Raw genomic sequence first — 144,179 nt, 5'->3', positions numbered from 1 at the left:
GTTTACAGCAAAATGGAAAGGAAGGCACAGAGATCTCAAATATATCTCCTGCACCCACACGGACATAGTCTTCTCATTATCAACATCAGTCATCAGAATGTTTTGTTTTGTTTTGTTTTGTTTTTGTTTTTGTTTTTTCACCAGGGACGGACCTATTCACACTTCATATTTACCTTAGGGTTTGCTCTTGGTTGTACATTCTATGGATTTGGAAAAAAAAGTAATGACATATATTCATCATTATAGTATTATAATATTATAAAAAGTATTTTTACTGGCCTAAAAATCTTTTGTGTAGTTACTGTCTTTAATATACCAACAGTTTAGTATAGAAACCAAGGAGATTGCATATCTTAATAAAATAAATTCCCTTTCTATTTCACTTCAAATTCTCTTCTTCAATTCTCCCTTATTTTTATTTCATGATTTGGTTATAAGTCAGCATGATTGCTTATTAAGGATAAGTTTAGGGTAAACAGGAAGATGGCATATTTAATTTATTAGAATATATTTCTTCATATATAATGCTATTCAGTTTTCATATGAAGAATTGGATGTAAATAGACTGGCTACATTTGCTTTGTCTTGGACTAAATAATAGCAAATTTAAGTAAAGCAGCTCAAATAGAAGCAGTGGCTTAAGTAGCAGCAAAGTTAGATAACATGGCAAATGGCACGACTTTGTAGTTATCTTATAACCTACCGATGTTCTCTTCGACTCCAATCTAGAGTTTATTCTGTCTTTGGAACTTTTATAGTGACTTCATTTCTAATATCCATTTTTTTCCATTTGGATATTTTTTCATGTTCACTTGGACTTATTTTATTTCTGCCTATGTTACTTTTAAAGTTTCTTGCTTGTTTTGCAATCCTGGGGAAGCTGGCAGAGTAGGATCCTGAGCTCACCTTGTCCCACAGACACACAGAAGTAGCAACCACATCAGTACAACTAACTCTGAAAATGACCTGCAGGACAGACTTTCCCTGGTTAACTATAGAGAGGAGGCAACATCTGAAAGGGTAGAAAGGGCAGAGACAAGGTCAGGAGCCAACCCCCCAGCAAGACTAACCATAGTTGGAATTCATACCATGAACATAGAGAATTGAGAGAATCATACCCCACATCAAGCACCCCAGGCACAGGGGACCTGCACTGTGAAGATGAATACCCATAGCATTTGGCTTTGAAAATCAGCAGGTCTTAATTTTGAGTTTTTACAATCAGTGGGGCTTAATTCCAGGTACTTTATAGCTGGCTCAGCTCTGGGAGCACCAGGAAGGATAGGAAACTGAATACTCACCCTTAAAGAGCCACATAACCAATAACCCAGCTAAGATACAGCATAGAAACAGAAATTTGAAAAGCACCTGGTATATGTGAAGGAGATTTATTTACTAACCTCAGAACATGCACTGAAGGGGAAGAGAACAAAAATAGGGGGACCTCACCAGAACAAAAATACTGGTGGTTGCCATTTCTCTTCACCCCTCCAGCCTAGATAGCAGGACAATTGAAGAAACCAGCACAGTCTCCATCTAACTTGCAGGCACCATGTTTTTCTATGGATCTGTCCTATCCAATTTACTCTACTTGGCAGATGTCCTTCCAAAGGGGTTTCTACCTTGACACATCCTACAAATAACCTCTTGCCTTGGAAAAAGGGGAAGTTAACCATAGACACTAGTGTGCCCACTGTCCCAGCACCTGAACCTTATAGCTAGTAGTATAAAGAGAGTACCCTGCTGATCAGTGTGACTGCAGTCCCCCAAAATAGGTGGGGCACAGGCATCTGCTCTGATTGGCAGCCCCACCCAACTACAAGCCCGTGGTTGCCCCAGACTGGCTCCTTAACAGCACAGAAACCAAATTTTGCTTGGTGTGCCCACATCAGGCAAAGTAGATGATTTCAGTTGACTGGACTGAAGGCAAATGTAGCTTAGTCAAAAAATAGGTACATGTAACCCATATAGGAGACACTTCTGAAGCACCTGGTTCTGATAAATTAGGGACATTGTGCTGCAAGACACCACAGGACCTCTTCATGAGGCTACTACTTTCAAGATCAGGAGATCTAGTTGACTTTTCTAATATTTAAAAATAAGAGTTAGACAAAATAAGGAAATAGAAGAATATGTTCCAAATGAAAGAACAGGATAAAACCACAGGAAAATAGCTAAATAAAGTGAAGATAAGCAACATGCTTGATAAAGAATTCAAAGTAGTGGTCATAAAGATACTCACTGGTCTTGAGAAAAGAGTGGAAAATCTCAGTGGGACCTTTTTTTTAAAAAAAAAAGATTTTATTTATTATAAATAAATTATAAATAAATATAATAAATTATTATATTATTATTTATTTATTCATGAGAGACACAGAGAGAGGCAGAGACACAGACAGAGGGAGAAGCAGGCTCCCTGTGGAGAGCCCGATGTGGGACTCGGTCCCAGGACTCCAGGATCATGACATGAGCCAAAGGCAGTTGATCAACCACTGAGCTACGCAGGTGCCCCCTCAGTGGGATCTTTAAAAAAGATAGAAAATATTAAAAACAACCAGTCAGATATGAGGAACTCAATAACAAAAACAAAACAGAACAAAAAACACCCAAAACACTAGAGGAAATCAGTACCAGATTAGAAGAGGTGGAAAAGTGGATCAGTGACCTGGAAGACAGGAGAGTGGAAAGCAACCAAGCTGAATGGTAAAAAGAAAAAAAGAATAATAAAAAAATGAGAACACCTTAAGGGAACTCAGTGACATTACAAGTGTAATAACATTTGCATTTTAGGGATCCCAGAAAGAAGAACAAACAAAGCCCAAAGCCAATAGAAGGAAGAAAATAATAGAGATTAAAGGAAAATTAATGAAATATAGACTAAAAAATCCCCACTAGAACAGATCAATGAAACTAGGAGCTGATTCTTTGAAAAAGGTCAACAAAGTTGATAAGCCTTTAGCCTTTAGCCAGACTCATCAAGAGTAAGGGAGAAAAATCAATTAAATAAAATCAGAAACAAAGGAGGATAAATAACAAGCAATACCACAGAAATACAAAGGCTTATACGAGTCTTATAAAAAAATGTATGTCCAAAAATTGAGCAACATAGAAGAAATTGATAAATTCCTGGAAACATATCACCTTCCAAAACTGAATCTATGTCCAGTGAGAAATAGAAAATTTGAACAGACCAATTATTAGCAATGAAACTGAATAAGTAATAAAAAATCAACAAACAAAAGCCCAGGACCAGATGTCTTGACAGGTGAATTCTACCAAACATTTAAAGGAGTTAATAGCTATTCTTCTCAAACTATTCAAAAAACTCGAAGAGGAAAGGAACTTCCCAATTCATTCTGCAAAGCCAGCATTACCCTGATACCAAAACCAGACTGAAACACTATAATAAAAGAGAAGTACAGGCCAATTTCTCTGATAAACATAGACGCAAAAATTCTCAACAAAGTATTAGAAAACCAAATCCAACAATATATTAAAAATATTTGCCATAATCAAGTGGAATTTTTTTCCAAGGATGACAGAATGGTTTAATATTCACAAATTAATCAACATGACACATCACGTTAAAAGAAAGGATAAAAACCATTTGATCATTTCAGTGGATGCAGAAAAAGTATTTGGCAAAGTACAGCATCGATTCATGATAAAAACTCTCAACAAAGTAGGCTTAGAGGGAATATTTCTCAACAAAATAAAAGCCATATATGAAAAACTCATAACTAACAGCATATTCAATGGTGAAAAACAAGAGGTTTTACTACTAAGATCAGCAAGGTTGTACATCCCTACTACTTTTACTCAACAAAGTACTGAAAGTTCTAGCCACAGCACTTAGGTGAGAAAAAGAAATAAATAGCATCTGAATTAGTAGATAAGAAGTAACTTTCACTATTTGTGGATGACATGATACTATATACAGAAAACCTCAAAACTCCACCAAAAAACTACTAGAATTGATAAATGAATTCAGTAAAGTTTAGTGTATAGAAATGCAACAGATTTTCGTATCTTGAAACTTTACTGAAGTAGCAGAAAGAGAGATTAAGAATACAATCTCATGTACAATTGCACCAAAAAGAATACTAATTCCTAGGAATACACTTAACCAAGAAGAAAAACTTGTACTCTAAAAACTATAAAACACCGATGAAAGAAATTGAAGATGACATAAGCAAAGGGAAAGATATTCTATACTTATGGATTGGAAGGACTCATATTATTTAAATGTCCACACTACCTAAAACAATCGATAGATTTAATGTGATCCCTATAAAAATATCAACATTTTCACAGAACTAGAAGAAGGCGGCTAAAATGTGTATGGAATCAAAAAGACCCACAATAGCCAAAGCAATCATGAGAAAGATCAAAGCTGGAGGTTTCACAGTCCTAGATTTCATGATATGCTACAAAGCTGTAGTCATCAAAAAAAAAGTATGGCACTGGCACAAAAACAGACAAATAAATCAATGGAATAGAATAGAGAGCCCAGAAATAAAACCACACATTCATGATCAAAGAAGACAAGCATATACTTCGGGGAAAAGGCAATCTCTTCCACAAATAGTGCTAGGAAAACTGCACATTTTTAGGCAAAATAATAAAACTGGACTACTTTCTTACACCATACACACAAAAAACTCAAAATCGATTAGAGACCTATACATGAGACCTGAATTCTTAAAATACCAGAACAAAACAGGCAGTAACTTTTTTTGACATCAGCCATAGAAACATTTTTTTCTAGATAGTTCTCCTAATGCAAGGGAAACAAAAGCAAAATTAAGAATTGGGACCACACCAAAATAAAGGGCTTTTGCACAGCAAAGGAAACCATAAATAAAACTAAAAGGCAACCTATGGGATGGGAGAAGATATTTGCAAATGATATATCCAATGAGGGGTTAATTTCCAAAATATGTAAATAACTTGTAAAACTGTATACTAAAAAATCTGATTTAAAAATTGGCAGAGGAACTAAATATACATTTTTCTAAAGTATGCAGAAGGCTGACAGATACATAAAAAGGTGCTCAAAATCACTAATTGTCAGGGAAATGTAAATAAAAACCACAGTGAGCTATCACCTCACTCCTGGTGAGGATTTAGTCAGAATGGCTAAAATCAAAAAGACAAGAAATAACAGGTGTTGGCAAAGATGTGGAGAAAAAGGAGCCTTTGTGCACTGTTGGTGGGAATGTGCACTGGTGCAGCCACTGTGGACAGCAGCATGGAGTTTCTTCAAAAAAGTAAAAATAGAACTACCATATGATCCAGTAATTCCCCTAGTAGATGTTTACCCAGAGGAAACGGGAACCCTAATTTGAAAAGCATTTTAAATGGCTGTATTCTTTTCAAAAAGTTATTTTATTGGGGTAAGAACATGTAATATGAGATCCACCCCCTTAACAAATGTTTGTGTGCATTATCGTCTATAGGCACAATATTGTGCAGCAGCTCTCTAGAACACACTCACCTTTTTAAATGGAAACTTGATGCCCATCGATCAGTAGCTTTCCATCTTCTCCTCCCCCTCGCTCCTGGCAACTATCATTCCAGTCTGGGATTCTGTGAGTTGGATTTTTTTTTTTTTTAGGTGATCAGTATTTGTCTTTCTGTGCTCATTTCTCTTAGCACATGGTACTGACGGTTCATCCATACTGTTCCGTATTGCAGAAATTCTTTTTTTAAAATATTTTAAGGATGAATAGGGTTCTATTGTATGTATATACAACACTTTTTTTGTGTAGATTGTTTCCACACCTTGGCTGCTGTGAATAGTGCTGCATTGAACACAGGAGGGCCAAAAGGAGAATGAACTAGGAGAAAACATTTGCAAACCACGTATCTGATAAGGGGTTAATCTTCAAATTATATGAGGAACTCCTATAACTCAATAGCAAAAAAATAGTAAATAAACGGATTAATAAATGTGCTAATAATTGAGCAGACGTTTCTCCAAAAAAGATGGATAAATTACCAACAGGTATATGGCAAGATGCTCATAGTCACTAGTGAAATGCAAATCAAAATCACACAGATCAGGATGGTTATTAACAAATAATAATAATAAAAAGACAGTAAGTATTGTTGGAGGATGGAGAGAAATTGTAACCCTTGCACACTGTTGGTCGAAATACAAAGTGATACAGTCACTGTAGAATATAGTAGGGAGCTTCTTCCAGAATTATCATGTAATCCAGGAATCTAACTCCTGAATATTTACACAAAATAACTGAAATCAGGGACTTGGAAAAGTGGTAGCACTCAAATGGCTATATTCTTTAATTTGCCTCTTTGAACACCAAAAACATAGTTGTTTTAAAGTCTTTATGAGCCTGTTCCCCAAGATTAATGTCATCTAGAGTGAATTTGTTATAATTAAAAAAATTTTTTTTTTTTTTTTGCTTTTTGAATATCGTTTTTAGCATTAATTTTTAGGGTTTTTGTTTTGTTTTGTTTTGGAATTTAAGATTGTAAGCTCATTTTGTGTGGCAGTTTTCCTTTTCCCATTTTATCACCCTCTCCCTTCTCCTCTCTTTCTCTTCTTTCCTTTCCTCTCCCCCATCCTTTCTCCCCTCTCCTGTTCCCACTGGTTGTGTGATTGTTTTCACTCATCCTTCAGGCTCTTAGGAGATAATTCAGGTAATTTCCTTTTACCTTTAATCTCACATTATTAATCTTATTCTTCCTTCTGAATCTTCTCCGCTAAATACACATATGATCTAGGAATTCCCATATAAAAGAGAACCTCACTTGATATCATAGTTCCAGCTCCCTTCCCCACTATGCCATTGCAACCATCCGTGTCAAGATTACCAGCAAGTACCCTGCTTCTCTGTCCTCAAGCAGAGGGCAGGGCTCAGATGGCATTCAACGCAACTGACCACTCTCTCTGTCCGGAAGCAGTCTCCTTTCCCAGGTTCCATCACGTCACACTTTCCTGGATTATCTCTGCATCACTGGCTGTTCCCTTTCAGTTTCTTTGTAGATTCTCCTTCTACTCTCCAACCTTTAGATACTGATGAGGCCCACGGCTCAGGCTTGGGCTCCCTTGTGCCTCTTCTCTCTTTTTCTGGAGGATGTTATCTTCTCTCACCACTTGAACTACTCTCTATATGCTAATGGCTATCCCACATTTATCTCTATTCCAGAGCCTTTCCTGAACACTAAACATATATCTAACTGTCCACTTGACGTCTTTACTTAGCTCTTAGTCATCTCCAATGAACTTGTCCAAAACTGAATTACTTTTGAAGTTTACTACATTTTCCCTGCTTCATCTTCCTTCATAGGAATTTGAAACTCTTTTAAGATATCTCTTAGTTCCCTTATTCTCATTTCCCAATTTATATTTATGAATATAATATACTGATGACATTCTTGTCATTCTAAATTGTATTTATTTGTTATTTAATTGAATATGTTTGCCAGATGGTGTACTGGACATCAGGTAATTTTCTGTCAACAAGGGAAAATAAAATTGCTATCCTTCCGATAAATTGATGGATTTTTCTTAGTAAAAAGAAACAAATAAACATCTGCTCCAGTATTTTATATTACTGTGTGAAAATCTGGTCAGGGCTTATAACTTTATTTTTGAACTGTTGAGATCAGTGATTGCTATAGTATTAAATTTGGGAGCAAAATGTAAGAGTTATGTGTAGAAATAAGCTTCATCAGGTACATTCTGTAAAGGCAACTATTTCAGCACCAGAATCAAGACTGCAAATGTCACCCATTTTGGGTTCACTTAGTGCATACATCTTTCTGTTATTATATGACTTTTCCAATAAATACTAAGCTGAGAACCTGCAGCAAACAAGAAAGACATGGTCCCTTTACACAGGATTAAATGATTATAGAACCTGTTAATAAGAAAAAAAATAAAAACACAACTGAGATAAGACCATGATGGGAAAAAAGAGGGAATAAGGAGGAAGAAATTGGTGTAGATTACACAGGCAAGAAAATAATGTCTGAGGATGCTTTAGGATGAATGGATATTTACACTGAGAATAAAGCAAATTATAAAACCACATGTGTAGAGAGGTTTTAAGGAAATTATATTAATTCTCTATAAGTTGATACCATATAAAAGTGCTAAAATTTGTTCATTATGTAAAGTGAAGAACAATCTTATTTTTCTTGTTTTTCACATCTGTTGGTTTATAAGTAGATCCATAAATTGGTAAAAATCAGACTGCATATTTAACTCACTTGAAAAACAGTTCACTTTTTTTGAGGCATTATTGTTCTTTATTTTTATATATAGCAACAGTATTATGGATACATATACACATATCTTTACATTTTTATTTAAATTCCAGTTAACATTCACTTTTAGGCTAAATGCTAAACATTTATAGCTGTGAGCTATACATTCTTTATGGATATTGGACATCAATATTTTTGCGAGTGGTTAATTTTTTCATGATCATTTCCAAATTTATTGAATTTTAAAATTTACATTCTAAAGTGAATATTACTGTTTGTTTTCAGGATGACAGAATTATTTGAATTTTGATTTATAGGTGTTTTGACTGGGTAATTATTTTTGTTCATAAAATCTTTCCATAACCACTGTACCTTAGGTATCACATGAGGAAAATTGAAGCTGTGTTTTGATTTAATTAAACATCTCAGAAATAAGTTGAGAGAAAAATTACTCTGTTGCTTTATAACCTTCAGAAGCTTGTTCCTTCCTCTGGAAAATCTTTTCCTCTAGTAGAGTGTTACATCTTGGCAAGGATTAAATAAATTGAATCATCTGAGATTAGATTCTGTTTAAAGGTCAAGATGATTTAGATTTCAAAAGTTATGAAGTTTGAGTTCTATTAGGGATTTATTAAAATTCTTTTAGAAATTTATTAAACTAAATCATATGTTTATTCTGCATCTTGTGAGAGAAGAGGCTGTTAAATATTGTATCCAAAAATGATAAGTTGTAACACACACACTCCATTTTTTAGCTTTAGGGATTTATTGTTTGGATGAGTGTTATGAATTTCTAGGAATTGGAACTTAAGTAAACAACAGATTTCTACTTTTCTGTTCAGAAACTCTTCCTGCATATATAGTGTTATTTTTTGGCTCTTTATAAACTTTTTTTGGTCAAAGCACAATATGAATAGATCTTTCATGTTCCAGATCCCTATTCTTAGATTTGATGTTAATAATGACAAAATCTGAAAGAGGTTTTTATAGGTCATTACTACTGCTACTGTTTTTAACAAAATAATTTTGAATTTATTAAAATACTTTTCATTCAGCTTATAGAGTACTTAAATTATATCATAGTGAAATAGATAAGATACTTTTAAAGTATCTAGTATTGTTAAATTTGACAAGGCAGGTTCTTATTTGAGTAGAAAATATAGTTGAGATTCAGAAAATTTACTGCTATGCCACAGCCTTCCTTCCAGGGGCAACATGTGCACGAGTCACCCATGTATGTGGCATCCTTTAACATTCCTTGATAGGTCCCAGCTGTCTCCAAATCTCTCTCCAAGTTTGGAATTGGGAATATTGGGAATTCCTACCGTTTTCACACCTGAGATGCTTATCTAAAGAAAATTCAAAAGCTTCTGGAAGTTATTAAGAGCTTAATAATAAATATTGTCAAATATGCAAGTGTTGCTATTGCAATGATTAGAGCAATCCTGTATGTTAGGGCCACAGGCTGGCAAATAAAGATGGGACAAAAGTTAAAGTCTGGGTTAAGAAAAGGTCTAAAATGGAGCCAGAAATGAACCGAAATGTTATTTTCCTCCTTTAGCTTGTCTTGTGCAGCATGTGGCTGTTTACTGGGTCTTTCACGTGAGATTTTTGTGGTCCTCACAAGAATTTTCCGTGTAGTTATCAGCTGTTTTTAGAATTAGACATATTATAACCAGTCATCAGAGTGATTGACTGATCATTCTTATGACTTCATGTGTTTGCCCGACACTTGCTAGCGGATGGTCTTCACATTTGTTGAATAACATTGTGTTTTCCTGATTTACAGCTTTACTTTGTGTAATCAGATTTGAAGGTTTTGTTCAGGATACTCACTAAGACATATCATCACTTTGATCCTAGAGCCCTACACTTGAAAAGGTCGATGTAACTGGAAATGTTTTAGCCAGAACAGACTTAGCTGGGGAGGCAATTAACTCCGTGTTTCTCCACTGTGAGTAGGAGAAACAGCTTCTCCCCTAAATCATGAAGAGCTGCCCTTAGTCATTTCTTTTTAACAGAGAAGAGGGAGGTGTGATCCAAATGTAATGTGTCATTTACAAAATCCTTGGCCTATGACCTGGAGTTACTGATTCTGTTGTTGGGGCCAGAGCAGACATAACCAGGCATGCGGTTTTGGTCCAGTGATGCAGGGATGCACACTCGACCTGCACTGCGACCTCCTTCCACGTAGACGATGACCACATGGTGGTATAATAAGCACAGAATCTCTCATTTCTGTAGAGCAGCAAACTGCATACTCATTTCAGATATTCCCTCATACAACTTGTTTGGTGAAGAGCAACTACGCAGATGCTTTACACTAAACCCAACACAACTGTGGCTTTGTGGGCCAGAACCGCACACAAGATGGTGTCCAGGCCAGAGAAAGGAAACTTACAATTTGATCTATTGCTTATTTTAAACACTTTTATCAACTCAAATAACCATGATAGTAGGAATGCGCTTCTGAAAAACGTGGTCTCGTTTTTCATTTTTTAAGGAATTTTTTGGGATAGTATTTGCTTTGAATGGTGGATTCAGATGTATGTATAGTCTTAGAAAATTCTTAGCTATTGTCTTTTTCTGCTATTTCTAAGATGTGTAGTTTATATCTTTAGAATTTTTTCTGTTACTTTTATTTGAAACTCCAATTAGACAAATTAAGCTTTTGAGTCTATCCTTCAAGGAATTTAACTTCTTGTTCATATTTTTTTTACCTCCTTATCCTCTGTATTTTAAGTAATTTCTTCAAATACATCTCTAGGTTCTTCAATTTTTTCATTTTGCTGTTTAACTTATTTTTTACTGAGTTTTAAATTTTTTTTTTTTTTTTTTTTTTTTTTTTAGGTAGGCTTCATGCCCAATGTAGGGCTTGAACTCACAACCCTGAGATTAAGAATTGCATGCTTTATTGAATGAGCTAGCCAGAAACCCCTCCATTGTGTTTTTAAATTAAAAAAAATCATGCTTTTCAGATTGATGTTATATTTCATTCCTGTCAAATCTTTTTTGATTATTTTTGAGAATCCTTTGTTCCACGCTTTTATTTATTCCTACTTTTCTTTCAATATTTCATATTTCAATATGTTATAATCTATATTTGATCATTCCTGTAGTTGGAGGCTTTTGGGCTGTGATCGATGATGAATGCTAACCGGTTCTTATTCACTCTTGCTGATGGTGGCTTATTTCACTGTGTTATTTGACAATGATTTTTTCTTTTTTTCAGACATGAACTCATACTTTCCTACAATTAACCTGGGAAACACATGCTTGATTAAAAAGCATTTTCTCAGGGTAGGATTTTAACTTTTAAAATCTAGGGGTTGTTACCAGCTTGTGAGTAGGTTTACCTAATCCTGTCTAGGGTTTCCCTGATAGATATGGTAATATACATTCAAACACAAACTCATGTGAAAGCAATTTCATTATTACAAATTCTCACAAAGGACTGTTTTTCGTCTTTTTAGTTTTTAATCACTTAGCACAATATTGATTACTAGAAATCACCACTTTGGGTTTAGCTTAATATTTTATGACTTAAATATTTGTTTCTATTTTTGCCTCAGGAATATTTCTCTTACATTTTTTGAACTCATAAGAATTTATTTAAAAGTATATTTATAGTAATTGATCCAGCCTATACATCTGGATGTTTTGTAGTAGAAGGCTTCTTAGAATTTGTAATCTTATCATATTTCTGAAATCAGAATGTTAAAGCATTCTTTCCCTTGTCCTTTTGCTTAACAACTGTGCTACTCGATTTGAGGAAGTGCTTAAGAACAAAATTCTAATTTTGGAATAATTTTAAGTTAACAGAAAAGTTTAGAATTATTTTCTACGGAAAAGTAGAGAATTCTTGTCTACTCTTCACGCAATTCCCCCTATTGCCAACATCGTATATAACCCTGGTACATTTGTTAAACTAAGAAACCATCATTAAGAGCATTATTATTAACTAAGCTCCACACTCTATTGAGATTTCACCATTTTTCCCACTGGTCCTCTTTTTCTATCCCAGCCACCTCCAGGATACCACATTCTGTTTAGGTGTTGTGCTTCCTTAGCCTCCTCAGATCTGTGACAGTTTCTCAAAATTGTTTTCTTGATGATCTTGAAGAGTACTGGTTAGAGATTTTATAGAATGTCTTCCATCTGTCATTATTAGAATTATAATTTTTTGTAAAGAATGTGACAGAGATGATGTGCCTTTCACATCATCATATCAGGAGGTACTATCAACGTGATTTAACATTATGATTACCTGGCCAAGGTAGTGTTTACCAGGTTTTTCTTCTGTGAAGTTCAATAATTACTTTTTAATAAGTAAGTTCTCCAGGTGATACTTCTTTATGAAAGCAGTATTGTTTCACATTTTTCTGAGGACATAAAATACGCACCTTAAAGTACTATTCTGCATGTTTTATTCTTACTTTTGCCATAATCTCTTCCTTTTGGGAGAGTATCTTCTTGGTTTTGACTTTTCTCAATTGGTTACTGATTTTAGGGGTACCTGGGTTGCTCAGTTGGTTGAGTGACTCTTCGTTTCTGCTCACATCATGATTTCATGGGTCATAAGATCGAGCCCCATGTTGGGGGGTCGGCTTGAAGATTCTCTCCCTCTCCCCCACCCACAACTCACACCTGCATGTGCACACACACTCTCTCTCAAAAATAAATAAATCTTTTAAAAATTTGTTTTTAAAATTTTTTAGATTTTTAAAATTGTCATTTTATTTTGTTATTTATAATGATAAGTGTATTCTTCAATCCCCAATACCTAGTTCACCCATCTCCTCCATGTACCTCTCCTCCAGTGAGCATCAGTTTGTTCTCTGTAGTTAGGAGTTTGCGTCTTGGTTTGTCTCTCTCCATTTTTTTCCCTTGCTTGTTTGTTTTGTTTTTTAAATTTCATATATGGGTGAAATAATATGGCATTTGTCTTTCTCTGACTGACTTATTTCACTAAGCATTATACTCTCTATCTCCATTCATGTCATTGAAAATGGCAAGATTTCACTCTTTTTTTTGGCTGAACAATATCCCATTGTATATATACACACTACTTCTTTTTTCTCCATTCATCTATCCATGGACATTGGGCCTCTTCTTTGGTCTGGCTATTATAGATAATTCTGCAATAAACATAGGGGTGCATGTATCCCTTTGGATTAGTGTTTTTTAATTTATTAGGTAAATATCCAGTAGTATGGATACTGGATCACAGGGTGGTTCTTTTTAAAATTTTTTGAGGAACCTCTATACTGTTTTCTATAATGACTGCACCAGTTTGCATTCCCACCAACATTGTAAGAGGGTTCCCCTTTCTCCACATCCTTGCCAACACTTGTTTCCAGTGCTTTTTATTTTAGCCATTCTAACAGGGAGAAGTGATATCTCGTTGTGGTTTTGGTTTGTATTCCCTGATGACTAGTGATGCTGAGCATCTTTTCATGTGTCTGTTGGCCATCTATAAGTCTTCTTTGGGGAAATGTCTGTTCATGTCTTATGTCCATTATTGAATGGGATTATTTGGATTTTCCAAATAATTGGATTATTTGGGTTTTCCTTGTGTTGAATTGTATATGTCCTTTACATATTTTGGATACTGACATATGTAAAGGACATGTCACTTGCAAATATCTTCTCCCATTCCATAGGTTGTCTTTTAGTTTCATTGACTTTGTTTTTCTGTGCAGAAACATTTAATTTTGATGTGGTAACAATAGTTTATTTTTGTTTTTGTTTCTCTTGCCTCAGGAGACATATCTAGAAAAATGTTGGTATGACTGATAGAGAAATTACTGTGCTCTCTTCTAGAATTTTTATGGCTACAAGTTTCACATTTAGGTCTTTAATCCATTTTGAGTTTATTTTTGTGTGTGGTGTGAGAGAGTGGTCCAGTTTCATTCTTTGCATGTAGTTGTCCGGTTTTCCGAGTGCCATTTGTTGAAGAGACGGTCTTCTCTGGTGCATATTCTTGCCTCTTTTGTTGAAGATTAATTGACCATATAATCATGGGTTTGTTTCCAGGCTCTCTAGTCTATTCCATTGATTTATGTGTTTAATTTTGTGCTCATACCTTATTGATTTAATTACTATAGCTTTTCAGTATATCTTAAAATCTGGGGTTGTGATACCTCCAGTTTTGTTCTTTTTTTTCGAGACTGCTTTGGCTATTCAGGGTCTTTTGTGGTTCCATACAAATTTTAGGATTATTTGTTCTAGTTCTATGAAAAATGCTGTTGATATTTATAGGGATTGCTTTGGGTAATGTGGACATTTTAACAATATTGGTTCTACCAACCCATGAGCATGGAATATCTTTCCATTTGTTTGTGTCATCTTCAATTTCTTTTATCAATGTTTTACAGTTTTTAGACTAAAAGTCTAAAACTCTGAGTAAGTTTATTCCAAGGTATTATACTGTTTTTGGTGTAAATGGGATTGTTTTCTTAGTTTCTCTTTCTGCTACTTCATTATTAGTGTATAGAAATGCAACAGATTTTTGCACATTGATTTTGTATCCTGCAACTGTACTGAATTCATTTGTCAGTTCTAGTAGTTTCTCAGTAGAGTCTTTCAGGTTTTCTGTATGTAGTAGCATATCATCTGCAATAGTGAAAGTTTTACTTCTTCCTTACCAGTTTGGATGCTCTTTCTTTCTTTCTTTCTTTCTTTCTTTCTTTCTTTCTTTCTTTCTCTATCTGGTGGCTATGGCTAGGACTTCAGTAGTTTGTTGAATACAAGTGGTGAGAGTGGAGATTCTTGTCTTGTTCCTAATCTTAGGGGACAAGCTCTCCGTTTTTCACCACTGAGTATGACATTAGCTGTGGGTCTTACACGTATGGCCTTTGTTATGCAGAGGTACATTTCTTCCAAGCCTACTTTGTTGAGAGTTTGTATCATGAATGGAGGTTGTACTCTGTCAAATGCTTTTTCTGCATCTATCGAAAGGATCACATCTTGTTGATGTGATGTTTTATGTTGATTTATGAACCATCCCAAAAATAAATCCCACTAGATCGTGATGAATGATTTTTTAAATATATTATTGAATCTGGTTTGCTAATATTTTGATAAGGACTTTTGCATCTATATTCAGGATCTGTAGTTTCTTTATCTGGTTTTGGCATCAGGGTAATACTGGACTTAGAGAATGAATTTAGAAGCTTTCCTTCCTCTTCTATTTTTTTGAAATGGTTTTAGAAGAATAGATATTAGCTCTTCTTTAAATGTTTGGTAAAATTCACCTGTGAAGACATCTGGTCCTGGACTTTTGATGTTGGGAGTTTTTTTTTATTATTACTAGTGGATTATTTTATGCCCTTCTTTTAGAAGGCATTTGCCAAGGCTTCACAAATACCTTGAATAGACTGAGTTTTGAGGAGGTAATATAATATAATTAAGTACATAACACTGCTACTTACTAATTGTGTAATATTTGAGGAATTTACTGTTAATTTCCCATTGGTAATATTAATATAATTAAAATACAGAATTCATGAGTGTTAAAAGAATAAAGGAATGTATCATAGCCTGATACACAGTAGAGACTCATTACATGCTAGTTAATAACATTATCTTATACTTCTCCCTCAGACTAAAAGTAAATCGGAATTAAGTCCATGAAAGTTTGCTGACAAAGAATTGGCTAGATTTTTAAAAATTTAATATGCAAAAACTTTGAATAATCCTGGTTTTGTCTTTAGTCTACATGGGCTATAAAGCCAAGGGTGAAATTAACATATATAATTGTCATTTGAGTACTTGGGATATAAGTAGCTAAAACTGACTGATGGCTTTAACCTTAAGAAGGGATTTTGAAAGGATAAAGCATTACAGAACCAAAGGAAGAGATCAATGTTTTTCAACTTGTAGTACAAGTGTTAAATCAACCATTGAAATATATTCTCCATATTATATAATAAAAGAGAAGAAAGAAAAGAGGATGAAAATGAGTATACCCTTACACACATGCTCACATGCACGCACATGCACATTTGAAAGTATGTACTCATTCCTGTAGGTTCTGTGCTAACTCCTGCTAGTCCCATTGTAAAGCAGAAATGCTATTTACTCTTGATAGTCAATGTCAAACAATGGTATAGCTGCAAATTTTAAGTTTTTATCTAATGACAGGATAAAACTGAAATTACCAGGGTACAGCCTCTGTTTCTAATTCAGAGAAACCATTATCACGTTCATCGGTACACACATAACTTCCTTGGGTACTAAAACTTATAGAAAAATGAATTCCTGGGCTCAAAAGAAAGCAATTTATCAAGATTATTAAACATAATTTTAGAAGACTCCTCTGCACTGCTTTCCCCATAATACTAAGATTTGCACATTTTTGGCGAAACAAAACCACATATGTATGTCAGTCATTGGTTCAGAACAAATGTCACATACTGCAAGTCAGCATCTCAATGTTACAAAGTCTTGTTTGCAAATTGGTGGTATAGTGAAATTTTCAATGAGGCAATTGGCTATTCCATAAGGATTATTGCTTTTGAACATTAGCTTGCTGACTTAAAACTTGAAGCTGGTACCTCGAGGGAAGACAATATTTTATGGATTGCTTCCTTGGCAACGAAAAAGCCACAATCTGATTGAGCAAGTACCAGACAGCTGCTAGTTCCTAAGGCATCATGTTTGGCCACCATTGCTGGCGAATTAGACATTCAATGGTAACATCAGCTGGCTGAGCTCATGGTAACCTCCATCCTTGTTCCCATAACAGCTTTGTTTATAAGTCTGAAGTCCTGGGTCAACCATGGAAGGGGAATAACTCACATCCATATTCAGCTTATACATCTGGGTTATCAAGAGTCCTTTATGAGGAGTGGGATGTTAGAATCCATACGGGGTACAAACATTTTCATGATCTGAAATCAGATCCAAATACTCCATTTGCATATTCCTTTCCAAGCCTCCTTTTTTCCAAATACTCCATTTTTCCAAATACTCCATTTGCATATTCCTTTCCAAGCCTCTTTTACCCCAACTTTCAAGCTCACTAATTTTTTACCATCTGGCCAGATATTGACTACTGTCCTACTGTCCAGGAATCAGAGTAAATTCTTAGCTCTGTAGTGGTGGACTGAAAAATGTTCCACTTACTGATTTGTTCATTGGGAGTACCTCATGAGTTCCGTTTTTAAATAAGAACACAAAGCTTTCAGTAATTTGTCCTCTCATTTTATATTGACAATATGTAAATATCCGGGTATGTTTCTGTGTACATCTCTGTTATTAATATGCACCATTAGGATGTAAACATAATGTTATATAATCTGAATAAGAGAATCATTGAAAAGAATAAAGTATGGGCTGTGGAATCAGAGAAATCCGCTAATCATGTCTTCAGTAATAAGTCAAATGGTTTACCTATACAAGGAGATGATAGAAAGGCCACAGTTAAGATAGGAAAAAGTGAAAGATGACTTTCCTCACCTCCTACAAATGGGCAAAATGGGCACATTTGGTATTTGGCAGTCTGTTACTCAATTAATTTTGATAGTTTAGATTTAATTCATCTTGAAGGTGGTTTAAGAACTACTGACAAAATCTTTGAATTAAATTTTATCTTTTATTCTGGTTCTTATTGTCCAGCTCATAGTTTCTGTTAATCATACTGTTATTTTTTCCCCTTTTCTCTAGACCCATTGGTCACTTAAGAGTGACATAAATGCTTCCAAGGCTTTTAACATAGCACCTCTTCTAGGAGAATTTTTTTCTCTTTATGCCAATATGCTCTACCATCTTAAGATACTTAAGATATTTTGTTTCTAGTGGGTATACTTCAACTGCAGATACCCAGAAAACCTTCTGTGTGTATCAAAGAAAGAATTCCAGGGCGGAAGGATCATAGCTATGGTCTCTCTGACAACTAATCCTTCTTTCCTTCCCGTTGAGCCGCACCATAGAAACCCTGTTCTGCATGGGTGGAGAGCCTGTACTCACAGACACTCTGTCCATGTTATAGAAGAACAGAGAGTAAGGTCCTCTTGTAGACCGATTTTTTCTTTGGAGCAACTTTATTGAGATATATATTTCATATATATCAACATATTGAGATATATATTTCATATATATTTCATATAATTCATCCATTTAAGTGTATAATTAGTATATTCACAAAGTTGTGCAACCATCACCACAATCAATTTTAGAATGTTTTCATTATCTTGAAAAGAAGGCCGATATCCTTTGAGCTATCATCCTTCATACTCCCTCCTCCAGCTCTGAGCAATCACTAATCTATACTTCTGTCTTCCTGGATTTGCCTATTCTGGACATTTCATATAATTGGAATCATAAAATATGTGGTCTCTCGTGACCAGCTTCTTTCGGGGAACAGTTTTGATTACTCCACAAAGCACCAGGTTAACCTAGCCATTTAATAAATATTGATTTAGCATATTCTATGTGCATTTTCTATTTTAGTCGCTGTCATTATATTGCTGCCTTTAAAAGTTACTCCTCCAGGAGATTTTTCATTTGCCAACCCCATTTGTAGTTGGCACATGACAGTTAATAGTCATAATTATTAATATTAGCTAGTATTCAGTGCACCACAGGCTAGGTATTGTGCTAGGTGCTTAATATGCACCCTGTGAGGTAGATACTATTTCCATTTAACAGTTGAAAAAATATTTTAAATAAATCTATGCAGTTTTTCTAAGGTTGTATAATAAATTATGGAGAAGCTTTTGAACCCAGGTCTATCTGATGCCACAAATTGAAGAGTGTTTGCTATCTTTAGGTCCCTACAAATTATTTTTTTTAATTGGAGAAACATAACCAAGTAACTAGTTAATTAACAAACACAAAATTTCATAAAATAATTGTCTCACAATGATATGCTTTCAATTACTTTGCATGTGAAATAGCATTTATTCAAATTGCTATTTATAAATGTAGCCATGTATTTGTACACTTCAAGATATGTCTATGAAATATACAGTTCAGGAGCAGCCCGGGTGGCTCAGCAGTTTAGTGCCACCTTCTGCCCAGGGCGTGATCCTGGAGACCGGGGATTGAGTCCTGCATCGGGCTCCCTGCATGGAGTCTGCTTCTCCCGCTGCCTGTGTCTCTGCCTCTCTCTTTGTGTCTCTCATGATTGAATAAACAAAAATCTTTAAAAAAGTAATAAAATAAAATATACAGTTCAGTTATAGGTGTTTTGGGACTTTATTTTTTATAGCAGATGTTTAATTTTTCTCTGTGTAACAAAATAGTTTTTCTGCATAAGAAAATCTGTGTTTTAAGTTGTATTTAAGCTTTTGAAACACATTAAGTTTGCCTGTCTGGATGAGAGCACCTTTAGGTGTTCATCCTTTGGAAAAATTCCTAATAGATTTTCAATATGTAATTTAGAATCAGGGCAATTTTTAAATTTCATATTTAAAAAACCAAGACAGGGTTAATTCTTTACTGAGATAAGCTATTCAAATGACTCTTTAGCATGCCATTGGCAATAATCTTTATGATTATTTAGATTAGACATTTTATATTGATCTGATGGAACATAAGCACACCTGAGACATATCTGTATGAAAATAATTACCGATAGGTATCCCTGAGAGTCATGATGCTGTTAATGTTATGAAAGTTGGGAATATATTCTTGCAACAATTTCTAAAAGAGTACTTGTTTTTTCATGATTTAACATTATTATTATTTTTTTAAATTTTTGCAGTATGTTGACCAGGTACATTTTTCTATATTTATTTAGGGACTATTGCAGCGATTCCTCAAAGAGAAACTTTGAGCTTTGATAACTTGAACAACAAAACACATTAACAAAATTCTTGTGAAAAATTTTGTAAAAAATTTTTCTTTATTGGTATGTGCCTTCCTCATGTATTACAGCTTCAAGCGGAGGATGGTACTAAAATTTGGAGCTCTTGCCACAAAATTAATGCAAAGCTACCTTTCTATTCCCTATTCTTTCACTGTTCCAAACTAAATTCTCTCAGAAAGTACATCCCTGAGCTGTACAGGCTGAGACTCAAGTGTTTTCTACTAACAGGAGTTAAAGTGTCCACTAATTAAATCAACTACACAGAGAGAGTTGAGGTTCATGACAGTTGGCGTGCTTGTCAAACAGTCTGCTTTATATCTGTCAGGTTCTTTAGGCCTCAGGCTCTGTCTCCATTCTAGGTAGTCAGGGGGAAGAGAAAGAGCCAGTTGATACTCTGAGATTAAGTTTATGTGAATGATCATAGACAGTCTCTTCAAGATCCGTTCTTTTTTTTTTTTTCATGCAAGGAAAATCAAAGATCATGACACATCCCTGATTCAGATTCCATAACTGAAGTATCCTCTGAGAGTAAGTGAGAGGCCTAAATTCCTTGGAAGAACTAGAACTGCTGGAAGGTAGGTTAAAAACCAGAGGTTCTGTTCTGGCACAAGTCTGGGTGAGTAGATTCTGACTCCCTAGAAAAAATGGGCTCTACCTACAGAGTTTCTCCTCCATATAATTGCTATCTGAGAATTCTTCCTTAAATATAAGCTTTCATTACAAGAAGTCCTTCTTGCCTTTCTAAAACCAGATTTATGGCCATGGCCTGGTCTTTCCCTTCCAGAGCCAGGTATTGATGACTCTAGGTCTCTGCTTTTGCTATTCCAAACCAACTGTCCTATATCTCTCTTTTGAGAGTTTTTTTTTTTTTTTTAATGAACCTATGTCACAGAAATATGAGTAAAAATGGTGAAACTTAAATACTTAGTGTCACTAATCCAAAAGGGTCTTTCTATGAGAAAGTCTATTATTTCTATACTTCCATTAAACACTTTTCAAAACTAAAGTTAAGATAAATTGTACCACTGAGATCTACTCCCATTTTCTTGTGAATCTATGAACCTAAAACTTTTAACCTAAATACATGTGATCAGAATAATCAATACTAAAATAATTCCCATGTTAATGAATTACTAACCTGATTGCTAGGTCAATGTTTTAAAATGTTTGATTTGGAATGTGATTTTTATATTATTTTTAGTGGAAACAATGATTTAATATTTCAGTCGAAGCAAAATATCAGCTTAAATTCAGGAAAGTCAAGTAACTTAAGCTATGTAGGTAACTTGCTCTTAAAAGTTCAATATAATTATACTATGAACATATGATTAAAGTGAGCACTGGGTGTTATACTGTATGTTGACAAATCAAACTCCAATAAAAAAATACAAAAAAAAGTGAAGTCATATTTAAATTTAAATTTTAGACCTATCAAAAAAAATTTAGACCTATCTATATTTATTTATTATCTATTTATTTAAATATTTAAATAAATATTTATATGTTTATTTATTTAAATATTTATATTTATTTGATGTGTCTAGCATTTGTTCTGCTCATTAAGGCAATAAGGAACGTCAATTTCATGTTCAAACATTTTTGATTTTTATAAAGTTCAAAGACATCATCAAAATATGAAAGGAAGGCAGCAAATAAATTGCTGTGTAACAAAAAGAGAGCTCATGTGACATTCAAACACAATCAGGTAAAATAGAAGATTCCCAAAGTCACATAGTTTAATTGATTCTAGAAGTGAGACTTATTCATTGTCTGTGCCAATGAAACGCAAGGGAGCAGCAAAATCTTGACTTTATTCTTGGCTATCATTTCAAAGTATTTTCATTATGTATGTACACAAATTTACAAATACATAAATATCTTTTTAAAAAGAAAACTGGAGTGATATAATTTACATATATGATTTTAGAACTTTTTAAAACAAAACAATACAATATGGATGTATAAAAACAGAACTATGTCAACCCTTGTTTATAGTTACACTATTGCTCAGTGCAGGTCTACATGTTTATTTAACTTATTCACCCTACTTGGATATTAGGTTAATTTTCCTGATGTAAAATTTATGTAAATTTTATCTTGCTAGTCTTATCCCCATAAGATAAATTCCTGGAAGTGGAATTTTGGGGATATTGGGCACGTCTAGTTTAATAGCTATGTCTACACCATTATCCATTCGTATCTTTTTCTGAATCTATACCTGGATCTGAAACTACATCAATGTAATTAAATATTGAAAATCATAACAATTATACACCCATCAACATTATGTTACAGAGCAGTGGGTATTTCCCTTTTGACCTAATTAATTATTTTTTCTGCTCTGAAATTTTAAATGTTTGTGACATCTCATCTATCTTTGTTTACCTTTATGGTTTCTGCCATGGTATTATGGGAAAACCTCCCCTTGCCTGACTGAAATCGAATTCTATTTTATTTGCATAAAGTAAACTATTTTACGTGGCTTCTCTAACTTCTTTATAATTTAGCAAATGTCCCAGAAACTGGTAGGCATAGGTGGAAACTTTGCTCTCTTTTCTTGATGGCTAGCTGGGGGATCTCCAGTTAGGATTTTTGAGTTAAATCAATGTAATATTTATCTGTATATTTATAATATATTAAGCTAATAAGAATACTTCAAGTGAATAAGATACTTAAGTGAGGGCACATTATTTTTAAATGGTTTCCCCCACCCTAGTCTTTATCCTTAATTGACATTTTGAATTTTGTGAGGCTGGAGGGCACGGGGAAGCTAACAGTAGTTAGGAAAAAATGGTAAGAGCAATAGAAGGGTAGCACCGGTAATAAGAAGTATACAGAAGAACAGAAATGTTCAAGTAAAAATTGGTTTCATTTAAAAAGATATCAAAATATTATCATCTCAATCACTGAATTTTACCAGTTTTCTTTATATGTTGTGGTTGTTTACATAACTCATAATAATTCAATACCTTGATTTTAATCCAGATTCTCTCTCTCTCTCTGCCTCCCACCCCTCTCTTTTTTCTCTAATGCTGAATATGTGGATTTCTAAAAATTGTGGCTAAGTGTTTTTATTTCCTAGAGGCTTGGAAAATTAACAATAGTTTAAAGCTTCAAAGTCCTCTTTTGCAGAATGACAAATTAAAAGTCTAAGAAAAATATCAGTGTTTATGTTTATTATCCTGACCAAGTAGAAAAGAAAAATCATAAGGTACATGACCCCCGTTCTAGCAGGAAATAAAAATTACCAAAATGTCTTATTTACAAGGTCCCAAGTTGAAAGGTTAATATTAGTCACAATTAATGACACTTTTTCCGAAAATAATATTAACAGCATGGCCCTGAACAAAATTTAGATCCTAGAAATTTTAAACAAAAAATTTAATGGTTACAAGACCTGGTTCTAAAAGATTTTTCCTTTCTTTTCTTTCTCTTCCTTTAGCAATAGTGTTTAGAGATTATAATAAACAGATTCTCAGAAGATGGAAGCAAAGTTCAAACTACCCAAACAAAACTTCAGTGGATGATTGACATGCACATGTAGTATTTTAATGATTTGTTTGTTCATTCAACAAATATTAACTGAGAGTATATACTATGCTAACCCCTCCTATGGACCTGGCTTATATCAGAGAAAAGGACCCTGAACAGATTAAGCATCATAATTTTCTCAGCATAAGTCTTCATGGCCTTTTTTCCCTTATCTTCAGATATTATTACATTTAGCTTCTTTAGCTCCAAGCTAATACAAAGATTTAGATTAATCAGAAATTCCCCCTTTCCCTGTCATGTGTACAGTATAATGATTGCAGATGAACTGAGAAGTTACCAGAAATTTTATTTTAAGGTACTTTTTCTTTTATGATTTCAACCTATCTTCAAAAGTGTCTTAGCAGCTAGCTAAGGATGGAATTCTGTTCATTGGTGTTGTATGAATTCACAGATGACAAACATAAAATATTTTCCTGTATCATACTTAGAGCTATGCCATTGACAGATTGGCAGTTAAGAGAGGACACAAGAAAGGAGCCAGGCAGGCAATATTTACATTGTTAGGCACAAGATGGAGTTGAAAATATCATAAATAAGAAAAGATATGCTTCAAGTGGAATCTAATATTTAATGTGAAATATATAGAGAGAAATGGCTCCAGAAATAAATAACAAGGTCAGGATCCATACTTAAATGGTTGATTAGGAGACAAGAGCAAGAAATCAAGTAGCAAACAGAGTTGGACGGTCATTATCAATTAGGTTAAAAGCAGCAGTAAGACAGGACTAAAGGCAGCCTCAGAATTTCGGAGGTCAGAAGAAACACGATGACTTATGGGGTTTGTGTGTATCAGACCATTGGCCCTCTTTTCTTTATCTTATCAGAGCATAAATTTCAATGTAGAACACCTTCAAGTGGAAGAACCAAGTCTATTCATCCTTAAGTCATTAAGAGTCATGTCTGAAAGCAAGAATGTGTTTCCAGTAGGGTCAATGACTCAACAGAGGCTCAGTATTCTCAAAGGAGATGAGTTAGGTCAGATGGGAAGATTTTTCCTGTGTTTAGTGGTTTGACTTTATCACTCTCTCTATTTATCACCCTTACCCATCTGATATGAGGTCATAGGTACTATCAATGGAAGCTCTATCTAAGACAAAGTGCAAAAGAAATAAAAATCACCAAAATGTCTTATTTACAAAGTCCCAAGTCAAAGGTTAATGTGAGTCACAATTAATGACACTTTTTCTGAAAAGAGTAGTGTTAACAGCAAGGCTCTTAAGCACAATTTGGATCCTAGAAATTTTAAATGAAACTTTAATGGCTTTGATATCATTTTTAATATACATAACTTCAGATTTCACTATGTCTACTAAGGGCTCAGATCCTCTCCACACATTGAGCAAACTTTCAAATGAGTGGTTTTGGAAGAGAAAGAATTGAAACAGTAAAATGGAGGGGAATTTCCTGTAGAGGAAATTCCTTATCAGTATTAAGATAGAATGTTAACAAAAAAAGTTGAGGGAAAATGAAGTCATTGGAAAATAAAGAACAAAAAAAATATATAGACATTTTAATCTTAAAGCTGTTTTTGGCACATAGTATAAAAATATGTGATATTGTAATATATCAATTATATCTGATAATCACATACCAAATAGAAATAACTGATAGAAAATTTCATAACCATTGCAATATCATTGAAAAAATGAAAACTGGGATGCCTTGGTGGCTCAATGGTTGAGCATCTGCCTTTGGCTCAGGTCGTGATCCCAGGATCCAGGATCGAGTCCTGCATCAGGTTCTCCACATGGATCCTGCTTCTCCCTCTGCCTGTGTCTCTGTCTCTCTCTGTGTCTTTCATGAATAAAAAACTAAAATCTTTAAAAAGAGAAAAAATAAAAAATGAAAACCCAATTAAGAACACTAGGCTTTTGAAGATGTAGGAATTCCAAGAAATTTGGATTAATGATTAATTGAAAATAAATGTTTATTTTAATGCTGTGAAACTCTATATGCTTTCTTTTCTTCCTGCCTTACTAGATTAAAACTTCTTGAGGGAAGGGCTCTGTCTTCTTGCTTACCACTGAATCCTCTGAATTAGCCCAAAGCCTGGTTCATAGTAGGTATGCAATAAATACTTGTTAAATTAATGAAAGTGTAAAGGAATCAATGGGAGTTTTAAAAAACATTAGAATTGATAATAGCTTTCTATTCTGAATTGCAATATGGGGATGGAAATACCTTTCATGGTGAAGCTGTTTTCTCACTGAATAGTATATTAAATCCTTGATTTATTTGTTAAAGTTATCACTAGTTGACAAAATTAATTATTTTAAAAAAGAAATCTATATTTATCAGATTTTTCTCCTTGAGGGTGTGGATTTCTCTAGTAAAGTTTTTTTTTTTTGCTTGTATTTCCTTAATTTATTATCAATTACATATTAATATTAAAGTCACCGTTAGGGTAGCCTGGGTGGCTCAGTGGTTTAGCACCACCTTTGGCCCAGGTTGTGATCCTGGGGACCCGGGATTGATTCCCACATCGGGCTCCCTGCATGGAGCCTGCTTCTTTCTCTGCCTGTGTCTCTGCCTCTCTCTCCCTTTCTCTCTCTCTCTCGTTCTGTATCTCTCATGAATAAATAAACAAAATCTTAAAAAAAAATAAAGTCACCGTTATTAAAAACACAATAAAAACTTATATTGTAACAGGATAGTTGTCATTAAAGTCTATTTCCATGAGATAAAGTCTCAAAAGTGGTTTTAGATCAATGCCTTTGAAATTTAACCTCACAATTCCCTAGGCTCCTCCCACTGTGTTTAAGTGGGTCATGAATCTTTGAGATGACATGAAATAACTGGCTGATTTTTACATATGTAAACATATGTATATATTTATGGATAATATAAATTTATTATCTTCAGTTGGGTTGTTAATTCATTATAGCAACCAACACTATAAGTATCTTTTATTTTATCTAGAAGATATGTCTAGAAAAGGAAAATCTAAGAAACCCTTTCTGTAAGTAATTATTAACTAACAAAACATATTACCATTTAAGCATTTGATCAAATCTATGAAAATATATTTCTCAAAATCATCCTTTAATTTTTTTCTAATGCTCGTAAGAGGCAGTTAGTATTTTATTACCAACATGTGCCTTCATAAAATCAGCTTATTTATAGCAAGTGCCATAGATGGACTCAATCTTCTAATGACACATCTCACAGAAAGAAACACAAGGGAAACTATCAAGTAGATGAAGTACGACGTGCAAGGCCACCTAAGACCCACCTATGCTCTTATGCTGTGCAAAGTAGACACGGAGCTTAGCTCAGTAGCAGCTTGTGCACCGTGTTTTCCACAAAAGCCTGACTCCCAGACCTCTTTCTGGAGGTATAAGCATGTGTGAAAACGTCGTCATCTAATTGCTTTCCTTTGCATAATATAGAGGATAGCAGTAAATAGTGTGACCAATTTTCTACTATTAAGCTCAGCCCACTTGCTTTAATTTCTTTATTCATGGGATGGAAACTCAACATTCAAAATCTTTAGTTACTTGCTCAGGCTTATCCAATCAGGGCAGAAAAGAAGTTTTGTCAAATCCAGAAGAACTTGAGTTATGAGATGTGAAAACTTACAATCTGGAAGCAAACAGCCCAGGCATTCTGGTACTGTCTGTCATCCAGCTGTCAGTGCTTCCCGCCATGCACTGCATTAACAAAAGCATCTTTATAGGCGAGATAAAATTGCATAGAATTACACGTACATGTGCACACACATGGAAATGAATGTGTGTAGACAATGGTGAAACTGAATTAGCCTCTATAGTCTAGTTAACAGTGTTATGCCAATGTCAATCTCCTGGTCCTGTTACTGTTTTACACAGTTCCATAAAGGCACCATTGGGGGAATCTGGGTGAAGGGCACACCAAACTGTGTAGTATTTTTTCAAGTTTCCCTGAATGCGCAATTATTTCAAAATAAAAAGTTTTTTAAAAGCCATCTAAAGAGGGAGGGAGCCTGGGGTGCCTGCTGGCTTAATTGGAAGTGCTTGTGACTCTTGATCTCAGGGTCATGAGTTCAAGCCCTATGTTCAGGGTAGAGATTACTTAAATAAATAAATACTGAAAAAAATAAAGGAGGATGGAGCCTATTTGATGACAATGGTCCTAGATTAAAAATCAGAAACACATACAACCCTGAGTAAGTCACATAAACCTGGGGTAGGTTTATGTTTCATTCTTTGTAAAAATTGGTGAATGCTACATTGACGAAAGAATAAGAACCATATGATCCTCTCAATAGATGCAGAAAAAGCATTGAACAAAATACAGCATCTATTCTTGATAAAAAAAAAAAAACCCTCATCAAAGTAGGTATAGATGGAACATACCTCAACATCATAAAGCCGAAATACGAAAGACCCATAGAAAATATCGTCCTCAATGGGGAAATACTAAAAGCTTTCCTCTAAGGTCAGGAATAAAACAGGGATGTTCACTCTCACCGCTACTATCGAACATAGTACTAGAAGTCCTAGCCTCAGCAGTCAGACAATGGAAAGAAGTGAAAGGCACACAAATCTGTAAGGAAGAAGTCAAACTTTCACTATTTGCAGATGACAAAAGATTCTATGTAAAAAACCTGAAAGACTCTGCCAAAAAAATTGGTGGAACTAGGGCAGCCCCGGTGGCTTAGCGGTTTAGCGCCGCTTTCAGCCTAAGGCCTGATCCTGGAGACCCGGGATCAAGTCCCATGTCGGGCTCCCTGCATGGAGCCTGCTTCTCCCTCTGCCTGTGTCTCTGCCTCTCTCTCTCTCTCTCTCTCTCTCTCTCTCTCTCTGTGTGTGTCTCTAATAAATAAATAAAATCTTTAAAAAAATTTGGTGGAACAAATACATGAATTCAGGATATAAAATCAGGATATAAAATCAATGTACAAAAATCTGTTGCATTTCTACACACCAGTAATGAAGCAACAGAGAAAGAAAGCAAGGAATCAATACCGTTTACAATTGCACAAAAAACCCCATAAGATACCTAAGAATAAACCTAACCAAAGAGGTAAAGGATCTGTACTCTGAATACCATAGAACACTGGTGAAAGAAATTGAGGATGACACAAGACATGGAAAAGCATTCCATGCTCATGGATGAGAAGAATAAATATTGTTAAAATGTCTGTACTTTGCAAAGCAATCTATACATTTAGTTCACTCCCTATCAAAGTACCACCAGCATTTTTCACAGAGTTGGAATAAACAATCCTAAAATTTGTGTGGAACCACAAAGGACCCCAAGTAGCCAAAGCAATCTTGAAAAAGAAAAACAAAGCCGGGGGCATCACAATGCCTGACTTCAAGCTGTACTACAAAGCTGTGGTCATCGACAGTGTGGCACTGGCACAGAAACAGACACAGAGATCAATGGAACAGAAGAGAGAACCCAGAAATGGGCCCTCAACTCTGCGGTCAACTCATCTTTGACAAAGCAGGAAAGACTATCCAGTGGAAAAAAGTCTTTTAAAAATAGTGTTGGGAAAATTGGACAGCCCCATGCAGGAGAATGAAAGTGCGCCACTTTCTTACACCAGGCACAAAGATAAATTCAAAATGGATGAAAGACCTAGATGTGAGACAGGAATCCATCAAAATCCTAGAGGAGAACACAGGCAGCAACCTGTCTGACCTTGGTTGCAGCAATGTATCTTACTAGATACATTGCCAGGGGGCAAGGGAAACAAAGGCAAAACTGAACTACTGGGGCTCATCAAGGTAAAAAGCTTCTGCCTAATGAAGGAAACAATAAAACTGAAAGGTAGCTCACAGATGGGAGAGGATATTCACAAATGACATATCTGATAAAGGGTTAGTGTCCCAAACCTATAAAGAACTTATCAACTCAGCACCCAGAAAACAAATAACCCGGTTAAAAAATAGGCCAAAGATGTGCATTTTTTCCAATGAAGACACCCAGATGGCGAACAGACACGTGAGAAGATGCTCAACATCACTCATCATCGGGGAAATACAAATCAAAACCGCAGTGAGATACCACCTCATATCTGTCAGAATGGCTAAAATCAAGAACACAGAAAATGATAGGTGCTGGTGAGGATGTGGAGAAAGAAAAATCCCTCTTGTACTGTTGTGAGAATGCAGGCTGGTGCAATATGGAGTTTCCTCAAATCGCAGAATAATTGTTCATTATCAATAATAGCCAAACTATTGGAAAGAGCCCAAATGTCCATTGCCTGATGAATGTATAAAGAAGATCTCTCTCTATATATATTCCTATATCCCTATATCTATCTATATCTATCTATCTAACGGAATATTATTCAGCCATTTAAAGAATGAAATCTTGACATTTGCAATGATGTGGTTGGAGCTGGAGTGTATCATGCTGAGGGAAATGAGTCAGAGAAATACAAATATCATGATTCCACTCATGTGGAATTTAAGAGATAAAATAGATGAACATATGGGAGGGGGAAAAAGAGAGAGGGAAATAAACCATACGGGACTCTTAGTGATAGAGAACAAGACGAAGGGTTGATAGAGGGACGTGAGTGGGGAATGGGCTAGACGGGTGACGGGCGTTAAGGAGGGTGCTCGTTAGGATGAGCGCTGGGTGTCGTATGTAAGTGATGAACCGCTGAATTCCACTCCTGAAACCAACATTGCGCTGTATGTGAATTGAATAAGAATTTGAAAAGAAAAAAAAATGTGGTAAATAGACTAAAGGATCATGGGGACACTTTTAGCTTTGAGATTCTGATTTGAAAGGCAGCATTGGGGGAAATTTTGTGGTTCAAAACACATTTTTCAGCAGGTCAAACGTTTTCATAAATACTTTTCTTTTTTTTTTTTTTTAAAGAGTTTTAAATTTATTTTGAGAGAGAGAGAGAGAGCAAGTGCGCGCACGCAAGTGCCGGGAGGGGCAGAGGGAGAAGAGAGAGAGAATTGCAAGCAGACTCCCCACTGAGCATGGGGCCCGACGACGTGGGGCCCGATCCTACAACCCCTGAGATCATGACCGGAGTTGAAATCAAAATCTGAAGCTTAACTGACCGAGCCACCCTGGCGTCCCAATTCATAAAGTAATTTTCTAAAGATAAGACATACTTGAAATAAAATTACTGTAAATATATAGCCATTCAAGTAAATATTACTTTAGGAGCTTTTACCATAATGGCTGTCTGTAAAGATTAAAATATGTCCAAACAGCCTCATGAAGCTATAGCTGCCTTTGTAGTTTGGCAACAGAGGTAGCCTGTTGAAGCCGTAGCCATATATTATTAAAATTACGTGTGATGAGGGGCGCCCGGGTGGCTCAGTCACTTGAGAGACTGGCTCTTGGTTTTGTCTTAGGTCATGATTTAATGGGTCTTGGGGTCGAGCCCCACATTGGGCTCCACGCCCAGAGGGAGTCTGTTTGAAGATCCTTTCCCTCTGCCCCTCCTCCCACTTGTAAGCTCTTTCTCTCAAATAAATAAATAACTAGATCTTCATAAAATAAAATAACATGTAATGAGAAAATTGATTAACCCGGTTTTAGCCCATATATACTGCAAGAGTTAAAAAATACGTATGCTTTTTTAAGATTTTACTTATTTATTCATGAGAGACACAGAGAGAGATTGAGAGAGAGAGAGAGACGGAGGCCCCATGCAGGGAGCCCGACGTGGGACTCGATCCAGGGACCCCGGGGTCACATCCTGAGCCCAAGGCAGACGCTCTACCACTGAGCCACCCAGGTGCCCCCATTTTGCATGTTTTACAACATTCAATGTTTTCCATGTTTAAATTTTAGGATAAGATTTTCCCACCATTTACTTTTGAAAGTCAATTTTAGAAATGACAACACTCCTAGGACTTTCTGAGCGTCAGCGATTTTATGCACGTCGTGTCATTTAATCCTTAGGACAAGATAGGAAAGAGGTTTTATTATCCCCTGAGGAAACGGAGGCAAATAGTTGAAGTTTCGTGACTGAGATCTCACAGCTGTTGGGTGGTGGAGCTGAGAGAAGGCTGGTGTGGCTTTGCACGTGGTGCTCTCTCTCCTGGGCCCTGGGCCTCCGGGTGTGAGGATGGGATGTGCTGTTTGCTGCATGACTTCATTCAACACTTCAGGCATCTCCTGTCTACCGGAAATATGTGTCCCCCGACACCGTAAGCTCTTAACGTGGCGACGAACCTTTCCAATTTGCACTGTGTTCTGACTTTTGGTACCTCTTAGGGACATGGGGGCAGGGCTAGGCCTCATTAGGACTCTTTAGATGTTGAGCTTTAACTCCTCAGGTTCATTTCATTTCCAGACCAAGGTCCAGCGCAGCGTTTAATGCTGTGTGTGAGCTTTGAAGACAACAGACTCAGAATGAATTCCCCGTTGGGAAACCCGTTTAAATTTTGTAAGTCTTGATTCCCTCATGTGTTATGGAAGGAATCGTACCCACCTCATAGGGTTGTTGCAAGGATCAAAGTGGAGATTATTTCACTCGAAAGGGCTTTGCATCCTGGCTGGTTCATGTGACTCACCCATAGCTATGACCACTGTTTTTTAAGTTATACGTGAGTGATTAGATGGAAATGTGCTCCTGTGTATCCGTGACACAATTTATCACACATTTAAAACCAGAAAAATCCTATCAATAAAGTACTTTCAGGTTTTAACATCTTCTAACTTGGCCAAATCTGTGAGTATCCAACTATGAAGAGAATTGTGGGTACCCAGCTATTATTAATGGTCTTTTTAATGGTGAAAAATATCTAGGCTAGCTAACATTCCCAACTCTGGATGATCCAACAGCTTTCTGATTATTTAAGGGCTCCTTTCATCGGCATGAGGTTGATGATACTGCAAAACCAGGGCTGCGCTGGCCTTACTGGCTACTGTGATGGTGGGCAGGCAGCTCCTCTCCTTTAGTTTATTTTCTTTCTAATTATTCTCTTTCACTGATTTCTACCTGAACATAGTCTCCCCCTGCTGTTCATCTCTCCTCTCCCCGGACCCATCTGTTCTCCGGCTTTGAGCCCAACTCTACCCTATTTAGGTGGTCGATGCACTAAGAAGGGAGTTCCTGAAATTACCTATCTTCCTTGACTCCTGGCTTTCCTTAAAAATCTCTGTTCATAGGTTGAAAATTCAATAATAATAAAAAAAAATCTTCACACTTCCAGAGGATTTGAGATGCTACAGGACTATTGTTACGCTGATTTAATTTCCGTAGGCCTTCATGTGGACACAGTCTATTGCATATTAAAGAGACTAAATTGCTTCAATCCCAAACCTACTGCTCTGTTACTTCAAACACTAGATGTCTCCCTAGTGCCAGGCTCCCCTGGCTGCCTGGCGGGCTGGCGGGGCTGATTCACTGGGCTCCACGGCCACGAGACTCTCTTGGCCCAGCCTTAGCCCCAGAGAAGCAGGCAGGACTTCTCCAGCGCGTGTCCCCATAGAGTCCACGTGTCTACGTGGCGAAAGTTTAGCTCTGGCCCTTCCTGACTTTCAGGTCTGACTGATGATCCTATTTTAAACCTGATTCGTAGTGGAAAGTTTAACAGCCTTTCCACGTGCATTACTTTGCCCTCTTTCCCCAGCCAGTGTGGAAGCAGGCATCGTCCTCATCTCAGTTTTTCCAGCTGAAGGCCCCGAGGCCCACATATGTCCCAGAGCCTTTCCAGGTCCACACAGCAGCTAGTCGCTGACCCCGCAACCTGCCTTCACTCACTGGTTCTCTGCTTCTGAATCTGCTTTTTCCTCTCCCACGAACCTGCCTTTGCCTAGGGGAGCACTTTCGGGGATTCCTTGTTGCACAGGTCGTGGTGTGCCAGGGTCAGTGCATCCTTCCCCGCGGTACAACTTTGAACACACACAAGACAACCGGGCCATCACCTGGGCCCATGGCAGTCCCTGCCTCTCCCTTGGTGATAGAAAGGGGTTAGAGCTTGCTGCCCCCACCCTTTCATGAAACTACTAGAAAAGCCAACATGTTTGAGTTAACTGGTTTACACGTTCAAATGATATCTGGGGTGAGCCGGCCCCCCACCGCTGTCGTCTGAACCTTGGGTAACCCGGTCTGAGATAAGCTTTAAAGAAGTATACGTGTGAGCCCGCCTTCCTCTGTGTGCGCCACTTGCTGCCAGGAGAAACATTTAATTTCCTGATGGGAGAACATTATCTCTAAAGGAAGAGTCCCATTCTTTCTATTGTTACTCTGAGGTTCTCTGGATGATTTCGATCTCAGTTAGAAACAAAGAAGGACTCCCTTACAGTCTGGTTAAATAAATATATATAGGAAATGTTCCTTCTCGTTCGTTTGTGTATTTTACATGACAATAAATCAGTACTTTTTTGATATGTTTGTAACAACCATGGACATTTTCGCAATTGTGTCCTAGTCAAGTTATTGTTACATGACTTTTCTTTGTTTTTTTTTTGTTTTTTGTTTTTTGTTTTTTTTTTACATTTCTTTTCTCAAAGAGCACATGAAAATACAGGAAACTGTAAAATGAACTCTAACATCTGATAAGCATTCCATGTACTTTTCAATGAGAGATTTAGAACTTACATATAAAACTCTTCACTCTGAGGGCTTGCGTAAGGAATGAATAGAAACCCGTTACTGGAGGTGAAAGTCTTGAACACTTAGTAAACCTCCCAATTTTTCCTCTTTACTGTAAGAGTAAATTATTGCTCGTGACGTAGAGAAGGGGAGATGTGATCACTTTATCATATAGGATTTTATTTTATTTTATTTTTTTTCAAAAGATTTTATTATTTATTTATTCATGAGAGACACAGAGAGAGGCAGAGACACAGGCAGAGGGAGAAGCAGGCTCCTTGCAGGGAGCCCGATGTGGGACTCGATCCCGGGACTCCAGGATCACACCCTGGACCAAAGGCAGACGCTCAACCACTAAGCCACCCAGGGATCCCTCATATAGGATTTTAAATAAAAGCTGTGCATCTTCATGAAGAATTCTTTTATTCATGTTTTAGTTTTATATACATATTATTTTTGCTACTGGTCAAAAATTTAATGATACCTTATTTCTCCAGCATTTTTTGGGGGGTTTGTTTATTTTCCAGGTTTTCTATTTTCAGGGTGATCTAGATTCACATAGCTTTTTTTTTAAAATATATATAAAATCAAAAAAAAAATAAATAAAATCAATTTGGTTCTCCATTTTCTAGCTGATAGGTGGTTTGCCTGACAGTCAAGAGCATTGTCTTTGAAGACAGACCTGTGTTTGAATCTCCATTTATTGCCAATGTGATCATGGAGAAATTACATAATCTATCTATGGCTGTGTCTTATTAGCTAATAAGTCTCAATAAAAATACTCAGAGTATTTTGGGTTGGAGTGACTGGAATCAAGATTGGCTGGAAGGATGAGGCTCAGTAATGTTAAGCTACAAGCCTGAAATATAGTGAGTCGTCAATGAACGGCCCAACAATTGCCATTAAAGATATCTCTCTAGGTAAAAAAACATGTCTATTCCTGCAACTGGTTGATCTCTTCTTCCAACGTTACGTGTTGTCGCTTATTAGTCCACCAATAAGGATTATTTAAAACACCTCTTCAGAGAACATCATAGTAAAGCAATGATAAATGTATTATTAATACGCACCTATAATCTCTTCAGGAGAACACCTAGCACGTTTTTATAAAAAACATTTTGATCATCCTTCGAATATTTTACTTTTAGGAACCTATAAAACATAGTTTCATTTTTTAAAAAGTGATACACAGACATTATAAGTGAAGAATAAATTTAATCAGCTTCGTTTTAAGCATAGCTGAATTGGCACTTGCGCATCCACCAGTCATTTGGTGGGAGTGCTTTTCTTTAACAGGACAATCTGTTAGAAAAGCAGTTGTTAGTGCAACACCATGATGTGTTGATCGTTAAGCTAGCCTTCAATAATTGATTGAATGTAGGAAAGATACAGAGGACAAAAGAAAGGAAAAGAAATATTCCTCGTCGTAGAATCAGGAGTCCACAGGGTTAAAAATGAGAAAATGAAACCACGAAAAGAGGAAAGGAGTCTCAGACTGGGGTGGACAAAGAGAATTGATTGTTCTACTAATGTTTTTAGTGGCAGCAAATTCAGTAACAAAAGCCTATTCCTCCTCCTTACATCCAGTGGTTTACTAGTGCAGCAAACTTGGAGGACATCCTCTCCGCCTCTCAGGATTGCCTTTCACGTCCCCCCACAAGCTCATATGAAACAAAAAGCTGGTATCAGCAGTCTCTTGAGTATGAGGCAGAAATGCTTGATGGTACCTGCGTCCATATTTTTAGAAATATGTGATGTTCATAGATAAGTTTTATCAGTGATTAACTGAATAGTTTACTCTTTTTTTAAAAAGGATTTTATTCATTCATGAGAGAGAAAGAGAGAGAGAGAGAGAGAGGCAGAGACACAGGCAGAGGGAGAAGCAGGCTCCATGCAGGGAGCCCCATGTGGGACTCAATCCCGGGTCCCCAGGATCAGGCTCTGGGCTGAAGGCAGGCACTAAACTGCTGAGCCACCCGGGCTGCCCTGAATATCTTACTTTTGAATACAATATTTTTGTGTAATATAATTAAAACCATAGTTTTCTATAAACATAATTATCTAAAACTTAAAAACATGAGCTTTATCTAAAAAGAGAAGGATAACTAAGTGTGAGTGTTTAATACTTTAGTTTCAGAGCTTCTGAGGTTGTGAAGTATTTTGGACTCAGAAATAGAATATCGAAAATGAATTTTAACAAATAAAAACATTACTTTTTATTTGAGAAATATGATTTAAATATTTTATTTAAAAGATGACATAGTAGCGTTTATGGACCATATAATTATTTCCTTTGAATTTTTTCCAAATTTGTGATATAAAACAACTATTTTCAGCAATTTGCAAATGTTCTATTTAAAAATATTCATCCTCCTTTCATTTTTTTCCCCCACCTTGTCTTCCCTCTGACTCAAAGTTTAAATGGAACTGAAACATGTGGCATTAGTTGATTTGGGATAGTTTCCCCTCTGGAAATGTGGGTTCAAGTGCATTTTAAGTCACAAGTGGAATGAGTCAGATGACCCCAATTTGTTCTTCTGTGACTTTCTGTGTTGATTTCAGAATGATCTTGCCAAACTCTATTTGGGAGGAGTCCAGTGGTGAAATAACAGGAGTCGAAACCTGCTTATTTAGAACATGGCTTTAGCTACTATTGATATATTCTTAATTCGTTTAGTTAAGAAATCCAGTGAAGGTTAGCAAGAGAGCAGGGACCGAATCTCGGACACAACCAGGGTGTACTTCTTGCCACTAAGTATAATTTAGCTTGTGTGTGTTCATGTATGTGTGTGCACATGGTATGTGTTGGTGTGTGCATGCATATGTGCATTTATAAGATTACAAATTATATATGCGTGTGTGTGTGTATATATATATATATATATTATATATATACATTTTTTTTTCTTTTTACTAACTAAGCTCATTTAACACCAAAATGGGATTTTCTATCACAGGTATGTGATTTAAGAACCTGAATGAGTCAATCTGGGCTGCGATAGCAAAGTACCATAGCCAGGGGGTGGTTTATAAATAATAGAAAATTATTTCTCACAGTTCTGGGTGCTGGAAGCCCAAGATCAGGGTGCCTACGTGGTTTGGTGAGAACCCTCTTCCAGGTTACAGACATATTGCATCCTCACATTGTGGAAGGGGTGAGGGATCTCTATGGGGTCTTTTATAAAAGCACTAATTTGATTCATGAAGGCTCCACCCTCATGACCTAAGTACCTCCCAAAGGCCCGTTTTCTTAATACCATCACACTGGTATTAGGATTTCAACATAATGAATTTTGGAGGAACACAAACTTTCAGACCGTAGCAGAGATTAAAATTTGAAAGCTCCTCAGCAGTGTCATTGCTTTCAATCATTAATAAAAAATGAAATATATATATATATGAATTCATTTACATATTGGTTTTACTCTATGTGAGGAACATATAGGGCTTTAGCTGATAAACATTATTCTTTAATGTTGGACATTTTGACCTGACACTACATTGAAATGATAGGCAAATATAAACTTTTTTTCAATATGTAATTAACAAAGAAAGAAATTATTCAAGTGGCAGAAATGAGAAGAAAATTTTAAGTCCGTGCCATAAGAAATTGCTGAAGTCATAGGAATCTACGTGGTAATGAGCCTGAAATCGTATATGGGCCTAAAGACTGAAGGTTGGAATTTTAGCGTCTCACTACAGATTTGGAGTTAAGGTTTCAACACCGACAAGAACCTGTTAGAGTCTCCTCTGTACATGAAACAGACTGCCTAAACTTTGCCACCAGTCTAAGGAAGTAATAAAGAGTATTGTTATTAGAAATTACAGTTAAGAAGAAAAACAAAGAGAAATTGAGACTTGGACACTGACGTCCCATATGGGGAACAACTCTAAGTTAAGAAATTAACTGGGGTCTCAGCAGAAACCAAAATGAAAACTCACGATTTGACCCCTTCCCGAAATGTTATTTAGATTTTATTGGTTTTATAGAGAAGCAACAATTCATTGGGACGTTAACACTTAATTTCTTAACAATTGCTTGTCATGGGATTCTGAAGACCCAGAGACTGACAGCCCTCCAGTTTCTACAGTTGCAATCACACAAGTGGGTGTTATGTTTGAGGAACACTTTATTTATTATTATTATTATTATTATTATTATTATTTTTAGGAACACTTTAATTGGCTCTTCAGAGAATTCTGTGAGTCTTTCCTTTGTGTTGTCTCTGATGTGGAAATCTGGCTTTGGTCCTTACTCCTTGCTTTCCTTTTTAGCTCTAGTTATAATTTGCGTATTGATAAGACAGCTGAAGTCTTTAGAAAATTCTAAGAAATGCACTCACTCCCTGTGAAGCCAAATGGTGGAAGTGTTGGCTGCTTCACTAACATTTCTTCTTTCAGCATGATTTTTCCTTGTTCCTGTTTCCTTATCCCAGCAACAGCAGGTTCTCTCTGGCCAAATAAATGACTTGGATAAGCTTAGATGGGAGATATTCGTGATTAACTGACTTACAGGACAATAAGTAGTTTGGAGAACCTTAATTTGTTTTAGCGATTCTCTTTGTTCCTCTCTTTTCTGGCTTCAGGAAGGAAAAACATCACATTTTTTAAAAGATTTTATTTATTTATTCATGAGAGACACACAGAGTGAGGCAGAGACACAGGCAGAGGGAGAAGCAGGCTCCATGCAAGAAGCCCGACGTGGGACTCGATCCCAGGACCCAGGATCATGCCCTGAGCAGAAGGGAGACGCTCAACTGCTGAGCCCCCCCGGGTGCTCCAAACATCATATTTCTTCCACACGGAGGGGTGTCTTAGTAGAAATAAAAACTTTCTTCATGAATTGTGCTTCCCACAAGAACCCCTTCTATTTTCCTAAACTCCCGCTTATACTGAATGAAGAGTAGGGGTAGTAGTGTGGGTTTTGCTTCCTAGCAATCCTTTCATGGGTGGGTGACATCAAGAGCTGGAAAATCAGTGCTTTTACACTTGTGGTGCTTAGTGCTTTTGCCGCAACTGTGAGGCTCAGCCTGCATGCCCCGTATCTAGGACCAGATAACTAACATCTTGCTATAGAAGAGTAGGGACAAAATAAAAATGTATTCAGAAAAATTAGGGCTAAGAGGATTATTACTCAGATCCACCAAAAGGAACATCAAATGATGCACTTAAAAAAAAAAAAAGAATAGGGAGCACGGAAGAACGAGATGCAAGAATCAAAGACAGGGATGAAGATGTGGATGAGCATGTCTGTAAAGAAACTGGTTAAGCAATGAATGCTAAAAGCAATAATAAAAATAATGATGATGACTAATTTTGAGTGCCTCAAAAGCCAGAGCTCAAATTGCATGGAAAATCAGAGAAGTCATTAGAGCTCTGGGGGGAAGTAATAATATTGACTAAACTTTCACTCGGCCGAGTCAAGAATGCATGTTAATGCTTTCAGGATAAATACCGCATGCAGAGCAATAAAGTATAAACCAATAACAAACCAATACAAGTTTCTGCTGCTCAATAAAGGGAAGAAGAAGGAGGAAGAACATAAATAAAAAGCAGGAAAAATAAAATTAAAAAATAAGTTATGACGATGTAATAATAATAAATGCTAATCTACCAACTAAATTCAAATAAATTTAGATTTAAGTCTCAATTTACTGGGCAGACCAGGTGGCTCAGTGGTTTAGCGCCTGCCTTCAGCCCAGGGTGTGATCCTGGAGATCCCGGATCAAGTCCTACATCAGGCTCCCTGCATGGAGCCTGCTTCTCCCTCTGCCTGTGTCTCTGCCTCTCTCTCTATCTCTCTCTCTCTCTCATGAATAAATAAATAAAATATTTTTAAAAAAGTCTCAATTTACTTAAAAGATAGTTTCAAATTAGATTTCTAAAATGCTGTTTATGAGAAATACACCTAAATATGATGATACAGAAAATATCAAAATGGAAAAACATGTACAAGCGAAGATGAGCCCAACTAAATTCTTTTTTCACCAAACATGGGGAATTTTCTTCAGCCACTGTGTCTTCAAATATTTTTCTGCAACAACATCTCTCTCCTCTACTTCATATACTCCAGAGACACAAATAATATATCTTTTGATATTACTGTCACAGAATACTACTCTCCTTAGGCCCTAGAGGCTCTGGTCATTTTGTTTTCAATCTTTTTCACCCTTTTATTTAGAATGAATAACTTTTATTAATTTATCTCTAAGTACTCTTACCTATTTGTACTGGGCTAAACAAAACAACCAATGGAAAGGAATAAAGATCCCCAAAAGTTCCGCACATGTAAAAACTCTAATGGTGGAAGACTAATTACTTGTGAAAGAACAAAGTTTATAATACATGGTGTTACATAAAAGTAATTTTTTGTTAAAAGAATTCTCAATTTGTACCACATTAAAAATAAATTCCAGGTGAATCGGAGACCCGTGTGTGAGAAAAAATTCTTTAAAACTTTTGGAAGGGAATATAGGTGAACACTTTATTTTAAACAAAAACATAAGCACAAAATGAAAGGAAGTCATCCATAGCCCTGTTTAAAATGCAAGGTTCTGTACCATAAAACACCCTGAAAAAAATTAATAAAAAGTAATCATCTTGAGAGAAACCACTTAAAACATATATAAACAGAAAAATTGGTATCTTATTATAGTAAAATGAATAAGACACATTACCCAATTGAAAAATGGGTAAATAGAAGAATTAGGCTGTAATTATATATCATACAAAATTAAAATGATGTCATATGTTACCTTTGAGTTTGATGGTGTTATCCATATATGGGAAAGGTAATAAAAACCAAGATACGAAAGTCGCAGCATCTATTAATATATTGGTTATCTCCGGAAAGCGAGGGAGGCAGGTGGAAGGGAAGGAGCAGACTGAGGAAGGCGTTGAGAGTCTTTCTCTGTATTTGCCATTTTTCATTTCTTTCCGAAAGTTTCTGAAACAGTTAAGAACTTAACATTTGTAAAGTGTGGGTGTCGGCTGTCAACATATTCCTAAACCTTTGAAATATTTCATAAGAAGGGAGGGACTGTGAAAGTCGATGAACAAAGAAAGAAGTAAGGCCACCGTGTCTGGACTCTGCGCCGAGTGATGAGGATCCCGGGAACCAGCATTACCCAGCAGAGTCTCAAGTTTCTGCTGACTTTGCACGTGAACCTGAGCTGAACCTCACCGAGGGAATGTTTAAGCTGGAGAGGTCAGGCCCGAGAGGGAGGTTACTGCTCTTGCTAATTATTAAAAGGAAAAGAAAAGAACCTTCAGGACCGCTCACCCTAACTCCTATACCTGTGAATCTGAAGGAAATGAGGCCCACCAGGCGCCACTGTTGAGACTTACTTTTCTCCCCTGGGAAAGAAGGGAAGTCTTTGCAAAATATCTTTAGGTAAAAAAAAAAAAAAAAAAAAAAAAAAAAAATGCTGTTGTTTGTTTCCAAGAAGACCACATGGTGATATGTTCTCATGTGGGGTAGTCTTATTTTCTCTTCCAGAATTAGTTTATTTGGTATAATTTAAAGCATATAACTTAGGGAACATACAGACACTGAATTTAAATCTTTAAATTATCTGGCTTTTGTATGTACATTCGACTCAGAGAGTTTCAAAGTGTCAATGCCAGATTGAATTGACTACTAGTACAGAATAAAATTTTAGTTTTTGTCAGGTTAACAGTGCCCCCCCACCTGCGTCTGTCTCTCTCTCTCATACACACACACACCGAATTCCAAAACAAAAACTTCCACAAATTATCCTTTTATTTTAAACAAAGTGATTATTGATAAAAAAAAAAAAAAAAAAAAACTAGGTACATATTACCAGAATTAGGCATTCGGGTCAGTTGAAACAGTTAAACCAGTTGTGCGCGTTACCTCACAGTGACGCTTTCCAACTCTATGTAACTCCGTTATTAGATTACGGTCTTAAATGCTTACCCTGCCTGTGGGAAGCAAAGGTCCTCTTACCTGGTGTGATGGTTAATTTTACGTGTCAACACGGCTAAGCTATCCTGTCTAGATGTTGTTGTGAGGGTGTTTTCTTGGATGGGATTAACATTTAAATCCATAGACTTCGGGTAAAGCAGGTTTGGGTTGGGCCTGGTCCAGTCAGCGGAGGCCTGAAGAGAAAAGACAGATTTCCTGAAAAAGTACTCCTCCTCTGGCAAGGAGAGGAGAACGGCCACAAAGAATCCTATCTGACCTTCCAGCCTGCTGACCTGTGAAATTCAGATTCAAGGCTGCAACATTAACTCCTACCTGTTTCCAACTTCCTGGATTTTGGACTCGCCATCCTCTATAAAACCACATGAGCCAATTCCTTAAAATGAATTGATCTCTTTTTCAATCACCCTATCTCTCCGTCCTACTCGTTCAACATCCTTGGAGAGCCTAGGATTTCAGCCCATTGATTTAAGCGATCACCAACCTCAGAGGGGTTCAACCATTTTGACCAATCCTACGTCTACCTACAAACTTTTGCAAACACCTAGGCGGTATTGGGTGATTAGTGCAGTTTTTATGCCCTCAAATAATTTAACTCTACTTACTTCACATATTAGAAAAGAACTGTCCATATTTAGGGTTTGGATTGCAGAGAATTCCCTAGGGCCTAGCATGAACCCCAGTATGGGCCTCTATCCCGGGAGCTTTCCAGTCCTCCATGACACATAGATGCAAAGGTCGGGGGACGGGGGGTCAGGGGGGTTGGCTTTTTGTCAAGAAGAGCCATCCTGATGGAAACAGAGGCGTGACATACATGACCATGTAGGAGTCACACGTGCCTGTTTTATAGAGTGGGAAAGGGACAGGAAAGCAGAAAAGTGAAGGGGAGAGTGAATCTTTGGGATGTCAGTTGTCAATCCCTGAAAGAGAGAAAGAAAGAGAGAAAGAGAGAGGAAGAGAGAGAGAAAGTTAATTTCTAGTTTCTGCAGGACCTGCAGATAAAGCAGTGCCGCCTCCACACATGGTCAGTTTGTGTGCACGGAAGTAGGAGTGAAAAAAACTAAAAAAGCTTTGAACCCACTGGAGAAAGGAGGATGTTAACAACTCCACCCTTTCCTCCTCCTTGTGCTTGAATCTTTCTTTGTGTTCTATTTTGTGATCTGGACACTTGGGAAATGATTTTTCTGGAAAGAGCAATTAGAATGTTTGCAGAGGGGAGCCGAGAAGGAAGTTGATTAATAATTGCGAATCTTAAACAGCAGAACACATGGTTTACTAGGGTTTCCTACACACCCAATTCTACCAATAAATAGATGAGATCAGTTTGCTGGTCTGTGAGGTAAAGGGACTGGATGTCTCCACCTGATGGTCCCTATAAGCTCTCCCAGTTTAAAACTTCTATGAAAATGGACATGGGGAAAAAAAAATGGGTTCAGGTGTTTTATTTTTCCTCATTTATAGAACACATAGAATTATAATTTGATTTTTTTTCCTTACAAGGAGTGGCTGTAACATGAATAAAGACCAGAAAAAAAATTCATTAAAAAAAACTAAATTAACAAAACATTACTCCCAATAGACCACGGCGTCAGCCAGAAGTTCGACGGCATTACTTACTTGTTACTTGTATTTTTAGCTTTTCAGATATAAAGCAAAGTTCATATTAGTTAAGTTTATGGGGAACCTTGAAAACCGTTTAATTTCAACAGGGGAATAAAAATTGTTTCAAATCTTCCTCCATTTTCAGCCTTACAAGTCTTGAAAAATATCGTGATTTTTCTAAGCCTTAATTTCTCCATCTTTAAAACTGGGATGACAACTTCCTATGAAGGTAGTTATAGAGATTAACCAAAGGGTTATATGTGAAAGTCCCTAATATACCTTGAACGTACACTGGACTCTTCCAACACTTTCTCCTCCTTCTTTCCACCTCCCCTAAGGGTGGTGTGGCCATCAGTCTTCCTCCCCTGCCAAGCTAGAAGGCTGGAGTCGCCCCACCTCCGTGTTTTAAAACAGTGGCAATCTGACCAATTTTTGCAGTCAATATTTTATTTTTTATTTTATATATTGGTTTTGTTTCTCTTCCTTAACGCGTTAGTGCCAGCGTGGTTAACAGTGTCCTATTTCCAGCAGACAATATAGCCCTTGAACCACGTGTGGCCAATATTGTAAAATACAGACAGAAAGACATAAAAAAATATTAGCAAGCATTGCACGGAGGAAAGGTGGGTTTTGCTTGTAAAAGGTTTATTAACATGCTCCTGTAGAGCAGGGGCAGGGAGGCAGAGTCTTATTATACAATAAAAAAAGGGTGAAAAGGCTGCCTCTGGATAAGCCGCTTCCCTCCAAGGTCCTGAGCACCCGAGGCTGCCCCAGGCCCCTTGCCCATCCGCAACCCTCCCCTCCCACTGTTGCAGGGCGAGCCCTCATCATTTTGGTTTCTTTGTCATCAGATTTGCTGACACTGTGGTCTATTGGGAGTAATGTTTTGTTAATTTAGTTTTTTAAAACAAATTTTTATTTCTATGTTATCCATGTCATTTTACATGGATATAGTTTGCTGAGCAAATGCTAATTGCATCTCAGGGGCACTTCATAGAGTAAATTTTACTGAGTAAAACACGGAATGCAATAGAAGGTAAGAAAACAGTCTCAAAAACATTGGATTTTACAAAATCTGACAAAGCTCTCTCCCCATAGGAGTCGTGTTGTATTTACATGCAGTAATGAGTACTGTGGGTCCCCCAACAACTGCTTAGAGTGACACAGGCCCAGATGGAACCGCGGTAGCCTCTCCTCTCTCCTCCTCCGGGTTGGCAGTGCTCAGCAGGCCCTCGCTCGCCGGCCTCCTTGCTTCCATCCCTCCTGTGATGCTGGGCCAGACCCACACAAGCCTCCTCGGCCTTCAGATCAACACCTCCCCCTGGACCTTCTCCTTACTTTTCCAGATAAGGAGATAGGCCTCTTCACATCCTAATCACATACGAATAAACCAGCGAATAGCCTCTGCGGCCCTGATGGAGCCAATTTAAACAGTTCGGTGACTTTCAACCTTGGAGAAGGAGGAGAAAGAACGAGCAGCTATGCCTCCTCCTTTCACATATGAGTATATCCTTGGGTTGTGGGGGGGGGGGGGTACGGCAAGATGCTCCAAGGGCTGTATTCAGTACTGATTTGAAAAGATATGTCCAATATCAAACTTGCAAAGATTTAAAAAGGTACATATAATATGACATTTTGTTCATTTGATGATGGTATTTGATTTTCTTTTGACAGTGCAGGTAACATTAAAGGAAGAGAGTGGGGATTTTTAGTGTGAGGATATCGTGCAAACTTAATACCTGAAATCATATCTGTTTTTAATTTAAAGAAGGTAATAAATCAAGACAGTAGGAAACAAGGCTTAGCACTCTAAAAGACGAAAGCATTCTTTACAAATATCTACTTAACATACAGGATTTATGACACAAGACATCATTACTCAGCATAGACTATACCTTGCCTATTTAAAAACAAGCATAAATATATTTTCTGTTGAACAGATACAACGTACACTTAAAAGTACTAATGGTACAGTGTTGAGAGCAAACCTAGGCATATGGGTTTTTTTTTTGGGGGGGGGGTTGTTGTTTTTTAAGGATTTTATTTATTTATTCATGAGAGACAGAGAGAGAGAGAAGCAGAGACCCAGGCAGAGGGAGAAGCAGGCTCCATGCAGGGAGCCCGACGCGGGACTCGATTCCGGGACCCCGGGGTCACACCCCAGGCCAAAGGCAGGTGCTGAACTGCTGAGCCACCCGGGGACCCCCGGCATTTGGTTTTTAATCAGATCAGCCTGCTTACTTCGGAACATCATTTGTAAAAGTGTTATGTCAAACTATGTAAAAATCACTCCTGGAAAATACTGTAATTTCTTGAAAAAGCTAAATCTTTTCGTACTTGGCAAACTGGGGAGTCAAAATAATCATCAGTCGTATAAAATGAGCTGTGTCAACATTGGTTTTATCAACTCTTGTATAGACTGTGACATAACTTGTCCCAGGTTGTTTTAATGCCACCTATGAAGGCAAATTCCAATTTCCAGGTTCCAGGCTCTGTTGTGGAAACAGTCCACTTCAAACTAGTTAATGATTATTTGTTGGGTTTATTTACAAAATAAAGATGAATCCACATTGATTCAGGTTTTTCTAGAGTGAACTAGACCCCCCACCCCCAAGCGTGTTATTTCTTCCTTATGAGCAGCAGGTTGAGTGCAAGGAAAAAACTGCTGGCGCGGCCGGGCCTGGGGTACCCTGCTGGGCTGGCCTTTGATTGGCAACAACCAGCAGGTGAGTGTCTGATACCGGAGAGGATTTGAGGGTGGAGAGCCAAGCTTCAAACTGCCTGTGTTTGGACTTCTTAAGATTCAAGATCTTTAATAGAGCTGATGTTCATGAATTCAAGCTTCCGGTACGTCAGACTTAAATGCCATTGTGGATTTAGTTGTGTTCCCTCCAAATTCCGACGTCGACGTTCTAATTTGCAATACCTCAGAATTCAGGCTTGTTTGGAAATAGCTAAACTGAGGTCATCCAGGGCAGGGTGGGCCCCTAAGCCGAGAGGACCCCTTAGGGAAAGGGCAGCCCTGGACACAGGCGTGCACGTGGGCAGGGGGACACCACGGTGACCCTTCAAAGCCTGGCACACCGAAGATGCCAGCGGAAGCTAAGACAAGGCCGGGAACAAATTTCTCCTCACAAGCCTCCAACGGCACCAGCTCTGATGACAACCCACTCCTGGCCTGCGAGCCCTCAGCCCCGCAGACCACGAACACCTGTCGTTTGAGGCACCCACGACGTCTGTGGCCCGTGATGACAGCAGCCCCCGCAACCTGACGCAAATGCCTGACTTGCAAATGTATTCTACGTATTTAAGTAACTTTCATAAATCTAAGGAGCCAAACATAGACATGAATCCAGTTTTTCTTAGATTTACAAATAAAATTCTCCTACACGTTTTAAATCAAAATCTCGGCAGTACGTCCATGTCTCTTGCCTGCCCTGTTCTTTCAAATGCTGTAAGTCTTACTTAATGTGTATTCAGGTTATCACGCCGATCTTAAAAATTAAATACCAAAATATTAATTTTGTGGGTTCTTTTATTCCATTAAATATTTACTTACTTTTACATTTTTTTTTTTTTTTTTTTTTTAGAGTTTCAGGATTTAGCTTACCTGACCACGGGTCATGCTTATCATCTCAGCCAGGCTAAGCTTACTGGGACCTTTTTCATAACATTCGATTGTCTGCTTTGAATTCATGAGATTATGGACCCCCCTGCCCCCACCTCAGGATCATAAATAACCTCCTACGGCTATTTGAGTTCTGAATCTTATTTGTCCCTCCGCCACTATTCTATTCTTCAGCCTCTTCTCACTCACTATCCTATAATCGCTTTATTGGCAAAGGAGCCCAATCTGCCGGGACACGTGGTTTGCAAGAATCAGCTCATAATCAGGCAGGTTTGGGAAGGCACCCGTGGGGATACCCTGACACCCTGTGTCTCCGCCGTGGACGGCTGAACACCGACTCAATCGGTCGCCTGCACCCCAAGCCACTGAGTGAGCTTGAATCCATCCAGTAACTGGGAAAGGTCACAGGCATGACCAAGACGTGAATTGTCCCCTTCCAAAGACACGTATCCTAAGTCAGACGTGGGCTGCTTTTCAATCCTCAACTTAAAACAACAAGCATGAAAATACAGATTCAATATCTGTGGCAGGAGTAGAGTGATCGAGGAGGAGAAAAAGATGACCTAATCTATGAGATAAGGGCACAAGGAGCCAACTGAGTAGAGATCGTAGGCCAGGGTGAGGAGCTGGACAGAGGAGCGACTCCTCGGACATAAAGTCTGGCAAGATCATGTTTCTGGTCTACTGCTCTGGGCACTTGGCTGGACAATGAGCGCTCACCCTTTTCTCGATCCTGCTTTCCGATTAATGAGATTTCCTTCCAGCAAAGGGAAAAGATGACAAAGTGTGGATTTTGATTCTGTACTTCGCTACCATCATTCTCAGCGATGTCAGTGAGTGAGCGGAAGGCCCTGCAGTTCCCTCGAGCCCGTGTTCTGACTCTACCTGGTTGGACGCCCACTAAGCTTGAGGCCACGTCCCTCCTGTGACGAAAAACCAAATCCTTCATTTTGTGCTCCTTCTTTCCCTCTGTTTCAATGAGGTCTCTTTCCTCGGCACCTGATTTACTTGCATAGTTTCTCCTAGATGTATTCATTCCACTCTTTTTGGTCCATCGGGTCAATCTTAATATATTTTTTCCTACCTACTAGGTTAAGGTGATAGCTCTACCTCTCCCCCAAGGAATCTCATAACAGACAGCCAGCTTGTTTTAACAGTAAACTGGCAATGAAATTGGTGTATTCAAATCAAGTATTTCCTCAAAATCAATCATTAAAAAATATCAATCATTAAGATGATCATAGATAGAAAGCTACATGTCATTGGTTTGTTTGTACTGTTTAAACAAGGCTTTGTTATCCATAAATACTGCCCCGGGAGGAGTTTGTTTGTGGTAAAGAACACAGAAAAACATACACAAGCTCTTCTTTGATCATAAGCATAGCTACCCATGCAGCCGTGAGTTTACACTGGGTGCACAGGGCTCAGCTACAGACCCTGTGTGACCCTACCGTCTAGAGAGAAAACGAAGGGTGAACACGAGTTAAAACACAGTGTGATAAGTAATATCCCATCGTTCATACAGTCAGGAAAAAATCATCAGGCCCGGACTTTGCTCCTGGCCTTTACCTGGGAATACAAGAGGAAGGTGGAGCAGCTGAGCTCAGAAGGCCTGTTTGCAGGCTGGGGACCGGGGAGCCGGAGCACCAAGGGTCAGAATGCAAAGCGCAGTGGGAGTTATTCGGCAAAACTTCTCGGCGATTACTTCGCGCAGCACCGGTGGCAGTTACTTGAGAAATAAAGACACAAGTTGTGATCATATTCCTTAGAGGGAACCCGTGGCCTCTAGCACATCCTGATGCAACAGTGAGCAAAACCACGGGGGTAAGAGAAAGCAGGGCGCCTTCCAGAGGCTTCCTGGTGGTGGCAGGTGGGGCAGTGGGTGCAGCACCTGCAGGGGTTTGGTGGCCCTGAGGCTGCAGAGAGACCACAGGTCCTGGGAGAGAACCTTCCAGGACACTGTGCTCACGGTCTCTGAATCATGTAAATGTTCTTGGGGGGCCTTTCTCACAGCCCCAGGCGGGGATCCCTGACCTGGGGTCTGTGCACATGGTGCAGAGCATCGCACAGGGAGGCAGGCTGAAGATTGGGCACTGGGCGCTGGCCGGCCCCGGAGATGGTCCCCGAAGGAGCAGGAGAATGGGTGGGGGGGGGCAAGCCTCCGAGGGTTAGGTACCCCGGGCTGCAGCGGGGGGGCAGGCCAGGTCTCCTTGCCAGGTGATGCCTGGAGGGTCCCTGTGGGGGCCAGGTGGGCAGCAAGCTCCGGCCCAGGCCACGGCCCTTCCGGGGTCTGCAGGTGCATCGTGTGCTGCGGTGGGTGGGCCACCCAGCCATCGGGGTCCCTGCCCCAGACAGACAGACAGACAGCAGGGGCAGTGAGCTCCGGCCCAGGTTGCGGCCCTTCCGGGTCCACAGGTGCATCATGTCCTACAGCAGGTGCGGCCACTGGGCCCCCGTCATGTCGGTGCAGGTGTAGGTGTCCTGGGTAATCATTCGGGGGTGGTGGGACAGGGCCATAACTTTTCCATGTTGAGTTTAAATAATAATTGGACAGAATAAAAATCATTTGAAGAATAGAGTTGATCTTTTTTTTTTTTTTTGAAGATGAGTTTTAGTTCTATTTTAGAGCTCTTATCTCTACAATTTTATTCTTAGGATTTCATTCTGTATAAGACTCATAAATAAAAATATTGTTTAATTCCGGGTGAGGATGAATGACTGTCTGCTAGGTCACTGTCTGGGTAAGGCTTCGGTGCCATCCTAAAGATGCTAATGAAAGTATTGACTGCTTTCATAATCATTTGGAATTGTCAGAGATGAAAGGTCAAAAAATTCTAAAAATCTATAGGTAAAAAATAACACTATAGGAAGGCCTTAAAAAAATAATTACTGGAAAGCTAGCTACCATCCGACACACAACCAATATTCAGATTAGTCTCTTTATCACAGTGGCAGTCGGGTATAATTATGCCCATTTAACAAATGAGAGGCCTAAAGCCCAGAAGAATGATAGAATATGACCAAAATCTATGGTTATTTGAGGGAAAACTCAGCCTGAATTCACTTCTCATTTCAAAGTTCTATTTTTTCCCCGAAAGCCATGCTGCCTCCCAGAGGCCATATTATAAATGAGAGAGTACCCTCCTTCATTCCCAAGACCTACAGAGCGCAACCCGTAGTTCAATAGGTAGAAAAAAGCCAAAAGAAAGGCAACAAAGATTTCTTTCCTTTTCTTTCTGTGTTTTGTCAGCTGATATAAAGTTTTGATGTTAAAACTAAAACTGAAGTTTCCATGAAATAGAAAACTCCTCAGCGGAGAACCAAATGTTCTTCAAGGGAATCTCATTTATTTATTTTTCTCTAACAGGGTGTGCTCACTCAAAATGTGGTCTTCATTTTTTCCTGTTTTTCTTTTTTCTGCCAAGCACTGATGGGGTGAAGCTGAAAGAACAAAACAAAAACAAAAAACAAACAAACCAGAAAAACAAAAAAACAAACAAAACAAAACAAAAAGAACAAAAAATGCAACCCAACAACCCCAAACCCAAACTGTTTTTTTTTTTTTTTTTAAAGCTAAAGGCCATGGGGGGATGTGAAGACTTGAATTTACCTTTCAGGTAGTTTACTTCCGGACAACGCTCCTGAGCCCTGTGGTTTAACAAACCCATCCATCACTTGTGGGGAAATTTTGAAGTAACCTGAATACATGTATACTTTAGCCTGAAAAGCTAAGAGTCCTGATGTCGTTATAAATGGTCGAGTGCATATCACAACTCTTTACAGTTGTCGTTTCTCTGGGAAAAATATTCCCTTTCCTTATTTGGTGTTAATTTTTTTTGTATGTGTGTGGAAATGAGTTATTTTTGTTCAGTCTGAGGAGTTGGTTAAAATGGGTCATAACTAGAATAACGGAGGGTCTTTATAGAACTTTTATAAAACTTACAAAATATGAATAAACGGGTTGTACTGCCCCACTAATCTGCTTATGTAAATTGCTAAGGCCAAGTATTTTTTAAAGATTTTTTTAAAAGATATTATTTATTTATTTATGATAGACAGAGAGAGAGGCTGAGACACAGGAGGAGGGAGAAGCAGGCTCCATGCAGGGAGCCCGACGCGGGACTCAATCCCAGAACTGCAGGATCGCGCCCTGGGCCAAAGGCAGGTGCCAAACCGCTGAGCCACCCAGGGATCCCCTAAGGCCAAGTATTTACAGTGCATTGTTAAGGCCATTTTATGGCTAATATATGGAAGGTTCACGTGCACGCTCCTGACTAGCACATGAAGTAAGACACAAACAGAAAAGTGGGTATAAAATCAACGACACAAGATCATGGAATGTCTCAGAGCAGCTGGGGACAAGCTGTCCCTCCATGCACAGCTGAAGTTTTACCCCAGTCTTCCCAAGAAGAGGTGGATTGTTCAGCACTGAATAATTGTGAGATGTATCCTTGCTCTAGGGGTAGAATAAATAGCTCGTGTCGGAGTAAGTCCTTAAATTTGGACTCAGATGCTGCATTGCTGGCTGGTCACATATCCTTTAATAAAGTACTGCATTTCTAAATATCCCCAAGCTTAAGTACTCTTGCCACTTGAAATGCCTTTTTTTTTTTTAAGATTGTATTTATTTATTCATGAGAGACCCAGAGAGAGGCAGAGACACAGGCAGAGGGAGAGGCAGGCTCCCTAAGGGGAGCCCAATGTGAGCCTCCATCCCAGGACCCCCGGGATCACAACCTGAGCCGAAGGCAGATGCTCAACCCCTGAGCCACCCAGGTGTCCCTGAAATGCCTTATTAACTGAGGCAACCTGTGGCTCAAAAATGAAGAGGTGTTGAGACTTCCAGAAGTCTCTGGGAAGCTCTAGCAGAATGATGCCATGCTGTAAGAGAGGCTGTAAAAATCAATTTGGACAGGACATGGCACCTCCCAACATATACAGGCCCCCTGATGCCCTTGCTTATAGTGCTATTTAAAACCAAATTATTTATATGTACCCAATGTTGGATTATTAGGTTCAGGTGTAAATTTCCTATTGCGTAAGAGGGCTACACCATACCCAATACTACAGGAGCAGTAGGGACAGAGAGAGAGGGAGGGAGAGAATCTTAAGTAGGTTCTATGCTTTACATGGAGCCTAATGCTACAGGCTGAATCCACAATCCTGAGACCATGACCTGAGCCAAAACCAAGACTTGGAGCCTCACTGACTGACCAACCCAGGCGCCCCTCTTCTATAAGTCTTATTGTAAAAGATGTGTTTTCATTTCTCTGGGGTAAATATCTAGGGATGAAATTGCTAGATAAATTTGCTAGTTGTATATTCAGCTTTGTAACACACTCCTAAACATTTTTCCTGAAATGGCTGATAATTCTACACTATCACCCAGCAATGTATGGATGAGGGTTTTAGGTACTCTACACTCTGACCAAGAGCTGTAGTTTAAATCTTTTACATTTTAGCCATCCTTTAAGACATAAATGATTCTCTCATAGTGGCTTTAATATACTTTTTCCTATTGACTAGTGATATTGAGCAACTTCTATTGTATTTATTGATTAGTCAGGTCTCTTTCTTTGTAAAATGACTATTAAAGTTTGATTTTGGGGCATTCAGTTATAAGAGTTCTTTACATATTTTACATATTGCCAGATATCTACATTGTACATATTTTCTCACAGTTTGTAACTAGATTTTCAATTTTCTCAGCATTATTATTTTCTGATGAGTAGACATTTTAAATTTTGATAAAATCCAATTTATCTTTTTCTTCAGTAGTTCAAGTTGTTCGTGTTCTCTTGAAGACGTCTTTGCCTATTCCAAGTTTGCAAAGATAGTCTATACATTTTCTTTAAAAATCTTCATAGTTTTAACTTTTGTGCTTACATATATGATCCATGTCAAGTTAATTTTGTATATGGTGTGAAATAGGAGTCAAACCTATTAAAAGTAGGCTGAAAAGCAGGCAGGGAATATGTTCCAGGAAATCTGAGGACATAACTTAGCCTGTGAGTCCTAAGACTTAGATGTCTTATGTGGCAACAATTTAAATGATCTTCTATGCTGTGTGGCTTTCTTTATAGCAGAACTTTTGGTAAAATCTCGTTATGTTGCAGCTTGGTCTCTGAAGTGGGAATTGAGAAGCAAAGGTACATGATGGATCTTCAGTTTGAATACAGAGATCATTTGCTTAATGTTTGTGAAGAATTTGCCATTGCCAAGGGTACTACCTTTTTATTTTTATTTTTTTTAGAAGTTGAGAAGACAGCTCAACTGCATAGCCTACATTAATATTTTAAAAATATTCTCAAGATAGAAAGAAATAATAAGGACCTATGATGCTTTGGAAAACTTTAAGTATCAGCTTCAAGCAAAGGGACAGGGCTAATGACTACATGGAGGTTTGGCTTTTGGGGGGGCAAGTGTGCTAGACCACTCTTGGTGATTCTAGCTTTGAAGATCAGCTAAATGAGTCCTGGGGCTCAGGAGAACATAAAGCAGGAAAAGAGGAGAGTAGACTGGAGAGTAGAAAAGTAAGAGGTTTATATCATGACTAAATTAGTTGATTTTTATTTTGTATTGAATGAGTTGAAAAATCTATTATCATCCTCATTCCACTGCACACCCAGTCAGTTCCAGACCAACGAGCTCAAAACTCTCTGTCCTCTCTCTGGTCCGAGTGATTGGACATCCTGTGCCCTTGGAGCTTGCTAATGCTGTCCGCCCTCTGATTCCTTACCTTATGCATTAGTTGCTCTCTTCCTCCCAGCCTTACCCTTATTATTTCTTTCTAGTATCTATCCTGAAAGGTTTTGAATGGATTCATCAACCAGTGGGCTGTGTGTCTGGTTCAAAAAAGAAAGGTCTGACACCCAGTTCAAATGTTCCAGAGAATCCATCAGCCAAACAACAAACCAATAAATTACGGTACCAGTGACTCCTACTAATAAGCCAGAATGATTTCTTGTGGCTCCCCTTGCCCATTCACATCATCCCAACAGAAAATTCTGATTCTGAGTTGGCTGTGAAGAGACCAGTTACAAACTGAGTAGTTTTCATTTCTTAATATATACTAATAGATCCTTTAAAAATTTATTATTTTTTATTGTGGTAAAATAACAAAATTTACCATTTTTAAATGTATGATTCAATGGTATTAAGCACATTCATATTTTTGTACAACAATCACCACTATCCCTTGCCAGAACTTTCAAATCATCCCAAACTGGAACTCTGTATCCCTTAAACAATAACTCCACATTATCCTGTCTCATCAGCCCCTGGTGTTTTGTTTTGTTTTGTTTTGTTTTGTTTTGTTTTCTTAGAGAAAGAGAGTAGGAGCAGAGGAGAGAGGGGCAGAGAGAGAGGGAGAGAAAGAGAAGTAATCTTAAGTAGGCTCTAGGCCCAGTGCAGAGCCTAGCCCCATGCAGGCTCCATCCCAGGACCCTGAGATCATGACCTGAGCTGAAACCAAGAGTCAGATGCTCAACCAAACGAGCAACCCAGGTGCCCCTCCTGGTATTCTTTATTCTACTCTCCATGAATTTGACTATTCCGTGTACCTCATATAAGTGAAATCCCATAATATTTATCCTTTTGTGTTTGGCTTATTTCATTAGCCTAATGTTTTTAAGGTTCATTCGTGTAGAATGTAGCAGAATTGTTAACACATATTCTAACTGCACCAAGATTCCCCATCTGGCTCATCTGAAAATGTAACCATTGCTAAGAAGTTCCTTTCCTTACTCAAAGGATTAGTAAGATAAATGTTAGGATTTCCGAGTTTAAATAGCTATGTTTACTAGGTAATCTAACTACATTTCAAAAATCTTTCTTATAATAATAGGTTTCTGAAAAACTATATGTGAATTATTTAGTTATCTAAACACTCTGGAGGAGGCAGGTTCAGAATGTCCATCTTTACAAGAGTGGTCATAGGTCTCTGTTTGAAATTAGGATATTTTTCATCGTAAATGTTATTGTGATCTATAGGATATAAACTATAAACTTGCTCCTTTTGTCAACTTTAGGAACAGATTCTTGGCAGGATTATACCATTCCAACATCTAGTAAAAACAGATGAGTTCTTTTATTGAGACAAAAGGAACAAGACTGAAATGCTCTAAGCTTTAGCTTACTTTTAAAATATCTATCATTAGTATATTTTATTATATGCCTAAAATCTGACAGTCTACCATGCAAAAAGCCATCATATAACTAATATGTTCATTTTTAAATATAGCATGCACATGAAATCATTAAGGCTGTCCATTTTACCTGCTACTATTTTTGTACTTTCCTTTTTTAAAAAGATTTATTTATTTATTCATGAGGGGGGGGGGTGGGCAGAGACACAGGCAGAGGGAGAAGCAGGCTCTTAGCAGGAGCCCAGTGCAGGACTCCATCCTGGATCCCAGGATCACTACTTGAGCTGAAGGCAGCCATCCAACCACTGAGCCACCCAGGTGTCCCTGTATTTTCCTAATACAACATGCAAGTTATTGCATAAATATATTTTAATTGGCCAGTTAAATTGATGCATGAAGTTTTGTCACATTGCATTTTGCACAGTTTTTCACATAATCATCTTATTCACTAGATCCATTCAACTGATTTCACCAAGCACCTGTACTATATCCCTTTTCTGTTCTAGAAAATTTAAATGCAATTGTAAGGAAGACAGAAATGGACTCTGTCTTCACAGAAATTAACTAAATGGAGAAAATAGAAAAAATCATAGGCAATTGTAATATACAGTGAGACATAGAAGCCAGAGGGCTAGCAAGTGCATAGAAGAGTGTACAATAAACACATTATAAGAAGCAGAAGACTCTAAGAAGAATATATGCCTGAAGAGAAGATCATCTTTGACCTAAAAAGCCATGTTTTCTTTGTAGTGAGCCAATGGAGTACCTATGAGCGGACCAAGATATTCTTCAGAAAGTTGCTACCAACCTCATTAATGGACAAACAAATCATTAATGGCCCAAAGGTCTTTTTCTTAACTAAATTATGGTCACTATAACTCAAGATTTGAGCCTAAAGAATCAAGGCAGTAATACAAGCCACCCAGAAAAAGCACCAGCTACCTCATTCAGGCACTGCTACTGTTAAGTGTATACATAAAACTATTTGCAAAATGTATTCCAAGGAAACGTGTTTGGCAATCATAGTGAAATAACTTGAAATTTGGTGAGTATTCACTAACGATGATCACTTCAGCTATAAAACACTCAATAGATATAAAGCCCCCACTATGTGCTAAGAATGAGAACTGTTGGCGTACTTCAGTATACAATATGAAATTGTCCCTTGAAGATAAGTTTCGAACAAAGAATCAAACATTTGATGACTAGTACAAGGACAAATACAGAATTCTGTGTGTGTGTGGGGGCGGGGGGCGGAGACCTCCAAAATCCCCACTGCAGAGACAGTAAGGATTTTTTACATCAATCTATAAAGACTAGGAGAACAAGAGAGGCAACAGCTGGTAAGAATTCAACAAGACTTTGAAAGCTGAATATCGGATGAAAATAAATAAGAGAAAAAATAATTTTTTAAAGTAGATTTTTAAAAAATATGTTATTTATTTGAGAGAGAGAGAGAGCACGAGCAGGGGAGACAGGAGACGCAGGCTCCCCATTGAGCAGGGAATCTGACTTTGATCTGGATCCCAGGACTCCAGGATCATGACCTGAGCCCAAGGCAGACACTTACTTAAACAACTGAACCACCCAGGTGCCCCTAGAGAAAAAAATAATTAAAACTGAGCATCTGGAGGCACCTGGTTGGCTCATTGTTTCCTGACACATTACAATTAATTTATTGATAAAAGCAAGTGTCTTCTAAATTTTTTTTTTCATATTTTTCTTGGATAATGTTTGGGCATAGTTTCAGGTATACTCAGACTTTCAAATGAACTTTAAGATCATTTTAACCAATTCCTTTTCTATATGTGTACATATAATATTATATCTAGTGAGCTCATGTATATCTATCATAATTCCTAGTAAGGAGATGAGTGCAATGAAAAGTTAAATACTTTAGTACACTAATCTGTGCAAATTAAGAATGGAAACTAAGAAAATGAAACCAATTTCTGTCTGGGGTTGGTTCGTGTTAGAGTTCTGTCTCATAACTCTTCATGCTAAGGAATGATACTATCTTTAATTGCTTATTAAACGTAAAATGTTGAATTTAAGATACATAAACTGGAGTAGTTCCCAGGATGTTGTAGAAGTATAATCCCTGATGATATGGGTATGTTTTTAGCTATTTATACTCTGATATCTAAAGAAATATACTCTGCATTTTAAAAATATTCAATATTCTTAAAATTATAAATACTTGCTTATTTTTAAACTCAAATATGAATCAGGTTGCTTTGTGGTTTCTTTCCTCCCAGATGCTTAGTTTGTTTGTTTGTTTTTAAAGATTTTATTTTTAAGTAATCTCTATACCCAACATAGGGCTCAGATTCACAACCCCAAGATCAAGAGTCGCCTGCTCTACCGACTGAACCAGCCAGGTGCCCCCAGATGCTTAGTTTTAATTATTTTTTTAATCTTATGATTTATTTTCACCCATCTGATATTCTGTTTTCAAAATCTTGTTAAATTCTTATCTCCTATTGTTTCTCTTCTCCTAGGTTTATTTTTTAAAAATCTTTTACTCTCTCTGTAGTGGGGATTTTGGAGGCAGTAGACCTGTGTTTATTCTCCTATGCCTAACCAGAATCTTTTTTCAGTCTTTAAATTATTGTTTCTCGGGCAGCCCGGGTGGCTCAGTGGTTTAGCACCGCCTTCAGCTCCAGGATCTGGAGACCCAGGATCGAGACCCACATCGGGCTCCCTGAATGGAGCCTGCTTCTCCCTCTGCCTGGGTCTCTGCCTCTCTGCCTCTCTCTCTCTCTGTGAGAGAATAAAATCTTTAATTATTGTTTCTCCTTTGCACTTATCTTACTCCTCCCAGAGAAGGATAATCCTAAGATCTAGAGTATCTGGGCTTCAAGACTCTTACAGTTTCTTCATTTAGTTTTACAAGCTGGCTCCATATTCCATCTGCTCATCCCAGTACTCTAGTTTACCTGTATTCATTCTTTTTCCTACTTACTTGGAAAAACTGAGTTTTCTTTCAAAATTAAAAATATTGATTTTTGTCCCAGAGAGGCCTTTTTACCTGTAAGGTAGTTTCCTTAAGACTTCTCACTACTTTTATTTGTTTCTCTCTTTTTCTCCCTCCCCCCTTCTTCTAATTTAACAGAAACCACCTATTGAAGGAAGAAGCCATCCCTGAGGGTGTTAAACAGACAGTTGATTTTTTTGCTTGCTAATTGGGAAAGAGCTGTAGTTGTAGGACACAATCTATGAGGGAAGTGTTAAGGCATACACATGCACGTGTGCACTGCTCACTTGCATCAACCTCTACCTGTTTCTATAGACAGAGGACAGTCTGTGTTTTCCTAGGAGAATAGAAACCTTTTATTCTAGTGGTTTGGTCACTGTACTTTCTTCCATGCCCAGGTGGGTCAGCTGAGTGGACTAGCAGGTAGTAAGAAATAAAGTGGGAGTAGGCTGGTGCATTGAGGCATATGCATTGAGGCACTGGCCAGCTCCTCTTAGGTTTGTTTTGTTTTTACAGTTCCCCTTAGTTCTTGAGACTTTTTGGGTGCGAACGGTGAGAAGCAATTATCTCCTCAATTTTTAAATTACTTCTGAGTCAATGGGATCATTAAAAAATGCTATAGCTACAGTTTCCTTATGTGTTTTCACTCCGTAAACCTTTCCCCAAATAGGTAAAGGTTTTTCCAAAATGTGATTGCTAATGGTTGCAGGATTGGTTGATTTCTCTTTTCTGTCATCACTTTAATTTTTCTAGAAAAATTAAATTTTTCACTAGTATAAAAATGTTGGAATCAGTTCTAACTGGAAGAATTGTTTCCTCTTGATGCTATTAACATCTACGATTAATAAAATTTCAGTTTTAGCTGAATTAATTGGTTAGTTTAGAAGCAAATGTGATTGGATTGTTTTAAATATCCTTTATCCACATGTAATTATGGATGTAAATGTGTATATATATCCAAAGAGAGAAAGTGGGAAATATTTGATATACTTCTTAAAGATCATTTTATAACTGTCATAGCTTAAATACTGGTTAAATAAATACCATTAGAACTATGGGTTAATTTATTTGATAAAGTATTAATGATTGCATGGAATTAGGATGACCACTTCTACTAAGCTCAGTGGGAATATTATCGATAATCTATCCATTATTATACAGTATATGGCATTTAAAATAGCTTGCATTTAAGACAGCATGGTTTCCAGTCACATTGGTATCATAACAATAATAAATCTACTGGCACAAGTTAAGAAGGATTTTATCATTTTAGTGCTCTTTCTGAGCATAGGAGGGTTAAATAAACCAATTTATAACTTATTTATTAAACCAGAGGTCAGCAAAGTATAGCCCATGGGCTAAATCCTGCCTGGGGCCTGTTTTTGTAAATAAAGCTTAATTGGAATACAACCATGCTCATTTATTTAAATATTGTCTATGGCTACTTTCATGCTACAGTGGTAGATCTGAGTAGTTCCAACAGAGACTATGTTGCCCACAAATCCAAAATATTTGCACTCTGGCTCTTTACAAAAACATATTTGCTGATCCCTGTATTAACTGCTGATGTTGGCCTTGTCAAAAGATCTATTACTTTGATTTACCTTTTGAAATTTCTTTAGGCATTTATCATTTGAGCACTAAACACATTTATGTTGATAGCCATGTGCCAGTAAGGTGCAGCTTATTAATTGCACTACTAGGTATTTACCCAAAGGATACAAACATAGTGATCTGAAGGGGCACCCGCACCCCAGTGTTTATGGCAGCAATGTCCACAGTAGCCAAACCGTGGTAAGAGCCCAGATGTCCATCGACAGATGAATGGATAAGGAAGATGTGTCACATATATACACAAGGGAATACTACTCAGCCATCAAAAAGAACGAAATCTTGCCATTTGCAACGATGGATGGTACTAGAGGGTATTATGCTAAGCAAAGTAAGTCACTCAGAGAAAGACAGATATGTGATTTCACTCATATGTGGAATTTTAGAAACAAAACAGAGGATCTGATAAAATGAAATCAGAGAGGGAGACAAAGCATAAGAGAGTCTTAATCATCAGAAACAACTGAGGGGTTGCTGGAAGGGATGGGGGTGAGGGGATGGGGTAACTGGGTGACGGGGCTGTAAGGAGAGCACGTGATGTAATGAGCACTGGGTGTTATAGAGGACTGAGGAGTCGCTGACCTCTACCTCTGCCTCTGAAACTAATAATATACTGTATGTTAATTAATTGAATTTAAATGAAATCAAATCATAAAAAATAAAAACAAATTAAAACATTTAACCAACTGAGATAGTCAGGCACCCTAAATAAAAACACTTTTCACTTCATCAAAGAAGATGTTAGTTGAAAGATGCTTTCTTCACAGCATTGTGTCATTGAGGTTAGTAGATGACACCTCCCTTACAGTGCCAGCCATACATTTGAAAACACATCTATCTTCATGAAAGAAGATGTTGGTTGAGAAATGAGTTCTACAAAATTTTACTTTCGCCACTTGCATAGATGGCACTTTCCTTTCTTTTCCAAATAATAGAAAATGTTTGTTGATAAAAGATACACTGCCGGGGATCCCTGGGTGGCTCAGCGGTTTAGTGCCTGCCTTTGGCCCAGGGTGTGATCCTGGAGTCCTGGGATCAAGTCCCACATCAGGCTCCCACCATGGAGCCTGCTTCTCCCTCCTCCTGTGTCTCTGCCTCTCTCTCTCTCTCTGTCTATCATAAATAAATAAATAAATAAATAAATAAATAAATAAATAAATAAATCTTAAAAAAAAAAGATATGCTGCCTGTTATTTTGATGTTTGACTGCTAAGTTTATCAAAGGACTTGCTAAAAATTCATGAAATTCACATCTCTGCTCTATTGTCATTGTAAGAGTAGTAATCATAGTTTAACTTGGAAGTGATGTATCTGTTGACTCTTATAAGCCAGAGCAATTTGGTCTTTTATTTTAAAAATGTTTTTAGTCTGAAATTAGTTGACACACAATGTTACACTAGTTTGGGGTGTACTTTAGTGATTTCACAAGTTTATCCTTTATGCTGTGTTCACCACAAGCATAGCTATCTGTCCTGTTACATGGCTACTACAGTATTGCTGACTATATTCCTTCTGCTGTGCCTTTTATTCTCATAAGTTATTCATTCGATAACTGGAAGTCTGTATTTCCCTCTTCCTTTCACCAATTTTGCCCAGGACCTTACTGGCCCTCCCCTCTGGCAACCATGAGGCAAAAACATTATTGTTCTCTGTGCCAATAGCAATTAGAATGTTATATTCATTCACAATTTTACTTGAAAAAAAATTACTGACAATGTTTTAAAATGTTGGAGGTCATGTAATTTAACATTTAAGAACTATAAATTTAGTTAAATTGTAGTCTAGTCTATCCAGATAAAATGTATACTTTAAGTGTAAATTAGCTCATAGGTGATTTTAAATAAAGAATGATTCAGTCTAAAAATAAATTTCACTAGCTCAAATGTAGTTTTTTTCCCATCATATTGATTTTTAGCCATCAAATAATAACAGCTGAATTCAAATTATGTTAATGCAGAATTCTGTTTCAGTTATTAAAGGAATGAGTAATAATGTGGTACGTAGCACTGTATTGTATACAATACCCATTCACCCCCAAATTCTTCCTCCTGGTGATATGCTTTGTCTTGGAAATGCTTTTTATGCATTTTCCCCTCATCTTTATAACACAGCAGCCTCAATCCTTCCTTAGGCCTTCTCCCATCAAAATATGCTTTATTTTTTAAAAATACCCTATGTATAACATATTTGCTATTATAATTCCTGGGTTATGAGATTTCATATAAATTTTTAACTGTGCTAACATTGTAATTAGGGTTATTTTTCTTTACCATGATGCTTAGACAGTGACACATGCTTTCTTTCGTTAGCCCTTAACCATATAGTCTATAAAATATACTATTTTTCTGTATAATTTTGCAGAACATAAAGCTTTTCAAGAAAACACATTGTTTTGTAGCAGAAATTATCAACTTGTTGGAATGTTATAAGAATTAATTGAAACCATGCAGGTTAAACACTGGTTATAAGGCCTAGCATTTTTTAGGTTGGGGAAAGTGATATTGAAAACTTTCTGGGATAATTTTTAATAGGAAAATATTGGAAACCACCTAAGTGACCATCAATCTGTGAATAGATAAAATATTATGATATTTGTACAAAGTATTTAAAATAATAAACTACGTATGTCCGCATAAATACACCTCAAAATTGTTACACTTATAGAAAAAAATCTAATTGCAAAGATCTATACAGTGTATCAGTTATGTAAAGTTATAAAACGATGCAAATAATACTACTTTTTATGAAACACATATGCAATTAAAATATAAAAATGTGATCAGAAAAGATATCTACTAATTTCAGATAGTGGAAACCTCTGTGGAAACAAGGAGAAGAATATGAAATAGATTCCAAAAGTATCAGTAATGTTTATCTCTTTAGAAATTTAGAAATTTCCAATTCCAGGTAAGACAGAGTCAGCACACTTTCCCTGTCCCATTGAACACTGCTTGAAAACCTGGGCAGAATGCATAAAGTGACTTATGTACAAATCTTTCTTGGCTTACAACATGGTTATATCCCAATGCACTTATCCTAAATTGAAAATATGGTAAGTTGGGAATGCGCTTTATATTCCCATCCTACCAAACATGATAGGCTTAAATCTGTTCAGAACACTCACATTGGCCTACAGTTGGGCAAAATCCTCTAACACAAAGCCCATTTTATAATAAAGTGTTGAGGATCTTGTGTAGTTTATTGAACGCTGTACTGAAAGTGAAAACGGAATGCTTATCTGGGTACAGAATTGTTTTAAGTGTATTAGTTGTTTCCTCTCCTGATTGCGTGGCTGACTGGGAACAGTGGTTTGCAGCTACTCTCCAGCAGCATGAAAGTATCACGCACATATCACTAGCCTGGAAAAAGAAAAATTCAGAACTTGAAGTATGGTTTCTATTGAATGTGCATCACTTTTGTACCAGTATAAAATTAAAAAAAATCATTAAGTTGAACTCCTGTAAGTCGAGGACCACCTGTACTTTGAAAAGTAAATTACAGAGCCGAGTGGCTCAGTCCATTAAGCATCTGTCTTTGGCTCAGATCCTGATCTCAGGGTCCTGGGATAAAGCCCTGTGTCAGGCTCACTGCTCAGTGGGGAGTCTGCTTTTCCTTCTCACTCTGCCCCTCCCTCCACTCATTCTCTCTCTTTCAAATAAATAAAATCTTTAAAAAAAAGTAAAGTAAATTATGGCTAACACATTAGGGAAGAACATCAAAATCTGGCAGGTAGTTTACTTTTTTTTCCCCTTTTACCTTTTTTCCCTTTTAACTGGGGAATGTAACTTATTGTGGTGTACTTTAATAGCTTTAGTGTTATAACTCAGTACCAACATTCTTTTCCTGTTATGTAACTTGTGGTTATTTGACAAATCTTTAACAACTGGCCCTAGGGACATAGGTATAGTTGTTGCAGTATACAGCTGAGCCAAGTAAAAAATCCCAACAACCTAACTTTCTGCTTGGAAGGCCATAAAGAGGAACCCAGGGAACTGAAAAGTACTCAGGAGATCACAGAGTGGATGGAGTTTGAGAAAGTCATCCCCAAAAGTTGTATACACACTCCTGAGCCGAGCCCTGAGATGTGTGTGCACAGATATGATTCTGAGCATACCAACTATTTTAAGAACTAAACAAACAGACCAAAAAAAAAAAAAAAAAAAAACAAACAGACCGTGGACCAGGCCCCGTGCTGCCCACTGGGTGGTGTACATGGGGAACAAATCCTAACAGCACAATGAGGGTTTTAAAAACTGAACTGACACTGGACCTACAGACTACGGAACGTAGGTTGGAACTCAATTGGATTGGTTTGTCTGCTAAAACAAAATTTCAACATTGAATTTAAATAAGACCTGGATTCTCATAACGTAATGTTCAAAATGTCCAAGATGTAATCCAAAATTACGCAACATACGAAGAGCCAGGGAAATCTCAACTTGCGTGGGATTTAGACTCCAATGCCAAGATGACACAGATGTGGAATTATGTGACAAAGACTCTACAGCAGCTATTTAAAAATGCTAAATCATGAGAACCCTTGAAACTAATAAAGTAGTCTCAATGAAGAAATGTAAGTGTTAAAGGAGACTAGATGGAAATTTTAGAATCTTGGAGGGGGGGAAAACACAATAATTGAAACAAAAAGACTGACTAGATAGGTTTAATAGAGATGACAGGGGGAGTCAGTCAGCTGGAAGGTAGAGCAATAGAAACTATTGATATAATGGAGAGAAAAAATACTGGAAAATACTGAACAGTTCAAGGAGCTGTGGAACAACAACCAAAGGTCAAGTGTTCATGTCCTCAGTATCTTAGAGGGAAAGCGGGAGGAGTATGGTGCTGAAAAACATTTGGAGAAATAACCGAAAACTTCCCAAATGTGGTAAAACTCAGTGAATCCCAAACAGGTTAAGTACAATGAAATGTCTTCCAAGAAACAAACATCTGAAACAACAACACAACTTGAAAGCAGCCAGGGAAAAATGATGCTTTACCTACAGGGAAACAAAGATTTGTACAACAGCCAATTTCTCATCAGAAACCATGAGGGCAACAACAACAACAACAAACAACAACAACAAAAGTCAAATGATATAATTCAAGTTTTTTTTTTTTTTTAAAAAAAACCTCCAAAACCAAAAACAACCAAAACCTGTCACCTCAGAATTTACTGAAAATAGACTTCTGTAATGAAGATAAAATAAAAGCGTTCTCAGATGGAGGAAAACTAAGATAATTTGTTGACAGTAGATTTACTCTGAAGGAATTTACTTTCCGTTTGTACTAAGCAGTTTATATTCAATGGCGACAGCGTGTCCGGTGGATCAAACAATATTGTCCTACTCAAAACAAGAGAGCTTCAAGAGAATTAGGAGTTGTGCTAAAAGTCATCAGGGAGGTAGATTTGCTCTTGGTGAGGAATTTGATCAATTACACATTGGTGTAAGTGGCCTCCTACGATGAACAGAGGGCCTGGAGGACATCTTACTCCAAGGGGAAGGGCAAAAATCTCAGTCACCTGAAATGATAACATGGTTCTAGAAAAATAGACCTTGCCACTAGAGCAGATCCTAAGAGGGTCTGCCCAAACCCAGTGATAGGAATGAGCATGCATGTCAACATTAGCTCGGTTATTAGATATCATTCAAATGGTGTCTGAGGCATTTCAGGCACAAAGGCCAGCAACTGTCACAGTAGAAGACCAGGATAGGTACTTATGCAATTTGTGAGCCTCCTAGTAAATGATAATTACCTAGAAAATATCATCTACTGTGGCGTACTTTAATAGCTTTAGTGTCACAACTCAGTGCTAACCATTCTTCCCTGTTGTGCAATTTGTGGGTATTTTATGAATCGTAAACAAGACTAGAGTGTTTTCCATGTGAGATGTATGTGCCCTGTTGCAAGACTCCATTCATTGGGAATCCTCATCTGTCAAACCATGTACACCGAGAAAAGAAATTCAACTACGGAATCCTGAATTGACAGAAACATACTTGGCCTATACTATATACCATAATTCCTATACTAACCTATACTAACATAGTAACCTATAACCTATAGTACATATACTGACCTATACGTCTATAATATATGGTATATACAAAAAGATAGATTTTTATAGGAGAAACAAAATAATTATATAATAATTATGTCTGGTTTTTATGGCAGCCAAGTATTTACAGTACTACATGACAGTACTCTATAGTGTAATATAGGAATCATAGATAAAATTAATATTATAGAACCTAAAAAACTTATGATAATATTATTGATGACCAAATATATTGGGAGATTGAATTAAAGACCCCATAGAACAATTTTCCTATGGAGGTGAATTCACTTGAAGAGGACTTAGACTTGATTAGTAATAGATTGATGATTATATTTCTTAATCTTCAATAGATGTATATAATATAAACACCGACAGCTGAAAATCAAGAAGGCAAAAAACAAACACACAAACCACGTAAAGTTAGTAAAATGTTGACAAAGTCTGTATCATTGGATGGCTCAGCTGCCTGTTTATGTCCGTACCGACCCTCCACTGATTATTACAAATGCTTGGAATCTGTATGTACATTATTGATTGTTGATAAGATGTTTGCCATGTGATGTTATAAGAGCGGTTGTTTTGTCATAAAAAAGCCTTGATCGCAGGTCAGCAAGGTGGGCTACGCTGTGAAAATTAATTCGAACAGCTTGGAATTATCCTGAGCTTTTTCTACTGAAATAAGAATCGCACGTCTGCAGCTGTGACCCCTGGTTGAGGCATGGACGTACTGATTGATAGTAGGCCTCGTAACCGGGGGTGTGAGAGGAATTGTACCGTTTGTCAGCATGATTTGTTGATAACATTGACACTGATGATTTGCATCTGGTCTCAGTGACCTCCCATAAGGCTCTGCTATTGTGGCCGGTTATATAAGAATAAACCTACGAAACCAGCCTCATATATGAAAGGCAAGCGGAAACACCCCTTTGGATTCCCTGGATTGGAGATGTTCCATGCGTTCGTTGGTGATTGAGATCTGAGAGTGAAGAGGTGTCTGCTACGGCCTGTAAAGAGGAAGGCCAGTTGAAGCCCTTGCCTGGCCTGCCTTGGGCACCTGCTGAAAGACATCCTTTGGCTTGTGACGCGTACCCGTTCTCTCTGCCGATGTTATATTGTATTGTTTCTTTATAGATTTGCCATCTGGGGCCCCGTGCATCTCCTTTAGCCATCAGTCCTCTGTAACTGCCCCCGTCAGAATTCCAAATGATGCTAATGGCCATATGCTATGCACTTGAAGGTCAAGTAATGTTCTACTCTGAACATGCCTGAAACCTGAGAGAGGCTTCTACGAAGACGTTATAGGGTTCAGCAGAAGCATAATTTCCCAAATTTGGGCCAAACTTACTACAAAAATCATCCCTAACTATAAAGGAGTGGGGATAAAAACTTTATAGGGAAAGAATAAAATAATTCATTTATTGCTGATATTTTTATCCTTATTCAGAGACACTTGTCATTTTAGAATGTCTTATGGTATGGTCTTAAAATTTATATTTCAGTTAGACTTTGGCTGTGGGTTACGGTCATGAAGTTTCACCATTCAGATCTCCTACGACAAGAAGCTGCTGTGGGAGCATAAATGATGATAGCTTGAGCTACCACCCCATGAATCTGAGGCCAAGCAGTCCCCAGACTGCTCCTAGGTGATGACTGAGGTATTAGTGACGATCCATTTCTGCCTGATGCAAGATTCCTCTAGTGTCCATGGAACATAACAAAATCTGATCAAGTTTTCGGCCATAATTCGAGTCTCAGTAGAATGAGAACATTAATAAATAGTATAGTACAGTTTTCTGGCCTCAATCTCATAACATTAAAATTAATGGTAGACTTACAAAAGCCCAGAAAATAATGAAAACATTCTATCAAAATGGCAAAAATATCTAAAATTTAACAATTAAGAAAAAATGATATATTATGATCTATGAGATCCACTAAAGTAACTGAATTAGAAAGACCAAAGTTTGTATCTCCCCCCGCAAATCATAGCATATTAATTGCATTAGAAAGAAGAAAGAATGAAAATAAATGCCTCAATTGAAAATAAATTCAGCTGAAGAACATTTAAAAAGACAACAAAAAAGAACAGCAGAAAGAGAGAACTAATAAAGATAAAAGGAGAAATCTGAAACAACACAAATAACAAATACATTCAAGTTGTTTATTTGAAAAAAACAACAATAAATAGTTAACCTAATAAAACAAATCTAAAAAGAGATTTGAGAGGATGGAGTCCTCATGTGAGCATTTTCCATGTTCCTCCTACCCTGAAAATTAATCCATCTGCTCCTTCAGAGCATCTGGAAGTGGCTCGGAGCAGACTCCCTGAGCCTTGGGCCCTGGGAGAGTTCTCAAAGCCAGCCCACGGCTTGGGGAACATGAAAACAGATCCCAAAGCATGTCAGTCGGCCCCCAAGACACTGGGGAGAAGCTCGAGTGGAGAGAGGCCTCCGGGGCCTGAGATGACAAGACACACAAGACACGCATCCGCAGAAGCTGCGCTGCCTGAGGTAACAGAAAGCAATTTGAGCAACATCTTCCACCCCCACCCCAACTCCACCCCAGAACAAAAACAAAAACAGCTTTAATAAAATTCAGGTACAGCAATAAAAAAGAGCTCTCAAGGACTCTTTTTAAAGCAGTATTTTTGGGGATGCCTGGTGGCTCAGTGGTTGAGCGGCTGCCTTGGGCACAGGTCCTGATCCCAGGTTGAGTCCCTTCTCCCTTGGCCTGTGTCTCTGCCTCTCTCTGTGTGTCTCTCATGAATCAATAAATGAAACCTTTAAAAATGAATCTCACTAGTAAAGAAGAATAAAAATAAATCAGAACAGTTCCTCATTTGCAACCTAGCTGTTACAACATGATTTTTAAAAAAAAGTTACAGACTACTGAGAGAATTAGAGCTCCATTGAACCCAACTTTACATTTATCTGCCAGACGAAAGAAAGATATTTGAGAATATGAAAGTATTTAGTGTATGTATCATACATACATATAAATCATGTGATCGTGTGAAGAAAAATGTAGAGGGATTAACTCTAATTAAACAACAAATGAGTCAAAACGGTCTATCATCATGGGTGAAGGGATGAGCAAGGGAGACACATGGCAGATGCTGAATAGTGTATGTATTTATGTAGTTACAGCTCATGTTATGTACTGAGAATGCATAATATAAGGCCAGAGAAGGATCCTTGAAATGGAGGGGATATGCTACAAATAATAATACTATTCCAGAAAGAATAGTGATAAGAAAGGATAAAGAGTAAAAAGTATTCTAAGAGTTTCATTTTATTGAGGTGTAGCAAATAGGAAGCTATGGAAAAAAAGAGTATGTTAGTGTGGGAAATTGGTCTTTTTTTTTTTCTTTCAGATAGTAATACAACAAATATGCTTCTGCCTATGGTGCTAGGAAAAAGAAAGGAAGAAAATCAATAAATGAATGATAACTTAATAGAATAGCATTCAAAAAGGACAAAGAAAAGAAAATAAGTAGCAATTAGATAAATCAGCAAAATTAAGGAAAACAAAAACATAATCAACAACAATAGGAAATAAAGCATGATGGGTGGAATAGGATGCATATGTATTAGTCATTATGCTATACAGAAATAAATTGAATTTGCTAATTAAAAAACAGTTTGACTCAAAAAGAAAAACTGAGATATGATATTTCTAAGAAAAAAATTAAGTGATAAGGAGATGACCAAAAAGACGATTGACACACAAGCAAAGGTAAATGACTGTATTAATATGAGAAAAGGTATAGCTTGTCTATAAAGGCAATAAAAATGGTAGAAATGGACATAATATAATAAGAGATGAAGCTTATGAAAAACATAATAATAAACCTAGAATACAGAAAAAAATAGCAGGTAAAGATAAAAATCAATACATTCAGGACTAAAAGGAAACATTTATAAAACAATTACAGTGGAGAATGTTGTTAGTTTTTGATACTTAGACATGATTAGCACACAAATATAAGCAAGAAAATTTAACTAAGTTATTTTAAAGACTTGGCTTAATAATTTTATAAGACTTCTAAATCCTTAGACATTGTGTGTTTTTTTTTTTTTCATTTTTCTACAGGTCAACCAAAAATTGATCATGTATGGTTATAAGAAAATATTTTACAAAGAGTTTTATTAGGCAATTTCTCTGATTCTATTAATGTGAAATTAGAAATAAATAAAACATTTTTGAAATAATAGCTACCTGAAAATTAATAATCATTTTCCTAAGTAGTCTTCAGATAACCAGGAAATTTCAAAATCATAAATGATCTACTAAACAAGAAAGAAAAAATACACTTGTATCAAAGTCCAGCAGAGAAACTCACTTAAATTAGAAACACACATACACTAATCCAAAAAAAACCTAGAAGGCTGTAGTTAATAAAGTTAAAAGTAGAAATTAATGAGCTAGGAAACAAAGAAAATCAAGAATAAAGATTAAATTCATCCAATAGCTTGTTCTTCAATGTAGCCAACAAAGTAGATGAACCTCTAAGAAACTTGAAGGAAAAACAAGAATAATTGAGGAAAGTTACATAGCTGAAGAATCTGAAGGTATTAATAGGATTTTAAGACAGTACAACATGTAAATCTATGGGAAAAGAATTGAAAAAAAATGAAATTGTTTGCTAGCAAGATATAAACTAACAAAGAAATAATCGAAAATCTTGAATGAACCTATTAATGCTGACAAGTTTGCTTAATCTACCATTGGAAACGGAAAGAGGACCAGGTGGTTCTACTAACTTTTAAGGAATATGGAATTACAATATCAAACCATTTAAAACCCCAGAAAAATCTGGAACTCTCCCTAATCTGTTTATAATGTCAACATGTCTTATATGTTACCTTGTATACCTTCTCTATATAATACGTATGTGTATTTTATGTAAGATATATATATCATATGCATATTTTATGGCTATATTAATTGACTAAAAAAGTATTTGATAAAATTAATAGCTATTTCTAAGTAAAGTGGAAATATGAAACAAATAATTTTAATAAAAGCTATCCTGCACAATCACAGCAAATAGTACTCTAATTGGAAAAACAAACTATTTAATAAAAACTGCAAAGAAACTCGATGTAGATTTTATCATTCATATTTATTTTGAAGATTCTAGTAAATTCATTGAGAAAAAAATGATTTGTACAGACTTTGGCAAAGAAGGGCTAAAACTATGTTTTTTGCTGATGATACAGTTTATAACAAAACGTATGAGCCTCTAGTTAAAAAATAAAGGTAAATTAGGGGCGCCTGGGTGGTTCTGTCAGTTAAGTGTCCAACTCTTAGTTTGGCTCAGTGTTTGACCTCACAGGTCCTGAGATTGAGCTCCATGCTCAGTGGGGAGTCTGCTTGAAGATTCTCTCCCTCAGCCGCCATCCCCACTTGCGTGCTCTCCCTCGTTTCTCTCTCTCTCTTTCTAAAATAAATAAGTAAATACACCTTAAAAAATATAAAATAATTTGTTGTGGTAACTGAACATAAAATAAATATACAAAATCTAGAATATAGATATTCTCTATAATACAAAAAACACAACAAAAACTTTTCAATCACATTAGCAAAAACTTATAGAATATTTATGAATGAACTTAGAAATAAGGGCAGTACCCATAAAAATCATAGAATTTAATTAGAGAACATAAAGTGAGATTTGAGAAGATGGAAGACATAAAAAGGTCTTGTCCAAGTAAAAACCATCCATGTTTTTACATAGAGAGACTTAATGTCATAAAATATGAGTTCTCCCATAATAATTAATTCTCCAACTCAATTCATCTCTAAATAAACTTCACTATGTATATATATATATACACACATGTGTATAAAATGTTCATATATATATGAACTCAGTAGTTATATTACATATATGTATGTATACACATATATAAAAAGAATTGGTTAAAATTATCTTAAAGTGCATTTGAAGTCTGAAAGTATGTCTGAACAGCATCTGAGAAAAATATGAAAAAAAAAAAACATTTAATGTAGAAGGGACTTGCTTTTATCAATAAACTGTAATGTGTCAAAGAAAATCGGAGCCAGACAGTAGAGTGGTAATAACAGATTTATTCAGAAACTAGTGCAATATGGAGAAAGTTCAGCATAGGGGGAGGCTCAATTCTGAATACAACAAGAAGTGGGGATTTATAGCCCGGGAACAGGGTGACGGGGTCCTGGTCAATGAAAACTTACGAAGAGGAGAGACATAAAGGGTAAGGCGACTCTTGCTAAACCAGCTCAGAGACCAGATCCTTCCTGAAGGCTGGCCAGGTTGACCAGCTACCAAGTGTGGGGATGAAGAACTTAATCAGGTATCAGTGGTGGGCTGGGGGGCCGGCAGGAGAGTCTCTCTAAACGGACTCAGCAGGAGTCTTGCTAAAACTGGGCGATGTAGGCCAACAAGGCTGGGGGCCTAGGCTGAGGCTTAGTCTAGAAGAGGAGAGCTCACAGGAGCCTGTTCAAGGAGACAGGCTTTGTCGAATGAAAACAATATTTTGGCACTGGCATAAAAAAGTGATTAAATCGAAATTGATACTAGTATTTATTTGAATTTAACACATGACAAAGGTGGTGAAAAAGAGGAATTGCAGGTAGGACCTGAGAAGAAAGTAAAAGCCTACAGTGGGGCTTGATGTGCGTGGCCCTCGGAGGAGGCATCAACAGGGGCCGGTTAGGGCTCGGAGGTCCAAGCTCTGGCTCCCCCCTGGGTTTCCCCCTCCCTCCCGGCTCCCCCACCTGCTCACCTGGCCCCTCTCCTCCAGCTCCCTCCTACCCTCAGCCCCTTCCTCCTCCTGGCCTTTGGCTGGTCCCGGGCCTTGAAAGTCCCTCTCTCAAGCCACTTCTCCCAAACCTTCTCTGCCCCATGAAAGGAATAGTTTCTTCCTCCTCAGCAAGTTCAAATATTTTCTCAAAGTCTACCATTCCTTCCTGGCAGAAATTTTAAACGTTTGTATCCTCTAACCTATGAGCACTGTCCTCTCGTTTCCTGCTGGGGCACCTGGGTGGCTCAGTGGGTTGAGCGGCTGCCTCTGTCCGGGGTCATGATCCTGGGGTGGGGGATCCAGCTCCCGGGTGGGGCTCCCTGCCCTCAGGGCATCTGCTTCTTCCTCTCCCTCTGCCTCTTCCCCCCACTTGTGCTCTCTCCCGCTCACTCACTCTCTCAAATAAATAAATAAATAAAATCTTAAAAATTTTTTTTTCTGCTGCTCTAGGTGTTTCTTTTTTCCTCGTGTGTTTATGGTTTCATTTTTCCACGTATAATTTTTTTTTAAAAAAGGGAGTTATCCTAATACATTTTAATACCACACTCTGAGCAATAAAGCAAAAAAGAAAACCAGAAACTAATTTTGTGTATGATGAATACAAGTATCTGATACCCTCAAAATATAATTTGAATAATTGGAGTGAATTACCCCCAAAAAACCCCAAACCTTTCATCAGTGGTATCTACACACTAAATGTAAAGTGGATGAATATTTCTCTCTTTGCTGAATGAAGGCAGACACAGCCATAAACCTGAACTGAATAATGGGCCACGCACCCTGGGGTTGGATTGGCGCACTGCCCTATACTGCCCTCTACGCAGGGGCGCGCAGCTCTGGTTGTGTACTGGTTCTCCAGGGAGCTCTGCAGTCCTGATCCCTGGTCTGCACGTCACACCAGTCAGTTAAGAACCTTGGGCGAAGGCCTCAGGCCAGCGCTCCAGCAGGATACCCGGCGAAGCCAGGGTGGCCAGGACGAGCATCACCACCTACCAGCAGGATTTTACATTTCAGAAGTTCAGTGACGAGCAGCTCAAGAGCACCAAACGAGCTTTTAAAAAAGATGGCTTTTGCAGAACAATCCTTGAATATTTTAACAATTTTAAATTATTTCCTCCACTCAGGGACCTGTTAACAGCCAGTAACGTGACCGAACCAAGCCCAGAAGCCACAGTCGCTACCTTGGGAGGCCCGTAGCACTCTGAGATATTGACGTGTTGGAAGGAAACCTAAGCCATTTCCAAATTTTCAGTTAAATTAAAAAAAATTCATGTGTTCTATAATTTAAATGAGTGTCCAAGAGATCACTTTGTCCTTTAAAGTTAATAAGATCACTGGGATAACAGTGAACACGGTACTGGGGTGAGCAGGCTTAGCTTTCCAGGCTGGGCTGTGGGGCCGGGGTTGAACCCAATGCTTGTCTACACGCTGCCCTGAAGACACCCCAAAACATGACTGACCTCTCCGTTGTAGAGGCTGGGTGAAGCACAGGGCCTGGGGGGAGCTGAGGGTCGTGGGGGGAGCAGAGGGACCCAGGGGAGCAGAGGGCCCTGGGGGAGCAGAGGGCCCCAGGGGAGCAGAGGGCCCCAGGGGAGCAGAGGGCCCCGGGGGAGCAGAGGGCCCAGGGGGAGCAGAGGGCCTGGGGGAGCAGATGACCGTAGGGGAATAGAGGGTCGTGGGGGAACAGAGGGTCCTGGGGTAGCAGAGGACCCCGGGGGAGCAGAGGACCCCGGGGGAGCAGAGGGCCCTGGGGGGAGCAGAGGGCCCTGGGGGGAGCAGAGGGCCCAGGGGGAGCAGAGGGCCCAGGGGGAGCAGAGGGCCCAGGGGGAGCAGAGGGCTCTGGGGGAGCAGGTGACCGTGGGGGAATAGAGGGTCATGCGGGAACAGAGGGTCCTGGGGTAGCAGAGGGCCCTGGAGGAGCAGAGGATCCCGGGGGAGCAGAGGACCCCGGGGGAGCAGAGGGCTCTGAGGGAGCAGAGGGCTCTGGGGGAGCAGAGGACCTGGGGGAGCAGATGACTGTGGGGGAATAGAGGGTCAAGGGGGAACAGAGGGTCCTGGGGTAGCAGAGGGCCCTGGAGAAGCAAAGGATCCCGGGGGAGCAGAGGGTCCCGGAGGAGCAGAGGGCCCTGGGGGAGCAGAGGGCCCCGGGGGAGCAGAGGGTCCCGGGGGAGCAGAGGACCCTGGGGGGAGCAGAGGACCCAGGGGGAACAAAGGGCTCTGGGGGAACAGAGGGCCCAGGAGGAGCAGAGGCCCTGGGGAAGCAGATGACCATGGGGGAATAGAGGGCCCTGGGGGAGCAGAGGACCCCGGGGGAGCAGGGGCCCCGGGGGAGCAGAGGGCCCCGGGGGAGCAGAGGCACCCAGAGCCTCAGGGCCGGGAGGTCTGCTTTCCAGGGTCTGGAGGTGGATCCCACTGGAGTCCCCACCTGACAGGCCCCCTGAAGATTCGGGTTCCCGCCTCCAGAATCCCAGGAGTCTCCGTGTTGCATGGACACGGCTCTGGTGGTTCCCCAGAGAACTCTGATTAGGAGTGTGCCTGATGGGGAGGCCTCGGGGGGCACTGGAAATAATTTCATTCATCCTCAACTCTACACCTGCTCCTCCCGCTTCCTAATACAACTGCAAATTAAAAATTCTAGGTTTTTTTTTTTTTCCTGTTGGCAGAAGTATGAGATCATAGTGTCTCCAACTCGAGATGTTATTTCGGGGGACGATTGGGCACAGTGCTCAAGGTGTCTGCTCTGCCGTCAAGTCCAGCTTCCGGTCTTGGATAGGTGATGGACATCCCAGTGTTTGTCTAGAAGGGAATGTTCAAGATCTGGCATAAATACTCTGACCTATTTTGGGAAGAGAATAGGAGTGATAGGAATTGCTTACGTTTTTTTTTTTTTTCCCCAATACTTGTTTTTATTTTTGTATTTTCTGATTTCATACTCAAGAAGCTTCCAGCCATTTCACCATTCTGTTTAGTCTAGTAAGGAATTCACACAATATTCCCAGCTACAAAGGTAATTACATTTTTGTTTACATGAGACGATAAAATGGATGAAGCCATGTACATGAGAAAATGAGGTGGGGAACTGAATATCCTTTGGGTTAAATCTTTTTTGATCCCCTAACCTTGAAGTCTCCTGAATCAAAGTTCTGAGCCCTTTGATCAATCACTTTGGGAATCATCTTTATTATCCTCTTCCTTTTGTTGTCCTCCCTTCAGCCTTTAAAATGACCGCCTGACACCTGCTTTGGAGGTCCTAGTGTGCGGGACATGGTACCGTCACCAGGGGAGGCCCATTTGTCACGGTTCTGGGCCTGGAAGGTTGAGGTCAGGTGCCAGCGCGGTTGAGTGGTGGTGACAGCTGCTTCCCGCCTCATAGACCGTCTTTGTGCCGGGTCCTCACTAACCGAGGGCCCCGGAGTCCCCTGGGGCCTCCCTCATGAGGGCACCAATCCTACTCCTGAGGGCTCCAACCTTGTAGCCCCGTCCCCTCCCCCAGGCCCACCTAGGATCTCACCCTCTTCCAATTATCATGAAAAATCTACAAATCCTGCTACTTCGTCGCCCCCCACTTCGTTTAGGGAAGGTGCCTGGCAAGTTGAGAATCTTTTCGGGGGGTGGAGGGGGTAGAGAGAAGAAGAATATAAAGCAAGATAAAGCTGCACAGTGTTTCCCACGTTGTTTCCTGTAGTCTGTATTATGAAAAGAAAAGGAATCTTCTTCGGATGCATACATTTTGGGGATTTCTATCATTTCCTGAAACCTGACACCTATAATGTTTACGGTTTCAGAGAACAGATTTCTTGCATAATCTCTAAGCCTAGGAGAGAAGGCAGCGGTTCTTCCAGCCTGTTAAGGTGTGAAGTATTTGCTGGCAGACTGAGCTCTGCAGACTCAATACTCGCAAGGCCAGACCTTAGGTGGCCTTGCCCCCTTCTCGTCCCCTCCCTTACAATATAGAGGTTTCCCTCTCCCTCCTTAGGCCGCAGTATCTGGCAAAGAGCGAGCCAGGGCACCCGAGCCCCTGCTGGTGTCCTTACGTCGGTGGGGGAAGCTCAGAGTTGGTCAGGGCATCAGGGCAGCTGGGGGTTGCCAGGTGCGTGGCTGGGCCCTGAGCCACCTGGCGGGATCATCGACCTCGCAGGCCTCCTAAAGCCAAGTCTCTGAGGAAGACGTTTAGAAATCGGTTTTGTGCAGCTGTCAAGAAATATTTCTCTTGGTTTAAGATAGGATAGAGCCCGGTATGAGCTTCTAGATTCATCACTGCTGATCACCCTTCGGAAGCCCGACTCCTTGAAGTCAAAGTCACATGAAACTTCGGTTCCAAAAAAAAAAAAAGAAAGAAAGAAATTTCGGTTCCATTTGTGTGCTTAATCAGCTACAAAGGCCTGTGTGTGTAAAAAAAAAATAATAATAATAATAAATAAAAAAATAAATAAAAAAATAAATAACCCTGTCCTCTCTGCTACGTGCGGGAGTAAGAAGGTAACTTCTGGTTAGTCAACCAGGGGGATCCTGATGCCCCCCAAACCAACGTAGACTTTGCATATTCCTAATATTATTTGTTAGTTTCATCTTTTCAAATGCTGTACTGTCGCCTTACTCCCCTCACTTCAATGTTCCCGAGCGTGGTGGGGATGCAGGAGGCAGCGATTTCCAATTTTTCCCCACGAATTATTTGCATTTTATGTTTCCAACTTTAATGCTGATGCTGACTTTTATTTTTGCAAATAAAATAGTTTACGTTAAAATACTTTAAAAAAATTTTTAGAAAGATCTTATTGATTTTATTTTTTTAATGAGATTTACTTTATTTTTATTTTTTTTTAAAGATTTTATTTATTCATGAGAGACACAGAGAGGGAGAGGCAGAGACAGAGGCAGAGGGAGAAGCAGGCTCCATGCAGGGAGCCTGACGTGGGACTCGATCCCGGGTCTCCAGGATCACGCCCTGGGATGAACGTGGCACTAAAGTGCTGAGCCACCCGGGCTGCCCGGCTTATTGGTTTATTTTAGGGAGAGAGTGTGAGCAGGGGCAGGAGCAGAGGGAAAGGCAGTGGAAGGCGATCTGCAGCACACGCTGTGCTGAGTGTAGACCCTGATGTGGGCTCCATCCCAGGACCCTGAGATTGTGACCTGAGCCGAAACCGAGTCAGGCACTCGACTGACAGAGCCACTCAGGTGCCTGAAATCTTTTTAAGATTTTACTTTAACTTGCTTTTAGCATGACTGATATACCATTTCTTTGTAATAGCCAAAAAATCTGAAAATGCTTTTGAAGTTGCTGTAGAGAAGCATACCTTGATTTTTAGATAATATTTTTCTTTTAATAAAATTGTAGTTCTCCCTGGAGATCATACGAAAAAATCTGAAAAGTATAAAGAATTAAAACCATTTGTAAATCATACCACTGAGAGGCTTTCAATATGTACTTTTATTTGTACGTGCATGCAGATACATCACCCACACATATGCCTCTATTTACCAAATATCTGTAGTGGGGCTATAATCTGCCTTCAACAATACTGATTCTTTTTAATCATGAGGTCCGGACATTTTCATATGCCATTTAAAACGATCCTAAAACATTATTTTTAACTACGGCATAATCTGCCATCATATTTTTAAGCCACATCTCTATTTTTTATACTTTATTTTATTTTATTATTATTTATTTTATTTTATTATTTATTTTATTTTATTATTTATTTTATTTTATTATTTATTTTATTTTATTTTATTATTTATTTTATTTTATTTTAGCTACATCTCTAAAGTTTAAGTGAGCATTGTCAGTATTTTAGCATTTTAAGAATGCATTAGATTAGAATCTCAAAAGGGCTCTGTGAGACCCTATCCATTATCATGACCCATTACATCTCTTGGTTTGAAGTGTTTCCCGGTAATAGTGATCTGTGGAAGGTAAAGGCCACAAGGTAATTTTACCTCTAAAGCAGAGTTTCTCAGTCTGGGCATTATTCATACTTTTGGCTTTTTGGCTGAATAAACATTTATTGTGGGGGGACCGCCCTGTGGGTGGTAGGATGTTTAGCGGCATCCCTAGCCTCTGCTTCTTAGATGCAGTAGCACCACCCACTCCCTACCCAAATGGGGAGGAAAAACCACACTGGGTTGAGAACCACTGTTCAGAGCAGTTGGCCCTTAGTCGTCTGTCCTCATAAACCCATGTGAGCAAGTGGGTTCATCTTAGGTGGGTGCTTAAGAGGTGAAAAAAAAAATGTTGGCGAACTCCTGTTAATGAAGTTAAAGTCATGTTTATGAGGTCGGTCTGCTTGAACAGGTCACTCATCTCCATGTCCACAACTACAATCTAGCTCATTCCACTTCGCTGTGAATAATTACCAAAGGTCAATTAGCAAAGGGGACTGAGTAGCAAAGGAGAGATTAACTCCAGTCATCTTATCTGAAAATATTACTTAGAACAGGTGCTCCCCTTGTGGTGCCAGCAGCGTCTTCTATTATACACACCGGATCAAGGATCTCTTGTACCTTAGACACCTTATCTCTTAATCTATATTTCTATGGGGTTTTTTCTTCTGATAAAATAGTTGTGTGCTTTATAGCTCATTATGATTAAGGTGGAAGGTAGAAATGCACAGTCGCTGTGTCTAGTCGTGCATGTTACACACTGTGCAAATCCTGGCGCCGCCATTCAAAACCCCACTAATGCAACATGCCCGTTGGAGTCAGGCCACACTTGACTGCAGGCCGGGGGCATTTGTCTAAATTGTCCTCTCTCCTCTTTCGACGCTGCTGATTTTAAGCGTTCCAGAATTCAAAGAATTTTACTCTGTGACACTGCAGAAACATCGGTTTATTAATACTGACTGAAATACTCTTTCAGATTTTAATGTGTGATTTTTTTTCAACATGTCTCAGGATTGTGCTTAGTTAAAAAAAAAATCAACTGTTCCCTGGATATTTTATAGAAGATTTCATTTCAATAAGTGCCTGTCAAAATGTGTGAAGCACTTTTGGAAACACATATTTGAAATAAGACAATGTAGTCATGGAATCATCTACCTGAAAACCAGTTCAGGGATGCTGGCAGAAATTAGAGAAATAGAATAATATAGCATTCAATTAAATAACTTAGTAATAAAAGGGCAAACCATTATGGGAGGGAAGAATTCTGACAGATACGCCTAAGAAACTATTCTAAGGGTTGGTATTTGAATAGGAGTTGCAGTGTGACTAGATTAAAATTTTTTGACATTTTTTGACATTTTTATAAAAATCAAGGGACGGTAAATAAAAGCTGTGGAAGTTTTATGGTTGTGAAAACTTGCTATTTATTCCCAGCCTCTACTCTCTTTTCTTTTGGCAACAGTTTTTAAATTTTTATTTGGGCATCTTGATTTGGGAATCAACCTCACATCCCCTCTTCTGTCCACCTGCTCAGGTGGGGCTCCAAGGTCTCAGGAGTGAAGCATGTGACCTAGTTCTAAGACAATCAGTGCATTGCATTTTCCTGGCTTCCACGATAGATCGAGGATAGACATGGGACTCAGCCAAAACTCTCAAAAGGCAAAGAGTTTGGCTGACTTGTATGCGTTACAGGTAGGAGGTCCTAGATGCAAAACTACAGAGCATGTCCTGCAAACTTTGAAGGGTAGATACAGTGAAGAAATGAATTTTAAGAATAGCCATTCATTGTAGGCATCAGAAAATGTTAGATATATCCACTTTCTCTCCCTTCTGTTTAGTGCCTCCATTTATTATTCATCCACTGTGTACATAGCGCAGCGCTAACATTCGAATGGTCAAAAGATAAACTGAGAGACTTTAAAAATTTTAAGAGTTTACTTGAAGAAAATCAATTCACACTGGGCAGCACCAAACTGGAAATAATTAGAAGCACCCCACCGTAAGAGACTGGGGACAGACTTTTATAAAGAAAAGGTGAAAGCAAAGCAAGAAAATTATTTGATCGGCTATAACTTAAGGGTGTGTCTTTTTTTGGAAAAGCCTAGTTGGCTGTTTGTGATTGGCTGTCCTTAGGTTTTTTTTTTTTTTAACTTAAATTTAGTTTGCCAACATACAGTATAACACCCAGTGCTCATCCCATCAAGTGCCCTCCTCAGTGCCCGTCACCCAGTTACCCCTACCCCCAACCCGTCTCCCCTTCTACAACCCTGTGTTTCCTAGAGTTAGGAGTCTCTCATGGTTTGTCTCCCTCTAATTTTTCCCACTCAGTTCCCCTATAATCCCTTTCACTATTTCTTTTATTTCCCGTATGAGTGAGACCGTATAGTGTTTGTTCTTCGATGGGCTTACTTCACTCAGCATAATCCCCTCCAGTTCCATCCATGTCAAAGCACATGGTGGGTATTTGTCGTTTCAAATGGCTGAGTAATATTCCACTGTATACATAGACCACAGCTTCTTTATCCATCATCTGTCGATGGACACCGAGGCTCCTTCCACGGTGTGGCTATTGTGGACATTGCTGCTAGAAACACCGGGGTGCAGGTGCCCCTTTGTTTCACTACATCTAGATTTTGATTTCTTAAACCTTAGGCATTTATAGGCCTATGTTTTTGGTTTGCTCACATTGGCTTCCAAGGTATTATAATCACCTCACTCTAATGGCCTCCTCATTTGATTAATATTTATCAGGTGATTAAGTGAAAAGTAAATTTTTTTACAAGGATATTGAATTTGATCTGGTATATGAAGCAAAATGGAAACATGAAAAATTAAATGTACAGAGGCAATGGTTTAATCTGATAATCTTAGCATTACTGGGAAAAGTCATTTGGGTTCATATCTTTTAGTCACAGTAAGAACTGAATGTGCACATGATTTTTATTTTCACTTCTTAAAAAAGATTTATTTGAGAGAGAGCTCATGGATGCACGTGCATGCATGCGTGTGTGTGTGTGTGTGTGTGTGTGTAGGGGGGGGGGACAGAGGGACGGGGAAAGAAGCAGACTTCCAGCTGAGCATGGAGCCTGAAGCCCAGGCTTGATCCCACAACCCTGAGATCATGACCTCAGCTGAAATCAAGAGTTGAGTGCTTAACCAACTGAGCCACCCAGGTGCCTCTGATTATTATTTTTACTTTTAATGAAATGGGTTATGGGGAAGATAAAGTTTGAAGATAGTCCAAAGTGATTATCAAAGGTCAGCCAGAGCAATGGGAGGTAGAGTTGAGCATATCCAAAGATAAATGCAAGGAATCTAAGAACTTCGATTATTTGACAATATTTTCCACTCCCATAATATGGGTGATAATGTTGGCCATAAATCTGTAGTTCATTTGTGAACAGTATCGTTGACTCATGAATAATGCAAATATTTGTAAAACTTAAAATTTTTATGATTGAATGTCAGCATAATGCTTGGCTTAATTTTATGATGCCAATGAAGTCTGTTTATTATATGAAGTCAAACTGGCTTGTGATGAAAGGGCATGCCATAGTATAAAGAGCGCAAAAATCTGGAATTATAGTTTCTAATCCTGATTGTCCTACTGATATACTATGTGGCCTTGGTCCCTTATTTCCCAATGTGTATGTAAAGTGTGTATACAAATTCCAAGCATTTTTATAAAAAAATATTTGTGAAATTGGTTAAGAAATGTGAGTTACATAGAATTATAATTATTATGGATTATTATTTTGTATCGGTAAAAGAAACTGAGCAGTTACGAGAATCTCTAATTTTTTCCATACAGTATGTATTGTGACAATGTGACGTAGTGATTACAGAAACTATTTTTTCATAAGATTTCTCAGCTGTTAAAAGGAAGATGGCTCATTTGTTTTACATTATCTTTTTATTTCAGATTGAAAACAGCTGAAACGTTATGCAGGCAAAAAGCATGTTGTTGTAACTGAGCATTACTCTACACTATTTCAAATTAGAAATAGTCATTTTTTCAAAGATTAAACCATAGGCCAATTGATTAAACCATTTATAGATGAGGAAATGAAAGATAAAATAAGCTTTAATGACTTGTTATAGATCTTCCAGGTTTTCTAGATTTCCAGTATGGATTTTTTTCCCATGTAAAATATAACTAACATGTTCTAAATCCGTTGTCTGCCAAATTTAAAGATGCTTGGGCTCAATGTTTGAAATAGCTGAAGAAAGTACTCAAAATTTGGTTATCCATAGTCAACTTGAATATAAGTGTCTTTTAGTAGAAATATTATGACATTTCACTATTGCAGCTTTTAGGCAATTAAATTATCAATGGTCTGTCAACCTGGTACCATGCATGGTTTGAGTGAAAAGGACTCAAAATTGTGGTAGTATTTTGTAGACAGCTAGAATCCAGCAGCTGGACTGGATAGAAATCATAGTTGACAGGCTACATTTTAGAGTGTTATGTCTATGTTACTAAAACCTGATTCTAATTTTATTTATTTTTCTAAAATTTTATTTATTTATCTTAGAAAGAGAGAGATAGAGACAGAGCGTGTGATCAGGGGAAGAGGCATAGGGAGAGGGAGAGGGAGAATCCTCAAGTGGATTCTCCACTGAGCATGGAGCCCAACTCAGGGCTCAATCCCAGGACCCTCTCAGGGCCCCAAGGTTATGACCTGAGCCGCAACCAAGAGTCAGAGGCTTAACTGACTGATCCGTCCAGGTGTCCCAAGACCTGATTCTAAATTTTTTAAAGACATTATTTATTTGAGAGAGACAGTGAGTTAGAAGGAGAGGTGGAGGGAGAAGGAGAAGCAGATTCCCTGCTGACCTGATTCTAATAAAAAAAAAAAATGCTTTCCATGTTGTATTTATAAGGTGAAATTGAATTTTTTGTAGATGTCTCAATTCCAGGTTGGGGGGGGGGCATCTGTTCAGACGTCAGTAATCATGTTAATCAGCTTAAGCACCAAGATTCTAAATTTTCCATTGCTTTAAGACTCTGGGTGAATATTTCCAATAGGACCAAAATATTTGAGAATTTAGGATTGTGGAGGAAAGCAAGAAATAATTTTTTTTTTTAATTTATGATAGTCACAGAGAGAGAGAGAGAGGCAGAGACATAGGCAGAGGGAGAAGCAGGCTCCATGCACCGGGAGCCCGACGTGGGATTCGATCCCAGGTCTCCAGGATCGCGCCCTGGGCCAAAGGCAGGCGCTAAACCGCTGTGCCACCCAGGGATCCCGGAAAGCAAGAAATAAAGGGAATAGTGGGAGGAAGAAAGGACAGGGTGAAAGAGATGATGTAGGAGCGAAGTAACCATGTAGGAGGTGTTGGTGGTGTCCTTCCCATTTCCTTTTTACTCCATCAGAAAGTCATCCCCTAGCTGTGCAAGGGTTGAGGCTAACTCTGGACAATCGGCCTTTTGCTGACCAGACCCTCATCTGCTCCTGTGTGGGAGGTTACGTGCCTCTCTATCCCTGGGGCAGCCAATGACTGATCAATATAAGGCACGGGAGCCCCCCCTTTCGTCTCTGGGTGACCCGGGCAATGCGATTTATACTCTGAGACTAGCCTCCACCTGAATTCACTTGCTTGCAGGCTCTTTCCCCTTCCCTGTGTCTCAGGTTCTTCCTAAAGGGAACTTCCCCCAATAAATCATATATGCCTAAATTCCTGTCGCAGGTGCCGCTTCTAGGGAGTTCGACCTAAGAAAAAGAAGAAGAAATAGAGAAAGAAAAGCAAGAAAACCCCTTACCCTGCTGTCTCGCCGGGTGAGACTTTTTTTAAACCACTAACCCCAGGCAAATTGCAACACCTGACTTTGTCTTTCACTCTAATTCACTAGTGAACCTAGTCTTTTCCCAACCATCTTTAAAATTTTTCACTAAAAACTCGATACAAGCACCCACTGGGGGCAAATACGGAGAGTTCAGTTCTACTGCATAAAGCAGGTTTCCCATGAAATTCAGACAAAGGGAGAAGGAACTAGGGAAGAACAAACTTGATTTCCTTGTTGACGCCTATTTATTTCATTTGTAGGGCTTAGTGTTAGAATAAATAAAGGTTGTTTTTAGTTTATCTGGTGCATATGAATAGGTACAAAGACACTTGTCATTGGAAAAGGTTAAAATAAAATTCAGAGAATGTTTACTTAGACGAATAGTATCCACGTTGATTAATAAAGGGAAGTCAGAGGGTACATTTTTTTTATTTTTTTTTATTTTTTATTTATTTTTTATTTTATTTTATTTTATTTTATTTTATTTTATTTTATTTTATTTATTTATTTATTTTTATTGGTGTGCAATTTACTAACATACAGAATAACCCCCAGTGCCCGTCACCCATTCACTCCCACCCCCCGCCCTCCTCCCCTTCCAACACCCCTAGTTCGTTTCCCAGAGTTAGGCAAAAGAAACAAAAGCAAAAATGAACTATTGGGACTTCATCAAGATAAGAAGCTTTTGCACAGCAAAGGATACAGTCAACAAAACTCAAAGACAACCTACAGAATGGGAGAAGATATTTGCAAATGACATATCAGATAAAGGGCTAGTTTCCAAGATCTATAAAGAACTTATTAAACTCAACACCAAAGAAACAAACAATCCGATCATGAAATGGGCAAAAGACATGAACAGAAATCTCACAGAGGAAGACATAGACATGGCCAACATGCACATGAGAAAATGCTCTGCATCACTTGCCATCAGGGAAATACAAATCAGCGGGTACATTTCTAACGTGAGGAAGCATAGTTATCTGACATCCTAAGGACATTTACCAAGGTTTTCCTATTAAACAGAGAGACAATATTGTGTTTTGGGGGGTGGGGGGGGTGGGGGTCGCCGATATGAAGGAGGTAGAAAAATGACCCCATCTCTAGAGTTTGTGAATAGGTTGTTACCAGGCAAAGGGGAATTGTCAGGCAAATTTTGCCAGTCAGTTCACCTTAAACTGGGAAAGCGCCTGAATTCCTACAGGTGGGCCCGATACAGTCACGAGTCCGTAACAGAAGCAGTAGGAAGCAAAAGAAGACAGTGTTAGAGTGATGCCACTTGGGGAAGAACTGACTGGGTTTGAAAATGGAATGGGTCCGTGAGCTAGGGAATACCAGCAGCTTCTAGAATCTGGAAAAGGCAAGGAAGTGGATTAGCCCTTAGGACCTCCAGAAGGAAAGACCCGCATCAGACTTGTGACCTACAGAACTGGAGGTAAGAATTTGTGTTGCTGTGAGCCGCCAGCTTGTCGTGATCTCTTAGAGCAGGAATAGGAAACTAGTGCAGTGTGTGTGCACATAGATTTTAAAATTTAACGTTATTAGACTTTTCAACCATAAAAATAGAGTACGTGGTCACTTGCACAAATTAAGATGCGTAGATCCTACATACATATATATGAACTTGGTAACTTTTCTTTGTACCGTGAACACCGTAGAGGTGTTCATCCTCTACATCACGTAGCATGTTCTGTACTTTTGCTCTTAGACACCTCCCATGTAGGGGTATTCTTATAACAACTTAATATTGGCCAAAAAATGGGATTCGCCTTGCTTTTTGCACTTAACTGTGATGCAGGTCTTATTCCAGGTCAATTGGTTTAATAACTCCAACTCTTCTTTTTCCATAGCTTCGAAATTTTGTACAGTGTTGATATGGTAAAATTTACTCAACCATTCCTTGTTGACATATTTATGCTTCTAGTTCTTTGTTATTGCTGTTGGTTTCTTTTAGGCCGTGGTTTATGATGCTATGATTTATTCTGGTATGCATATCTACATGCGCCGAGACTTATATTTATAGGATCAGTTCATAAAAACAGTTGTTGAATTTTGATTTTTTTTTTTTTCCATTTTGTGCTTGCAGGCCAAGTATGCCCTCAGATATAACAAAGATAATCCCCAACCCTCACTTTAAAGGTCAACTTGACCCTTTCCTTCCACTGTATTTAAGGTTTCAGCTCCTGGTATGCAAAACAAAGCAATTGACAGCTTTTGTTTTATCCCCAACCCATTTTACTAAAAAATGTTAGAAAAGTAAGCCTACTCATAAAAAGGGGTACAAGCAAAGAAAAACAAAGGGCCTCTATTGCTTCTGCAATGATTACCTGAGAAACAGGTCTGATTAGCAACCGCTAGATAATACAGGTCACTGGTTTGTTTTTTTTTTTTTAAAGTTCCCACAGGATTCGGTTATCAGACCTGCTGATAGGTCAGAGGAGCGGGGAGTGATGCAGCTCCAAGGCCAGGGGAAGTGGGTGGAATGCAGAGCTGCCTCACTAGAACACTTGCCCCACCTGTTGCAATAGCCCGACAAGTGCAAATTTAATCCGCTCTGATCTGGAAGGTAAGCTCTGATGCCCAGGTTTTCTACAACACGTGGGAACACAGTATGATACTTGTTAACGGGATACACGATGTGTGAAATGAATGGTGGGACTGGGAGCTGATTTCACGTTTGCTGTCATTTTTGTTTGTTTAGCTTTCTTCTATCCCCTGGGAATCCCCCTGCCCCTGGATGGGATCTGAGAGGCCTCACGCTTCTCACCGTTACTGTCCATCACAAGAAGCTCTGTGCTCCTCCTAATCACACAGACTCAGCTCAGGGATTAAAATGCCCAGTCCTACGTGATGTGCAAGACGGGAAACCTCATTGCGAGTGGAAGCCCCCCTCTCCCGTTGCTCACGTACATCCCGCTGGGAGTCTGCATTAGAGGTGGAGGTAGTGGCATCTTTACTTTCGTGGCCGCCGTCTTAGCATTGCTAGGTCTGTCCCACTCCCTGGACTATGGCTGCCTTGGCCAGGGTGGGAATACGGGAGGGATGAGGAGTGAGAGGCAGGGTAGCTCTCATGTGAGTTCAGGTAGTGCCTGATGTTGGCTTCCTCTGGCATTTGCTGTGGTTTTGAGGTGGGTTTAGTGTTTGGGGTGCTAACTCAGATCTTCCTGAAGCCACATGGGTGGTAATTTAACTTCATCTGCCCAGTGGGGATTCCCACCCAGCCTTTGCACTTGGTGCTACACCTCCAGCCTCTCTTGACGAGATTGTCTCGACGCTCGCAGAAAGCGCTCTTGGACATGCTGCAGGACCTCTTCTAGGCATGGGAAGCTCTGTCTTCCATGTGGCCCGTGACTCAGCGGCTTCCCTAACAGGCCCTTTCCTCTGCTACCACGTGTTGTTTGGACCAGCCTCCTGCCCCTTTTATAATCAGCCTCGAGCTGGAGACTAGACTGCGCATCCCCAAACTCCTCAAGGCGTGGTCTCTTGGAAGCCTCGCTCACCTGACTTGGGACCGGGGGCAAGGTCGCCGTGTGTCCCCAGATGCCTCTTCCGTCTCACGAGCAACTGTGTCCAAGGAAATCCTCTTCCTGTTTTCCCGTGTAAAAGGTGCCTCTCTAATCCCCCTTTAAAAGCCAGCGATGAGTCAAAATCAAGTGAGTTGAAACCGATTCACAGACGGCCCTTCTGCAGGCCTCTTAGTATTTCACACGGGAACGTTGAAGTCGTTGGCACCTACTGTCCTGGATCTCAGTAGAAACCTGAGTCGGCACAGCCCCACTCAATGTTACTATGGCCGGACTTGTAGATCCTGGAAAGTGCACGGCGATTGGCCAAAGCTATAGAAAATGAGCATTAGGCCCTGGAGGTGGTGTGGCTGGCAGGGATAGAGACGTGGGATCGCCCGGGAAATAGGCTGGTGTTCAACGCAGAGTTCCTGAGTCAGAGGCTGTCCAGTCAGAAGCTTAGAGCACAAATAGTTCTAATTCCCCGGCAGACAGCAGATCCGGGAGGCCCGAAGCTGCAGGCGGTATCCGGCTGTTACGCACACGCACTGCCCACTGAGTGTTCATATCTTTAACGTGTTTCTGTCCTTTCAGGCACCATGTGAACTGGGTATTAATGGGCTGAGCTGCTGGGGACGAGCCAGGTGCTCTAAGGTGAGGTCTCTCTGAAGCCGGGAAGGAGTGAAATAAATGATTGCCCCTTACCTTCTTCGGCTCTTCCCCTTGCTCCTTTCCCCAGTTTAAAGGGAGCGTTGGCAGATAAAACTGATTAAATCCAGGTGAATTCTGACACTAAGCTCAGATGTGATTTGTGTAAGAATCCGGAAACAAAATGAGGGAGTTGGGATTATCAGGGAATACGAATTGCTAGTGCTCCTATTGGTATGAAAAACTGTTTTCCAAATTACCTTGTGGTAATTGAATCGGAAAACAATACCAGTTTATTTGCTTTCGCAAATCCCAGCATCAAGGGAAAAAATGCTTTCTTGTCTCCGCCTTCTTAGATTTCACTCTACCCTGTTGCAGCGCTTGCTTTATTTCCGGACCAGCCTGTGGCCCAAGGCCAGTTGCAACCTGAAAGAGATCAGTCACGGTCTTTGGTGTATTAAGAACACGTCCGTATTAATAGATCCCTCTGAGGATATCCCGTATCACCAGTCCCAAGCCAAGTTTAAAACAACATGTGTAAGGCCTTGATTCTGGAGATTTCGTGGAGTCGAAGGTGCCAATCTGTGTATGTTTTTGATGACCGTGATTGAGTGGATTTAACTCCATTCAGTGTGAAGTTGGCTCTCTCTGTTTGAGTCTCTATGAATTGAAATACTACACTGAACAGCCTGGCATTTTAATTTTTTATTTTTTGTTGCTGGAAGTGGTGTGTCGGGTAGGAAGGTACATTCTTTAGAGCAAAGTCCTCTGGGGGACGGAAAGAGTCAAAAGGACATAGTGTAATTCGGTGCCAAGGTCAGAGATACAGGTTGGATTCCTTCGCTCTCATTCTTGGAATTAAAACTTTTAAATCTTTAATGTTGGATGGGACTTTAGAGATCGTGTAATCTGATCCTCTACTTTTATAGATGAGGAAATTGTAGCCCGTAATGGGAGACTGACCTTGATTAGCCCAAATAGATTCTGAAACGTGACTACTGAGAACTACTTTTATAATAGTGGAAGCTAGAGATTGTCATATACTCATTGTTTGTTCGAAAAGCTATTGTTTAAATGTGCCCGTAGTCACAGGTAGGAATCCTGTGCACGCTGATTGATAGTTTGTGCACACGTTATGTGGTCACCGGTATTAGATCCAAGGTAGCTAGATTGTAATTGGCAGCTGGCTCAAAACCATTGGTTTTCTCTCTCCACTGTAATATAAATTTATTTTTTCCTTAAAAAAAACAAAACAAAACAGATGAACAAAAGACTTGAATATAGAGAACAACTGGTGGTGGCCAGAGGGGAGGTGGTAGGGTGATGGGTAAAAGACAACAGGATTAAGAGGTAGAGACTCTAAATAAAAAATCTTTAAAAAAAAAAAAAAAAAAAAAAGAGGTAGAGACTTCCACTTAAAAGATAAGTCATGGAGATAAAAGTACAGCAGAGGGAATACGGTTGACGGTACCGTGGTACCGTGTGTGGAAGGAGGGTGATGGCTTTCCATGGTGGGCACTGAGCAATTAGCGGATTGGGGATCCATGTGTTGCACACCTGAACCTAATATAACATGGTCTGTTAATAATACTTCACAAATGCTTTCCATGTATTGTTTTATTGAAGAAAAGAAAAATTTTAAATGTAATATAATTTCAAAAGGGATATTTCTGAAGAAAACCGTACAGTCTAATTATCTGAGCTTTGCAGTAGGACTCAAGGGTGCGGTGTCCCGTGCACAAATCTGTGACAGTTGTTTGAGAACACGATCATTCCACGAATGAGGGGAGGGACCCACTGCCTCCGACTCCTCTCTGCGATTCCAGGCTGCAGCCCCTCACGGGGACGCAGGGGAGCCGTGCAAATACAATCACTGAAGATGGGGTGAGAGTGCAGCTCAGTAAGGAAGGTGGCCGCTCAACAGGGCACGCGGGTCGCCTGCCCCGGGAACCGACCCCTCGACATTTACATCATCACGTGGAACCCGAGCCCATCATTCTATCCCAGCCTATCTTTCCTAGTTGCCTTTTGATTTTCTCTAAATCACACATTGCTTTTTGCAAAAGAGGGAAGTGGGGAATTAGCCCGTGTTCGTTCTTCTCATCACAATGGTACTCAATCTTCAGACTTAGTTACTGACCCCTCAGCTGTCCTAAAGCATCAGGATCTTCCAAGCGTTGTACGGAAGTGCGACAGTTTCATGTGATTCTATTCAAGATTTTAAGAGCAGTGGAAGATTCTAAAATGCTTCTGTCTCTATTGTAAATGCTGTCATCTCTGCTATTTTACCTTTTTGACAAATTATAGCAAGGATTATGTGCTATGCGCTAGCATAGATGGATTTTTTTTTTCTTTCAAGCCCTCTGACAGTTCTAAAGGATGAATACGGTACCGAAAATATATGTGCAATGGGAATATTTATGACCTGGCAATTTCATATATAAAGAGAAAATATATCTGAGAAAAAGCTGAAATAGTCTTCTTTTACAATAATTTACAGAAATATTTTATGTCTTCAAGGCAATTTTTACTTCCTGTGACCTGTTTAACAATACAGTGGAAAACTACGACCGTATGTGTCTTGATAGTCCATTGTGTCTTTCAAATGTAAAATCATTATTTAACGCAGTTCTCCCACTTTTTGAGACTTGTAATAATGGACTAACCAGGTATTTCTAAGCACGTACTGAATCTATGTGGCCTGGCCTAAGCAGCTGAAACTCCTTGTACATGCCTATGTATTGATGTAAAGGGATTTTTTTTAAGACCCATCGGCAACTGAAAAGAATTATAAACAAGTACTTACCATATGCGATGTACTGATTGTGTTTTTTTCATATATTGTCTCTTTTAAATTTGGCAACAGCCCCCGCACATATGAAATAATTGCATTTGTTTTCAGATGAGAGATTTCCGAAATAGAAAATTCTGACTCTACCTTGCCATGACCTAACTTTATTATTTTTTTTAAGATTTAATTTATTTGAGAGTGAGAGAGAGAGCAGGAGTTGGGGACGGGGATGGGGGCACGAGCATAGGGAGAGGGACAAGCAGACTCCATGCTGAGCGGGACGCCCAGCACAGGGCTGGATCTAGGACCTTGGGATCATGACCTGAACCGAAGGCAGACCCTGAGCCCCCTGAGCCACCCAGGTGCCCTAATGCACATTTTATAAAATGCATTCAAAAATAGGGCATTTCTCTAGCAAATCTTCTATAATGCAAATATAACGTACAATGTAATGAAGAATATGGTCAACTGTACAGTGTTTGAGAAACAGATGGCAGAGAGACTTCATAAACTATGTTTTGCTTGAGCTAGGAGCTAAAATATAGGGGCAGGCTCACTTGAGGCAGAGGAAGCCGCATAAGCAAAGGCGTGGAGGCATGATATGAGCCTCGGATGGCAAATAATGTAATCCACTTGAACTGCAGAAATAACCATAGGGATTCTCGTGTCCATTGATTATGGATTTTGGATGCACAAAGGGGTCTCAGATAAAATACATAAATTTTATCATTCTGGGGTTCTATTTAAGCATATGGTCCTCTAATGGTGAGCTTGCAGCCATGATTGAGTAAGTTTCGTATGCTATTTAAATGTAGCTGGATCTCGTCGCTGCTAGGTGTGTTCTAAATGTTCTTTTTTACTCCTTGCAGTGGCTATTTCAAACGTTTCTACCCTTCTTAAACTCTAACCTTGCCTCACCCCGTTTCTTGTAATGGCATGGCTTTGAAGTGGGAGCCACCTGACAAGGGATGATGCAACTTCCTATCTCCCGGTTGCAAAGCTCCTTTTCTCTGCCCATCAGATTCCCAGCCCACATTCTCCTTCTTGATTTCTTTTGCTCCCCCAGCTTGTTCTTAGAAAAATTTGCTGCCACAACTTTCCACCTCCCACTCGCCCCAGACCTCTTGTAATCCAGTTACCTTCTTTACTGTTCTCTGGAGATGAATCAACTTGTAATTTCTTACATTCCAGGGCAGATGACTCTTTTCAGTCCCTCTAATTTTTAGCTCCACCTGCTTGAGTCTCCTTTGCACCTTAGCTTTCGTGCTTATTCTCTTTGATTATGCCCTTTTCACATTTTATCTTTTGTCTTTTCACATGGATTAATTCTCCAAAGTCCATTCCTTAACCAAATCTCTTCTTTCGCTAGATTTTCCTTCAAACTATTTTTGCTGTATTGATATCTACTAGATCAATATCTTTTAGGGTCCATATCCACATTTCTAAACTGTTTTAAGAAAACTTCTAAATTGTTAGTTCCTTAAAATTAAGCAGTATTTAAGATTTTAAGCCAACAGGGATCCCTGGGTGGCGCAGCGGTTTGGTGCCTGCCTTTGGCCCAGGGCGCGATCCTGGAGACCCGGGATCGAATCCCACGTCGGGCTCCCGGTGCATGGAGCCTGCTTCTCCCTCTGCCTATGTCTCTGCCTCTCTCTCTCTCTCTCTCTCTCTGTGTGTGACTATCATAAAAAAAAAAAAAAAAAAAAAGATTTTAAGCCAACAGCTCTTTCTGCTTTCTTTATTCTGCTAGAAGGCCAGCAATTTTCCAGTCATCCATGTCTTATATGGTAAACTGTTCCCCCTCAATATTCCACATTTAATGCGCTCAACTGAATATTGAGACAATCTTTTTCATTTAACTTTTGTCTCTATGTTCTTACTGCTCTATGTTGGCTCAAATCCTTATTTTTTCTCTTGTCTATTCAAGCATGATGCCATTTTGTTTTCACCTTCATTCTTTCAATATACCACAGCCCCACCCCTAATTTTAAATTACTGGGAAAAAAAAATCTCCCCGACTTTGGGATAATAAAATCATTAATGGCTTCCTATCTTCTACCAAATTTAGAGACAAAAACCTGGACTGTAATTGAAAGTCCTCTACTATATCTTACGCTGTCTATATAAAGTATAATTTCTGCTTTTAAGTTGTTTTTACAACAGCCCCTCTATTTAGTTCATACATAGTACTTTAGTAATCTATTGCCGCATAGCAAGTCACCCCAAAATTTAGCAGCATAAAATAATATACATTTATTACCTCATAATTTGTGTGTTTTAGGAATCTGGGCATGGTTTAACTGAATCTTCCCCTTCATAGTCTTTCATGAGACTGCAAATATTGCCCAGGGCTGAATCCTCAGAAGGCTCAGCTGAAGGATCCATTTCTGAACTGTGTGGTTTTTGGTGGGATTTTATATTTTGATGGTTTTTGGAGTCAGGGCTTCTGTTCTTTGATGGCTGAAGGCTACCATTAATTCCTTGCTATGAGGACTTCTCCAAGATGGCAATTTCCTTCAATTAAAGCCAGAAAAAGAGAGTCTGACAGCAAGACAGAAGTTATTCTCTTATGCATCCTAATCATGGAAGTATCATGTCATCTCATCATCTTTGTCATATCTGTCGATCAGAAGTAATAGTTCCTGCCCACCCTCAAGGGCATACCCGACGGGAAGGGATTATACAAGAGTGTGAATATCAGGAGACAGATCACTGGAGCCATCTTACGGATATCTTGTGTCAGAGATATTGGGACAGGATATGGGTGTTAAGCTGCAGTTGGATAGCAACTGGAATATAGCTCTAGTGAGGGGTAGTCTTGACCGTGCATAGGGAAAAGGCTTTTACTGGGTAGAGGCTTGGACGGTGCTCCTGGTCATCTAGTATACGTGGAAAGAGAAGTGGCCCGAGGTTAGATATGCGCAGACTCCTACACATGCTCTACATACCTGTGTGTACATAGGCTATAGGAGTTTGCATATATGTGAGTATAGCCAGGGGCTAGGTGGCTAGCAGTTCAGGAGCCCAGAAGGAGAACAGTTAGAAAATTAAAGATTAAGAGGTCTGGGGAAAGAGGCATTTGGTTGTACATATGGAAGTAGGTATGAAGTTTTAAGATCTTCAAAACCACCGTTAATGCCAATTAGAGAGCACCTACAGGGTTGGAGGCACTAAAGAACAAGGTAGATAGCCTTGGTCATGAGCCAGAATGTGTCACCAACCATTCCCATGCTGGCATGATGAGCGCATGAGTAAAGAATGGAGGCTGTGCATGAATCCAGCAGCCAGGGGCTCCAACTCACTGAGACTGGTCTACCTACCACAGCTACAAAATATCCACCCAATGGACATCAAAGGCCAATACTAAGTCTCTGGATATAGCACCACCACCTGAAGAGACTAACTGGCTAGATGGTGACAAGTGAGCAACATTGGATCTTCTCTTCCCTGAAAATGCCCGTGATGAGCTCTGATAAGGCATTTCAGGGGTGGATTTACATTTCTTACCTGTAGGATCTCAGCCAGTACAACTGTCTAAGGTAGGTTTGCATAGCATTTTATCTACCAGCATGGGAGCCCCATAACATTGTGTCCATCTGCAAGACCCATTTTTATACCAAAGGAGATAGAAGAGTGGACCCATGACTTGTGGTTCACATATACTGATAAACTGACCCATGAGTATAAAGATGGTTCATTCTGGCCCAACACAAGACAGCTTTGAAAGTCATTTATCACTTGAGAACTGCCCTTGACGTCAGCTGGGTCCGTCAGGATTGCTTTGCAGCTCCACTTCTTCCTCTGTCTAACCCTGCTGTGTCCCTCTCGCCTCCGCACAAGGCTTGGTTCTAAGCACACTTCTTACTTCTTAAGCATTTTGCACGCTGAGGTTTGTCTCAGAACCTGCTTTCTGGGGGATCCACTCTGCACAGCCAACATGCTAGGAGAAATTTAATACTAAATAAATAGCAAGGGACAAAGCCTTACTTCAAAGTATGTGCTGAAAGAAAAGTTCAAGGAAATATTTTAGTTAGAGAAATCACAAGTTTTTTTATGACGACACTCATAAAGTGAATGGATTCATGAAATGATAGTGTTAACTTATAATTACAGCTCTAAAATAAGTTGAGTAGTGAAGTGAGATTTTAATGGAATAAAAAGGCAAAATATTTTACTGAGATGGTTTGTCTTGGTAAAAACTGCCAGCTATACGGATTTTTTTAAATTCTAGAAATGGCTGAACTTCTATCTGAAAAGAAGTTAACTGTCAAAATTCATAGTAGGGTGTCATAAACCTATAGATGGTCATTTTTTTTTTTTTTGGAAAAACACAAGTGTGATTTTTTTTAGTTGATAAATTTAAATCTCATTTTGCATAACGTGCAATAAAGTTAAAATCTACTTAGTCTTTTTGCTTTGTCACTTGCTCTCTCATCACTTTATATTCTGAATACTTTTCTCTCTATTGCATTTGTCAAAATCTTTCTATTTCACTCAATGCCAAGATAATAAAATGATTGACAGCTTTGATTGCACTGTGTTTTCTCAACTGAAGGCAAAGATATTCTTATTACTCCTCCCCCACAATGTACTCTCTGTAAGCAAAAAGATCTAACGCCCCTAACAAAGGCTCTTTTGAAATTATTTTAGTTATTCATGAACAGAGTGGCTAATTGTTGACATTCTATGTGTAATCTGGAATCATGGAAAAATCCTTTAAGATGGCTGGTACATGTATGTGCCTGTACTCCGGAAAACTGAGACTAGACTGTGCAGGATGGCTACACGTGCACGCGAGCGCACACGCACACACACGCATGGACCCTCTGAGAGCTTGGCACCGACCGCTGGCTAGGGTAACTCGGTTCTGCATGCGGCCTCTCCATGTGGTCTTTCATCCTTCAGTATTACATTCTGAGCTGCTCATATGGTGACTGGCATCCAAGAGAGCCAACGGAGAAGCTCCTAAGACCTAGACCTGGAGTCCTACAGCATAACTTCTTTCATACTATCGGTCAATGGAAGTCCTAAGGCCCGTCCAGATTTATAGGGAAGAGACATAACTTTTACTCCTTGATGGGAAAAGTGGCAAATTCATATACAAAAGGGATTATTGTATCCATCTTTGGGAACAAACTAGAACACCAAGGTTATAGACGGGCCAGACCCAGCAGCGCCTGCTATTGGAGGTCGGGGGAAGATGGGTCTGAGCAGGTGAAGTAAGACTGAGAAGTTAAGCGAAATGAGGGAATGAGCTTTGCAACATAAGGGAAGAAAGAAAATTCTTGCCAAGGGAATATCAACGGCAAAAGGCCTTGAAATGGGAACAAACCTGGTTCTGTTGGAAGAAATCCTACAGCTTCTGATGATACTTAGGTAAGAAACAGTTGTCTCTTAAACTACAGAGAGACCTGTAAGGGGGGGTAGGGTCTTTTATTTAGTATATGTTTTGAAATAGAACTGATGGGACTTGCTTTCAGATTATATGTTGGCATGAAAAAGAAGAATCAAAGATGGTGATAAAGTTTTGGACTAAAATCTGGGAACATAGTATTACCATTTAATAAGAGGAGCTGGAGTCTCTTGAGGTAAAACATAGGAGTGTGATAAATAAAAATTTAGTCTCTTAGATATTTACTTGAGGTTCCTATGGATGTCCTAGAGGACATGCCGAACTGGAAACTGGATATCTGAGCCTCGAATGCAGTAGCAAGGATGGGCCTACATATAAAAATTTAGGACTCCTCATGTCTGATTTAAAAAATATGGGATGTGATGAGATCACCCAGAAAGTGATTAGAAAACGAGAAAAGAAGAGGTATAGGGAGTAACTTCTGGAGCATTCCAACATGGAGCGGGGAGAAGGTGTAGAAAGATCCAGCAGAGAAAGCTGACAAGGGAAGTAATTGATGTGAACTGTTGGCTGGGGACACAGTGTCCTGAAAATACACGAGGGAGGGAATTATCGGTGGTGACATGATACTGAGAAGTCAAGTTAGATGAGATCTGACTGTTGACTATGTACAGAACTTTGAAAGCAGCTAATTTCAGTGAAAAGTGCAGCTAAGAGAGGAAGTGAAAGTAGTGTCTATGAGTAATACTTACACATTTTTTGCTTGTTTATTTTTTCCTGAAAACGGGAACAAAGAAATGGGGTATTTTTTGTTGTTGATAGAAATGATCCACAGGGAGGAAAACACGATGATGCAAGAGAGAGGAGGCTGGCAAGAAGGGGTGTTTGCAATTGTAAGAGAAATGAGAACAAACACTCAGGTGGCCCACTGGGACTTAGATGGAGATGACGGCTTTTTACCACTTGAATAAAATAAAAAGTATAGTTGGGGCTTAAGGACCTATATAAATTGGTAGATTTAATGGTGGAAGACGTGAAATTTCTCTGTGAAATTTTTATATTTTCTAAGTGAAAATGAAAGCAAGGTGATAAGCTAAGTAAGGTAGTAATAATAGGGTTTTGAAATGGAGAGGGAGGAAAAAAGGTGAAATAATTATTTTGGAGGAATGAAATGTGAGCTAATTAAAAAAAAATGTATAGTCATCAGACAGCACTAACAGACCATTTGAAGTTTGTGGTCATAAATGTTGTAGGCCAGTGTGAGTTGTTCCTCTAGGTACACTCCACTACCGAGGTTCAGGGGTTGGATTGCTACGGAGTCACGTGAGGTGGTTCTTGTTCCAGATGCACCAAAGAATTGGAGACCTGAGGCCAGAATGGGGCGATAGAGTTTACTGAGTAGATAACTATCATCCATTTTCGAGAGAGAAAGCGGGCCACTGTTGGAACAAGAGTGGCAATGGCTCCAAGAAGCTCTAGCTGCATCCCTTTAAGCCTGCTTTCTGCCTGAGTAATTGACTTTGATTGACATTTTTGATTGACAACCGGTGGTTATATGATATTTTGACTTCAGTGCATGCGCCAACCCATGATGCATTGTGTTATAATTGTATTTATTTATGTGTTGTATACTTAGGAGTTTCTAATGAGCTTTGGTTGTGACCTTAAAGTTACTTAAGGGCAAGTTATGCCCTTTGTGCACATGCTCAATCTTGGAAGTTTCCTTGGACTTTTGAACCAGCTCTGTGGTTAGAGCTTTCCTGTTACCCCTTGGGGGTGGCTCTGAAGGTGCGGCCAGCATCTGTTTTATCCCTCCTCGCTCAGGTCTAACTAACTGCCTAACAGAATGAGTGTTTTTTTCAGAGATTGGGGTTTTTACAAGTGAGCTGGAGTGGATAGGGGAGATGAAAACCCTAAGGATATGCAAAGAGCAGCTACAGTGATGAATTATGGAATCCAAACCGGGTGAGGAAGGAAGCAGGAGAAATCAAGATGGCATTGGGTAGGGAAAAGAGGTAGAGGAGTGAACTGAAAATCCTGGTGGGAACTAGACGTGCAATGGTGTGAAAATCCACAATTAACTCTCTTTCAGATCCCTGAAGATGTGATACTCTTCAGAGAGGGGCTGTCAAGGGGAGTAACTATGGCAGCAGAGACCAGAGGTGTTAGGAGTCCTGGGATGGGAATGGAATAGACAAGCCTTGATGACCCAAACTCAATACCCTGGCAGCCTAAACAGAGGAGAATTGGGATTAGGATTTAGTTTAATTTTAAGGAAAGAAACCAACGTGAAGTTTCTTAACACCTATGCACGTATGTGTGTAGATGGATGTGTGTGCATCTCTGCTAAGGGCAGAAGTAGAACTTTGAAAGAGTTGAAAGCTTTCCCCTTTTAAAGGATATTTATGTATGTTAAAATTTATACAATTAAAAATTTTTAACTAATCGCAAAAAGAAGCAAAGCTTTACAGACCATACCGTGAGTAGAATTTGACATAGACCATTAAGATATCTGAAGAAAGAATGTCGATTTGACGCAAGTTGGTTAGTCATGGGAACCTTTGAAAAAAGAAGTCATGAAGGCAAATTTGGCGATTTCCATCCAAGCATTACCCAGGAGACAGGACACTTAGCCAACAGACTTTGAGTATACTGACTCCTGACTCCTTTGGCAAGCCTATCCCTGTTTTAAGATGAATTAATCAGCTGTCTGAGTCTAATGCCATTATAAATTGGATTCATCTAACTTTTTCTGTTTTGATCCCACATTTATTAAACAGCCTTCTGATTATCGTCTGTGTGTGCCTATGAGGACAAAATGTGTTGCTCCTATGAGCTTCAAAAAAAAAAAAGTGTTAGCCCTATAACGATTATTTTACAACATAAATTAAGTCACATTCGGGTCTCATTTATATACGTCAGGAGCTCGGATAATGTGAGCTTGTCCTTGTGATGGGGACTTTCTCTTGGGATGCTGACAAAATCAAGTTATGAGACCTATAAAGCTGCAGGCCAATTCATGGGCCGCAGTGAGCCCATCCAGGTGATGAGTATGCCCGGGCGAGGCCTCTTGGGGGGAAGCCAGCCTTGCCCCTGGCAAACTCCCCTGCGATCACTGTGTACATCCTCTACGCTTGGAAACCTGGCACAAATTTTGCCCCTTGGTGATGCCTTCTTTGGCCTCTCCGTCTACTTTTAGCTGTCTGGGGGCAGCGCATTTTATGGATCACTCGGTCGGCTGGGCTCATGGAGACGCTTGCCTGCTCACAAGCAAAAGTTCTTTTTATAGGAAGGATATAGGACTGGTTGATGTCTGTCCTTAGAATCCCCCCAGGAAGCTTTGTCTTCGCCTTTTGGTCTGGAAGAGAAGTCTCTAATTACATCCTCATTCACATACAGTATTCCAAGATTCTTATGGGCTCTGCATGCCAGTTTTCCTGTTACAGGGAAAGAATAATTTATGCAAGGGCAAGCATACACATCGGGATTCTTTGTGTTCATGAAAATAGAAATTTTGCTCACTGACATGTACTAGGAGGCTAAAAGGGAAATATTTGCCATCTAGTTATCAATGAAAGTACAGCTGGGGTGGCTGATATTCCAAGGAATCCGTTTTTTAATTTTTAAAAATTATTTTATTTATTCATGAGGGGGTGCTGGGGGGGTGTGGGAGCTCCAGGAGGACCGTGCCCCATGCTGCGCACTGCTCACCCCTGTACCTCACTGGGCGACAAGTGAGCTCGTTCTTTGGGCCTCTCTTAAAAGGGCACTAATCCCATTGGTGGAAGTTGTGCCTTATGACCTGGTTACCTTGCTGAGGGCCGAGTGTCCGGAGGACCGGGGTCGGGGTCCCACCGCATGGGTTGGGGGGGAGGCCCGCAAGTGTTCTGCGCATTCACTGCCTCATCCCTTCAGACTTGTTTGCACGATGAAATAATAAACGGATCACTAGGAATGATCTTATGTGCTTTTTCCTAAAAGTGACATGTAGTCTTTGTAGTTTATTCAATGATTATAAAAAAAAAAAAAAATAGGAGAAATCAAAAGTGTGGCCCTCAAAGGCGAAAGACACTTTCTGTAGAACCTGATGCGGTATCCTGAAAACCAGATATGGGGATTTCACCCCAGAACCAAACTATATTGAACTTTGTCCATCCAGGAAAGTGTTATTCTTGGCAGGAAATGACTTCACATTCTAATAGTTCTTGAAGCAGCTAATCTTGTACCCGATTCAGCTTTTCTTCTTCCTCTTTTTCTGGGACCTCATTGCCAGACACGACTCTGATGCTCTCCCTGTAAGATTCAGGTCACGCTCAGCACCGCATGTGATGTGGGTGCTGCTATGATTTTAATTTCAGAGAAATAACCTGCAGAACAAGAAAATAATTGCCTCCCAGTCATCCACTAATCAGAGAACTAAGGTTTGTGCCTGTGTTTTCTGCGTCTTCTGTGGTCCTGCGTGGGGCCTGTGGCCATGGCCCGGCCGTGTCTGAGCTGCCTCACAGCCCAGCCCAGGCCTTGCTCGCCAAAGGCCACCCAATATTTGTTTGCCGCGTCCTTGTGTTTAAGCAGCGCGGCGCACACTTACGCTCGTAGTAACCCCACGTCACGTAGCAAGAGGAAAAACACATTGTGTGTCTTTTGTTCGGATTAATTGAAAACTAGTGGAGTTGCTCACCCGTGATCACAGCAAACTGGAAATTTACCCAATTAGGAAGCAATGATTATGCCCAAGTACAGCCCATCGTTGTGCATTTTCAGGGTCATAAAGATTTTACTCAAAGAGGAAAAGAGCAGTCCCCAGACCCTGCGCTTCGTGGTTTGTTGGACGCGTGGGCTGTTCCCACCGGGGCACCAGCAGGAGGTGCACACTGGGCGCCGGGCAGGGGCTGCGGGCGGCCTGGCTGCGGCCCGGGCGTTGCTTGCAGACTGCAGTGGGGACCGCCCGATGGCTGACATGACCTGGGCCACTTTTTCACTGTTGAAGAGACATTATGGACGTGTGACCTTGAAAGCCCATGCTTCCAAAACCTTCGGAACAATCTGTATCAGAGGGAATCGTGCCAGAGCTGGTCCACCGATGTCACCAGGATCCTCCTGTCTTCCTGAGTCTCCCATTTGCTTGGGGACCCCTGCAGATCCCTCCCCACGCAGCCTTCTCGAGATAGGATGCAGGGAAACGACCCGAGTACATTTAATGTGCGCAACGCATTGATTTGATAGACGTTGCCAACTGCCTACGACACAGCCCCGGCCCCTCGCACACTTACTGCGTGTGTTGGAGCAACACCCAAGCCCTCTGTTAGCAAACTTCAAGGACATCGTACAGGGGTCCCTGGTCCCTGCATCCGCCACACTGTGCGTTAGACCCTCAGGACCTGGTCATCTTGTAATTCAGAGTTTTTAGACTTTGAATAACATCTCTTCATTTTCTCCTTCCCGCCCAACCCCCTGGCAGTCCTCACTCTTCTCTCTGGTTCTAGGAGTTCAACTTTTTTAGACTCTACAAATAAGATGTTAGATATTTCTTAAAAAAAAAAAAAAGATTGTATTGATTTATTCATGAGAGACACAGAGAGAGAGAGAGAGAGGCAGAGACCCAGGCAGAGGGAGAAGCAGGCTCCTCGTGAGGAACCGGATGTGGGACTCGATCCCAGGACCCCGGGGTCACGCCCTGGGCCGGAGGCAGGTGCTCAACCTCTGAGCCACCCAGGTGCCCCGAAATGAGATATTTTTCATGTAGCTTTTAATCTATATGAATTCAAGTTGCAAAACATAGATTAAAAACAGAAATGGACATTAAAAGTTGGGGGAAACACTTGGGATGTGTAATTCTTATTTATTTAAGCAAATTATCAAATGAAAATTAAACCCTAGGTCAAAACCTTTAAGACAGCAACTTGCAGCATTGTGTATACACCTCGATATCTTCTTTGAGACTCTTTTTTTTTTTTTTTGTGAGCTGCTTCAGAAGTTCTGGCTTCAACGGGAATGTGCAGATATAATTGTAAAGTGACAAAAAAAATCTTTTCAAATATAAAATACCTCTCAGTTTTTGTGTGTGTATCTGCAGCATCTAGATTAGTATCCGGCACAGAGCAGGCTATTGATGCACATCTGTAGACTGAATTAAACAATAAGATTGATCTCTTTTGGATGGTTTAGGCTCTTCTTTTCTTTTTTCCTTTCTTTCTTCTTTCTTTTTTTTTTTTCCTTCGTGGGACCCAATTATGGATCCTACGTTATCCAATCTGGCTTATTGGGGCAGAGCAAGTACTAGAATTTTAACAGGATATCTGATAAAAAGACACGTGTTGTCACTTGATAGAAACCTTTAAATCCCCTAAGGGAGTTGGGTTAGAATTAGGAGGACATCGTCAACATTTGAGAAAGCAGATTCTGACCCTTGTTTCTAGATTTGCTTGCAGAAGGGAGAGTTAGTCTAGAGGGCACGAGAGCAGAAAGGCACACAAAATGCCCATCCGTAGTATATGCTAAGTGTTTGACAGAGTTGTTTGAAGCCAAAAAAAAAAAAAAAAAAAAAGTTGTTTGACACGTTTTTTTTTTAAAAAAATCATTTAACCATTGTTTGCACTGGTCCCAAAGTAAAACAAAAGTACAGAGACACCTGAGAGGAGACCAGGCCAGTGTAGACGCGGGCAGGGCTTCGCCTGGGCCGGGAGGGAGCGCGGTGGCCTGCAGGGGAGGCCAAGTAGCCCATACGTGGGGTGGGAACCTCCCTCCACTTCTTTTTCTAAAGCCCAGACGCCGGCCGGTCTCACCAGAATTGCAGTAGGATTAGGAGACAGTTGAAGGCCAGGAAGCCCACGCTTTGCGAAAGCCCACCCGGCAAGCACAAGCCACTGGCCGACTTCGGGGGGTCGGTTTGCACCCCTCGTCTCGGGGTGCCGGGGTCAGCACCCGCTCCCCGCCTGCAGGCCGCACGGTCCCTCGTGGTCTTCCTCTGTGCCCGGCCCGGAGGGAGAGGCAGAGGCCCTTGGGCGTGTGGGCCCCGAAGGTCGGGTTGTCCGGGGACTCGCGGGGGCTGAAGGACTAGTCCTCTCTGGCCTGAGCACCGGCTCCTCCTGGCTCACACCTGGGGCTCTGCTCCCACCTGCTTTCTCCGTGGCTTTTAAAAATACTGGCAGAGTCTCCACCTACGGCGCTTGGAGTGTGTTGGGCGAAGCACCCTTTCCCCGGCAGGTCGCGGGGCCTCTCCCGCCCCAGCCACTGGGCCCCTGACTCCGACTTGAACGAGCCCCAAGATATTTGGGGGAAATGGGAGCGTTTGTTGAGGCTCTGCACTCCTTGCTGACGTGTCCCGTGTCTTGAGGGGTAGGACCCTCACTTGGGAGACTGTCCCCCAGCTCAGCGCGTTGCAGGGGCCCCGGGAGACTCCCTGCTCCGCTGACCTGAGAGCTCTTTAGAGTCTTCCCGGGGCCCGGGCCCCGCGGGCCGCCCGGGGAAAGGGGGACCTGCCCGAGTGCAGCCTCCGTTATCCCGAACCACAAAGACCTTGTGGCCGATGCTTGTGGACCTGTTCGACTTTCAAAATGCGGGAACTAGTGCCCGGGGCCAGCTGGGCCAGCTGGTCTCCTACATGCACCTGCGTACGTCCCGCTCCTTGTGTGCCCTGGAGGCGGTGGGTGCCCTGGAGGGCAGTGAGCACCCCCGGGCCCAGGTGTCCCGGAGGCACAGGCACCTGCGCTGTGGTCCTGTGGACACTAGCCTGTGCCCCCCTGGAAAGCCGAGGGGGGCAGAGCAGTACCCAGGCCCTGTGCCTGGCCGCACTCACAGCGCGTGGCCCTGTAAACCCTCCTTTTCTGCCTTCCGCTTGCCCTCCTGTGAAGGACGAGGCCCTGTGGTTGCGTCGTGTGCGTCTGCTGTCGCCAGAACGCGTGGAATAGCTCCCCAAGCAGACTCTGCGACTATGTTTTTTTTTAGGGCTACCAGGACGTCAGGATCCCACAGGCCGCAGGAGGGCAGGGTTGGGTCTACCTCGTGCCGAGGGGGCTCTCGTGTCGTCGGGGCTCCTGCTGATGGCTCGGGCCATCCCTCCTCCAGGGGAGCTGTCATGTGAGCCACACCATAGTGTCTGGGGGTGCTTCCTGGGACAAGGGGGCGTGCAGGCTCCTGGGCCGTCCTGTAGGTTAAAAGCCAGAAGACGGATGCTAAGAGGAGGTGCAGTTAGGTTCCCCTGAAGGATCGGATACGATTGTGGCACATGCTCGTACCCGCCAGGTGCATCAGGCAGATGGTGAGCTCACAGGAAGGCCTGCGGTCGCAGGTGGGCAAGGACGCAGAGACGAGACTTTCCGTAAGAGGAGGGGGCTCATCGGGGCCGCACGTGCTAGGCAGAGGCGTGTGAGCCAGTTGGAAGTGCCGTGGCGTGGGTTCCTGCATTGGGGGTCACCTTGCCCATGCGCCACCTCTTCCTTTCTTCCCAGGTTTGCATACCCAGGCTTCCAGATTCTTATCCACCAGAACGAGGATAACCTGAACCCCAGCCCCAAACCCCAACCCCTAACTCCCAGCCCATAACCTCAACCCCAGCCCCTAACCTCAACCCCTAACCCTAACCTTAACCCCCAGCCCCCAACCCCTAACCCTAACCCCAACCCTAACCCCAAACCCCAACCCCAACATTGGTGTCTCGACGTTAAACATCACTTTTACAAGGAAAATTTTTCCTTTTCACGTGAAAGGTTTCCCCCGTGACTGTGCAGGCTTTGAAAGCTGCATTTAGACTTCTCGATGGACTGACCACGTCAGGAATTCCGAGCCTGTCTTATTCAGAAGGATCCCCACACCCAAATCCCCAGCCCCACAGCCTAGAATGCTAGGATGCTTCCTTGCTAGGTCTCCATCTCCCATCGCTAAGTAGAAAGTGTCTTTAATTCTGAGGAGAATCTGGCCTCTCAACTCCACCTCCAGTTTCTGACCTGGTTCCACTCTTGATCAGCGACGTCGGGACCTAATCTGATGGCAGTGGAGCGACGACATGGTCAGTCTTGCTTCCTACTGTGGCCCGACGTCCTACGTCACCCCCCGTCCTGGCTCTCACGAGCCTCAAATATTCACTAAGCAGAAGCTGCTCCGTGAGCGTTTGCTCCTCTGGCTTCTCCACCACGAGGACAAGTGGGGCTTGACCACCAGGGACCTGGGGTGGGGGCAGGTGCAGGGCCTTGGACCCAGGCCGACCCCTCCAACGCCTCCGTCCTGTGCCTTAGTCGCGGCGTCCTGCCCTCATCCTCCTGCTTTACCTTCAGAACGTCTGCGAGGATGCTCCTGGGGCTGCACGTTCCCGGACACCCAAACACCACGTCCACACCCAGGCTCCAAGTCGACGTGCGGATGTCTCCAAGCCGGGTGACTTGGCGGACGCTTGCTTTTGTTCATTCCCCGTTTGCAAGTGTGGGAAGCTCAGTTTCTCCATGCGAGGTGCCTGTGGCTTTTCTTTTTTCCTTTTTTTTTTAAAAATACTTTTTTTTTTAGAGCAGTTTTATGCTCATAGTGAAATTGAGTGGAAGGCCCAATGTTTCCCTTATACTTCCCGCCCCGGCCTCCTCCATGGTCAGCATCCCCCACCACGGGGGTACGTTTGTCATGACTGGGGAGCCTACACGTCCTGACTAGGCAGGGCCCGGAATTTACATTCGGGGTCGCTCTTGGTGCTGTGCCTTCCACGGCTTTGGGCGAGTTCGTAGTGACCTCTGTCTACTATTGTGTCCTACAGACTCGCTTCATGGCCCTAAAGGTCCTCTGTGCTCCACCTGCTTAAGCCTTCCTCCCCTAAACCCTTGATAACCTCTAACACCTTTAACAGGCTCCGTCCTTCCACCTGCCCCGGCGGGCCATGTAGTGGGAATAATACAGGATGTAACCTCCCCAGGGGGACGCTCTGGCTTAGCGACACACCCCTGAGCTTCCTCTGTGTCTTTTCACGGCTTCAAATGCATTTGTTCTTAGTGCTGAGTGGATTCCATTGTCTGCTTCTTTGTCCATCCCCCCTCCTGAAAGATGTACTTGGCTGCTGGCTTTCCTGTTGGGCAAATTATGAATAAAGCTGGTAGAAACACGCGCGTGCAGATTCTCACGTGGGCAAAAGTTTTCAACTCTTTTCAAAAATACCAAGGAGATGGGCAGCCCCTGTGACCCAGCGGTTTGGCTGCCACCTTCAGCCCAGGGTGTGATCCTGGAGACCCAGGATCGAGTCCCACGTCGGGCTCCCTGCATGGAGCCTGCTTCTCCCTCTGCCTGTGTCTCTGCCTCTCTTTCTCTCTCATGAATAAATAAATAAATAAAATCTTAAAAAAAAAATACCAAGGAGAAATGACTGCATAGAGTTTGTTTAACTTTATATATATATAAAAGTGCCAAAATGCCTCCAATGTGGCTCTACCATTTTGCATTTCCACCAGCAGTGCATGAGGGTTCCCGTTGCTCCATAACGTTTCCAGCGTTCGGTGTTGTCGGTGCTCTGGATTTTGGCTCATCTGGTGGGTGTGTAGGAGTCTCTCGTTGTCTTAATCTGCATTTCCCTCATGACAGAGGACCCAGATCTCTTCGCATGCCTATTAGTCATCAGTAGGTCTTTTTTTGATAAGGCGTCTGTCACAGTCTTTGAACTTTTTTTTCTAAATCAGGTTGGTTATTTACTTACTATTGAATTTTATGTGTTCTTTGTATGTTGTAGATGATCATCTTTTTTTTTAAAGATTTTATTTATTCATGAGAGACAGAGAGAGAGAGAGGCAGACACACAGGCAGAGGGAGAAGCAGGCTCCATGCAGGGAGCCCGACGTGGGACTCGATCCCGGGTCTCCAGGATCACGCCCTGGGCTGAAGGCGGTGCTAAACCGCTGAGCCACCCACCGGGGCTGCCCTGTAGATGACAATCCTTGAAGAGATGTGTCTTCTGCAAATATTTTCTCCCAGTCTGTGTCTTGTTTTCTCTTGACAATGCGCTTGACGGCAGAAACTTAATTTTAATGAAGTCCACTTATCAATTCGTTCATGGATCTTGCCATTGGTGTTTTATCTAAGAAAATTAAAAATTTGTTGCCAAGCCCCAGATCATTTAGATTTCTCTTATGTTATCTTCTACGAATTTTATGGTTTTGCCTTTTATAATTAGGTCTCTGGTCCAGTTTAATTTTTGTGAAGGGTGTAAAGTGTGTGGGCGTCTACTTGTTCTGGCACCATTTTTTGAAAGTACTGTCTTTTCTCCATGGTATTTCCTTTGCTTCTTCATCAAAGATCAGTTGGCTGCATTTATGTGGGTCTATTTCTGGGTTTTCTATTCTCTTCCATTGATCTGTCTTTCTAGTCTTTCAGCAATAACACACTCTTTGTTACTGTAGCCTTATAGTAAACCTTGAAGTCCTGTAGTGTCAATCCTTCAGTGTTGTGTGGACATTCACAAAAGTAACTTGCTGGGACCTCAATTAAGATCAAAATGGGAAGAATTGATATCTTCACAGTTTTGTGTTTCCCTATCCATGAACATGAACTGTCTTTCCATTTGTTTAGATCTTCTTTGATTTCTTTCATCAGAATTTTGCATTTTTTTCATACACATGTGTACATATTTTGTTAGATTTACACCTAAGTATTTGGGGGGTGCTGATGTAAATAGTATCATTTTTAATTTCATTTTCCAGTTTTTAATTGCTGGTATATAGGAAAGCTATTGACTCTTGTATATCTTGCTACCTTGCTTTATTAGTTTCAGAAGACCTTTTTTTTTTTTTTTGTCTTTTCACATTTTCTATATAGAAAGTCCTGTCATCGGCAAGGGTAGTTTGTTTCTTCCTTATACAACAGTATACCTTTTATTTCCTTTTCTTGCTGCATGAGTTAGGACTTCTAATATGATGTTGAAAAGGAGTGGTGAAAGGAGACTTTGCTTTGTTTCTGATCTTAGTGGGAAATTTTGCAGTTTTTCACTATTAAGTGTGATGTTAGCTCTAGGTTCTGTTTTTAATAGATATTATTTATTATTTATAAAGTAGAGGAAGGTTCCCCTGTCTTCCTAGTGCTAAGAGTTTTTATCATGAATGGCTGTTGGATTTCATCATAGGCTTTTTCTGCACCTGTTAATGATCTTATTTTTCTTGTTGATTGTGATAGATTGCATTCATTGATTTTTGACTGTTGAAAAATCTTTGAATAATTTTTTATACATTTTTTGGTTTGATTTGCTAACATTGAAGACTTTGCATCTATCATTCTGATTAATATTGGTCTATAGTTTTCTTTTCTGGTTTTGGTGTTAGAGTAACTCTGGCCTCATAGATTGAGTTAGAAAGTATTCCTTCTATCTTAAAAAAAAAAAAAAAAACTTGTAGAGAATTGTATAATCTCTTCCTTAAATGTTTAATTGAATTCACCAGTGAACCCATCTGGTGGGTGCTGGTGCTCTCTGTTTTGGAAGGTTGTTAATTTTATCGATTCAACTTATTTAATAGAAACAAGCCTATTCAGATTCTTTTTCTCCTTGTATGAGTTTTGGCAGATTGTCTTTCAAGAATTGGTCCATTTCATCTAGGTTAATCAAGTTTATGGGCATAGAGTTGTTCCTAATATTCTTTTATTATTTTTTAATTATCCATGTAATTAGTAGTTATGTCCCTACTTTAATGTCAGTAGTTTGTGTCCTCTTTTTTCTTTTTCTTCATCAGCTTGGCTAGAGGCTTATAGATTTTATTGGTCTTTTCAAAGAATCAGCTTTTACTTTTATTGATATTCTCTACTGGCTTCCATTTCCACCCTCATTGGTTTCTTTTTTTTTTTTTTTTCTTTTTCTTTTAAGATTTATTGATTTGAGAGAGAGAATGAGCAAGCAAGCATGTTCACAGGGAGGGGCAGAGGAAGAAGGAAAGAGAGAGAATCTCAAGCAGACTCCCCACTGTGCCCAGAGCCCAACTCAGGGCTCAGTCTCATGACCTTGAGATAATGACCTGAGCAGAAATCAAGAGTTAGATGCTTAACTGATTGAATGACCCAGGCACCCCAACCATTGGTTTCTTCTCTAATTTTTGTTCCTTTTGTTTACATTGAATTTGCTCTTCTTTTTTCTAGTTTCCTACAGTACAAGCTTAGACTATTTTAGAACGTTCTTATTTTTTTACATATGCATTTAATGTTATAAATTCCCCTCTAACTACTGCCTTTGCTGCATCCCACCAATTTTGATAAGTTGTATTTTCATCTTCATTTAGTTAAAAATATTTAAAAACTTTTCTTGGGATTTCTTTGATTCATGTGTTAATCAGAAGTATGTTGTTTAATGTCCAAGTATTTAGGGGATTTTCTAGCTATCTTTCTGTTACTGATTTCTAGTTAATTCTATTGTTATTTGAATACACACTTGATATGACATATATATTTTTTTAAATTTGTTAATGTGTGTTTTATGCCTTGATAAATGTTCCATGTTAGCTTGAGAAGAATGTGTTTTCTGCAGTTGTTGGATAAAATGGTCTGCGGGTGTCAATTCTATCCTATCCAATTGATTGATGGTGCTGTTGACTTCAACTGTGTCTTTACTAATATTTTGCCCACTAGGTATGCCCATTTCTGATAGAGTAGTGATGAGGTGTCCAACTATAATGGTGGCACCATCTGTTTCTCTTGCTGCTCTATCAGTTTTTGCCTCAAATATCTTTATGTTGTGTTAGGTGCATATATGTTAAGGATGTTATGTCTTCTTCCAAAACTGACATAACATTATGTCAGTTATCATTTATCATTTGTAGTGTCTTTCTTTACTCCTGACAACTTTCCACGCTTTGAAATCTGCTCTTTCTGAAATTAATATAGGTATTTCTGTTTTTTGAATTAGTGTTAGCATGGTATATCTTTCCATTTATTTTAATCTCTGTCTTTGTATTTAAAGTGAATTTCTCGTAGACAACATATAAGTGGGTTCTGTTTTCTGGCTTATTCTGACAATTTCTGTATATTAATTGGTATATTTAGACCAGTTATATTCAAAGTGATTACTGATGTAGTTGAATTAATATTCACCACGTTTGCTACGATTTTATTTGATGCCCTTGTTCTGTGTTTTCATATCTCTTAAGCTTTTAATTCATTTGTGGGTTTTTTTTTGAAGATTTTATTTATTTATTCATGAGACACAGAGAGAGGCAGAGACACAGTCAAAGGGAGAAGCAGGCTCCATGCAGGGAGCCCAACGTGGGACTCGATCCCAGGACCCTGGGGTCATGTCCTGAGCCAAAGGCAGATGCTCAACCACTGAGCCACCAGGTGGCCCTCATTTGTGGTTTTAACTGAGCATTTTGTGTAGTTCCATATTTTCTTCTTTCTTAGCATATCTTTATCTTTTAAAAAAAATTTTTTTTTAGTAGTTGCTAAATATATAGCTAATCTAATTCAGTTTCAAATAACACTATACCACTTCATGGGTAATGTGAGTACCTTATAATAACGAAATAATATTCATTCCTACCTCCTATCCCTTGTATTGCTCTCATTCATTTTAAGAGTTAAACTTCACATTCATATTAAACAATGTAGTTTCAAATACATTGTTGCTATTATTTTGAACACACTTATCTGTTTAATCAATCAAGAATAAGAAAAGAGTTTTTATTTTACCACCATTTATTTCTCTCCAGTGTTTTCTCTTTATATAGATCCAAGTTTCTGACCTATATAATTTTCTTTCTTTCTAAAGAATTTCTTTTAACATTTCTTGCAGGGCTAGACTATTGGTAATAAATACGCTCAAGTTTTGTTTGTCTGAGAAAATCTTTTATTTCTCTATCATCTTGAAGGATAATTTTACAGGGTATGGAATTCTAGGTTAAAGGAACCCATGTTTAGGCTGTCAGCAATGTTGTAGTAAGGTGTGGGAGGGAGGGGAAGAGCTCTATAACCTTGCAAGTAGGTCTCAGTCTTTGAGTGAGCTTGGGTCTCTGGATTGTGGGCTTTCTAGTGCTTCTCAGTGTCTCTTCTCCCTCCTGGGGCAGGAGAGGATGACAAGTGTGGGCTGGAATTATTCCCTTCCTCCAGGTCATTTGAGGCTCTGATAAAGTCCCAGCAGGTTGGGGTCTGGTTAATTTCTCCTGCGGGCAAGACTTGTTGAGAACAGGATGCCCTTTTGTGTTTCAGAATGGTCCCATTTTCCCTTCCCTGACTGGAATTTCTCCAGTGTTTACTGTGAGAACCTGGTCTCTGGAGGTGAGACTCACAAAGATGTGCCCCTCCTTGCCCTGACTCTGAGTTGTCTGCACTGAGCCTCCAGAAATTTATCAATTACTCTTCAGATTTTTCTAGCCTGGCCCTGATTCCGTTACCCTGTGGCAGTTTCTGCTGGTCCATTTCTTCTCTATTAAGTTGTGATTCTCTGTATTTGCCTGTTGGTCTCCCCAGTTTTGGGGATGGCAGTTTGCCCAGTGATCTTACTTCTTTTTACAGATCTAAGAAGTGTTGATAGTTTAATTTGTTTCAACTTTTTACTTGTTAGGATTGATTGGTGACTTCCAAGCTTTTTATATGTTGGACCAGAAACCAGAAGCCTGCCTGTGGTTTTTTCAAAGTCCTCAGAATATGTTAATTTGGTGATGTTCTCTTCTAACATTGGAACAGATATTATTTTCTTTTTTTCCCCCCCAAGTTTTTATGTAATTCCAGTTAGCTAACTTACCATGAAATATTAGTTTCAGAGGTAGAATTTAGTGATTTGTCACTTACATATAACACCCAGTTGTGGGGTGTACACTTGTTCACAACAAGTGCCCTCCTTAATACCCATCACTCATTTAACACATCCTCTTGTCTATCTCCCTCCAGCAACCCTCAGTTTGTTCTGTATAGCCAAGAGTATGTGTTATGGTTTATTTCTTTCTCCACCCCCCATCCTCATCTATTTTGTTTCTTAAATTCCTCATGTGAGTTAAATCATAGCAACATTATCCACAATAGCCAAACTATGGAAAGAGCCCAAATGTCCATTGACTACTGAATGGATAAAGACTATATGGGGTGTGCGTGTTTGCATGTGTATGCATGTATGTGTGTAAAATATTTTATGAACAATAGCCAAACTGTGGAGAGAGCCCAAATGCCCATCAACTGATAAATGGGTAAAAAACCTGTGGTGTGTGTATATATACATGTGTATATGTATATAGTCGGGTATTTCTCAGCCATCAAAAAGAATGAAGTCTTGCCATTTGCAATGACGTGGATGGAACTAGAGAACATTATGCTAAGTGAAATATTAATCATTTTGTTTCAAAATATACCCCTATCTCTGGCAAAAGTCAATTTATTTTGACAAGTAATAATACATTTACAACATTATTTTGTGTATTGCAGGATAATTTTCTCATACAAACCTATTCTGGGCATTATCATTATTTTAAGTTGTACAATTGGTATTCTAACTCCATTTCAGAAAATATGTGGCCCTTTCATATACATTGGATTATACAGTCTCTGTCTAGCAGGATACGGTGTTCTTGTTCTACTTGTCCACTGTATATTGGTTTATTATTGGCCACACTGATCTGTGAACCATATGTTGCTAGGCCATAAGAAGTCATTTTTGCATCTGCTTAAGAAGTATGCGTATTACCTTGGGACAGTGGACTTGGAGCCGGTTCAGCAACTACGCCAAACTTTGAATTCTTTCTAAGATACATTGAATGAATTTGACTTTTGACCTACTGTGCTTGAGGTATTTGAGGGACAGTCGGGTGGACACATCCAGAAGACAGTTCTGCCTAAAGTTCTAGACCCAAGGACAAGTCATTGGCTGGTGTAGACGTCACTAGGAGGATGTGGGGTATGGAGAAGAGTAAACCTGCAAGGCTGGCACCCTGAGCATCATTCAAAATTAAAGGAAAATGCTGCTGAAAAGGAGTAGCCTGACAGTGGGGGAAAAGGAGGACGGTGTAGTGTCCTGGAAGCCACGAGCAACAGAGACGTCCCAGAATGAGGAGTGGTCGGAACACGAGATGTCATATTCAGCTCTAGGAACATAAAGGTTGAGAGGAACCCAGTGGATTTATCATTTAAAAAATTGTCAGTGTCTTTAACAAGAGACCACAGCAGTGGTTATGGAAGCCAAGACACATCTTGAATATCCTGTCAGCTGAGTGGAACAGAATCCAGACAACTTTATAAAAAAATACAACTGTCTTTCTTGTTTCTTCTTCTTTGCTTTGTGGAACAACTGGAACAGCCAGAGAGGTAGAGCTAGTGCTTTGGTGCAGAGTATTGTATCCTTTATTACCTTAAAAAAAAAAAATAGCACTTAACGTAATATAACTAGATTTCTATTTTCCCAGCATAGGGCCAAGACAGCAACTTTCTGTTTCCAAGTAGCTAGTAAATCTCAAACAGAAGTGGAAGCCAAACATCATGTACAATTGTTATTTCTATCTAAATGCATTTGATTTCTTAGTTCTCTTTGTTTTATACTTGGAGAGCAGACCTTTTCCCAATTAAAGATAGTTGGTGCTGTTGCACTTTATATAACTGAAAGCATAAATAAATCCAGATGAATTATTATAAGTAAAGGAGATGTTTTACTCTGTGACACCTTGGAACATACTAGAAAGATTTTGAAAGGCGTGATGTCTACTAATTGACTTTAAAGTCAACATTTGAAGATATAAACAAATAACTGCTGGTGAGTAAAAAGAGATGTTTGCAAGGATTTATGGCAAACCCATGATTTAATTCTTAGTCCTTGTATATAAAAATTTTATGTTTATATGCCGGCTGTAAAAATTTCTGTTACAGTATTTTTTACTTAAAAACTAGTGTTCGTTAAGATAAACATTTCTTAATGCTACAGAGTACTCTTTCTATCAGGTAACAACCAAACTCTCAATTTTAAATTTGAATTATCATTTTTCCTGTCCTCCTTCCCCCAATTAAGAAAATATTATTTTGTAAAATAATGTGATTAGGAATGCAAGGATATAGAGCTGATTTGAATGGTGGGTTTTTGTTTGCTTTTGTTAACTGTATTTGTTTCTTGATATTTTACATCTTAAATTTCAGCAGTTCTGTTTCATAAAAGTACTTTCATGGTTTAAAAACAAATGTATATTTTCTAAAATAATGCTTCAAAGTTTTAAACTAGTTAATGGATAGTATTTTCCTTCCCTAGAATTTGGCCCCGTGACCTTTATCTCAGCTTTAATCTTCAAATCTACAGATCCGACGTTCATCATCGTCCTCATAATTTATTCTTTTGATCCCTAGTGGACTCTGTAATATAGGCATTTGCGAAACTGTTCCGCATATTATTCTATAATCAGAATATGAGTTCTGTTAGCAAATTTGGGTCTAATTTTAACATGACTACTAAGAGACTATATTTTGTTTCCTGATACAATTTTTATCTGGCAGCGCACAAAGAGAAAATGTTTATTAGGAAGCAAAACAAAAAGATGTTCTTTGGTCAGTGGAAGAGTCTCTTGTGTAATAAGGGATGTAGACCATTTGCTGAAACTCCAAAGCACAGAAAGACTACAGAGCAGTGATTTTTTAATATTAAAATATATTCTAAAAATATTTTTATAACTTCAGTTGGATAGCTTTCTACCAGTATAGAAACACACTTAATGTTCTTTACTTTGTAGGGTTTAATTATTAATTGGGTGTGTTAATATTTAATATTAGAGCAAACCATTTAGTTTTAAAAACAATTATTACCTCTTAACATAGTCACTTTATTTGAGGGAATTTTTTTTTTTTAAGATTTTATTTATTTATTCATGAGAGACACAGCAAGAGAGAGGCAGAGACCCAGGCCGAGGGAGAAGCAGGCTCCACGCAGGGAGCCTGATGAGGGACTCCATCCCTGGACCCTGGGGGTCACGCCCTGGGCCCAAGGCAGACGCTCAACTGCTGAGCCCTCCAGGCATCCCAATTTGAGGGAATTAAAAAGAGTAAAATGTGGAGTAAAACCTGACCCTTGGTGGGGGGGGGGGGGGCAAATTACAAATTATTTTGTTTCTATATTGTTTTATTTCATAATACTGTTTCTTTTTTATGGGTGAGCTATAACGACAGACTAGGTTTTTCTCTCTGTTTTGATTATTTAACCAATGTTTACTGAGTACTTACTATGTGCTAGGTAGTTTGGCAAACACAGAGTGAACCAAAGAAACATGGGAATTATCACAATCATGAGAATCTTTTCATAATGCTATTATTTATTACTGTCTGCCCCAGGCAATTTATGCATTTTTAAGTGGAAATACTTTAGGTATACGTTGGTGGCAAGTTAAAATCACGTGTGTAGTAGAGCACATCTCTTAATGGTGTTTGGGCTGATGTTCCATAGCTAAAGTGAGAGAGCCTTAGAGGGTTGTTACAGCAAGCTCCTCCGGAGTCTATTTCTGTAGTCGTTTGAAAGAGATGAAAGGGCTGAAAAAATAGATCAACCTGTATTTGAAGAACAACAACACAGTGAAATCAACGGCCGTCCTGTCAGTGCTGTCAAATGAACCTCTTCCACCTACACTCAAAATAAGCAGTTCTCTTGTGTTTGGGAATGTGATATACCCACCGCTGGGGCGCAGAACCACCACCGCAGTGACTAGAGAGCTCAAGGAAGAAGTATTTTCAACTAAGTAAATACCTCTAACTTTTTTTGAAATGTGCTCTTTATGAATCCTCTTGCTTATAAATCCTCCCTGAGAGATCTGCTGATGCTGATTTTTAAACAAAGAGGTTCAGGAAATCCAGAGTATTAAGAGTACGATCTCCCCAGCTCATGTTTATATGATTGCTTCTTTAGACCAGCTTTCAGAAGCGCTGTTATTACAGTACTAAATTTATTATATTTGTTGTCATGACCTATTATTGAGATGGCCAGGATCATGCCCAGTTTGTTCATGAACTCCTTTTCTTTACCACAGGGTCCGGAGAAGAAAGGACCAAATGCATATTTATCGTAATTAATTAAAAGCTTTAATTAATTAATTTTGCTTTAAACTCCTAAGCAGAAGGCCTGACCTTAACGTGATCAATGGAATCATTTGGGGGATTTTCTCAATTTGGTTCCAAGGACTATACAATAATTCAAGATATCTTATCTAAAACCTAGTGGCATTTATTAATAGGTTATGGGTTATTTCATGGGATCCAAGGAAAATTTAAATAACTAGTTTTTAGGAAGAACAAGACAAGACAGTGCCATGACTCTTAGCAGGAATAATAGACTCAGTAGTTTCTCAGAGAAAGGGCCTGGGGTGTGGACCTGGAAAGAAGTCCAGTTGTCCTCTGCACTTCTGGCCCTGAGTCTATCCTACCCACACACTGAATAGCATTTCAGGGCATTTGTCCTTTCACACTCCTACCATGAAACTGAACCACTAACAATCATTACTAAGAAGGCAAAGAACAGTAAGTCCAAGGAATGAAAGGCAAAGGAACGTTGCCCAACGCCCAGAGCACAGATTGTCTGTCACATGCCCAGGCTTCCTCTAAACGGGGTGCCTGGTACTTATGAAAGTCTAGCCCTTGGCCTCATGATCCCTAAACGATCCCTGGACTTGATCCTTCTCAATAAATACCCTATTCTCAGGGAATGGAGTAGGAGTGATGAATTAGCCTTGATATCTCTTTGGGAAGTACCGATGGGTTGAATCAAATGTACGAGAGAGCGAGTCCGATCATTCTGGGTGTTGTGCACTCCTGGCACTGCAGTCACCTCCGGGAGGGCGGTAGTGTCTGGTAACGTCTGTCACCAGAGTTCACCAGGTTCCCCTTTGTCCCCCTGTGCACTGTTGCCCTGGCACTGATAACTGAAATCTCGTTTCCCATGTTCCCCCAGTCACTGCCTGTGCTTCACTGCATCCTCATGAGGCCAAAGCTACCCCAAGGTGTCCAGGAGAGTGGGCAGTGCTTCTCTACTTACATTACACCATCTGACAGGTCCTAGCACAGTTCGTTTTCACTCCTGGTGTTCCAAAGGGGCCTGGGCACCATCTCTGCCCAGCAAAGTGAATGGAAGCCAAATGAGCACTTACTGATCCCTTGGCTACTATCTTATCTCATGGTGTCTCTCTGTCCACCACTCCTAGCTCTCAATTTAATTCGTGGAACATTATGTTGACTATTTACTATATAGGTCACATTGTTTTATTCTTTGTGGGGAATTAAAGAAAAATATGACCTCATTTCTACCTCAAGGATCTTACAGTTTAGTGGAGGATATTTTTGAAATCATTTATTCAGCAAAGATCCATCGGAAATACTTGTTAAGGGAACTTGTCATGTGAGATACTGATTCTTACAGGGATGATGGGTATTCATGATCAAGGGGGAGTTAGAGCTTGTCTTTGAGAAATGTGAACATTTTCAGTAAGTTGGTTTTAGGGGAAGAGAAGAGAAAGGAGAGTCCATCTAAGACACACAATTCAGAAAAACAGATGTGAGAAGTACTGGGATGGTGGGTAGCACGGGAAAGGAGAGGCGTTAGGGTTTGGGAAGATACGTTGAGGTAAGACAAAAAGATAACCTGGGACTAGTTTGCAGAAGATTAAAACTGCATGTGAAGCATTTGCATTTTATTCTATGTGTATTGTAGAGAAATGGAAAGTTTTACATCAAGGATTTATGAAGAACTTTGTTCTAGAAAGAATAAATTTGTGCTTTGATGAGCTGGAAAACCGAAAACTGATAATATGACTCGATTACAAATCTCTTATGACAATTGTGGCTGCCACTGGGTGCCAAATAGAATATTTACTATTATTCCTAGTAAGTAAATCTAAGAACAAAAGCTAGCCCTCATTCTAAAACATATAGCCATCAGCTTCCAATTGGAAATAGCCACCTCCTGGCTGGACTCGCTGAATTGGCCAAACCCCACGGTATTTTACTATCTTTCTTCCCAGTTACAGTAGAAGCAGTGAGAGAGAGGTGATTAAACATTGGCCTTGTGGGTTGAACATTATTTCAATGGAGGCTCGTTCCCTCTTAGGGCGTAGGTGCTTTTTGCAGTATGAGGCCACTTAAGGAAAATACCAGAAAATAAGGAGTTAGAGGTATCTGAACAAAGAGAGTGGCATCGAATTCTCCAGTTGGAAGCATGATAGGCTGTAAACAAATAGGTCCACTCTGATGTCACTTAAGGATCAGAGATGGAGGTGAGGGAGTCCTCGGGAGATAATCCTGGGATTCCAGGAATATGAGGTGTTTTCCTTTCCAGTTCCCTCCCTCTCATTATTGCTAAGAAAAGGGGATCGTGTGTTATCTGAAGCTGGGTCAGGAGGGTTCCTGAACAAGATTTGGAGTGACCAGGGTGAGCATGACTTGCAGGACTGGGGAGTAGTGAATACATTCGGAAAAGTTTAGGGAAACTTGCATTTAGGGAAGAGGGCCTCCACCTCTTCCCATGGCTTCATGTGAAGGATCAAGAAGTTCCAGGAGGAGCAGAGGTGAAGGGGCCACTTGACGGCACATCCAGTTTAGCACAAGCATTAAGGGTACATCAAAGGCGTCCTCAGCTTAAGGCTTTTGTACAAATCAAAAAAAAAAAAAAAAAAGGCTTTTGTACAAATCAGACCAAAAAAAAAAAAAAAAATCACCATTCTGAGTGCTGTTGACACATATTCAAGAAACTGAGTGGGGACTAGATCTCAGCATCCAGTCATCCTTTCACTGGGAGTTTTTGTGCCCAGCAGCAAGGAGGGCAGGGGTGATGCTGACTGTTGCCTTAAGAAAGACACATGCCCCGGCTTTGTGTCCTTCAGCACAGAGCATTAGCATTGGAGAGAAGGGACAGAGGCCTCGCAATGTGAGGAATGTGTCTTGCTGGTACGTGAAGGCATCTCTGTCTTCTCTGTCTTCTCGCATCTCCGACAGCAGTGAAACTAGTGCCTGGAGGTCAGAGAAGAGCTCTCCCTGAGGCAGGCTGGCTGTGCACCTCCTCATCCTCAGGAAGCAAGATCCAGGCTACTCTCTGATGTGGGGCGTGGGGCTAGGAAGACTCAACCGTGGAATCAAGTTGAGAATGAACTTCTAAAAAAGAGAACTGAGCCTTAGAAATAAAATGAGACCACAGTAAGAGCCAAAGGTAACAAGAAAATGATGGAATTCAGCCAAAATATCATTAAGTGGAACATAGCCTAGCTGGGAGGCAGTTATGGGGAAAATTAAAATTATTTTATGCTTGTGCTCTGATGACTTGAAACTCTTCACGTTAAACTATGAAGGCTTGAAAGCAACAGCAGCAGCAACAAAAATGGGGATAGAAGCCAAAATAAGTTATTTGACCTTATCTATAAATTGCTCAGCTATGAAACATATTATCTCTCCTCTATTCTGTCTCTATCTTACTTTTCTTGCTAAATCAGCAGTTTTACAGATACTATAAACTATATCCACACTTTGCACACCCAGGTTGCCAAGTTTCGTGTTTTTGGATATTTCCCAGTAAGCCTTTTAAGAAATTTGGAGCACTCTCAATCTCTACTCACTTCACTTTCTGAAATCAGGTCATTTTAAACTCTGGATGGCATTATCTTTCTATATGTTATTATATTTAACATATTGATATATAATAAAAGAATAGTCTTCCTTAAATACAGGAAAAATAATGCTATTATTTCCATATACATTTCAGTGATCCTCAGTTTCTCTAATGACATCTATTTTCTTATGCAGTTTCTTCTTATTGCTTGGTTTTGCTCTCACATGGGAGAGGAAAATGACACTCTTTAAGGGAACCGGAAAATAGATCTAAAAATTTTTAGTGAACTTTCTTTTGTGAAAAAAAATTTCGGGAGGTCATTTATTTTCCTGGTGAACTATGTTTTAGATTTCCAAAATTCAAGATGGAAAACATGAATCAAATCCACTTATTCAAAACAATATGTTGATTAAAAGAACAACTGATCATTTTATGTAGCTATTAGAATTCCTGGTTTATTTTGAAATATACGATATGTATCACTGGATTTTTTTTTTCATTCCAAAGAAATCCCATCAACATGTCAACATACATAATAGAATTTAAATATGAATTGTACCAGAATTAAAAATATATTAATGCAGATACACTTTGCCTTTCTGTGAAGAAAAGAAATCTAATTCTAATGTACAGTTTAAACCAATCCTGACTTGAGAATATTAGAAACAGTCAAAATGCAGCTCCTTTATTTTATTTCAGTACTAAACACACTGGGTTGGAAAGACACCTTATTCTCACGGGCAACATATTTCCTTGCCCAGTACTAGGGAGGATAAGTTCTGTGCATGGCTCACACACACATCTTATGTTATTTCTAATTTATTTCAAGTTCAAGGTGAAATTTTTGGACACAAAATCTAATTATGAGATTACACATTTTTCAGAGTTACTAGAACCCTATGTATTGGTGACAGACGTGATGTCAAGGTCTCCTCATCTAATTCTCCTTTTTTAGAGAAGTTGAGAGTTATGTCATGATTTAGTGTCAGAACCTGAACTTATACCAAGGAATACAAAATTCTTGGTTTGGTGTTGTATTTCAGCTATTCCCAATCTGTCTGTCTTCTAAGTCAACATCTTTTTTTTTTTTTTTTTTTGAAGGAAAAAGACTGATGTGACTGAATTGGAAGTATCACTTTTATCATGTGTAGAAGGTAGTGAAATTCTTGGAAAATGAGAAAATGGTATAAGGTGATAGAAGACTGTCACTTGATATTTCTTATCTCTTTAGTTCTCCTTCCTGATATCCCTTCGAAATCAGTTTTTTTTGTTGTTGTTGTTTTTTTGTTTTTTTGTTCTCTCAACAGTCAAAACCAACTCTTTTAAGAGAGGAGAGAAAGGGGAAGAATTAGCAAGAATATTAGAATATTATCCTAGGGTGTTGTAAGGCTGTTAAACTGCTGGCAGGGACTTAAATCTTCAACTAAACTAGGATGTCATCTTTCCTTCTTACTGTGGGGAGAATATGCGAATAGGCAGTTAAAATTTAAAATAGCCTCGAAATAATAATACAGACAATGAACATCTTTATAATGTGGTCATAAAAAAGATGGAATATAGCATTTTAAGGAAGAGCAGAATTCATTTTTCTGAGAGGTGTGACCTCAGTTCTCAAGAATTGCAAGCTTTTAAGAGTTCATCACCTTCATGGGGCTCCGGGTGGCACAGTGGGTTGAGCGTCTGACTCTTGGTTTCAGCTCAGGTCATGAGCTCAGGGTCCTGGGATTGAGCCTCAGGTTGGGCCCCCCAGTCAGCGGGGAGTCTGCTTGAGGATTCTCTCCTTCTCCTTTTGTCCCTCCCACATGTACACACACACTGTCTTTCTCTCAAATTAGTAAATCTTTTTAAAAATGTTCACCAACTTCAGGATAAAATAAAAATTCCTTAACTCAGTAAATGGGACACTTTGTGGCTTAGTCACAGCCCCATCTGTTCAGCTTCATCTCTGCCATCCTATCCTTCCACACCTCCCCTGGGCTTTCGTCACTCCGGGTTAGGAGCAATCCCTAAAATTTCTCTCCTCTGTATTCTCCCCCCCCCCCATGCTAGTCTCTCTGTCTTCCCTCAGCTTATTGTCAAGACTTAGCTGAGGTGAGCAGCACTGTACAGTGTAATCCTCCATCTGATTAATTTCCAAACGATTGTTTTTAAACCCGTTTGTCTTCCCTAATGCTGGGTGAACAGATTGCCTTTTATCCCTGTATCTGTAATACATCTGGCGCAAGTTTTTGCCTGTAAAATATTCCTTCAATAAATAAATAGATAAGTGATGTTAGAATTAAGAAATTCAAACGAATAGAAACAAAGCATGTGTGCCCAATTAGGAATTATTTCCCTTCTCCAGCAGATAGAAACTTGCCTACCTTCTATGAGGATATCTTGTACTTTCTCTTTGAAATTGTCTTCCAGAAAAAAAAAAAAATCAGTATAATGAAATGTTCTTGTATTCACACATTATTCCTAAAAGAGTGACATTTAGAGTTTTATAAATTGAGATGTCTTTGTCACACCCAGTGATATCAGCCAGGCTCACCCCTGACATCAGCGAGTTTACTCTAGTTCATTTCTACACGGATGGGTCAGCTTACGGTATTAAAGACTCACAAGCAGTACAGACATTTGAGCTAAACACAGATGGAACAGGATCACAGGGCCTCACATCACTTAGCATGATCAGTGTTCCTACCAATAAATTTCAACTGGCCTCAGTAAAATTGGAATTTGCTTACAATTAAACCGTGAAGGAGACCGAAAATCCAGACACATGTTTACAGTGGACTAGCTCCTCACTGTTAATTATAAGAACTATCAAACTTTTAGATTGTAGTTTTTATAAAAATGATGTGACACCCCATGCCTATTATCTATCATGGGACTTTTCTTTCTAGCTAATCATTCTATTTACAAAAGAAGGCTAGCAATTTTTTTTTTTCATATTAAGCTTTAGCTGAAAATACATGATCTCTATTTTTGTTGGAAAAAGCTTCTCTTCCAAGGATGGATTGCATTTTTAAGACTTGTACATCAGAAAGTTCTAATTAAAAAAAAAAACCTCACAAATGAGGAATGTTAGACCCCCCAGCAAACTTTGATTTTAATTTTTTTCCACACAGTTTTCGGTGTTTTCTTACCTATGGATTTGAGCTTGCCCTCCATGAAGATTTTCAGGATCATGTGAATGGAAGAGATGGTCATATTTCAAAAGGGGGAAAAGAATTCCAAACAAGGAGACTTTAAGAACTAGGAAAACACCACTTTACAAAGATGTAAAATATAAAAATGACCTTTACATATGACTTTTTAATGATCTAAATGTAATATAAAGATCGTTTTTATATTTTGTCTAGCTATATTTTGTTTTTAATTGATGAATTTTGCCTATTTAGGAAGAGATGTATATTAGAATCCCTCTTTTCTGAAAATTGTGACCTAAGATTACATTAGTGTCTTAGTGGCAATATTAAAGCTTGATTTCTATTTCTTAGTTTGACTCACTGAGATTAAAATCAAGGCCCCAAACCTCTTTGCTTTGATGTCATCATCCCCAACTTAAAGAATTTTACTCAGAAGTTTACAAGTTTCTGATTGTATAATTTATCAGATAGACTAAGTTATGGTTCCATGAAGTTAAAACTCATATGAAACAATTTATCAATTTTTAGTTCTGAGAGAACTCTTTAAAAAAATGATTTTTTAAACCGTGAGGTTAATTTAATCCTAAACATCAAGTTCCACAGATAACAAAGCATTTATAATGAGCACATTTTAAAAGTCTCTTTGTACAATTAAATGTTGATTCTGTGATTTTGACTGTAGCAGTTTCCCCTTGCCACGTGCAGTCATGTAGAGACGGCACGAGGGTCTAATTTTCAGAAGAGGGATTCTCCTATAAACCTGGGGAAAGATGAGGTGAGCTGGATTCTTTAGTTTTTCTTCCCCCTTTCCTCTTGCAAGATGCTTAAACAATAACAACACTTTCCCTAATTTCCTTTTTCACAAGGAGGGTTCTATGACGTAAGTGCGTGTGTCCCTGCAAATTCACATCGGAATCCTAACGCCCAATGTGATCGCATTAGGAGGTGAGGACTTGGGAGAAATGGTTAGGTTCTGAGGGTGGATGGAGCCCTCAGGAATGGGATCAATGCTCTTATAAAAGAGATTCCAGAAAGATCCCTAGCCCCTCCTGCCATGGAAGGAGATAATGGGAGAGAGCTTTCATCCAGCCAGGCTGGCACCCTGATCTCAGACTTCTAGTCCATAACTGGGAGAAATAAATTTCTGTTGTCTTATGCTACGCAGTCTGGGGTATTTTGTGATAGAAGCCTGGATGGACTAGGGTGGAGCCAAAGGGGAAGGGACAGCTGATGGTCAAGGCTAGGGAGAAGGAAATCAAAGAGGAAGAGTATCCCCAGGAGTGTAACCTCATAGAAAGAATATCTGGTAGCTTGTTGCTCTTCATTTTTTTCCCTTTCCTTTGCACAGTGTAGGTTCCTCTAAGTACTCATCATGGTCTCATCTAATATCGAAGTAGTGATGCCAAAGTATTTTATAGGAAATTAAATATCTCACGGTGTTTTAAAAGGCACACTGACATTGGATATTGACACTTGTAGTTACCACAAATTATTTATGAACATATGAAACTATCAGAACGACTATATTTTTCACTGGTTCAAATGATCTAAAATAGATTTATCATAAGGTACACATAGGCTAGAATTGGAGCTGAAAAGTCATCAAAAGGTGCATCAGGTCTAGAGATGAGACAAGCAACTCTGTCTCCATCTCAGGGGTGATACTAAATCTCTCCCCTTTTCTTGGGGGTCTGCAGTATTCACTCTGTGAATCTTTCTCTTCTTATTTCCCACTACTACTGACTTATTGATTCTTGAATTTTTCTCCTTCTAATCAATCTAATTTTTCCTTTCCTCATTGCTTCTGGCTGTTCATGGCTTCTGCTGTTTAATGACTTTTTTTCATAATTCTTCATGGCTCCTAACTACCTCAATTATTATGGGCTTAACTCTTCTTCAAATCTTTCCTTGGCTTTCGCTCCTGCTGCTCACTGCTTTGTTCTCTTTCCCGTGTTAAACCGAAAAGAAATTTGATTGGCTCAGTTCCTCTTCTGGCATCAGACCACGCAGTAAATCTATTCCAGTCTTTAGATCGGATATCCTCAGGCTCAGTCAAGTGTAGATGTTGGAGTCACGCATCATGGGATGCAATCACATTTAGAGGAGACCATAACAGTATTAAGAGTAATATTACAAAGGCTATAAAGTCTGAAGCTGAGCAGATATCTTCCTTTTGTAAGATTGTCAGCATAGCACCACTGACAAAAGAGAATTTATACTTCTGAGGGCCATTCATTCAAATTATATATATATTCTTGTGTGACCATGTCCAAACGCTAGTCTAGCCTCTATATTATATTACTGATCAAAAATGAAATTGTCTGCTCTTGTGGAGTTTGAATCTTTGTGGAAAGAGGCAATGATAAAAAGTAAAGATAGTAAGTGCAATGAAGGTGGCAGTAAATGCTGTGAAAAATAAAAGAGTAGGTTGGGGCACCTGCGGGGCTCATTTGGTTAAGCATCTGACTTCTGATTTTAGCTCAGGTCGTGATCTCAGGATCTTGGGTTGGAGCCTCACATTGGGCTCCATACTAAGTAGGGAATCTGCTGGAGATTCTCTTTCCTCTCCCTCTTCCTCTGTCACTCCCCTGCCCCTCTCTCTCTCTCTCATTCTCTCTCAAATAAATAAATATCAATCAATCAATCTTTTAAAAAATAATAAAGCAAGTTAAAGGGTAGAGACCCATGGTATATATCTAGGGTTATGGGATGAATTGTTATTTTACATAACGTCATATGGCATTTGAACGGAGACATGACTGAAATCCCTCCTTAGCTTATTACCTCTGACTGTTCTCAAAAGAGTTTGCACACACTTAGAAGTTTTAATATCCTTAAAATAAGAAAGGACAGAAGTGTTTTTTCATTATTTTTGTTTATTTCCTTTACATTGTTGAGGAAAGAGGATGTTAACAAGAATATGTTTTGTTTTTTGCAGTTAGTGTTGCATAGATTAGAGCCACAAAAGATAGGACGGATTGTGTACTGTCCAGGAGAATAACAAAAGTATCCAAGTCCTCAGTGATGCTGAAAAGAAGGGAGCGAGCCAGCTTCAGCCTGAACCTAGGATGAGGTCTTGGGTCTTAGATGTTAGCTGTATGATGATGTAATATGTAGAACAGAACTCCTCTTTTACCCCTAGACCGATCTTAGGTTTTGATGTTATATATTGTATTATATAGAATCTATCAAACTAGAATCTCGCACTTCAATCTTAATTTTCTCTCCCCTCTCTTGGTGAGGTGAGCACTAGCACACACAATGAGCCACTAATTCCTGTCCATCATCTTATAGAACTAAATATCTGCAAAATACATCTATTGCTTTGTTTCTCCTGGTATGGCCTTCTTCTAGGCCTCTACGATTTCCATCTTGAATTGTTACATCCACACGGCGGGTCTCCCTGTTACCAATCCTTTTTCATCCCAGACCGTATACTAATCCCAGAACTATCTCCTTAAATATTACAAGCTGCTATTTCTATATACTGACTTAAAATCCTCGGAAGGTTCTTTGTTGTCTCATATGGTGATTCCAAACATGGGCTTAGATTTGAACATGCTTACCATTTCATGCTTTGTTTCTTTTATCTGCCACTATGAAACCCCATGACTTGGAAATAGTCTTAGGCTTCCTTCACGATCCAGTTCAAATGTCACTTGAGGAGGAAAGGAATTATTTCCTACGCATGTTGAGTCCTTTCCTATGGAAGGATCTCTCCAGGCCTGACTTTTGTGCTCTCGTTTTTCTTCTCAGAAGATGTGGAAAGATTCTCAGGTTAGTGAGTTTGGGAGGAAGAACTGGGCATGCATAGTTCTGCTGCCTCACTTCCTCTCTTTGGGAGCTGGCCTAGAGTAAGGACATGTTTTTTCTTCTTTCTGCCTTGTGGGGAAGGGCCTACTACTTTCATCTTCCTAATTCTGAGGCTCAGTATTACCGAGCCCATTGTTACTGCATATACAAGGCCCCTGGCATAGATTAGGTGATCAATAAATGATTGTGAAACAGATGTTGAGTGAATAATAAAAGTAAAGTTGGTTCTTTATCAACCAGTGGAACTCTGACAAAGAAAAGTAGTATTTTGGTGTATCTCTTTGCAGTTCCTATAATCCGCTCTTGAAGAAGCCTTCAGCATCTTCAGAAAGTGTGACTTTCTCTTCAGTGGACCTTTGTTATACATTAAAGTTCACCTTGGGGTGCTTGGGAAATTCTACACGAATTCCTGTGTGCATCCTCAAGATTATGATTCAGCAGGTTTGAAGTCTAGGTGGAGACTGCTGGTTTTAACAAACACCACAGAAGGTTCTTCAGATGCAGACTGGCTACTGTCTTTAGGTTTTTAAAGAACTCTGTTTTATGTCTCATTACTGGGTTTTGTTTATTCATATGCCTGTCTTCCCCAGCAGGTTATGCACCCATTGAGGGTATTTGTCTCAGAGTTGCAAACATATAACCCAGAACCTGGTAGCTAGTCAATACATGTTTATTGAATAAATATTTTTGATAAAGACACACATGGGATTTGTGCTTCCTTTTTTATTTATAAAGCCAGCATTTTGGGATATTCAAAAGAACACAATGAAGACATCATTATTCCATTAAGTGAGCTCACCATTAGCTTATGAAGAGTCCAAAATCCGTGTGGTTTTTTTCAAACCCTGTAGCTTTTAGCATGTTTTTTTTTTTTTTAAATAGTAAACATGTTTTTTCTATAATGCCTAATTCATAATTTTACATTAAACCATCACAAAGACTTCCTTTAAAAAAGCATGGTAAAATGATAAGTCACAAATATACTACATATTATGAATTATTTTATCCTGAGAGTTGGCCATATCATAAACACTTTAAATATTCTCAGCTCTTCTAGCTTTCACTTGCATATATTTTTCATTTGACCACAACAGCATGTTTGCTAGGCAACAGAAAGAGGAAAATCTTTCAAAACATAAATCCATGAATTCGCCTCAAGAGAGGAAAAGGCAATACTTGCTGCATTACTTAGGGAGTGAAAGGAAAGAGGAAAAAAAAAAAATCAGATCAACTTCTTTGCAGCTGTGCTTCAGTATTCAAGGCCACACCTGGACCGGGTAAAACTTCTCTGATTATAAACCTTTGGCTAAAAGGAAAAGTTGCTGCCTGAAAAAGCAGACCATGTCTTTGGGGATTTCTTTTGGCTATTTTAGTATCTAACAGATGTAATAGCTGAAGCTTATTCTGAAAATAGCATGAAGCCTGTAGGAGCACTGTGTTTCTTCTTAAAATTCCCACAGTGAGTTTAGGTGTTTAAAATGTATTTAGAAGTTGGTAATGTATCCACTAGAAACATCTCCCTAAATCTGTTTCTTTTATTCTAAAGTACAATTATTTGTTGTGTAGGTATGAGTATGGTGTTTGCATATGCTGATTATAAACCTATGATTTTGCAAATATCTTACAGTTTCAGGTTGAGATACATATTCTTTTTAAGTCCAAACATCAAACATAAAATATTTATTATAATAATCTGCCTCATATATAAAGGTATACCCTGAGGAAAACGAAATACACACATTCGGTCTTGGCTTCCATAAAATAAATCCTCATATCAGCGGTAAAATGATGCCTTTACCATTTTAATACAACCGCTAAATACTTCGTGGCATGATATTCATACTCAAAATTGCTAGGATAAGGTTAGGCAGTTAACTGCCTTCCTTCCGTAAACATGCATTATTTTCACATGTAATATAAATATAATTTTGATCAAAATATTCCAGTGACACAAGAGTAACAAAGCATATCTAATAGTAAATGCTATTTAAAAAAAAATGCTATTTTAATGCATTGAGTTAAGTTATGGGAACTTTTATATTGAATGGCAGCATTTAGGAATTTTTATTAAAATCACTGAGATTCCCAGGAGATTATAAAGAGAAGTACATTTTAGAAAGCCACCCATGAAGAAGTGCCAAAGTATTCGTACAAATATTGCCAATTATAACATCAATAAGTTGCCCTGGAATTTAAGGTAAAAAAGAATATCCACTGAATTGGCTAAAGAACTATGTTATTTTGAGTTTTTATTTACAATGATGATGAATAAAAACACCCTCAAGATTTTAGGAATGAGGAATATTTAAAAGTTTAATAGACAGGATCCTAGGTCATTAAAGCATTCTTCTTAGTTTTCAGTTTTATTTTGGCGGTCATAAGATAATGTAAAATACAAGTCATATAAACTGATTTTATAGGGTATTTATGAGTAATGTGGCAGAGAGAAGATTTGGTAAATAATTATAGACACATGGACCACTTATTGAGGGGGGAAAAAAAAAACATGTGATAGAAATTCTTGACTATTAACCCTGGTGGACAACAACCGAGAAATAATTTTGTAATTGCTGTTGTCTCAAAGTAGGATTTCATTAAAATGGACTCCTAAGGTGTCAACGCTTATTTAATGTTTGGAGCATTTTCCAAAGTTCTGTAGTATTAAATGCCATTTTTCACAATTTATGAAATCATATTGACTCTTTTCATCCTATATTTCTTTCAGTTGAAAGCATAAATTATTGATAGTGAAAACAATTTTAATAAGGAAATCAGAAGACTTGGGTTTATGTGCTGATTTTGGCACTAACTAGATCTTAAATCTTTAGAAAGAGTTTAATCTCAGTTTCAGTTTTAATGCTGTAAAATAAAGTTGATGGACTACATAATATATAATGTTCGTTTATTTCTTAAACATATTTCAATCAAAAGATTTATTGAATGTTTATTATGGGCCTGGTCCTTGTATGTATGAGGCATATCCCTGGGGAATATGATATTGTGATAAAGCAGATTAGACTCTCCCAGCTATGAAGTTTACACTCTGCTGGGTTGAAAATAAACCAATAATTAAATAAGTGTATGATTTTAGATAGCAATAAATGTAACAGCAACCAAGGAAGGAAATAGCAAATCACTGGAATGGGGTGCTATTTGATTGACATTTTATCAGAACCAGGTGAAATAGGAGCCAGTCATGGAAAGACCTGATAATAGCTTTCCCTGCAGAGGCAGGAAAAAGTGCCAAAAGCGTGGAAATGAACTTGGGCCAAGGAACAAGGATACGTCCGGTATTGCTTGAACATGGTGATCAAAAGGGAAGTGGCAGTAAAAAGGTGTAAGAAGTAGCTTGGGTCAGATGATGTTAGATTTTCGTGAGGAGTTTAGATTTAATTTTAAATGCTATGGAAAGCCATTTTAAGTTTAAATAGGATGTCTGATGTGACTTAATTTGTCTAGCAAATACTGATGTAGTGAAACGCCGGGACACCTGCACCCCACTGGTCACAGCAGCAAAGTCCACAATAGCCAGACTGTGGGAGGGGCCTCGGTGTCCTTCGGCAGATGATGGATAAAGAAGCTGAGGTCTATGGATACAGTGGGATGTTCCTCAGCCATTAGAAACGACAAATACCCACCATTTGGTTCCACGTGGATGGAACTGGAGGGGATTATGCTGAGTGAAGCAAGTCAATCAGAGAAGGACAATCATCACATGGTCTCACTCATATGGGGAATATAAGAAATAGTAAAAGGGATTATAAGGGAAAGGAGGGGAACTGAATGGAGAAAATTAGAGAGGGAGACAAACCTGAGAGACTTCCAACTCTGGGAAACAAAGGGTTACAGAAGGGGAGGCGGGTGGGAGGATGGGGTGACTGGGTGGTGGGCACTGAGGGGGCACTTGACGGGATGAGCACTGGGCGTTCTGCTATATGTTGGCAAATTCAATTTAAATTTAAAAAATGTAAAAATAATTTAGCAAAAACGATGATATGGTGACTGTGCAGAGAAGACCATTTTGTGGTCTGGGTTGTGGCCCAATTACATGGATATGCTTATGTATATGAACGCATGACTGTGGACATTAATATGCATATGCATATCTCTACAATGAGAAATTGAATCATTGAATCAAATTTTATTTGATGAATTAAATTGAAGTGATTCTATAAATTTCCCCTCTAATAACTGAAAAATAAATTAGAATCTAGTTGAATAATAAGGATATTCAATAAAAACCTAGTTGTTGGATGTGTAGGAAGATGGTATGAGCTACTAATTGCGACCTGGAGGTTGGCTATTGGTCTTACCCTGGCTCTATCGCCAGGCAGGAGATAGTGATGCTGAGCAGAGTGGGGACTCCCACTTCACCACTAGCTAACATGTAAGATATTTTTTTTTCTTTTGACTTGACCGTGAGACTAAAGGTTTTAAATGAAGAGGACAAAGTCCACACAACTAGAATAAGCCTCTTCTAAAAACATAAGTTATAAAATTGAGCTGTCGCATCTCTAAAAAAGTCTTTTTTTAACTGCTCTAAAATTATTATTTTTTATTTTTTTGTAAATTTATTTTTTATTGGTGTTCAATTTGCCAACATATAGAATAACACCCAGTGCTCATCCCATCAAGTGCCCCCCTCGGTGCCCATCACCCAGTCACCCCATCCTCCCACCCACCTGCCCTTCCCCCATCCCTAGTTCGTTTCCCAGAGTTAGGAATCTCTCATGCTCTGTCTCTCTTTCTGATATTTCCCACTCATTTTTTCTCCTTTCCCCTTTATTCCCTATCATTATTTTTTATATTCTCCAAATGAATGAGACCATATAATGTTTGTCCTTCTCCGATAGATTTATTTCACTCAGCATCATACCCTCCAGTTCCATTCACATCAAAGTAAAAAAGTCTTCTATTCAGCAGAAAAGGTGGTTTGAAGGAACATCGCTGGTAAATGTTATTGGAAAATAAAATAATTTCACATACTTTGACTTTAGGTTATCTATAGTTCTCAGTCACATCATATTCTTTTGAGAGCAAAGTGACACATGAATGATTAAAGTCTAGTTTCTAATCTGTGTAGTTACATGCTTAAGATTGAAATTATTTTTTGTAGCTGGTTACTAATTTAGATGTACCTCATAGAAGTACTGGAGCTACTGACCCTTCTTAGGCTCATTGAACCTAGTTCGTGGTACAAATGTTTCTAAACAACACAACCTCAAAGTGAAATCCGTACCCTTACCCTCTATAGTGTTTCTCCATTGCCCCTGACTCCTTTCCCCTCCTCTTATATTCCGCAAGTGACTAGAGCCTTTAGAGCTGTGCCTGGTACATACTAACTCTATAGTAATCCAATGGTAATAGTAGTAGTTATAATAGTAGTTGTTATTGACACTATTAACTGTCTCTACTAACCCAGAAATTTCAGATTCCTTCTTTATTCGTTCCTCTTAGTTCTTAGCCATACTTTTGCCTTATATTGTCTGTCGTCATATTGCTGTGATCAAATCTCAATAATATGAGACTGGCCTTTCTTCTCTTTTCCGCTGTCATTGAGTTACTTTGAGCCCATATCCTCTCCTCTTTGTACGAGTGCCACCCAAGGAAGAGGATCCATATTCTGGACTGTACTTACTTACTTACTTACTTACTTACTTACTTATTTATTTATTTATTTATTTATTTATCTATCTATCTAAAGATGTATTTATTTGAGAGAGACAGAATGAGTAGGAGGGGCAGAGGGAGAAGGAGAGAGAATCTCAAGCAGACTCCACATTGAGCTTGGAGCCAGACTCGGGGCTCAGTGTCACAGCCCTGAGATCATGACCTGAGCCAGAACCGAGAGTCACTTACTTAACTGACTGCACCACTCAGGTGCCTCATGGACTGTACTCTGTAGAGGAACATCCTCTGGTCCTCTCTCAAGCCCTCATGGGTGAGTCATCTATGGACCCAAGGGGAATGTGCTCTCCTAACACTAACATCCTTCTATACTCTTCTCCAGGAGCCCAGGACTGTTCGAAAGCCTCTTTCTGAGGGTTGAGTGGGGACTCACAGGATCGACTTTTGACCAACTGTTCTTTGTTTTTTGGATATCATGGAGGTCGGTGGTAGTGGCTATGGATAGTTTTTGGTCTGAGGCCCTTTGGTGAACAGAGAGCTGGAGGAGGGAACAGAAGGGGGTACAGGCTGGGCCTCCGTTCACACCCTTGCCCTATCCTACAAAGGATAGTGGAGGGTCCACTTGGACAAATGCACCCATTACCTCATTAGTCTTCCTCTCCAGTCCCTTGCTACATGCTTCTTTCTCTAGTTTAACATTTTCTGGTATCCTCTCACTGCTTACAGGGGAAATCTAACCTTGGCAAGACATACAAGGCCTTCACAGAATGTCTCAGGTTCATCTTTGGGCATCATTCCACATCTCAGTCTTGATTCTCCACTTTCCATGCCTTCTGCATGTTGTAATTTTCTGTACACATTTCTGTGTAAAACCTGTAGGGCTTCCCACTTCCCGGAAGACCTTTCCCAATTTACTGCCCTTAAGAATATGCTCCGTTATTCCTCTACATTTGGGTTGAATACAACCCTTTCTAGGAAGATTTTCTGCTTCCTTATAGAGGGTTTCTTACTCCTCTACCTAGTTGCCCACTTTATAGCTTTCTTTGATTATGATACTTTTTCTATTGCATTGTGCTTATTTCTTTGAGCATCTGTCTTCTTTACCAGAACCTGAATTATTCAAAGACAGAGGTTTCATTTACCTAAGTCTTTACGCTATCTCCTCCTCAACCTGCTTCCTGGTTCCTATAGTAGAAGCTCAGTGCCTGTTTTCAAGCAAAAATAAAAACACGGGAAGGAAGAATGGCGTATCATCTTTTGCCTAACCTCTCTGTTGAGGATGCTTCCGTTGTTGTTCATCTTTTCTATTTCTTTAACTTCAGTCTATCAATCTGGTCATTTGTTAGTGGAGAATGGACTATGGCCTTGCCCATTTCTTACACCTTCCAAATTTGGAAATAATTATATATTTCTCAATATTCATGACCTCATTTGTTAGAATTGACAATTAAAAGGAATTATTTCTATGTAAATAATATGTAAATACTATTTCTATGTAATAAAATGTAAATTTGTTTTTTGATAAAAGAGAAAATCTATTGTTTTGCCAGGCTTTTTATTTTGCTTTGGCAAACTGCATACTACGCTCAAGATCTCAACACTGAAATTTGTTTTTATTCTTAGTTATTCTTAGTTCAAATTGAAGCTGTCAGGCAAGGAGATTCTGTAGGTTTTGGACCTTAAATAGAGAGGTTTCACCGTGAAGTAGATACAGCAAAATCCAGAGACAACCACACATTATTTTCGTGTGCATTCTGTGATTTTTTTGGACATAATTGTACTAGTGAAATAATCTGCGTTCTTAACGTGCAAAATCTGAGAGAGAGAGGAGAGAGTTCTAATGTAGGAATGGATAGTCCTTGTTTCATAAAATCTTTGAGAGCATAGATACAAAAAAGCAGTTATTAAATAATGGAAACATTGATCTACCTTCTTTTGTAGTTCTAAAATTTCTGGAAAATTTAGCAATACCAAATGAGGTAACTGAATTATGCACCAGACACTGTACTGATCACTCTGCACATTATTTTATTATTTCATTTAATCATTATTAATTAAGAAGGTATTATCTCCATGCTACAATTTATGAGATGGTTACTTGAATATATTAAGTAATCCATTCAAAGTCATATGGTTAGTATTTGTGGAACCAAGATTCAAAGGTATTTTGTATGGCTAAGAAAACCTACTTTAAAAAATTCCAGTATAGTCAACACAGTGTCCCATTACTTTCTGGTATACAATAGAGTGATTCAACAATCCTATACATTACTCAGCGCTCAAAATGTTGTGTTCTTTTAATCCCCTTCATCTATTTCACCCATCCCCTTCCCTCCCCCCCCATAACTACTGGTTTGTTCTCTAAGAGTCTTTTTTGGTGTGTTCTCTCTCTTTTTTTCTTTGTTTGTTTTGAAGAAAGCTTTTAACAATTATACTGTAAATCTTAGACTGAATGTGGTAATACTACAAGCTACACAGAAGTATATGGGATGCTGAGAAATAAAGAGATCTGAGTGGCTTTGACCCTATAATGCTTAAGAAAAAACAAGTCATCTGCCATTTTCTCTCTGAAGGCTTTTAGTGTATTTAAATAGTAATAATGTTGAGGATACTTCCTGGGGATTAAGGACTGCCTAGAATTAAAAGCCTAATGGTTTCAACAACTTCTCCTAATCAAAGATAAATTCTCAGGAAATGCCTTGTATCCTCATCATCATTGTTTAATTGAAAGTTCCTTACTTGAATTTACTACCTCCTTAAGCTTTTGTTAATTATTACTACTGAGGCCTCAGTAATAAATAATCTTTTTCTGCGACTTGATGTCCAAACCCTCCTCCCACTCCCAAACATGTGTTCCTAGAGAAAACCATTAATCTTAAAATACTTTAGAAAGTGTGTATATTAACTTATTCCTTAATTATACGATACTATTAATTGTAACAATGATATTTAAAGCAAAACACAATTTAGAATCTCTCTACCTCCATCCTAAAAGTGACATCCTTGCCTAGGATGACAATATTCATTTTCAAGTCATCTTAAATCCAAGTCACTTCCCATCCATATCTTATTTATAACTGTAAGACAAATAACTGAGAGAGGCCAACCACGACAATTTACTTTTACTTTTGGAAGAAATGTTCAATAGTTGTCAAAATTTTCAATTTGCTCATTTGTTTTTTTGTTTTGTTTTGTTTCGTTTTGTTTTTTTCCGATTTGCTCATTTGAATGCTGACTGAAAATTCCATGTATGAGGAATGGGAACGCTTTGTTTTCACACTGCAAGCCATGAGGGTTTTTTTCTGTTTGTTTGTTTTTCCAGGACTCTTCAGCTAAATTTTCTTCTGGCATTTTAGAATGTAGGGCCATCTTTAAGTTGTTTCCTTTGTAACTAGGCCTCACGCAAGAAATGCGAACACAAGGAAAGAGGTGTGCGTATATGGTTTGCGGCCTCAGAGTATTAATATTAGTGGCTGCCTTTTGCATGTATTCTTTAAAAAGTGTAGTTTGTAATCCCATCCAGTGAATCCTGGGAGTAGATAAATAATGAGGCCACACTCAGGAAATGTCAGAGGAAGGTGCATCCTGGGAGTGTGTTACTCCATCACTCTCAGGAAGTGACAATCTAGTCCTCTGTCAAGTTGGTCTGTGCAGGCCTTCTCAATGTGGCAAGCTTCCTCCGATTCATGCCTCTGTAAGTAGTTATGGCTCAGATAGGAGTGGCTCTCCTAGGTTTCAAACTCCCCTTCTAGGAAAATGTTTCCATCATTCACCATTTCCTACAATTGTTATACCTCAAGCTGAAAAAGCTGTGCCTAGCTGGGAAAAGGCGGGATTCTGGAACTCTCCTTTTCCTGTCTATCACCTGAATTAAAGCCAGAGGGAGGGGAAAGGGATATAGCACATTATGACATCGCCCCTGAAAATGGAATTTTACAAAAAGTTTTAGCAACTTACAGCTAACTCCTGAATGGATGCTTGAATTTACGTAGACCTAGAACCAAGTAGGCAATGCGGTCTTTCCAAAGACTTAGCTTTATACTTTTCCTGAAATATTCTTCCTCCCACCCACACCACCACCTCTCCTCCTCCTCCTCCTGCTGTCGCTGCTTCACGTTGCTGCATTCTAGTTACTGTACTTGAAAATGATTAAATAGAACTGGGGAAGAATCCCATTCTTTATTTTCCCCCTTGGTTTCCTATTGCCACGAGCGAGCCTTGCTCAGCGGCTGCCTAGCTGATGGCTAACTGTCTAGTCTGGGTGCGACTGTTCCAGAGAGTGTGTGTACGTTTCTCAGGCTCTCTGCAAATTTGCTCTTTCTGTAGTATATATCAATAAGATGGAGGTTAAAAAAAATAATGAACACCAGTCTATAAATTCTTCCCAGTAGTCTTTTATCATAAGAAGTTGCACAGGCTACTTAACAGATTTTTTTTTCAAACTTCTATCCATCATCTCCTATCCGTAAGTCACACTATCATATTACCCAAGAGAAAAGGACTTCTCTTATTTTCCATCAGTATGAAAATAATTATAAAATCAAAAGTGACCTTTGATCTAATGCCAATTTAGGTGTATAATATCTAGGCCTTTCTTCTGCTCAACCTTAAAATGGAAAATAACATAGAATTAAAGATTCTTCTTATTATCACAGCAAGTGGGGATTTAGTCTTGTTAATGTGAGATTTCTTTTTTCATTAGCAATTTTCACACAAAGGTAGTGCTTTAAAAGTTGCGTGCTTATGTTCATGGCATCTACAACAGACTATGTTAAAAGTGACCCACATGTCACATTGGAAATTGTATGTGAAGTTCTAGCAAAGATAAATTGCCTAGAATTTTGATCCTCCTTTTTTGGAAAAGGGGGGGGGGGAGAAAAAGGGGAAAAGAAAACCCCCTCCTTTTTAAAATTTTTTTTAATTTTAAAAAATTTTTTAACCCCCTTCTTTTGATACATTTATATTCTGTGAATTAGAATTATCAGTAAGCAAAAATATTAGCAAGGGAAACATGAACATAATTAAATTCTAGGCATTTCTCAGACTGTCTTCGTTTACTTAAATATGGAACAAAACTAAGGTATACTTAACATAAGTATTTAATTTTTTAAATCCCCCCCTCCACCTCATTTTCTTGATGTTTCAGAGAGAAGATTTTTAAAAATATATTGCATTTGCCATTTTTCTTGTTTGTTTTTTTGCGTTTGTAAAATGAAACTGTTCTTCCACACAGAATTATTTTGTTTAAGCCGTTCTGGAGGGAACTTCAGCAGCTGTGATGTGATTCTGAATTCAGTGGACCCTTTTTAGAAGTTTCTTTAGCCACCAAGGAGATCCTCCGGAGTAATGTCTGAAACTGTTGACCCTGCTCTCCTAAGCCCTCCACGCGAGTGTCCAGCAGGGCGCAGTGGCTTTCTTGGCTTTGCTTTATTTTTCAGGATATTTCCTGGCCTCTTTGTGATCACTTTTTCATTGTCAGCCAGCTCGTGAACTCTCAGGAACAGACATCCTCACAAACAAAATGACATTATGAAAAACAGACCCTGGATGTTGGCACATCAGCGAAACAGATGGGGATTTGAGAAAGAAAAAAAGAAAAGCAGGGGGAAACTTTTTTGGAAAGATTGGCATGGCTCTCCTATATATACACAAAATGTTGCTCCATTCTTTACCACCCAAAGCAATGCAAATTTTAACTTAAATAAGGGAATTCTAATGTAATTACATTAACAGAGAACATATTGCATGAATTGATAGAAGGATTTTAATTGCAGGATTTTAAAGAAGTTACTTGGCAAATCTCTGGGTTATTGGTATGAATTTATATTTAAGAACATCAGAAGCTCAGTAAATTTAAAAAAATCTAGCCAAAATGTGTATAAGGCTTGTTTTATGTAATATTAGATATTTATTTTGAATAAAATCTTTCATCTTCCTAATTCACCCAATTCAAAATAATGATTCGCTAAAGAATTGTGAAATAAAGATTTTTTTTCTAACATTGAGAGCTAACATTTATTAAGAAGTTACAATGGATTAGGTGCTATTTTAAAATCTGCATTATCTCATTTAAACTTCACAATAACCCTATGATGAGGATAATTTTATTATCTCATTTTTTTAATGAAGAAACTGGGGATTAAGCAATGTGGTCTAGTTCACACGATTAACACATGCTGGAGCTAGGACTGGCCCCCCAGCAGGCTGATTCCAGAGCCCTTGCTCTTAGCTACTGCCCCCTCCTAAAGAACTTTCTCTTTCATTTAGTCTTTCTTGATTCCTGTGGTTTCCAACTTTGATTATACACTAGATAACCTATAGAATAAAAAACAAAAACAAAATTAACTAATGCTTAGCTATTTTTCTGCACCTCAGACAATTTTAATCAGAATTTCTATAGTGGGAGACTTGGTCTGGGCTTTGGTAGTTTTTTAAAGTTTTATGCATTCTGAATTGCAGTTGAGATTTAGAATCACTGTTCTGTACCAACAATGTTCTGGTAGTGAAATTACAAGATGAAAGTGATAAAGCTCTTTCCCCCATACGGGAGTATATTGCTTTCCTGTGGCTGGTGTAACAAATTGTCACAAATTTGGTGTCTTAAAACAACAGGAATTTATTTTCTCACATTTGAGGCCAGAAGTCCAAAATCAAGGTTACGGCAGGACCACGCTTCCTCCAGAGGTCCTGGGGGAGAATCCATTTCTTGTCTCTTCCAGTTTCTAATTTATCAAGCATTTCTTGGTTTATATCTACACATGTGATTGCATCTAGGGCCTACCTGGATAATCCAGGATAATCTCCCAATGACAAATTTATGATCAAATCAATATGTTAAGATTCTTTTTTCCAAATAAGGTAACATTTACAAATTCCAGGGATTAGGACTGGACATCTTGGGTGGCTATTACTTATCCCTCGGTAAAAGTCAAACAACTGAAGATAGAATTTAAATACAAATAAAAAGTGCTGTGAAGATGGGAGATATTTACAGTCGGTCCAGGGAAATTATGGAGATAAACAGAAGCCAGCACTTTAAGTGTTTTTAGGCCATTCATATGATATTCTCTCAAATACAGCTTACTCTTTAAAGTCTACTCTTTAAGTGACCATCACTTTCCAGATTTAACTTTCATTTAATCTTTTAAAAATATTTTTAAGATTGTATTTATTTGAGAGAGAGAGAGAGAATGAGGAGAAAGGCAGACCAGGAAGGAGATGGAGAATTTCAAGCACAACCTTACAACCTTACAACCCTGAGATCATGACCTGAGCTGAAGCCAAGCGTTGGATGCTTAACCAAATGAGCCACCCAGGTGCCTCTAGATTTAACATTTTTTGTTGTCATCATATTTTGAATCTTTCCAAAAATAACACAGAGACTAACATGAATTAGATTCTTTAAAAAGTTATTTGTCAACTTCAGAAAAGGCCATTGGCTAGGAGATTACAGGAAAGAATTTACAAATTCTAAAGATCCGCCTTTTTTATTGGAATTCTTAGTATCTCACAGAAGCTTAGAGACCATCTTGCAGATCATCAATCCAGTTGACATAATGGTTGTAACTAGGCCCTAAGTAGAAAAGATCAGAGGAACGGAGTCCTTGGTTGTATAAAGCTTTTCTTCATGACAGGTTTAGGTGAAATTTAACTTTGTTTTGCACAGAAAGCCCAAGTATGTACTCTTCCTTGCTAAATTTCAATGATGTAGACCTTTTATTCAACCCTTCATGGTTAATTTTGAAGACTTAATTCATGTTCTAAGGTATGAGTTAGGATCCAAATTTAGTCACAATCATGGATATAAAGAATATAACATGCTTTAAATTTTATTATGCATGTCATCCAAAAGCTACTCACTGTAGCAAATTTAATTTTATTTTTCAAGTAAATAGATTTGATCAGCAAAATCAAATGATCTGGAAACATCAACTTCAAAAACATACAAATGAACTTTAGCCTGTGCTCAAAGCATTTTATTTCCTGAGAATTACTAAACAATATCTTCAGGCAAAGTTAAGTAGATTCAATTCACAAAAATATTGCATCTAAACTCCCTTTTAATTTATACAAGGTTATTTATCCTTATGGAAAAAAATGATAATATTTTGACATATTTCATTTCAAGACTTATTATGTATAGAAACTTTATTCTGGACTATTTACATTTTGAATGTCTTAAGCATAGAGAAGAAAATGAATGTTCTACTCAGGGGGATATTTAGACATCTAAACTATAATCTTATTACTGAATAAATGGATTTAGGTATTCCTTCAAAACCCAACAGGCATAGATTTATAAATGTAGAAGCACCAAATTTTCTCTGGAAAGAAAGAGGTAGAAGAAGTTGAATCTTAAACCTCAGCTTTCATACCTGATAACATTTTAACAGTTGTTAAACTATGGGGTAAAGTTGAAGGATGAAGTATATATTAGGAATAGGAATAAGGCATATAAAGGAATAAAGGCATATAAATCAACTATTCAGTACTATAATATCTGGTTTACTGTCTTTAACAGAGAAGATTCTTTATATGCCCCAAATCTAAAGGTAAAGCTATAGACTTTATTTTCTAGCAAAAATGTGAATAGTGTGATTTTTGCTATTAAAAATTCAATCTAACTTTTTCATGGCTAAGTGACTATTTTCTCAGGGTTTTAAATGCTTCTATGGTACTTGCTGAATGATATTTGAGACAGAGGCAGATACTCTTTGCTTTTGATCTCAAGCAGGCAAGATTAATTCATCCATAGCTTTAAAACTTAACCTGAGATGTTCAGGTTTTATGCTTATTTTCACAAACAATTGTTTCAAAGTCTGAGAATTTGCAAGTTATGTTTCATATTTTTCTTTTCTTCCAATCAATACAATCCATCAGGAAATCCAGACGTTACTTTTTTGCACCTCCACTTTTATCATTACACTGTCAAAGGATAATTTTTAAAAAGCTCCACTATAGTTGGTAGTGTTAACAGTGTTCTGTTAGTTTCAGGGGTACAATATGCTGATTCAAGAATTCTATGCATTACTCAGTGCCCTTCAAGATAAGTGTGCTCTTAATCCTCTTTACCTATTTAACCCATCCCCCAACCCACCTCCCTTCTGGTGACCATCACTTTTTTCTCTAAAATTAAGAGTCTGTCTTTCTGTTTGTCTCTTTTTTTCTTTGTTCATTTGTTTTATTTCTTAAATTACACATATGACGAAACCATATTGTGTTTATCTTTCTCTTATTTCACTTAGCAATAAATTCTCTAGATCCAGTCAAAGGATAATTTTCAAAGTTAGAAACAAGACTTTCTTACAAATATCAAGTGAGTACATACTAACTATTTAAATCATTAATGAGGGAATCAGTAGGAAGATGTAAAGCAAGTTCAAGGAGCATTTAACAGAGATTGATATAGTCTGTTAAGAGAGACATGCTGAAGTAGATTTGCCATGTTAGGGACAAAACAGGTTAATATTCTACAGGGCAATAAATTATAACCTTTGGGATTACCTTTCTTTTGGAAAGAAATTATTTACGTCTCCAATGTTCTTTTTTTTTTTTTTTTTTGTCTCCAATTTTCTAAAACTGCAAGTGAACAGTATCTTGTGACGTCACAAACTCTTGGTGTTTAATCAATAGTGAAGAACAAAGCAAACAAAGGTACATATTCTAGGAAATGAAATTATTTTTGAGTGATCCTGTTATTCCCCAGTATGACACTGAAACTATATGCAGATATTTATTTAGTAGCTGCTTTGGATGTTTTCTTACGAGTTTCCCCTTGTGATTATAAATAATCCCCCAAAGAATATTCTTTGCCATAAAAAAGGCTAGTCGTCTTGTGTTTTGGTGTGATTAATTAATGGAGGTTAGTAAAAGGCATTAATTAAACATAGAAGCTTCTTTAAAGGCAGGGAGTCTACAGCCATTTGGTTTTTAGCAACTAATATTGCCAGAGAATTAATTAACTTCTTTCTAGAGATTGCATAAGGAAAACATTAAAAGTAATGACATACTCAAATAAATTGCATTGGATAAAAAAATATGACCACAAATTCTTTTCTGCTTTTCCTATTTAGTCTTATTTCCTCCTTTTAAAGTTGGGTCGGTCTTGTGACTTAATTTAACAATTAGAATTCAGCAGAAATGGGTGGCTGTATGTCTTTTCACCAGTATATGACATCAGAATCACCGCTAACTCATCTATCTTAATAAGTATTTGCTGCATAAAAAAGCAAAACCCTGAGATTTGTCTTGATTCCGTCCAGTTGACAAATGAATTATCAAGGCATAATTTTTACAGAAAGGAGATTACAGGTTTTACTTCTACACTAAGGCGTTTCCTAAATAAACTTGAGTGAGCAGTTTATCTTTCCCCTCCTATCTTTCTGAGGAAGGCTTGTCCCAGTTCAGAATTCCAGCGCCGGCCATTCTTACATCTTGGCAACAACAACCATGTTGAGTTCTTTACTAGCAGTGTCATACTGTCTTTTAATACCCTCTTTACTTTTATTCAAACCCCTTGAAGTCTCTGCCAAGGCATGATGGGTAATAAGATAATGCGATGCACCAGCCTTTGCTTTGGTATTACCCATGCAGGAGGAGGCACAGAATAAAGATTGTGGAGTTTGGAGTCAGACTCAAAAATACTGATGTCGGTTGTCCTACTACCCTGCAGCTAATAATCATGTGAATTTAGGCTGATTATTTTATTTCTCAAGCCTCCACTTTCTCTGGGAAACATGGTACTACCTGTTCCTGTTATGTGGTAAAGGATTAAGTAAGGCATTAAGTAATTGTGGCTTTTGTAAGGAGCGGCTTTCCCCTCAAATGATAATTACCTTTTGGTAGATGTCATCAAAAGAAGTTGAGGATTTTAATGTTGATAGATGGGAGACATCTTGGGTTAGGGGCCTTCTTCCTCGATAGCGGACTATCTTCATCTTCTCCTCCTAGGGCAAACACTATTGTTTTGGAAGAAGACACTTTGAGACATAAATGGTGAATTTTTCCACTGCAGTTGACTAATCCTAGCCAAATAATCAGAAGAGATTATACTTTTCCAAGAATAGCTATAATATTTGAATCTTCAGTAAATTATAAGATCTGAAATTATATTTATGGTAGATATTTTACAGTTCTGCTTATATGACATGAAAACTTGATTAGAATTTCTTGATGTAAAAAAATAAAATAAAATAAAATAAAATAAAGAATTTCTTGATGTGATTTTCTTTTAAGGCCTCAACTCTCAAAGAATCTCTTCCTATTATGATGCTTTACATGTCTAGAAGAGTGTTAAA

The sequence above is a fragment of the Canis aureus genome, chromosome 34, assembly GCF_053574225.1.
Source record: "Canis aureus isolate CA01 chromosome 34, VMU_Caureus_v.1.0, whole genome shotgun sequence".
Classification (NCBI taxonomy): domain Eukaryota; kingdom Metazoa; phylum Chordata; class Mammalia; order Carnivora; family Canidae; genus Canis; species Canis aureus.
Note: the sequence above shows the minus strand (reverse complement) of the source record.